The following is a 144179-nucleotide window of genomic DNA, read 5'->3' as shown; positions in this document are numbered from 1 at the left end:
AAGGCAGGCCCATGGCTTCCTTCCCCATTTTTTGAGTGGGGGCACCATTTTTTTTGGTTTTGCCCCCACTCAAAAAATATGTAGATCTGGCCCTGGCAAGAGTTATTATCTGACTGAGTCAAGAGGACCTGGGCTGATGCAGAGGACTGCAGTAAAAGCCAGTCATTGTCTAACTCATGGTCTCTGGTTTAAAAAAAAAAAAATACTTAGGCCAGCAATGGGATGAAAATTGGTTCAGAACAAGCAGAGTGACTAAAACTGATCTCATTAGCAAGATGAGATGGTACTACTTTTACTTACTGAGGCTCCTTCAGACTTCTCACCATCAGCATCCTAGGCTCCAAACAAGCTATTAGAAGTAACATATTTGGAGATCAGTCTTGCCCATTGTCACGTGTCTTGGGGGTGACTCAAGTTTTGGGCTTGCACCTGGCCTATCAAGGCAGCGAGAGGATGCTTCCACATGTTGAGGATTTTACACATTGCTTTCATTGCTACTGTAAATACAGAGTCAGATGTGCTTGTGATGAAGCTTCCACATGTGGAAGTTTTCTGTGTACATTCCTCTGTCTTTTTCCAACTTCTCCCTTCTTCCATGTATGATCTTGCAGTGACTCTGCAGTGGCTGTTGGGGGTATGGCCAGCACAGCTGCAATTGTGGCTTACTGGCCCTTTCTGTGTTTCATTCTTCATGCATATACTATAACTATTTAACCATTCTACTAAACTTCGGAACAAGTGGCAATAGATGGTTATAGAACTATGGTGCTATAGGAATCTTCCATTTATTTTTTTCAAAGTGCCATAGAGCTATAACATCATTATAGGAATAGATGGCTGATTACAGACCGGCATTGTGGGCCGACTCAGAGATGCTTCTGAAGTCACCCCAAAAAATCTGTTCAGACAGCAACATCTGCTGGCGGTCCTCCTCCTGTTCTCACCCTGTCCTCCAGGCGCCCGAGGCTGGCTCAAAAAGCTACTACTTCCAAAGTGGTAGCAAATTTTTGAGCTGGCCATCAGTCGCCTCCCTGCTGTCTGGAGGGGGAAGGGTGGAAGTGAGGAGACTTGGCGGTGTAAAACTGCCAAGCCCCCCCACCCCCCCAAGCTGGTCTGGGTTTTTTCTTTAAGAAACCATTCAGAGTGCTGGAGCACTCGTGTGCATTAGTGCTTGCCCCCCAGGTAAAAAGAAGAAGAAATCCGGCTTCTGGCTTGCCTTCCCGTGTGGAGGCCTCACAGCCGCCTCACAGACAGGATGCGGGTGGCATGCGGGTCAGCGAGTGGGGGCTCTGGGATGGCTCTTTTTGAGCCATCCCAATTCGGGACACCTCCAAGCTGCCCCAGAATGCCCGTCTGTTCTCAGCCGATGATTGCTATAGCACTATATCACACTATATCACAGCTGTACTTAGTTGTGGACGTGATAATACCTAAAATGATGTCTTTCTTTATCCATCAGCTGTTTTGTCTTCTAGAAGTGGACTGAAGGTTATTCTTAGTCAGCTGATACATTAGCATCCATCTGGTCCTCATTACAGAACTCCTAATGATAAAGCTAAAGAACAATTGCCAAGCAGAGCTACCCTCCAATGTTTTTACAGTGATGACTAAAAGAGGGTGCCCACCTTTTAGCTTAAGGATCTTGTAGCTATAGCTTTGGTATACGACCAAGACATGTTCTCGTATGGATTTCTGTTTTTAATTTTCAAAAGCCTTGAATGTTTATTCTAGAACTAACAAACACTACCACAGCAATGAGCTTGTAGGAAATCTCTATCTAACAGAGATATGCTCTTTGTTAAGCTGCTGAGTAATTTGTGTTATTGTGCTCATGAATGAAGGAAAATCAATTAAAACCAAATGCATACCGACTGGCTAAACTACATCTGGCTGTTGTGTGCCTAGTAACTGGCAATGAGAATGCTTCCATGCTGTCCTGAATTCAAATTTGCAAGTAATATTGAAAGAATCTGCAGAAATATGCATGAGGGCAGAGGTACTGTTTATATATGATTTTAATATGAATTTTTCTTCTAATAAATCCATGTGATTCATCCAACATCTAATACACAGCAAGGAAAAAGAGTGCACAAGGTTCAATGCACATATCAGGTTGTGATTATGTAAACCTTTCAAACATAGTCATTATGCTTGACTAGCAATGGGCTACCCTCCCTTTGACTTTAATTTCCTGGCTTCCCAAAATGGTCAGGAGAGTTTTTCTATACTTCATGTGTAGAGTGCAAGATGCCTTTGTGACATATTCTATTATTCCATGTTTCCTTTCACAGTAAATTGTAGCATTTCCCTTTCAGTTCCCCCTCTTGTTGCCTCACCTCTTTCAACACACCTTTGACTTTGGAACGTGGGTGTGAGCACGAAGGAAATAATAGAGGTCATGCTACTGGCTCTCAACTGTGCTGCCTCTCCCTGATCAACTGCAAGTCTTGGCATGTTCTCCTTCTCCCCCTCCCACTTGTGAATATTCCTCCCATTGCTACGTGCATCCCAGATGTTTTCTTATCATGCTACTGGATTGTTCTTTCTCAAGTGAATTCTCTGAGCAGATGTTCTTCGGCAAGGACCTCTTTGAAACTTTTTTTCCCATACAAACAGTAGAACTTTGTGGTCTTACTTGTGTGTAATAAAAACAAAGACTGAAAGTTCAGCCCAGTTTAAAACAAATGGGACAAACAACGTAGGGATTTCAGTTGAGGCAGCCTGAAGACTACATACCCTGGGGTACCTCAGAAACTTTGAAGTAACATGCAAGATGCTGGGGGGGGGGGGGGGAAGGGAGCTGGTAGGCTTTTTGTCAGGTTTTCTGCCTACCTGCCACCAGATATCAGAACCTCTCACACAGTGAACTTAACATGGTAACCTTGATTTCAATGGATTTAGAGGGAAATAACTTTACATATAAATGCATTGAAGACATTTACATGATTTTAATAGAGGTGAAATTGTAAATGTCTTCACTTTTCTCCTAAACCAATGACATTTAAATTTTAGTTATAATACAGTTGTACAAAAAAATGTGCGGTGTTTCATCAGTCTCCATGACCACATAAAAAGAATCCTGATATAGTCATTCATAATGTTAAACTTGCCCCACTTTCCTTAACAGTAAGAAGTTCCAGGAGTCAAGCTTACCTTGGTTGGTTCTCTTGAAGGAGACAGCAATGGAGACTTATAGCCAAAGTCCAGTAGGGGACCCAGAATCAATCCGCTGTCCACCATGCCGGGCCTTTTGCGACGCAAATGTAAACCGCTAAAAACCATTTTACGTTAGCGATGCAAAAGCCGCGGCTCTTCCTGGTTCTGCGGAGCAGTTGGTGTGAAATCTGCACAGACGCTGCGCAGTGAAGAGGGACGTCGCTCCACGGTAAGCTCTGTGGGAAAACGCCCAAGGTCTCTCATTGGACTGTGTGAGAACACACATCCATGAAATAGCTGATAGCACTGCACTGTTCTGTGTCAATATGCAGAAAGTAACCTACTGAACAGGTGACATCACTTCTGATGACACCAGAGTTGTGTGGCCAAATATGCAAATGAGTTCCTGCTGGGCTTTTTCAACAAAAAAGCCATTGCTGTAGGTATTTCTCCTAAATATGACCTAACTTTTCTGGCCAAGCATCTGTTAGAAGGGGTGTTCTTAGCTATGGCTACCCCAGCCATGGCCCTGTCCCCCTCAGTGAAGGGGAAAAGAAGACTGGGCAGGCAGGCTGCCGCTGCTATTCATGAATAGCTGGTTTTGTGGTGACCACACCTGCCTGCCTTGGCAGGGCTTGGGCAGCAGCTGGCTCAGCAGCCGTCTATTCTCCTTGCATGGTGGAGGGCGGATTGATTCTGGGTCCCCTACTGGACTTTGGCTCAGGATCCCTGCATTATTAAGACTGCCCCTGGTGAAGATGACACCAACTTGCCCAAGTGAAGGGATGAGACAGGTGTGTGGGTCTTTCTTTGTGAATAGCAGGAAAAGCATTTGGGACTGGGAAAAGGAGAGACACAGAAAGAAACAGCTGTTGCTGAGGAGAGAGCTGAAGCATCTGGCAAGCGCAGGATCTCTCTCTATCTCTCTGGGATCTGATGTGAAGTAGTAGTGTAATGTATCGACTGAAATACGCGCCCACGCGCAGAGGCGGCTGGGTATCCCAGGCATCTCGAGCGCGGGCGCGCAATCCCCGCCTACCACATCTGCGGCGGGAAGTTTAACAGGTCAGGATTGGCCTGACCTGTACAGGAGGCTGAACCGGGTAATGTATATAAGCGGGGCCCGGCCCGCGTGTTCTCTCTCTTGCAACGTGCTCCCATTAAAGGATGTTGCCCTACTCACGTCTCCGCTTCGAGTACGTTACAGTGGCGACGAAAGTGGGATTCTAGCCTCATCGGCTACAACGGAGATCTAGGGCAACCACCGGCCACGACCGCTGACGCCGCCATGGCAAGCCAGAGCGGAACCACCGGGTCCATCGAGACCTTCGACCCAGCGAATCCAGAGGGCTGGGAGTCCTACTCGGAAAGGGTTGAGTTCTACCTCAGGGCCAACAAGATCACCGACGCCGGCACAAAGAGGGACGTTCTCCTGAGCGTTTGCGGGGCAGCCACGTTCGAGATCGCCAAGGGTCTCTCGGCGCCCGCCCGCCTCACGGAGAAGTCCTACGAGGAGATCATCAGGCTCCTCACCGGCCACTTCTCGCCTCAGCCTTCACGGGTGGCCCACCGGTTCCTGTTCCACAGGAGGGACCAGGCTGCAGGAGAATCGGCCGCCGACTATCTGGCAGCCCTCCGCAAAATCGCCGGGACCTGCAACTTTCCCCAACTGGAAGAAACCCTGGCCGACCGATTCACGTGGGGCCTCCGCGACGAGAGGCTCCAACAGAAGCTCTTCGCCAAGGAAGAGCTTACCCTCCAGAGCGCCTTTAGCGAAGCGGTGGCGTTCGAGCGGACGGCCCGGACCTTCCCCAAGGGCCGGACAGACGCCGTCCACCACGAGGAGCTGGACTACGACCGCCAGGAGGAGGGGGAGGCCCACCAGCTGCGCCGCCCAGCGGGGCCACCTAGCAGAGCGGCACCATGGCACCGAGCGCCCGAGCGACCCCCAGCGGCAGAGAGAGCCCCGGCAACCAAGTGCGCCAGCTGTGGCGACCCCCACGACAGAAGAAACTGCCAGTATCGGACCTGGGACTGCCGGAGCTGCGGGAAGACCGGCCACATTGCACGGGCTTGCCGAGCCAAGGACAACCGCCGGAGGCCGACCACGCACCATGAGTCGGCGGACTTCCACACGGCGGACTCGACAACCCCCCAGGTACTGAACTTGCCCCTCAACAGCCCCGGCAAAATCAAACTGGCGGTCCTCATAGAGGGAAGCCCCTGCCAAATGGAAGTGGACTCAGGGTCCTCCCTTTCCATAATAGCAGAGGACACCCTGAGGGGGCTGTGCCCCGGCCGGCGGCTGCAACTCAGGCCGGCGGACTTAATACTCAGGGACTTCCAGAGAAACCCAGTACAAATCGCAGGGTGGGCCCGGGTGCAAGTCGAGCGGGGCCCCTTCCGCGGCCCGCTGGACATCCTGGTGGTGAAGCGCCAGCTGACTACCCTGTTGGGACTGGCATGGTTCAAGCCCCTGGGGATCCGTGTGGAGGGGGTGGAGCAAACCCTAGCGCCCAAGGGGTTCGGGGAGATTTGCCAAGAGTTCCCGGATGTGTTCGATGGGTCCCTGGGGAGCTACAAAGGCCCGGCAATTTCCCTACGACTAGACCCCATGGTCAGGCAGATTCGGCTCAAGGCGAGGAGGGTCCCTTTTGCCTTAAAACCGAAAATAGAGGCGGAACTAGACCGCCTCACGGCCCAGGGCATCCTGGAGCCGGTGGACTACGCCCCCTGGGAGACCCCCATAGTAACCCCAATCAAGCCAAACAGGGACGTGCGAATCTGTGCCGACTATAAGTGCACGATAAACAAGGCACTACAGGACAACCCCTACCCAGTGCCGGTGGTGAGCCACGTCCTGGCTGCTCTAGCGGGGTCTAAGGTCTTTGGGAAGCTGGACCTGGCCCAGGCCTACCAACAGCTCCCAGTAGACGCCAAGACGGCGGAAGCCCAAACCATAGTGACACACAGGGGGGCCTTCCGGGTGAAGAGGCTACAGTTCGGGGTAAGCGTCGCTCCGGGGATTTTTCAGAGTATAATGGACGCTCTCCTTAAAGGGATCCCCGGAGTGCAGCCGTTTTTCGACGACGTTTTAATCGCCGCCCCCGGCCCCAAAGAGTTCGGAAATCGCTTGAGAGAGGTGCTCCGCCGGTTCCAGACAGCGGGGCTCAAGGTCAAACGGGAGAAATGCTTGCTGGGGGTCCCACGGGTGGAGTTCCTGGGTTTCGCCGTAGACTCCGCGGGAATCCACCCAACAGAAGAAAAAACTCGAGCCATCCTGCAGGCCCCGGCTCCCACCTGCAAGGCGGAGCTCCAAAGCTTCTTGGGGGTGCTGAACTTTTATCATTTGTTCCTCCCCCACAAGGCAGCCCTTGCAGAGCCCCTCCACCGGTTACTGGACAAAAGGGCCCCGTGGGTGTGGGGAAAAAGGCAAGCCGCCGCATTCCAGGCGGTCAAGGACATCCTAGTATCTAATGCGGTGCTCCACCATTTTGACGAGGGTCTCCCCGTCATCTTGGCGTGCGATGCGTCGCCCTACGGAGTGGGGGCAGTCCTGGGGCACCAACTCCCGGATGGGAGAGAGGTCCCGGTGGCATACTACTCCCGCACGCTTACTCCAGCCGAGCGCAACTACGCGCAGATAGACAAAGAGGCGCTGGCAATCATGGCGGGGGTCCGCAAGTTCCACGAATATCTGTATGGGCGGAGGTTCACTATTGCCACCGACCACAAGCCTCTCCTAGGCCTATTGGCCCCAGACCGGCAAACCCCCCAAATTCTCTCACAGCGCGTGTTGAGGTGGAACCAATTCCTCAACTCCTACACGTACACACTGGTGCACAGGGCAGGCAAGGCCATGGGCCACGCGGACGCGCTCAGCCGCTTGCCGCTCCCAGAAGTAGGCCCAGACCCCGACCCCGCACACCAGGTCATGATGATGGAGAGCCTCCCGGAGCAGCCCCTCCACGCTGCGGAGGTCGCCAAGGCCACACAAAAACACAAGACACTGGCGAGGGTGCTCGACTGGGTGATGAGGGGCTGGCCGGAGGGGAACATGGGGGAAGAATTCAAACCATACACGACCAGGAGGGAGGAACTAGCCGCACACAAGGGGTGCCTACTATGGGGAAGCAGGGTGGTGGTCCCGCCGCCGCTGCAAAAGCGAGTCCTGGAATCCCTACACGAGACCCATCCTGGCATAGTCCGAATGAAGGCGTTAGCCAGGAGCTACGTCTGGTGGCCGGGGATGGACGGGGAGATTGAGACGTGGGTTCGCAGGTGTCAAACGTGTCAGGAGTCAAGGCCTGAGCCTCCCAGCGCCCCCGCCACACGGTGGGAGTCCACCCGGAAGCCCTGGTCGAGGCTCCACATCGATTTCGCGGGGCCATTCCAGGGTCAAATCTTCATGATCATCGTGGACGCCTACTCCAAATGGCTAGAGGTCATTCCAGTAGGGTCCACCTCAGCGGCCGCCGCCATCAGAGCGCTGCGCAGGGTCTTGTGCACACACGGTATTCCGGATACCATAGTCTCTGATAACGGGACAGCGTTCACATCGGCGGACATAGAGGAGGCGGAGCCAACCAGAGGCCGACCAGACTACGCGCCCCCAACCACGGCATTGCCGACGCCAGAAGTGCAGGGGCCCACCGAGCCCGACCGACCCGAGGCACCAGCCCCGCAGCCTCTGGCGGCACCACAACCTCCAGACGTGCCCGCCAAGGAAGCCGCGGCCCCCCCACAGGACCTTCCCAGACGGTCCACCAGGGAGAGCCGACCGCCCGCGTATCTCAAAGACTATATTCGTTGACTAGGGGGGGAGGAGTGTAATGTATCGACTGAAATACGCGCCCACGCGCAGAGGCGGCTGGGTATCCCAGGCATCTCGAGCACGGGCGCGCAATCCCCGCCTACCGCATCTGCGGCGGGAAGTTTAACAGGTCAGGATTGGCCTGACCTGTACAGAAGGCTGAACCGGGTAATGTATATAAGCGGGGCCCGGCCCGCGTGTTCTCTCTCTTGCAACGTGCTCCCATTAAAGGATGTTGCCCTACTCACGTCTCCGCTTCGAGTACGTTACAAGTAGATTTGTTTCCATGTAGAGGGTACCTCAATGCATCTACCTGTATAATGTTACATAAAGGAAATAGTAAAAAAAACAACAACCCAGGGCTATAAGTCTCCATTGCTGTCTCCTTCAAGAGAACCAACCAAGGTAAGCTTGACTCCGTGATAAGCTTTGTGGGAAAACGCCCCTTGTTTTGCCCCCTCCAAACATGACTGGAGAGAGAGAGCCACATGCAGCAGAGTGGGCAACAGCAAACCCAGCTTCTCCCAGGAAAGGGCACTTGTGGGTGGCTCTGCATCTTTTGCTCTCTTCATAAGCCCGTTGGAGGCTGGGAGCAGCAGAGAGGAAAGAGCATGCAGTCTGGGAGTGCATGGCTGTCTAGTGCCTTCCCTCTGCCGGAGCCCTGGCCAAGCCAGCTGGAACTGTGTTCCTGTGCATTCCTGCAACAACAACAACAACAACAACAACAACAACAACAACAACAACAACAACAACAACAACAACAACAACAACAATAATAATAATAATAATAATAATAATAATAATAATAATAATAATAATAATAATAATAATAATAATAATAATAATAGCCCTGCCTACAGCTATTAAGAAGCATTACAATTGTTTTGTCATTTGGGATAAGCTAATGGCCAAATCACATATAAAAATCTCAGAGCTGCCAAATTTGTTTCTAACAGAGATATGAAAACAGCATTCACAAAGGTTGATCAGAAAGTAATGCTTGTGGAGAAGCATACCATTTTCCTGACCGGAAAAGTTCCAGACTGGACAAACTTATGGGTATCCATCACTGGGTTTCTCAGTGAAAACTCTTACAGTATCATGTCAGGGTTTGGTCTTACAGTGTTTCATGACTGTGCATTGTCTTTTTCTAATGTGAAGTGGGTGCAAATAGACTGAAGGAACTCATAGTCACTCTTAGTCACATTCATTGATTTTATGAATTCTCTTAGTAAAACCAGTGGTACAGGGAGACATTGAGGGAGATGAAAGGAACAAAATGGAAAGCTGTGCTTTTTCTAGGAAAGCTTGTAAATAAAAATGAGCTTTTATTAGGGCTGAATCAAACATTCAACAGTAACTTTTCCTGCTCAAAAAGGGAACTTTAGAAGCAGAGGGGAGGTTGATGCAAGTCCTTTTCCTTGCTTATTTAGTTTTATGATGGTGCCAATGGGATCTGGCAGTCTGATAATATCAGAATGATAAGGATGCTTCCTGCATTCACAATGGCATAGATTGGTTTTAAAAAGCATAAATGGGAAACAATGCTTCACAGCAGCAAAGACTGCAATGGCTGTTGATAATGTGAGGCAAATACTTCCCCAAAACTGCCCCCAGTAGGGATGGAATCAGTGCAGCTAGATTCAGGATGGGAAGGGATTTTGCCTCAGTTTAATTTTTCTCTGTCAACAGGAAGACACTAGAAATATGTTTCCTTATTAGTCTCCTAAATAGGCATAAAAGTTGATGCCACTACAGAAAAACCCTGCTCCATGTTTGTGTAAGCATTACATCAGATGAAGAAGCAAAATGGATCATCTCCAGATCTAAATGGATCATCATGCTATGCCATTAATTCAGTCAGCTCAACTCCCACCTTAAAAACAAGAATCAAGTGTGAGTGCAGAAACGTTATGGGAAAGAGTAAATAAAATAAAGTAGCTGAATTTGAACTAAATGGAAAGTACTTTTTGACAGGGTTTCACATAACTGTGAAAAAGTACTACATGAGAATGGAAAATGTTTAAGAAATTTCTAGAGAGCAAGTGACTGAAATCTTTTTCAGATCATTCTAAATTGGGAACAGTACAACATAGGGCTAGGCCATTGTGGTTAGGTAAGATATGAAATGCAAAATGTTTTACAAGCTCTAAACTGAAAGCTTTTTACCCATTGTATATGTACATATATTTAAACAAGTCTGGGTAAGAGGGCTCAGAGATTCTGTGTAAAAATAAGCAATCATTAAGTGAAAGGATCAAATTAAAAGAACAGGCAGGATTATTGAATGCTGAGCTGCAAAAATACAACAATGACCACTCTATAATAGGCATATATGTTGCACAGAAGGCAAAATAGAATAAGTATTTCCTATAAACATGAGCAAATAAGAAACAGAGGAAGAGAAATATAGAATGTTTATCTGCTTCTTAATCTTTCCCACATGCTATCCATGCAGAAGGACAGCCTTCATGCTTTGCTTGAATTAATCTGGAATGAAAACTATCCCAGGTTCCCTACATATTAGCATAGGGTAACATTCACCATTCAATCCATAGAGCACACTGACTGTGAAAATAGTTAATTTTTTACCATTTTTTAACTCCATGGATTATGAACAGTCTGGTTAAATGATGCTAAGAGATAATTTACCCGCTGCATCACATGTTCTTGACTATGCACATCAAATGGTTCTCCAAACAAAAACAGCATCCTCCTTCAGGCACTTTAAACCAGGCAGTCACCTTTAACCTGAAATATGTAATTACAGCATTTACTCACCGTTTTGTTCCCCAAAGGGACCCAAAGTTGATCACAAAATATACAAAAGCACAACATTCCAATTTAAACAAAGACAAACAAAGCAAATACACCTTGAGCTGGTCCTGATCTGTGAGGTTCCCAACAAAGGCCCTAGGTTGTGCTCCTGCTCTTTGACTCTTGCTCAAGGGCTCATTCCTTTGACTTTAATAATCTATAAGGAGAGGAGAACAAACTTAGCTCAGAGAGAACTCAGCAGCTTGCTATCAGCAAGAACTTTCTCATCCCTCCCCTCCATAATTTTGCTGCCATTTGTTCATCTTCTGTATTTCTCCTCCTCCTTCCCCCTGGTGATGGCAAAGCCAGAACCAACTACCTTCAGCAAACAGATCACCAGTCAAAAACCAATGGTAGAGGAGTCCTTCAGATGTCAGTTTTCTTTGTATTATATCCCACTGTTCTGGTTTAACTAAGTTAATTTCTCATATTAGTTTTAGAATAGGCTCATGTACACTTTACTGTGCTTCCAATGCTTCTGTCATTTGCATCTTTTGGCTTCTTTTTTAATACTAATATCTTATTTATTTTAACTTATCTATCTATTTATTTAAACATTTGTACCCTACCTTTCCACTTTCACTTTGAGCCAAGGTATGCATTTGCACATAAGCAAAACACTACTATTTTTATTTTATTTATATCCTGCCCTCCCCACTGAAGGCAGGCTCAGGGCGGCTCACAGGTTGGGGTCAAACAACGACCAAACAAGATGAAACAGTGATAAAACATATAAACAATTATTAAAACATGAATATCAATAGGTGCTAGTACAGTAGTTCATACAAACAGTTAAGATTTTGATGGTAGCAATATAACTGGATGGTCAGTATTAGGTATTCCAAAGGGATCTCAGATTGCCATAGAGTAGTAAGAAATCCAGAGTGATGTTTAAGTTTCTGGTTTATGAGTCTAATCCGTTGCTGTAGAAGTTACCATTATGGGAAAGCATGGTGGAAGAGTGCCGTTTTACAGGCCCTGTGGAACTGTGGAAGCTCTCGCAGGGCCCTAACCTCCTCTGGCAACTCATTCCACCAGCTAGGGGCAGCAACGGAAAAGGCCCTAGCTCTAGTTAACTGGAGCCTAACTTCCCTGACGCTCTGACTGCTGGGAACTATAAAAAAATCTGGATGCAATCTATGTACAATAATATCAAGACTTTCCCCTAAAAGAGTATTAACAATAAACACATGTTGTACAAATCACTTGAGAGGTGGGGATCTGAAACATGGAAGATTCTGGATTACTGGGTACAGACAGGCAGTTTGGGATGGCAGCCTCCCAGCTCAGAAAAAAAAGCCAGCACAGTCTGAGGTGCCCCAGAGTGGTCAGACAGCATGCACCCCACTGCTGGAAGAGGAATCATAGAATCATAGAGTTGGAAGGAACCTCCAGGGTCATCTAGACGAAACCCCTCCACAATGAGGGAAACTCACAAACACCCCCCCCCCTAAATTCACAGGATCGTCATTGCTGTCAGATGGCCATCCAGCCTCTGTTTAAAAACCTCCAAGGAAGGAGAGCCCACCACCTCCCAAGGAAGCCTGTTCCACTAAGGAATCGCTCTGTCAGGAAGTTCTTCCTAGTCTTGAGCCAGAAAATCTTTTGATTTAATTTCAACTCATTGGTTCTGCTCCTACCTTCTGGGGCCACAGAAAACAATTCCACGCCATCCTCTACATCAGGGTGGGGAACCTCTGTCCCGAGGGCCGTATGTGGCCCTCAAGGTCACTTGGTGTGGCCCTCGGGGATTGCTGAGCCGAACCAAGCCATGTGGTAGCCTCTCTGGAGCCTGGCTGGCCAGCGAGGATCATGGGGTCCAGCCACACTGTGCAGCAGCCTCCCCAGGGCCAGGCAGGGATCACAGGGCCCAGATGTACTGTGCGGCAGCCTCCCTGGGGCCTGGCTGGCTGGCCAGAATTGCTGCAGGGCCTGGAAAAGTTATTGTCACAGTTCAGTTTGCACTTGATTATCTCAGATGGTGTGGCCTAATATGCTAATGAGTGTGTGACCTACTATGCTAATATTAGGGGATGTGGTCTAATATGCTACTGAGTTCCTGCTGGGCTTTTTCTACAAAAAAGCCCCGGACCTATGTATTTGCCTAGGGTGGTGGGTCGGTTGTGTGTGTGTACGTGCCAGATTAGGCTCTTCCCACATGACTTCAAATAGAAAAACAATTATTTGCATTAATTTTGCTGGTCTGAATCATTCTCCCTTGGTGGAGCACTGTTTTTTAAGTTGATAATTTTTTATGGCCCGTGAATGATGCTATAAATATCCATATGGCCCTTGGCAGAAAAAAGGTTCCCCACCTTATGCACCTTAAACATTTGTACCCTACTTTATGCTCTACATAATAGACCTTCAAGTACTTGAAGATGGTGATCATATCACCTCTCAGTCTCCTCCTCTCCAGGTTAAATATCCCCAGCTCCTTCAACCTTCCCACATAGGACTTGGTCTCCAGACTCCTCACCATCTTCGTCACCCTCCTCTGGACCCGGTCCAGCTTGTCTATATCCTTCTTAAAATGTGGTGACCAAAACTGAACACAATACTCCAGACGAGGTCTTACCAGAGCAGAGTAAAGCGTTACCATCACTTCACGTGATCTGGACACTCTACTTCTGTTGATACAGCCCAAAATTGCATTTGCCTTTTTAGCCACTGCATCACACTGTTGACTCATGTTCAGTATATGATCCACTAAGGTCCCTAGATCCTTTTCACACATACTACTACTAAGACAAGTCTCCCCATCTAGGCTTACCAATCCCCAGGTCCCAGCGGGGGTTCTCCCACTTTCCTAGGCTCCTTTCCACTCCCAGTCAGCTGGCTGGTGGGAGGAATCCCCGCCCCCACAGCCACCATGTGCCTTTCCACTTCAGGAGGCTTCAGACTTCACTGGAAAGGCTTCCTCTTGGGATGGTGCATCTGCATCTTTAAGGGTGAAGGGGGGCGGGGGAGTGGGCAGAATAACATGGCTGTGAAAGCAGCACAGACCCTCCATTGGTTGCACAATCTTTGCAGAGGTCATTTGCAGCCCAGACCCTTTGTTGGTCACACAATCTTTTCAAAGGTCGGTTGCTCTGTGTTACTTTGAAGACGTTGGAAGTTCAGCAACTCGTGAGTAGAGATGCCAATCTCCATTTGGGAGCAGGCCCTCCTCCACTTCAGAGTCATCAGAAAGGGGGGGAGAAATGTCTGCTGGGCACTTCATTATTCCCTATGGAGATGGATTCCCATAGGAAATAATGGAGAATTGATCTGGGGGTATCTGGGGCTCTGGAGGGGCTGTGTTTTAAGGTAGAGGCACCACATTTTCAGCATAGCATCTAATGACTCTCTGCAAAATACGCTCCAAGTTTCAAAAAAAATTGGACCAGGGGGTCCAATTCTATGTGCCCCAAAAGAAGGTGCCCCTATCCTTCATTATTTCTAAAGTAGGAAAGGCATTTAAAAGGTGTACGGTTCCTTTAAATATGATGGTCAGAACTCCCTTTGGAGTTCAGTTGTGCTTGTCACAACTTTGCTTATGGCTCCACCCCCAATGTCTCCTGCCTCCACCCCCAAAGTCTCCTGGCTCCACCCCCAAAGTCTCCAGATATTTCTTGAATTGGACTTGGCAACCCTACCCTCATCCTATAACCATGCATTGGATTTTTCCTACCTAAATGTATAACTTTACATTTATCCCTGTTAAAATTAATTTTATTGATTTTAGCCCAGTTTTCCAGCCTGTCAAAGTCATCCTGTATCCTGTTTTTGTCTTCTACTGTATTTACAACCCCTCCCAATTTAGTATAATCGGCAAATTTAATAAGCATTCCCTCTATTCCTTCATCCAAATCGTTTATAAAGATGTTGAACAAAACAGGTTGCAGGACAGATCCTTGAACTCCACTTGTCACTCCTCTCCAAGAGGATGAGGAACCATTCACAAGCACTCTTTAGGTGCGATCTGTCAACCAGTTACAGATTCACCTAACGGTTACAGGATCCAAACCACATTTTACCAACTTATCAACAAGGATAGTATGTGGAATCTTATCAAAAGCCTTACTGAAATCAAGATAAATGATTACAGCATTCCCCCGATCGAACAAAGTACTCACTTTCTCAAAAAAAGAGATCAGGCTAATACGACATGATTTGTTCTTGAGAAAACCATGCTGGCTCTTAGTAAACACATCCATTCTTTCTAAATGTTCCAGGACCAACTGTTTGATGATTTGTTCTAAAACTTTTCCAGATATAGATGTCAAGCTGACGGGTCACCGGCAGCCCCATTGGCCCTTCTGGTGCCGGTGGTGGCTCTGCTGGTTCGCCCGGTGGGTCCGCCGGCAGATCGAGTTGTGGCGCTGGTGGATCAGGTCGAGGTGCTGGTGGGTCAGGTTCAGGCCGTGGTTGCGCTCACATCTGATCCAGCTGTCATTGCACCTCTCGGGCGATGTGCACTGTGTTGACCTGGATCTTGTTCCGAAGGTCTTTCACCCAATTCCGCATCTCGTTCCTCAACTGTTCGATAAACCCATACTGGATCAGTTCCAAAATGTCAGACAATGGAACTTCAAATCAGCCAGACTCCATTAGATACAAAGTTAAAGCTTTATTTGAGAGTTCACAGTTTCTGAGCGTAGGAAGATTGGAACTGATGCCTTCCTGCCAGTGAGAAGATACTTTAAAGAATTGTACATCAACGGATTCTAAACAAATCTACATTCCCAAGCATGCCTAGTATAAAGTGATACATTTCACATGATTACTTTCTCTTATCTCTTTGTGGTTCTCGATCTCACAGGAATGGCCAAACCTTCATTCCCGGAGGCATCTTATCTTCAAAGGGATGTCACTTTTGTTAGTTCCAGGAACAGGAATTCACACCAGTGTTAGTAATAACTATGCATCTACTTTGATATGCAAGGTCTCTTCTCAGGGTTAGTGACATTGGTTAGAAAATGGAGTCAGTTAGGCTAACCATGTTACCACAGCTTAAGTCAAGCAATACATTATATCATAGTATTTTTCCAGTGTCTGACACCTGCAAGTTAACATTACCTAGCTTATGCGCCACTCTTTGCAAATCTTTAATGTTTTTATCCCCAGTTTCTGGCATCATATGAGGTTTTGAATTATTGTCTCACTCCCCCATACAATTTAGTTTAAAGTCCTCCTTATTAGGTTAGCAAGGCTGTTACCAAACAATCTTTTGGTCTGACACCTGCAAGTTAACATTACCTAGCTTATGCGCCACTCTTTGCAAATCTTTAATGTTTTTATCCCCAGTTTCTGGCATCATACGAGGTTTTGAATTATTGTCTCACTCCCCCATACAATTTAGTTTAAAGTCCTCCTTATTAGGTTAGCAAGGCTGTTACCAAACAATCTTTTGGGCTGCACACATTCTGGAGGAGCAGTCAGACTGCTGAAGTGCATGGGAGGCACTTCTCTGGCACTCCCCAGCCATTCAGACAGCTAGGAAAAGTGACAGGGAAGCACTTTGGAGATAACTTACTAAGTGGTCACTTTTTAAGGAGTCAGAGAGAGGCAATGAAGGATGATATAAGGGCAGGAGCAAGGTAGGACCCAATAACAACAACAACAACAACAATAACAACAACAACAACAACAACAACAACAACAATAATAATAATTCAGAAATCCAAATTACAGAGAGAAATTCAAGAGAAGAAAGTTTTGCCAATCCCAAATTGGAGGCTGTGGATCCCCTCCCCCTGCTTCAGGGTTATCAGAAAGTGGGAGTGGGGAGGGAAATGTCTGCTGGGCACTCCATTGTACTCCTCAAAACACCCCCAAGTTTCAAAAAGATTGGACAAGGGGGTCCAATTCTATAAGCCCCAAAAGAAGGTGCCCCCATCCTTCATTATTTCCAATGGAGGGATGGCATTTAAAAGGTGTGCTGTCCTTTTAAATGTGATGGCCAGAACTCCCTTTGGAGTTCAGTTATGCTTGTCACACCCTTGCTCCTAGCCCAACCTCAAAATTTTCCTGGCTCCACCTCCAAAGTCCCCAGATATTTCTTGAATCAGACTTAGCATGGCAACCCTGGAAGAATGACATTCCTACTTATGGATTAAATTTACCTAAACAAACTCAGCCATGTGTTTGTCCAACTGGCTGTTAAATCCTAGTGACAGAGAATCCATAGCACCCAGTGACCTTCTGTTCCAACACTCCATTATAGTCAGAAGAAAGCTTGTCTTAATTTTCAGTGTAAATCTTGTTGACTAGAGTTTGAATCCATTATTTCTTGGCTTGTCCACAGATCTGGAATTCATTTTATTTATAATATATTTATTTTATTTTATTTACCCTGCTTTCTGCCCTTACAGGACCACTAAGCCGGCTAACAAATTAAAAGCTCTTCCTTTGGAAACTTCTGTGTAGCCTCAGAAGCACATTCTGGTTGGCATAATTAGCACAATTGTTCAGTCTTGCCCTTGGGCAAAAAGGACAATAAGCCTAAGGAAAGGCTGGAGCAGAACACAGACCTGCACTTTCAATTCTCAGTTGAAGGTTATCCTGCCATCTGAAGCTAGATGTGTGACAAGTCAATCAAGGGCTTTCTTGGTCATGGCACCCAAACTTTGGAACTGCCTCCCCATAAATTCAAATGTTTTAATTTTTAAAAAATGTTCATTGCCTTGTGGGCCCTGATCAAGTGAAAAGGCAGCATAAAATGTTTTAAATCAACAAGTGAATGAAGCATACAAATTAAAATATTATTTTAAAGATATTAAATAATTTTAAAGATATTAAAACCAACATACAAATACATTGTGCACAAACTAACACATTAAAGCCAAAGATGAATTAAGTACCAAGATGAAATCAACAATTAAAACACTGGGGAGGAAGGAAGGAGCACTGAGGAAATGTTAAGCAAAACAAAAAAGGTTTTCACCTGCTGGTGGAAGATGGCAACAGAAGGGGACAGGCAAAGCACACTGGGAAGCGAGTTCCAGAGTTTTGGTGCCATTAATGAGAAGGCCCTTTCCAGAGTTGCCACCTTCCTAATCTCAAAAGGCGAGGAAACCCAAAGATGATGGAGTCAGGAGTCAGGTAGGCTCATAATCACGTAGAATAGTTTATCTGCATATCTAATTTTGAACATGGTCCCCCATACAGATTTTTCAAAACCCACAAGAGAGGCCACCCAGCAATAGGTGGGATAATTGAGTGATTTTGCCCCTTTCCCCCTTCTCACTGCAGCCCATTGAACTGCCTCGCTATTCTGCCAAGCAGCTTCCAAGTTAGCAGAAAATTTGGAGAATGAAAAAAATCTGTTAAAGTGATGTCTGAACACATTACAAATTACAGAAACAAATGAGATCTTGCATTACTAAGTCACAAGATTCTGGCTGCCATTTTTTGGACTGCCTAGCAACATGAATAAATATTGCTAAAACAGCAGCTGAGGTGAGAAGTCTGAGGAGGTGGCTGTGGGATGGCGAAGGAAGTAGAGGTAGCAGTGGAAAGTTGGAAGGGGGATGAGACAGTATACTGTTACAGGGTTGGGATGAGCACAAACTGAACCACAGTGCAAAATTTATCATGAATTTTTCCCTGTTCGTGGTTAGTGAACAGAAGTTCAGGATGGGTCTACCAAACTTCCATGAACTTTAAAAGCAGTTCATGGTGACTAATGGCTGGAGCAGAAAGCAAGGGTTTAAAGGGTCTCTGAGTCCTTTTAAACCCCTGTTGTCTGTTTCCCACAAAAATTGTTGAGTGACAGGGAGGCACTCTCCACTGCTCAGCTGCTTCAGGCTGTCTAAAGGGGCTGCACAAGACAGCCCAAAAGAGCAGAGCTGCTCAGCTGTTTTTCTGCAAATTGAGGTCCCTTTCAATGGAGTTTGTGGGGCCACAAACTAGTTTGGTTCTTGAACCAGCCTCCTGGTTTGGTTCATATTTAGTTCATGGTTTAGCCATGAACCACAAGCTGAAGTGCATTTTCCCAGTTCATGCCTATTCCTATTACAGGGCTTAGAAGACTTTTATACCATCAACTGCAGAACATTTATCCTAGATTCCAACCCTAAGCTTCTACTGGCTGATTAGGGAGTAGCTTTGTAGGATATGGCAGGGTTGGCCAACGGTAGCTCTCCAGAAGTTTTTGCCTACAACTCCCATCAGTCTCAGCCATCAGCCATGCTGGCTGGGGCTGATGGGAGTTGTAGGCAAAAAACATCTGGAGAGCTACCGTTGGCCACCCCTGGGATATGGTAAAGTATGTTTCACCTGTGTTCCAAAATAAATCATCTTTGAAAAGGATGTGTATGTGTGTTTGTATCTTTGAAAGCATGGGTATTAGGGCAACAGCCAAGAAATTAATTTAAGAGGAGATGTAAATAAAGTGAGACTCAAAGTCACTGGACTGGTCCAGTAATATGCTCACACAATAACTGAAGAACTTTCTTCAGCTACATTCCACCAGCAGTCCAGTCTGACCCCAGGAAAGTTAATTCCTGAGGTCATGGGATTCTCAAGAAGCAATAGTCATGCAGAGTAATGGGCTGCAGTACAAAGGGGGCAAAAATCTCTTCCTTCTCCCTTAGTGTAAATCTACAGAGGAAAGAGGCAGGAAGGATGTATCCTTACTACATACCACTGTCTCATGTGGCTGTTACTCCATGAGGGCTGGCCTCATGACCTCAGGAATCAGCTTTTACAAGGATGGGAAAGAGTGATGAAGAAGAGAAAAGTGTGGAGTGTGTTTGGCTGTCAGCACCTTCTGCTGATGCATTGCTGGATCTAACCCACTAGGGTACCATGTAAGCAAATGGTATTTAGGAGAGTCAATTGGGGTATGGTGAGGCCAGATGGGTAGGACAAAGAATGGTGGTAGGTGCTGTGATATAGAATCAGACCAATCCAGATCATTGTACTCACTAGAGAAAGCCTTACAGGAAATGGAACTAGTTCATCTCTTGTGGATTCTTGGGTAGTACCATTTGCACATAAACTTCACCGAGAAAGTTTTTTTCACTAGAATTGTTACAAGATATGGGGAAATGTTCTGACATTAAGAAGTTATTTTTTAAAAAGACGTATTAACAATACAGTCCTGAGCAAAGTCACACCCTTTTAAGCCCACTGGCTTCAGCAGATTTATAGGGGTGTAACTGTGTTTAGGATTATAGTGTTCAATCGCAAACTGCCTCTTTCACAGGATTCCCAATAAAAGTCAATAGATCTTATTCCCAAACAACTGAATTGAAATGCGGCCTTGGAGACTCCAGTTTGATTTATGAAAGCTAGAAAAAGCCTTTGCTAACCAGAGTTAATAAAAACATGCATTTTAAAAAAATGCTTCTTGAGGAATTTTCCTAAGTCCATTCTGTTAATAAAAGTGTGAGAACATTTTCAAAGCCAGATTTTCTGTGGTCACTTAAAGGAGAATGGATCCTATACCAATTCCTGGAACAAAAGGATGGAATGTGAGAAGTCTCCAGACAAGTCATTTAAAACTTTTCTACAATTTTCTAGGCAATGGATTTTTGTTTATATTTCCTTTCCCAAGTACTGTGATTCATACACACATAACCCCCATCCCAAATGATCCAGCTTTAGCTGTATATGGCTAGTCATAATTAGGGATAAATATGTATTTTGAAAGATATATGGTTCACTCTAAATATCCCCATTTGATTTAATTTCTTCCTTCTGAGAATCAACCTGTGCATCTCTTTGCACAGCCAGGCAACAGAATATAACTAGGCCCCCTGTCTGCTTTGGTACATCCCCTTTCTCTCTAACCACACTACTTTCAAATAGACCCCTTTGTTCTACCTTTTCTTCTTTAACCACTCCCTTTTCCATTTCATTTCTTACTCTGGTAAAGAGAAATCTTACAAAATGTTGCTTTTTAGATTATTTTAAATACTTTGTACAAAACCACGTAAAAAAATATGACTTCCGTGATTTTACTTGGATTGCTATTAGATAAAACTAGCACGATTTGTGCAAAACCAAAAGAAATATTGTTCTGAAGGAGCCTCAGTTTAAGGGCCTAGTCTTATCACTGGAAATAAGGCCTATCCACACCCATTCAGTATGCTTCAGCAGCTGAACAATCCCAGCATACTGAAGATTTTCATTTGGAACCATCTGGCATATAGAAGGGAATAACTTAAATCACTCAGCACTAGACCAAAAGAGCCATAACTTACCTAATGCAAAGAAAACAATATTGAGAAACAGATCAATATTTCTTTTATAAAACTAAGTCATGTCGTTGTTGCAAAAAATTTAATCTGCTAACAAATATCAGAATCCAATTCTTTAATTTTTTTAATGCTGTTTTAAAATTGATTAACATTATCTTTAACTGTTTTCTGCCTTGAGGGTCCTTAACACACTTAACCAAATGTGGCATGAACCTGTTGTGGCAACTGCAACAAAACAGAATTGACAGTATCTAGGTTAGCACTCTAACATTTATGACACAAAGCTTTCAGGATCAGTTATGGGAAATGATGTAATCATTCTAGTTGCCCTTTTCTGGATTTTCTCCAATGCTATAATATCCTTTTTGAGGTGCGGCAACCAGAACTGCATACAGTACTCCAAATGAAACCGCACCATCGATTTATACAGGGGCATTATGATACTGGCTGATTTGTTTTCAATTCCCTTCCTAATAATTCCCAGCATGGCGTTGGCCTTTTTTATTGCAAACACACACTGTCTTGACATTTTCAGTGAGTTATCTACCACGACCCCAAGATCTCTCTCTTGGTCAGTCTCTGCCAGTTCACACCCCATCAACTTGTATTTGTAGCTGGGATTCTTGGCCCCAATGTAGCTGGGATTCTTGGCCCCAACTTTGCACTTGGCCACATTGAAACACATCTGCCACGTTGACACCCACGCACCCAGCCTCAACAGATCCCTTTGGAGTTCCTCACAATCTTCTCTGGCTCTCACCACCCTGAACAATTTAGTGTCATCCACAAACTTGGCCACTTCACTGCTCACTCCCAACTCTAAATCATTTATGAACAAGTTAAAGAGCATGGGACCCAGTACCAAGCCCTGTGGCACCCCACTGCTTACCATCCTCCACTGCGAAGACTGCTCATTTATACTCACTCTCTGCTTCCTATTACTCAGCCAGTTTTTGCTCCACAAGAGGACCTGTCCTTTTACTCCATGACTCTCAAGCTTTCTGAGGAGCCTTTGATGAGAAACTTTATCAAAAGCTTTCTGGAAGGCAAGGTAAACAACATCTATCGGGTCTCCTTTGTCCACATGTTTGTTCATCCCCTCAAATATATGTAACAGGTTAGTGAGGCAAGATCTTCCCTTACAGAACCCATGATGAGTCTTCCTCAATAACCCGTGTTCATCAATGTGCCTACTCATTCTGTCCTTGATAATGGTTTCTACCAACTTTCCCGGTATTGAAGTCAGACTGACTGGCCTGGATCTCCTCTGGAACCCTTTTTAAAGATGGGGGTGACATTTGCTACCTTCCAGTCCTCAGGAACGGAGGCAGATTTCAATGAAAGATTACAGATTTTTGTTAGAAGAGCCACAAGTTCAACTTTGAGTTCTTTCAGAACTCTTGGATGTATGCCATCCGGACCCGGTGACTTATTAGTTTTTAATTCGTCTATCAGTTGTAGGACCTCCTCTTTTGTCATTGGATAATTTCTAACAATTCATTTTTTTCTGTTAAAGATTGCCAATTTACATTGCATGCTATTCCCAAGAGTCCCCTCTGCTACAGGAGAAGCATTTTTGGGGACATCAGTTGGCTGCAGTGGTGGTGGGGGCGGGGAGCAGGAATGTTCTATTGCAGTGACAGAAATGTGTTGTACCTGTGGGAAATACTCTCAGGATCCCACCTCATGCATCCTTTCCACTACCAGTGGCCCTTCTTTTCCATGAAAGAAGAAAAATTGGTTTTATATTCCACCCTTCACTACCCAAAGGAGTCTCAGAGCAGCTTACAATCACCTTCCCTTCCTCTCCCACAACAGATATCTGTAGGTGGGGCTGAGAGAATTCTGAGAGAACTGTGAGTGACCCAAGGTCACCCAGCTGGCTTTATGTGGAGGCATAGGGAATCAAACCCAGTTCTCCAGATTAAAGCCTGCAGCTCTTAAACATTACACCAAACTGGCTCTCAAGTATTCCCCTGACTCAGGGAGCTTTTTGCAACCGGGAAAAACTCCCTGCAGCAAAAAAGAAAATAAAAGCACCAGCACTGAATCTAACCCAATGACAACTTGCAAACAAAAACCCCGTGGCTCAGAGTGGTAAAGCTGCAGAATGGTAAAACAAAAAAGAAATACTGATTTCAAAAGATTGCCAGTTCAGTGGGGTCTGGAGGAGCATTGCACTCCATATGGACAAGCATTTATGATGCTGTTCTCTCTACTGTAACAGCTCTGTCTAGCTTCTCTACATGGAATGTCTTTGCATTCCCACTGGCTCTTCCATCTGTTTCTCCTCTGAAACTCATCTCTTACCATTTATACTAGTGCCACTTCCTGTGTGGAACATGCATTCCCCTGGATGTCACAGAAGGTATCAGAGCTAACTGTATTGCAATAGCTCCAGATAAAAGTTATCTGCTCTGGTCTAGCAAGTCTTTGTTCCAATACATTTTTCTGTAATACTAGAATAGTCTTCTGCCAAAACTATTTAGTTTTTTTTGGTGTGTGTGTGTGTGTGTGTGTGTTATTGTTGGTAAAAGATACTTTTTCATTGTGTGTTTATAACAGCCTGTTCTCTATTTTTCATCCAAGTCCTGGATCAAAGCCCCACTCAAGGAAGCTTTGCAGGATTTTAAGTCTTCAGAGAAATGAATCCCAGAAGTCTTCAGAAGTCCAGAACTAACCTAGAAGGATCAAGTTTTGAAAAGGAAAAAATAGTTTAAGTTGTGCTAAAAATTCATAAGAATTTTCTCAGTTCTTATTTTAACTTTCACTAAATATGTCCGCATAAAAGGAAATGGTGCAGAGTGTTAACTGGTAGATCACAGATATTGATCCTAATCTAATAGAGTTATGGATACAAAATTATATTGAAATCAACTGACTGAAACATACTTAGCCGCAACAGTAACTACCTCAATGGCTTCCATAAGATACAAAGTTTCTGTGAGATGCCTTGTGAGCTGTGTTGGTTTCTGCTGACCCAACATTCCTATAATGGTTCTAGGTCAGGCCTCTAAATTATCCTATGCATGAAGCAAGAGATGCCAAGCCCCACCTCTCCACTGTCAATCAGCTGACTGACAGTGTGTGGGGTGGGACTTACTGCAAAAACAAAAACCACCCAACATTTTAACCATGTGCCTACAATAACATCAACATGACCAGGAAATGACATCAGTCTGTTGGGGTGACACTCTGGTTTTGAGGCAAAACTTTATGATAAATGTTAATTCTAGCATAGTTTTTGCCCCAAAACCAGAAACCCCCACGTCACTTCTGGGTCACATTGGAAGTCATGTGGGCACATTGCTGAAACATCAGGTGAGGCTCCCTGCTCCTGGTAAGCCCATTCTCCAACCCTCACCAGCTGTCTGGAGGGACCTAGAAACCCTAGGCAACCTTTCCAACTTCTGTCCACTCAACCTGCCTTGTCTTTTTCCTTGGCTATCTTCTTGCTACCCCCATGCCTACTCTCTGCTTACCCTCATCCCTGTCGCACTCAACTTCCTCAGCTCCAGCAGACAATGTCCAGCCCCACTGGATGAAGCTCCTGGCTACTGACCCAGGAGTAATGGCATGGCTGTTTCAATTTTCTGACTTGGCAACCAGTCTAACTTGATTTCTTGATTACAGGCAGGGCTTGAATTCAGCAGGAGCTCACAGGAGCGCAGCTCCTGAACCTCCAACCAAGGTCTGTATGCAGTGGGGAGTTCTTTCCCTCTGCATACAGATCCTGGGGCACATGCAAATGAGATATGCTACTGAGCTCCTGCACCTTTTTCCCCTACAAAACGACCCCTGATTACAGGCAACTGTCTGCAAACACTTCCTCTGCTGAAGCCCTGCTGGGAATCTTATCTCAACACTTATTTACTCAGTAATGGCAGAGCCATGGCATGACAAAGAAAAACAGCCAACAGAGGGTTATAAATGGCTAGGTCTGTTCAAGCAGTACAGATGAAGTAAGCTGTCCTTACACAAGTGGACCCCATTTGCCCTTGAGCTGCAAGCTGTACATGATATATGCAAGAGCAACTAGTGCATCTAGGGAACAGGAACAAGCATATTGACACTGCCCCTGCTCATGACCTGCTCACCACCTGTCTTTACTTGAAAGCCAGGATGGTATAGTAGTCATGTTGGAATGTGCAAGTGTCATTCCCTATTGTCATGAAAGAGCTAGCCTGTATGTTAATTCTTAGCTAGATAGCTTAGAACCAATTAGATGGTAGGCATGTGGGGTTTTTTTTGCCAGAGAAAAGGATTTTATTCATAATTAGTTGACTTTGAGAACTCCTATTGGCTGATCAGGCAGCCCCGTGGTGCAGAGTGGTAAAGCTGCAGTACAACAGTCCTAAGCTCTGCTCACAACCTGAGTTTGAAGATGGGTTCAAGTAACTGGCTCAAGGCTGACTCAGCCTTTCATCCTTCTGAGGTCAGTAAAATGCTGGGGGGAAAGTGTAACTGACTGGGGAAGACAATGGCAAACCACCCCATTAAAAAGTCTGTCATGAAAACATCATGATGTGATGTCACCCCAGAGTCGGAAATGACTGGTACTTGCACAAGAGACTACCTTTACCTTTTATTGGCTAATCAATATGCTGAGGATGCTACATGTTGTTTGTCAGGTATACAAAGGGGGGGGGGGCTTTGAGAAAAATCTTTTATCTTTTTGTTCCCCCACACACCAAGTCTTAGGAAACCAACAAACAAGATGTACAATTAGGAAGCTAGTCAGGACTTTGTTATTTTTAACTCCATGTAACCCTTCCCTATTTTATAGCAAACTATTCTTAAAAGTCAATTTCACTTGAGTGCTGTGTTGCTTATTACTTTGCTAAGTATAGGCAAATTCAACTATATTTACCTTGAAAAATGCAATTTTTACAGTATTTTCTAGCACTGTGTGGATAGATGCTGTCACAGAAATAAGGTTATTGCAATGGAAACATAAAAAAGAAATTAGTTAACCCATCCAAATTTTGTAACTTGGGCCATAGTAAACTTGTCAGAATTATGCCTCAGTAGATACCCCAAGAATGGTGCGGCATAGCTGGGGAGCTGAGCTAATAAGTGATGAAAAACAAAGAGGGATTATTATGGTAGTGAACAAAGGGGGGGGGTGGAATACATTGCCACCCCACTTTAGACAAATAAATGGCAAAATGTGGAAGCCATGAGAACCCAGTAGTATAAAGTGGGAAGAGGAGCAATTGCTTGCTTCACATGTGTTTTCTGAAGTAATTCACATATGTAGGAGATTAAAATGCCTTCTCCAAACCACTGTGAATCTCAAAGTGAGCAACAGGCCTACCCAAGGAGGTGCGGTCAGTTGCCAAGAAAGGTGTGAAAGGAGCCAGAGGATAAAGGCAGTAAGCAGGAAAAAGAAAACATGGATAGGTTGAGCCTCATGCCAAAGTGTAAAAAATTAAACACTTGATAGTGAGATCATAAACATATTTATTTAGAAATGAATCCTGTTAAATTTAATGAGACATAATCCATATTACCAAACACTGGATAAACCTGTTTTTACTCTACACATACAAACACATCAGATTAGGTATTTCCTTGTTGGCGTATCTGTTGGCATGCCCTGGACATACGAGGCTTAATAATAGAAAGCAACTGTGGCACTCTGACTTGCATTAACTATTTACAAGTTTACAGTTATGCTGGTATACACTGACAAAGTGCTTTGCCAGACAACACGATTGACAGCACAGATGAACAGTACAGTCTATTCACAGTTATATACATTGCAGCAATACAGAAGCACCAATCAGCACTCAGTGTTGAGTCATCTTGCATAAGCACAATACTCTGGACAGAACCGGTATGAACCAGATAAGGGAAGCTGTCATGAACTGTCACAGATCACTGGCATCTGACTCCAGCTTGATGTCTTACCAAGCAGCAAGAATATGCTGACACTCCCCCTAAGACTCAGGCAGCGAGTCCCAGTCTTTGTTTCAAAGTAACAAATCTGTCCACACTTAAACACTTAGTGAACATGTCTGCTACTTTAACGTCAGAAGAACAGTACTGTAACATAATCAAGCCTCTATTTACAGTCTCTCTGACATTCTGATAGCGAATGTTAATGTGTCTACTTCTTGTTTTGACACCTTGTGCGTTTGCCAATTGTTGAGCAGCAGTATTGTCACAAAATATACACATAGGTAAGTTACATTGCATGTGCAGGTCTATTAGTAGCTGATATAGCCATTCCAGCTGAACAACACAATCACTTAATGCAGAAAACTCTGCTTCACAAGTGCTGGTTAAGATGTGTGTTTGTTTCAAAGATTTCCACAACACAAGAGCCCCATGCACATACACAGCATAGCCTGTTGTGGACCTTCAATCCTTTCTATCTCCTCAGCTCGAAGCACTGTAAGCTGTTACTTGTTGTGCTGAAGTAGTGTCTAGCACTAATTTGTTTGCAGCAGTACCTTTTAGATACTTCAGTACCCTTTTTGCTGCAGTCCAATCTTTCATAGAAGGGCATGCACACTTCTGACACAATATATGAACCGCAATGCAGATATCTGGTCTTGACCAACATGCTATATATAATAGGGACCCAATTAGTGATTGATACAATGCCTTGCTTTCAAACACTTTGTCATCAGGCTCTTTTCCATTGCCCGTAGTCATTGGTGTGGTAACACAGTTTGCATTTGTCATATTATATTTTTAAGCAGCTTTGTTATCTTATTGTCCTAACTGAGCTCAAAACATCCATTTGTGTTCTTTGTAATGTCTACACCTAAGTAGTGCTGAATGCTGCCCATATGTTTAATCTTAAACAGGCGAGTTGTATGTGTAAACCATTGCAGCTGCATGTCATCATGGAACAAAAAACATAAATCATCCACAAATATAAACAGATAGCATTTAGTTTTCCCAATGGCTTTGCTGAACATACATGGATCAGCAATTCCTTGTGTAAACCCAAGATCTGTTAAAGCTTTGCTCAAACATTGATTCCACGCTTTTGCACTCTGCTTCAAACCATACAGAGCTTTGTTAAGTCTTAACACAAGGTTCTGGTTAGTGCTTTCAAACCCTGGAATTTGCTCCATGTAGAGCTCTTCATCTATTCGGGCGTTTAAATAAGCAGTTGTGAAATCGAAATGGTGCACCTGCATCTTATCAAGCCCGGCCTTACACAATGCTGTTTTTAGCGTATCAGATTTGACCGTGGGAGCAAACACTTCATCATAGTCCTCTCCCTCAATGTGGGAAAAACCCCTTGCTACTAGCCTGGCTTTCCTCTGCATCCCACCATCCGGTAAGGATTTCAGTTTGAATAACCTGACTGTTATCAGTTGAATAGCGGCAACTGATAACATTTTTGTTAGTAGGTAAATTAGTCAGAGTAAACACCCCAGAGAATCACGTTCAGCTTGCATGGCAGTCTGCCAAGCTTGCCTCTCTGGCTCAGGCAAGGTTAACACCTCCTGATAACTCTTCGGCTCTCTTACATACACATGGTTCACAGTAGTGGTATCAAACCCAAATCTGATTGGTGATATACCCTTTGTACTTCTGGTAGAAACTGTTGGCACCTGTTGCTCCCCTGTTCACTCTCAGAGGATTGTCTCCTAGGAGAGACTATTTCCTATTTTACACTTTTGGTTTTTTCTGATATGGGGAGCGTGACTTGCGAAGGCAACTTGTTAGCATGCACTCTGTGCCAATTCTGGTCTTCACAAAAATTGGCAGACCTGCAAAACCTTAGCGTTTGATGTTCGTTCGTGAACCTGTATGCTTTCATTCCTGTTTGATAACCGAGGAAGAGAAGCTTTTTAGAGCGAGCTCCCTCTTTTCGCCTCTGGTTTAAAGGAACATTCACCCAGGCCTTGGTGCCAAAAATTCTTAAATGTCCCAAACTGGGGTTTTATTGTACAACACCTTGTAGGGAATGTTATCTATGGACCTAGACCAAATCCTGTTGCTTATGTAGCATGCAGCCCTTAATGCTTCAGCCCAGTAAGTAATAGATAAACCAGCATCAGTAAGCATAGACTGCATCATATCTTGCAAAACCCCACCCTTTCTCTCAGCCACACTGTTTTCCTGCGGCGTTGACACATTTGCCACTCTGTGGGTTATACCTTGTGCCTGCAACCATCTGCTAAATTCAGAAGACATAAATTCGCCCCTCATGTCAGTTTGCAAAGCACACAATTCATCCAGTTGTTTCTGTACATTGCGGGCCCAATATTTCATTGTTGTGAACACATCAGACTTCTTTTTGAGCACATACACCCATGAGAATCTGGAAAAATCATCAGTTGATTAGTGCAAACCTCTTATTAGAGTGGCTTTTGGGGTAAGGTCCTATTACATCTGCATGCACCAAAGCCAACGGTTTTGCAGACACACTTTCACTTTTCCTGGCAACTGCGAATGCTTTTGATTTTGTGCATTTGCACACCTCACAATCAAGAAATGCCTTGCACTCATTCACTCCCTCATGCTCCACTATGGCAAGTGTTTTGCTGATAGTGTTAAAACTGGCATGCCCCAGCCTCCGGTGGGGCAAATTAACACAATTATCATGAGGTTTTGTGTTAGTTACCACCTGTGCTCCCACAGATAATTTTTCAATAACATAGACATTGTTTTGCAACCTTCCCACAGCAAACACCGTACCATCCTTCGTTATTTTGCAAGAGGTGCTGGCAAAAGTAACAGAAAAGCCAGTTTTGTCCAAAGTAAGCACGCTTAGCAAATTGTTCTCAAGCGAAGGGACACACAGCACTTCCGTGAATTTGTGTTGAAGGACTGGGAATGTGACACTTCCCTGACACCGTACCTCAGAGTTCCTGCCGTCAGCTAGACTCACATGCTGCAGTGTTGAGGACTGTGTGTCATGTAGCAAGCATTCATCTCGGCAAAACTTCTGAGACGCTCCTGAATCTAAAATCCACACCCCACGTGCAGCAGCCATGTCGGTGACCACCAATGTGGCCTTCTGGCTGTGTGAAGTTGTGAGGTGGCCTTCCAGGTCTGCCTCTCTTCCTCCACTCTGGGCACGATCATTTCAGGTGAATTGTAGATCCACAGCAGAAACATCTGCATATTTTCAGGGCAACTTGAGACGCCGCTCCACATTGCTTTGTGCTCTCTGCTCGGCCGGTCTTGCAGCTGGCCTTAGTCACCTCCCCCAATCTGGAACGCTGCCACGTCTCTGAGAAACTCGACTCCCTCTGCCTGGATTCTTCTTCCAGCAGCTGTCCAGTGATGTAAATCAAGTATAATCTGTTCGCCTAAGTAGACTCGAGTGAAGTTATCAGCATGCTAAAATCCACCAACAGGGAACCGAGAATAATAAAAACCTTATCCTCATCCGGTACGGTTTTTCCATACTGTTCCAGTTCCTGAAAGCACTCACCCAAATTTAGAAGAGCCCTCACAGACGCCCCTGGTCTCGTTACAGTCCCGTACAGGCGACGGGTGATTGGTATTAAAGATCCGGCTGTGCTCTGCACATATACTGCCCTCAGACTGTCCCACGCTTCCTTAGCCTTAGTCATACCAGACATGTGCACAAGCTGGTCATCTTCCACGCTCAAAACGATGGTCGTGAGGGCTTTTTCATCCTTGATGTCGTCTCCAGCAGCTGGTGGGTTCGGGGGAGCTTTGACATACAGCCACAGACCTTCACACTTAAGATAATGTTCCGTCTGAAGAACCCACACAATATAATTAGTAGATGTGAGCTTCTCCACCAGCAGAGCAGTTGTTGCTTGGGCCATGCTGTTGTCTTCATCCGGCAGCTGGTCCCCAGAATCGCTTTCATCTTCCAAGCTGTTATCAGAAGCCTGGCTGAGCACGTCTTCCACCTCGGCTCCAGAAGCAGCAGCTGCGGACGTCCACTCAGCCACAGGTTACTACAACAGTCCTCGTTCAGAATCTCCAGAGCACGGCGCAGCAGAAGGAGGCTGGGCCCTTAACCCTGTTGGCGTATCTGTTGGTATGCCCTGGATATGCAAGGCTTAATAATAGAAAGCAACTGTGGCACTCTGACTTGTGTTAACTATTTACATTTATTTACAAGTTTATAGTTATGCTGGTATACACTGACAAAGTACTTCGCCAGAAAACACAATTGAGAGCAGAGATGAACAGTACAGTCTATTCACAGTTATATACATTGCAGCAATACAGAAGCACCAGTCAGCACTAAGTGCTGAGTCATCTTGCATAGGCACAATACTCTGAACAGAACCGGTACGAACCAGATAAGGGAAGCTGTCATGAACTGTCACAGATCACTGGCATCTGACTCCAGCCTGATGTCTTACCAAGTAGCAAGCATATGCTGACATTCCTAATATTTTACCTGTGTTGTTTTTGCTTGGATTATTTGTTTTACAAGCATATTGTTAGGAAACAGTAATTTTAAAAATTGGAATAGCTAAGCTTCATTGCAAATTTTATTTGGGAATGTGCATGTGCAGAATTTCTATGGATTCTCCTGCACTATCATATTTTGTTGTAACAAAATTAATTGGTTTGGGGTTTTTAAATGAAAACTTTATTGGGGGAGAGTTGAATAAAAGCTTTATAAATTAACTCCAATATAAACAAATCATACAGATGTTATTAAATTTATTTCACCATGCTAGTCAGAATAACATTCCATTTTCAGGGGTGTCAAACACATGGCCCGCGGATCGGATCAGGCCCTCAGAGGGCTCCAATCAGGCCCTCCAGCAACTGGCTGTCATCTGCTTCATTTTCCCTTGCCTGCTTTTTTTGGTCACCATTTTGTGTTTCTCCCAAGATAAGCCAGGCAGCAAAGCAGCCTTTCCCTTTCCCCCTCCCTTTTCCCAAAGGGAGGAGAAGAGAGGAGCAGTCTCAGCCAATGAGGGAGTTTGGCTCTATAACTCTGCTGGGTGATTAAGTTTGCCAGGCTCAATTAATCACCCTGCACAGCTACTGAGACAAGCCTCTCTTCCTTCTAATTAATGGTTGAGGCTCCTCCCCCTCCTTGTGCCCCAGGGAAGGAAAGAAAGAGCCAGAGTTTCCTTTGCATAGTCCCCACCATCAGGAGAGCTACAAAGAGTGCTTTTAAGACTAGCAACGTTTTAGTGAAGGTATGACCTTTTTGCCTTGCTGCAGAGAGAGAGAGAGAGTTTTGTTGGGCTTGTTATGGGTGTAACTGGGTCCCCCTCCTCTTTTTCACTGTACTCATGCCCTCCAGTCTTTCTCAATAGGAAAGCATGTGAACTATTTAGAAAAGAAATATCAGCATTACGCTGAAAGTGTTCCACCCCAGGTTTACCCAGATAATTTTCCTTTCACATTTTCCTTTGATTGGGGGTCTTGAATTTAGACTTCCCAGATAGTAGGCTGACACTGACCACTGTACATGGCTCTCTGTTCTTGTAGTTGTTTTTTGGGGGAAGTTGTATTTTTTTTTAAGTTGTAGTCATTTTTCTGGGGAAAATTAAAGTTTTGTTGACAAGCACATAGCCCTCAGTCTGTGCCATGGTGCCTTCACATGCTCTTGCCTAGTACGTGAAGGAACTTCTGTACAAAAGCTCACAATGCCCAGCTGCTTCATGTTCCTCTGAGTCTTAGGCTCAAAGCATTGACCATGAGATGTCTGTAATGAATGTCAATGAATCAAAAGTAGGTTTGCAACTTACAGATATGCATACCTGAACAGCACATATTCAAGACTGGTACAGCACAGACATTGTCTGCAGTTTTTGAAGCAATAATTCATAGCAAGAGGTGACATTTATCAGAGACTGTAAAACAAAATATTGCAAGCATGCTAATATTTTAAGCATGTTTTATTTTAAGTTTTAAAAAATCTTTAATTGTGTGTTTGTGCCCTTTACAAAGTTTATATGTCCGCTACCTGTCATTACATTTTATGATACACATGGCCCAGCCCAACAAGGTCTCATTTATGTAAAATCCAGCCCTCATAGCAAATGAGTGTGACACCCCTGATCTAACCTTTTACCATGCAACATACAAGTTAGTTGTATGTACGCATGTCTTTAGTATCTCCAATTGGCTTTGGGTTTTTTGTTTGTTTTGTAAAATGCTTTGATTATGTGTGGGGAGAAAAGCAGCATACAAATACTATAAATACATATGAACATATTAAGCTGCCTTATACTGAATCAGACCTTTGGTCCATCAAAGTCAATATTGTCTTCTCAGACTGGCAGCGGCTCTCCAGGGTCTCAAGCTGAGGTTTTTCACACCTATTTGCCTGGACCCTTTTTTGGAGATGCCAGGGATTGAACCTGGGACCTTCTGCTTCCCAAGCAGATGCTCTACCACTGAGCCACCATCCCTCCCCACATACATACATATATTAGATTATATAGGGTTTTTTACATTTTAGAACTGTGCCCCCCCCCCCCCCAAAAAGTACTCATTTGGAGTACTGTGTGCAGTTCTGGTCGCCGTACCTCAAAAAGGATATTATAGCATTGGAGAAAGTCCAGAGAAGGGCAACTAGAATGATTAAAGGGCTGGAGCACTTTCTCTATGAAGAAAGGTTGAAACGCTTGGGACTCTTTAGCTTGGAGAAACGTCGACTGCGGGGTGACATGATAGAGGTTTACAAGATAATGCATGGGATGGAGAAAGTAGAGAAAGAAGTACTTTTCTCCCTTTCTCACAATACAAGAACTCGTGGGCATTCGATGAAATTGCTGAGCAGACAGGTTAAAACGGATAAAAGGAAGTACTTCTTCACCCAAAGGGTGATTAACATGTGGAATTCACTGCCACAGGAGGTGGTGGCGGCCACAAGTATAGCCACCTTCAAGAGGGGTTTAGATAAAAATATGGAGCACGGGTCCATCAAAATTTTTTTGCTACTGTGTGACACAGAGTGTTGGACTGGATGGGCCATTGGCCTGATCCAACATGGCTTCTCTTATGTTCTTAAGCCACAAGAATAAAGCAAATATTTCCAACCCAAGTATTAAAGGGAATTAAATAAAGAAATATATCTGATATAGAGTAGCATATACAGAAGGCTAACAGTGCAATCCTAAAATGAGTTACACTGAAATCAGAAGACTTAGAAGGGTATAACTGTGTTTAGGACTGCATTATAATTCAAGTAGAAACAAGTCTTGTCGTTATAGTGAACATACACCATTTCAGATGTTTAACAAGTGTCTTTTAAAAAGTCTTAACACCTCTCCCTCAAGTGGTTTACAGTTTTGTTGCTTTATTTTAGAAACAGCACCTCTGGTCCTGTGATTTGTGAGAGAGTATATTATAACTACAAAATTATAGCTTACACTACTGCATATTATACCTCATCTACACAGTAAAATGATACTGAAAAGTGTTTGCTTTTTTTGTTTAGTCATTCTTATTTGGGTATATTGCAGACTCTAAAAATTGATCTACTTTTGTGGAAAATGGATGAAGCCCCAATGAAATTACCATTATCACATATACTGTACAATGAGAAAAAATACTCTGTACAAACATTTGGTTGCTTTATACAGAGTTAACTCTATTGGTCCATCAGATCAGTATCATCTATCCTGACTGGCACTTGGCTGTCCCGTTTCCATCAAGTCTCCTTTTTGGTTTGCATTTTTCTTCTCTTCATTGAGGGAGACAGGGCCACTGCCTCTGAATGGTCCCGTAATGCAGAAGATAAACAACATAAAATTATTTAAATAAATGAATAAGCAGTCTCAACATAAAACATTAATATTTCTTACTTTAATACTGTTCTCTCTCAGTATAACCTACTTCAGAAGACAGTTGTTGTGAGGATAAAATGGAGGTGGAGATAAGTTGGAAGTTGCTTTGGACCCTCTGGAGAGAAACAAAAGTTTATAAATAAATAAATATATTGCTGCAGCTTACTTCATGTTAATTTATAAATTAAAATTAGGATCATATGAAACACAGAATCAAAAAGGGCTGTATACGCCAAATAAATAAGCATAACATATTAATAGTCTGTTTTCTCTTTGGTAAACACAAGGAAGAAAAATTAGAACTGATAACTGCCAGTGCCCTGTCAAAAGTTGGCCTGTTTGGCAAAATTGTCAACCCTGTGAAAAATGTTGACTTCTGACGGCTGTGCTTAGTAAATACATGGCCCTTGGGCAATCCAGAGGCTCTGATAATTTTATCTCAGTTCTGCAGACAATCTAAGCCTTAGAAGGTGCTTTATTTTGGCCAGAATCCTTGCATCTTCCTTATTTTAAGTCTTGACAAAAATAACCTAGATAGGCTGACATTTCCTATCTTTAGAAGTACCATCAGATCAGCAATAAGGGTTAAGTGTTCTAGTGAACAGCTGCAAATCTAAAGCAAGCCCCCTTTCATCTGAGTAAGGCTCAATGAATAACATGGGACTCACTTTAGAACAGATTTGGAGTGCTCTCTTCATTTTTTTTTAAACCAAAGCATCTTCCACCGTTCCTAATAAAATGCATCCCAATGTGTGAACCAACACTAGCTGACAGCCCCATCTAACTCTTCCCCAAGTTGCCAACCCAGAGAAAGTGGCATATGTAGCAAGTGGGCACTGGCTGCTGGTGGGCAGGAGGTTGATGCACTGGGTTCCAGAAGTCGCAATAGCTCTCCATCAGAACTAATCAGTCGACCTCACAATAAGTAGTGGTAAAACAGAGGAGTGGGTAATGCCTTCCCATCAGCCATAGTCATAACCCGCCCTATCATACACAATTAATTAATGTTTTCTAGAGACAGACCCAAGTTTGGCAGTTCTTACTCAAACTCAAGTAGTTCCTCGTACTCTCTATATTTAACTTTGGATTTCATTTTTTTTCACACACCCTCCTCCTCCCCTCGCAAGACAATTTCTGGCTATAAGCTCATCCGTGCCTTCTCTTTTCAATGCTGCCGCTCACTCGAGCCTGTAACATTTTAAGTAAGAATACAAAAACAGCGTTCTTAAACAAGCGTTGAGTGCAGTTTCCTCCCTGCTAACTAACGAGAATCTCTGCGCTTCGTGGATCTGAACATAATCTTTCTACGGGTCAGGCGTCCCTGCTTGCAACGCCTCGCCTATTCCTAAAATCGACCAGCAGCGCGCCGTGCTCATAACGCAACCATTTCCAAGCCCACCCACACAAAGGCGGGTCACTTTTCTGTCTTGTTACATGAGTTCCCGCCCTTTTCCTAGTGCGCCTGTGCTGTGAAGTGCAGCCGGCCGCTTTCTCTTCGCCGGAAGAAGCCGTAGCCAGGATGGCGCTGAAGAGAAGTATAGTAGCCCCCGCGGGAAGGCATTCCGCCTCAGTCATCTTTCTCCACGGCTCAGGTGGATGCCTCAGATCGCAAAGTGGGGCACAGGGGTCGCCAGTGAGGAGACATGCTTGTCCTGTAGCGAGCGGGCTTCCGTTTCAGAGAAAACTAGCTGCAGGGAGCGAGGTTTCCCCTGGGATGGTTTTTGGGATTACGAGGGTGAGGTAGGGTTGCCAAGTCCAACTCCAGAAATATCTGGGGACTTTGGGGGTGGAATCAGGAGACATTGGGGTGGAACCGGGAGCAAGGGTGTGACAAGCACAGTTGAACTCCGAAGGGAGTTCTGGGCATTACATTTAAAGGGACCATGCACCTTTAAGATGCCTTTCCTCCATTTGGAATAATGAAGGATAGGGGCACCTTTTGGGGCTCATAGAATTGGACCCCCTGGTCCAATCTTTTTGAAACTTGATTGTTGTTGTTGTTGTTTTTTTGAGGAGAGGCACTAAATGCTATGTGGAAAATTTGGTGCCTCTACCTCCAGAAACAGAGCCCCAGATATCTGTGGATCAATTCTCCATTATACTCTATGGGAATCAGTCTCCGTAGGGAATAATGGAGTGCCCAGCAGACATTGCCCCCCCCCCCCGCTTTCTGATGACCCTGAAGCTGGGGGAGGGCCTCCAAACAAGGGGATCCTCTGCCCCACCTGGGGATTGGCATCCCTAAGGCAAGGCAGTTGGGTTAGTCATCTCGCTGTACAGGGACAGAGATGAGACTACAGCTGGCCTGGAGGTTTGCCCTATCATCTCTGCTGGTGATGTGTGCTGTTGTTTCTGTTGAGGTGATTGACTTGGGGAAACAGCTTTAACTCACTTTGAAGCTTCTTCACACAGTGATGTGCTAGAGTGCTTGTCTGCACACACAAACAATATTAGTTGCTTGGAAAACATGGTTTGTCCCACAACTAGAGTTTCTGTTAATACTGCTGGTGCTGTGTTGAATATTGCTGTATGAATATGATCTGTACTTGACATCCCAAAGCATAAGTCTCCCCTTACATGCATCTGACAATTTAAGGAACTATTTTTAAAGTTTGAAAAAAATTGCGTTTTGTACACTCTCCATTGCTCTACACAAGCATGGAAGTACTCATGTAACCTCTGTAATTGTCCCGCCCGCTCCCAGTCAAAACTTGCCCCCCCTCGACCCAGCACTGCCCGGCTTCAATGTGACCCTGGGAAGAGAGCACCTTACTAGGCCCCAGGAAGCCAGTTTGATGTAGGGGTTAAGTGCGCATACTCTTATCTGGGAGAACTGGGTTTGATTCCCCACTCCTCCACTTGCACCTGCTGAGATGGCCTTGGGTCAGCCATAGCTTTCATAGAAGCTGTCCTTGAAAGGACAGTTTGAAAGGACAGCTGCTTGAAAGGACACCTTGAAAGGACAGCTGCTAGAAAAGCTCTCTCAGCCCCACCTACTTCACAGGGTGTCTGTTGGGGGTGGGGGGAAGGTAGAGGAGATTGTGACCTCTTTGAGACTTTTGAGATATAGAGTATAGGGCAGGATATACAGTATCTTCAGGAAGAGACGCTGTGGCCCCAGGACCTTCGGGTGAGACCACAGATTCGGGTGGCTTGCATTGCAGCCCTGCCACCGCCAGAGGAAACATGAGCAGTGCCATGGCAGGCAACCCCTTCCGGCCCCTGGGGTTGGGGCTCTTTAGCTTGGAGAAACGTTGACGGTGGGGTGACATGATAGAGGTTTACAAGATTATGCATGGGATGGAGAAAGTAGAGAAAAAAGTACTTTTCTCCCTTTCTCACAATACAAGAACTCATGGGCATTCAATGAAATTGCTGAGCAGTCAGGTTAAAACGGATAAAAGGAAGTACTTCTTCACCCAAAGGGTGATTAACATGTGGAATTCACTGCCACAGGAGGTGGTGACGGCTACAAGCATAGCCAGCTTTAAGAGGGGATTGGATAAAAATATAGAGCAGAGGTCCATCAGTGGCTATTAGCCACAGTGTGTATATGTGTGTATATATATATATATATATATACACACACACATACACAACATACACATATATATTGGCCACTATGTGACACAGAGTATTGGATTGGATGGGCCATTGGCTGACAGCAAAGACAAAATGGCTTGTGGCATCTGAAAGACTAACAGAGTGCAGTCTTTGCATGTTTACTTGGAAGTAAGCCACTAAAGAGTCACTTTGTGCATATAATGAAGTGGGATCTGATTCAGCTTAGAGGGAACACCAGATGGGCAGCTGTGTTGGTCTGAAGCAGTAGAACAAAGCAGGAGTCAAGAAGCACCTTAAGACCAATGTGGGGTTTTTTTTGTGGACTAAAGCTCATTTCATCAGATATAGTGTAGCAGCACTTTACCAGGCAGACATAATTTGCAATTTCTGTAGTTTTGCTTTGTAAATTAACATATATAGTGGCTGAATCCCAAGTTTTTATTATAATTGTTAACACCTCTAAGGCCTTGTTTAGCCTGGACTTTGGAAATATGGTGGTTACCCCTCTTGACGAATTGTACTTCAGCTGGTTCATGCCAGAGAATAGTTACTTTTCTCAGCAACAGTAAGGTCCTGGTGGTTTTGAGATGAGCCTAGAAAGGAAGAAATTTGTTACATCTCCCTATTGTTTAAGAACATCTAGGAATATGTTCACTTTAGAAACTAATTCTGTAGTTTCTTTACAAAGTGAATTCAGCCCTTGATTCAGTAGGCTTGTAGCCATTGACAGGCCTAAGCCCCATGAGTTTGCCAATTACCTTTTATTGCTACCTGGACTAGCAAACATCAGTACATCTTGTGGCAGTAAATTCCATAAATTAAACATGCATTGACTATCTTGGATCTGCCTCAACTCCAGCTTCCAAGTTTTATTAGAAAGAGAGGAATAAAAAAAAATATTTTATTTGAATAAACTTTCTATATTGTCTCTCATTAATAGTCCCCCCCTAAACTGAAAGACTGAGACTTCATTGGAAATGGGTTCCACCCCCTTAATTGTTTTGTTTGTCCTTTTCTGCATTTTTTCCCATTCTGTGATACTGCTGTCTTTTTTTAAGTTAGGACATACAAATTACATATTATACAACAAAGTTGGCTGGTTTCATTTCAATCCTTTTCCTAATAGTTGCTAGTGTAGAGTTTGCCTTTTTCATTGCTACCACAGTGATGATAAGTGACTAGAACCAGGGCTTTTTTTTTAGCAGAAACATACAGGAACACAGTTCTGGCTGGCTTGACAATGGGGTGTGTGGTCTGATATGTAAATGAGTTCCTACAGGACTTTTCCTACAAAAACCACCCTGTGTGAAACAATGGTGATGTCAGGGGGAGTTGCTTAATATGCAAATTAGTTCCTGCTGGGCTTTTTCTACAAGAAAAAAACCCTGGCTAGAACTACCAAAGAAGAGCCCCGTGGCACAGAGTGGTAAAGCTACAGTACTGCAGTCGGAACTCTCTGCTCACGAAAGCTAGTTTACGTAGCCGGCTCCAGGTTGACTCAGCCTTCCATCCTTCTGATGTCGGTAAAATGAGTACCCAGCTTGCTGGAGGGAAAAGTGTAGATGACTGGGGAAGGCAGTGGCAAACCACCCTGTAAAAAGTCTGCCGTAAAAACGTTGTGAAAGCAACGTCACCCCAGAGTCAAAAATGACAGGTGCTTGCACAGGGGACTACATTTACCTTTTAGAACTAACAAAAGAGACTGCACAACAGAATTGTCTCCGTGCTTAGTTTCTGAGGGTGGAGTGTAGAAGCATATGATCACAGAGGATACCTTGAGAAGACTTCACTGTCTAGGCATCTTTTCAGTGCCTTTGGGCATCTTTGGTTTTCAGACCACAAGTGTGCTGAAACTGTTGTTCTTTGGCAAGTGCTGTGCTTACAGTTATTGAAGCTATGGCACCTAAGTAGGTGAGCTAGATCAAAACCTTTTTAATGTGGTTTCAAATAACATTTTTTAAAAGTGTGAACACTTATTGGGGTTATAGCACTGTAAAGCTGTTTAAAATGTTTTTACTACCCTGGTGCAAACTCAGCTTATGTTTTTTAAGGGATAATTTTTGATGGAAATTAGAACAGTCAGAGTTGCCAGTTCCTGATGTAGTGACGGCACCTGTTGCTTAAAAGCTCCAGGGTATCTAAGACTTGCTTCACAAATGATTTCTCTGTGTCAGTGTTCCCACCCTTCTTCCCTACCTCCTGCTGCTGTGTGGATTCCTACTTGCTACAGCAGGTGAGGGAAGAGAATGGGAAAAAGGGCTGCTGCAAAATTGGGGGAAGAAGCAGCAGGAACTGTCTCCAAGCCTGAAGCTGGGAGCCCCAATCAGATAGATCAAGATGAGTAACTGTGTTTGTCTGTAGCAGTAGAAAGTGAGCAGTAACTCAATGAAAGCTCATACTCTGCCACAAATGTTAGTCTTTAAAGGGCTGCTAGACTTTTTCTTTTTTTTCTACTGCCCCTATCAGAATTACTCATGACTTATGTCAGTTCACACTTACTTAAAAAAAATGTTAATTAACAGATAGGCAAGCAGGGTAGGAACACATGCTAGGGGAGGTACATCTTGCACTTATCAGTGTGCTTTGAGTAGTTCCATTTAGGGCTTCTTATCAATTATTAAATGGCAAGTTGAAAATTCTCAAGTGTGTTGGATATAACTTTCCTTCCTTTCCTTGTTTCATTATTTTCCAATGAACTTAGACTGTGAAGAATTTTTAAAGGAGTGTTAGTTTACCATTTCATGAAATTAGTTGCATTAAAGTTACAGTGAAATCCCTAAGTCCACTGAAGCCATTGAATGGGGTAACTCTGCTTATGGTTACATTTTTAGTACTGGATCCTTCCAAACTGTTCTGCTAATGGTGGTGTTTTCCCCGGCGGTTCTTCTGGGGTTGCACAGGGCAATAAAAGTTCTGCAGGATCCAGCTCTTAATCTCTACTTGAGATATTAAATAATATTTAAAGTGTAGGCCAAGTTTCTGGCATTGTGTAAATGGACATTTGATGCAGACTTTATATTTCTGTATTACTCAGGTGATACTGGCCAAGGAATAAAAGCCTGGATTAAGCAAGTTTTGAATCAAGATTTGTCTTTCCAGCATATAAAAGTCATTTATCCAACAGCTCCTGCCAGGTATTCTGCAGTATTTTTTCATGTGAATTTTGCATTGATCTTACCTGTAATAATTACTCAGATTGTAAAGAACTATGATAAGTAGCAGTCCCAGGAAGCTTTGAGCACAGTGGGATAATGTAGAACATACTAGCCACTGCAAAACACTAGACCTGTGATTCCCAACCTGTGGGCCCCTAGGAGGCCTGGGGAGTTACAGTATGGGATCCATGAATCCATCCAGCTTGAGCAGGTTTAAACCTTCCCTGAATTGTGTCCAGGGCCAGATCTAGGGGGGGGGGCAGAGGGGGGTGCTTGCCCCGGGCACCAATGGAGGGGACACACCAAATTGGGTATGGAGTCCATTGTATGGAGACCATAAGACAGAAAGGCCCATAAGAGGGCATCATTTTTAAATTTTGCCCTCCTTCAAAAAAAACATGTAGATCCAGTCCTGATTGTGCCCCCCCCCCCCCCCGTTCTCATCTTCACCACAACCATGCCTCCCCACATGTTGGGCCAGCTGGACTTCATCCACTAGCCAGCTTGTTACAGCATGGACATTTGGGTCTGCCTGCACCAAGACACCTGCAGACAGGCATCATCAGCTCAGCCTTCAGAGGCTACCAAGGGTGTACCAGGCCAGTCTGGGCTGCTTGCCTACATGTCAGGAGAATCTCTCCTTATAAGACCCTTGGCTGGGGCATATTGGCTCCCATTGCCCACTGCCTCACATCACCCACTACGTCCCATCTCCAGTGACAGCTGGAAATGTCTGTGCATCGAACAGAGTTGCTTTAAGGAGTAAAGTATGCCTCCAGTTTTCATCCAAAAACATTGTTTAATCTATCTCCTATCTAAATTTTGGCAAATAGAACACGATCTCATTGGGTCTCATCCAGCTCTGCTTCTTGACTTATTCCCCATGAACTGCTCTCTAATTTCATTTTGCTACTGACAACTTTCATGGTATTTTTTTCCACCTATACAAAACTGTGTTGTCGCTAACAGTGTTGTTGGCATGCTGAAGTTGTATCAGCATTGTAGAATGTTGTGACAGATTGAATGTTCTCTAGTGGAGTATCAGAGAGGCCTGAGAGAGACAGCAGAACAGGGCAGAACAGCTCTAATAAGCTGAGACAGCTGGAGACTGAGTTTTGGAAGACTTCATTCTGAGGTTTGTGTGACTGCTTAAAAGTCTGAGTTCTGATAGCTGGGGAACTGCTCTTTGTTTGGTTGAGTGGGCAAAAGGTGAAACAGATTGAGAGTGATTGTTGATGATTGCTGAGGAGTGGTCTGCTCCACCCTCTTTGCATTTTAAGCTGCACTTTTCCAAAGGCGCGAGCCGAAGGGCGAGAGCTAAAGGGCTCTTCGCCTAGGGGCTCCCTAAGGACCAGGAACCCAGATCCCTTATTTCCTTGTTCTCCCTATAAGGTAAGTTGACCCTCCAGAAGGGGAGCCACTTAAACAACAGCATTTAAAGAGGACTGTATATTTTAAAATATATATATATCATGAAGGTAGAATGCCAACAGGGGGGTGGGGGCTTTCCAGTGTTTTGCATTGAGTGTCACATATATGACTATCTGCCCACAGGACAGAAGTCTTGGGTGTGTGCTCGATGCAAGGAGCTCCTGGTCCTCAGGGAACGAGTTCGTACCCTTGAGGCCGAGGTGACTGCCTTGGAGAAGCAGAGACGGTCAGTTAGGCACTTGGGGAAGACTCTCAGGGGTGTATTAGATGAGCCTCGCACTGAACGTGGCAGCCCCGTTGCTGCCAGAGAGCATGAGGGTCGAGAGGGAACAGGGCACCTTGCTGAGGATAAGGGGAATGCGCCCTCAGAAGGGACCTCTTCTTTGGCTGGTGAGCGGGTATCCTTTCGTGCCAAGGAACCATCCCTGCGCAGGGGGAGAGGGGGGGTCTTGGTAGTTGGTGATTCGATCCTTAGGCAAGTAGACAGCTGGGTGGCGAAACCGCGTACTGACCGTATGGTGACTTGCCTGCCTGGTGCGAAGGTAGCGGACATTACGCGTGTAGTAGATAGACTGATAGACAGTGCTGGGGAGGAGCCTGTGGTCGTGGTGCATGTTGGCACCAACCATGTGGGGAAATGCAGTCGTGAGGTCCCGGAGGAAAAATTTAGGCTGCTAGCAGGAGACTTAAGGCCAGGACCTCCAAGGTAGCCTTCTCAGAAGTGCTACCTGTTCCACGTGCAGGGCAGGAGAGACAGGCACAAATTAGAAGTCTCAATGTGTGGACGAGAAGATGGTATAAGGAGGAAGGGTTTAAGTTTGTTAGGCACTGGGATGCTTTCTGGAACAAGCGGGAGCTGTACAAAAGAGACGGTCTCCACTTGTCTCCAGATGGAACCAGGCTGCTGGCGCTTAAAATCAAAAAGGTGGCAGAGCAGTTTTTAAACTAAATCTTGGGGGAAAGCCGACAGGAGATGAATTGTCTCTGCTTCAGGAGGACTCGTCTCAAAGAGATGAACGGTTGGCTGCTATTTTTCTACCGGGTAACGGACCAGAGTTGTCCACTGTGATGGTGACAAACAGTATGGACTGTCTGCCAGAGTCTCGAGGCGGCAAGAGGGAGGTGGCGGGGAAATTAGCTTGCCTGGGAAATTATAGATGTTTGTATGCAAATGCTAGAAGTGTTCGAAGTGAAATTGGTGAATTGGAATGTTTAGTGTTGGGAGAAAACATAGACATTGTGGGAATTTCAGAAACTTGGTGGAATGAGGAGAATCAGTGGGACACGGTGATTCCTGGATATAAGTTATATCGGAAGGATAGGGAGGGAAGGGTTGGAGGTGGGGTGGCTCTGTATGTCAGAGAGGATATACGGTCCAGTAAGACTGAGGTCAGAGAATTAGATTCCCTTTTAGAAATGCTTTGGGTTGAAATAGAGGGCCCAAAAGGAAATTTAACTATGGGAGTTTGTTATCGCCCACCAAATCAAAAGAGAGAGGACGATTATAATATGATGGAAGGCTTAAAGATAGCGGCTAAACGTAAAAACTGTGTCGTAATAGGTGATTTTAACTACCCGCAGATTGATTGGGTCAATATGTGTTCTGGTCGAGAGAAAGAGATTGAGTTTCTTGATGCTCTCAATGACTGTGCTATGGAGCAGATGGTCTCAGAACCTACTAGGGGTGGGGCGATCCTGGATTTGGTCCTAAGTAATGCCCAAGACTTGGTGAGAGATGTAAAAGTGATTGCGCCATTTGGGAGCAGTGACCATAATGTTATTGATTTCACCGTTTGTATAAATAGGGAGTTGCCCAAAAAGACCGCCACAACCACGTTTAACTTTAAAAGGGGTAAATTCTCTGAGATGAGGAGGCATGTGAGGAGGAAACTGAAAGGAAAGGTAAATACGGTCAAAACCCTTGGGGAAGCTTGGACACTATTTAAAACTATAATCCAAGAAGCTCAGATAAAATACATACCACAAGTTAGGAAAGGCACAAACAGGTATAAGAAAAGGCCTGCATGGTTAACAAACAAAGTAATGAAAGCTGTAAAAGGTAAGAAAGACTCCTTTAAACGGTGGAAAACCAGTCCAAGTGAGATTAATGAAAGGGAACACAGGCTGTGGCAAATCAAATGCAAGGCTGTGATCAGGCAGGCAAAGAGGGACTATGAGGAGCATATTGCAAAAAACATAAAGACCAACAATAAAAATTTCTTCAAATATATTAGAAGTAGGAAACCAGCCAGGGAGGCAGTGGGGCCCTTGGATGACCATGGGGTAAAAGGATTACTGAAGGAGGATAGGGAAATGGCTGAGAAGCTGAATGCATTTTTTGCCTCCGTCTTCACTGTGGAAGAAGAGAACTTTTTGCTCACCCTGAACCACTCATGTTGGAAGGGGTGTTGAAAGACCTGAGTCAGATTGAGGTGACAAAAGAGGAGGTCCTACAACTGATAGACAAATTAAAAACTAATAATAATAAGAAGAAGATGAAGAAGATATTGGATTTATATCCCGCCCTCCACTCCGAAGAGTCTCAGAGCGGCTCACAATCTCCTTTACCTTCCTCCCCCACAACAAACACCCTGTGAGGTGGGTGGGGCTGGAGAGGGCTCTCACAGCTGCTGCCCTTTCAAGGACAACCTCTGCCAGAGCTATGGCTGACCCAAGGCCATTCCAGCAGGTGTAAGTGGAGGAGTGGGGAATCAAACCCGGTTCTCCCAGATAAGAGTCTGCACACTTAACCACTACACCAAACTGGCACTACACCAAATAAGTAACCAGGTGCGGATGGCATACATCCGAGAGTTTTGAAAGAACTCAAAGTTGAACTTGTGGATCTTCTAACAAAAATCTGTAATCTTTCATTGAAATCTGCCTCCGTTCCTGAGGACTGGAAGGTAGCAAATGTCACCCCCATCTTTAAAAAGGGTTCCAGAGGAGATCCAGGAAATTATAGGGCAGTCAGTCTGACTTCAATACCGGGGAAGTTGGTAGAAACCATTATCAAGGACAGAATGAGTAGGCACATTGATGAACACGAGTTATTGAGGAAAACTCAGCATGGGTTCTGTAGGGGAAGATCATGCCTCACTAACCTGCTACATTTCTTTGAGGGGGTGAACAAACATGTGGACAAAGGAGACCCGATAGATGTTGTTTACCTTGACTTCCAGAAAGCTTTTGATAAAGTTCCTCATCAAAGGCTCCTTAGAAAGCTTGAGAGTCATGGAGTAAAAGGACAGGTCCTCTTGTGGATCAAAAACTGGCTGAGTAATAGGAAGCAGAGAGTGAGTATAAATGGGCAGTCTTCGCAGTGGAGGACGGTAAGCAGTGGGGTGCCGCAGGGCTCAGTACTGGGTCCCCCATGCTCTTTAACTTGTTCATAAATGATTTAGAGTTGAGAGTGAGCAGTGAAGTGGCCAAGTTTGCGGATGACACAAAATTGTTCAGGGTGGTGAGAACCAGAGAGGATTGTGAGGAACTCCAAAGGGATCTGTTGAGGCTGGGTGCGTGGGCGTCAACGTGGCAGATGCGGTTCAATGTGGCCAAGTGCAAAGTAATGCACATTGGGGCCAAGAATCCCAGCTACAAATACAAGTTGATGGGATGTGAACTGGCAGAGACTGACCACGAGAAAGATCTTGGGGTCGTGGTAGATAATTCACTGAAAATGTCAAGACAGTGTGCGTTTGCAATAAAAAAGGCCAACGCCATGCTGGGAATTATTAGGAAAGGAATTGAAAACAAATCAGCCAGTATCATAATGCCCCTGTATAAATCGATGGTGCGGTCTCATTTGGAGTACTGTGTGCAGTTCTGGTCGCCGCACCTCAAAAAGGATATTATAGCATTGGAGAAAGTCCAGAAAAGGGCAACTAGAATGATTAAAGGGCTGGAACACTTTCCCTATGAAGAAAGGTTGAAACGCTTAGGGCTCTTTAGCTTGGAGAAACGTCGACTGCGGGGTGACATGATAGAGGTTTGCAAGATAATGCATGGGATGGAGAAAGTAGAGAAAGAAATACTTTTCTCCCTTTCTCACAATACAAGAACTCGTGGGCATTCGATGAAATTGCTGAGCAGACAGGTTAAAACGGATAAAAGGAAGTACTTCTTCACCCAAAGGGTGATTAACATGTGGAATTCACTGCCACAGGAGGTGGTGGCGGCCACAAGCATATCCACCTTCAAGAGGAGGTTAGATAAAAATATGGAGCAGAGGTCCATCAGTGGCTATTAGCCACAGTGTGTGTGTGTGTGTGTGTGTGTCTCTCTATATATATATATATTTGGCTGCTGTGTGACACAGAATGTTGGACTGGATGGGCCATTGGCCTGATCTAACATGGCTTCTCTTATGTTCTTATGTTCTTATTAATTTCAGCCTCTTAGCTCTGGTTTGGGCTGGGAGCCTGACAGCATCTATATTGGTATATTAAAAACCTTTTTGCACCAATGCCAGTTTCCTGATCTCTTGGGTGGGGTTAAGTGATGAGGAGCACACTAAGCCAAAGCCACTTCTGCTTTACATGGAACTGTGAGTGAACTGACATGTATTCAGAATGTATAGCAGTAGTGCTTACTTATTAACACCTAGCATTGTTACCCAGATGGCCAACATGTTTATGACCCCTGACATTTGGAGCATCCCTCTGATGTGTTTAACAGCACAAACACACATGTATCTGAATAAAATTAAATTAGAGGACACTTCCTTTTGTATACCAAGGTCCAGAATATGCTAGTAGAAATTCACTATGGGAATGGGGAGGTTCCTAGAAATAAAGCAGGTGGAAAATAGACTGAAAGTTTAAACCTTTATTTAGAAAAATAGATGAAGAAAAGCAGGAGGCGCTTAGAGAGCTCACACATATTCACACACATACATACACACAGCAAACTTTAAACCCTAGACAACCTAACACCTAAGAATAAAAACACTCAATAAAGGGGACAAAAAAACCCCATACAAGTCTGCCTGATGCAGTGAGCAGGTCCTGAGGATCTGTGGTGGAAGGAGAAGAAAGAAGCAGGGCAGAGATTAAGGCCTTCTCTGAGGATCCTATGTTCAAGCTACACAGGGGTAGTAGTGAGGAAGCTCAGGAGAAGTGCTTCTGCAAAGTTCTTGGTTTGAGGGTTATACTGTAAAAAAGTTGGAAGGTGAGCGGTTAGTGAGCTGCAAAGTTGGGACTAGTTTGGAGCAAAAGGTTTGAATTCTTACTGGCCAATTTGATTCTAATTGCCAGGTGGGAAAGTTAGAGACACAAAAGTGACACGTCAAAGGGGGTGGCGAGTGAATGGAGTTCATTGGTCACTGGCTGGTCAAGAGGGTGGGCAAAGCTGGTTGTGAATTGACAATATCCTGAAGAAACAACAGGCTTAAGAGAGGAATGATTGCCAACAGGATCTTTTGTGCATTAATGGTGAAATGATTAGCAATGATATCATCTGCATTCCAACTACCTCCCAGGTAGACCTTTTCAGGCTACTTCCCTTTTGTCTTGCTGGGAAGTGGTTTCAGGATGAATGGAATTTTCCTAGATCCCTGTCTTAATTTTATTAAAATATGGGGGCTCCCGTATGGATATCTGTATGCTCCGATATCAGCATTCTGCTTTTAGTGGTAGTACTTCTATGTGATCCCCATTTCTTGAACAATGATGATTGCTAGAGCAAAGTGTGTGTTTTCCTGGATCCAGATTGCACACCCAAGATGCTAGATGTCTTGCCCTTCTCTTGGACAGTTTTTAGCAGTTTTGTCTGGGGCTGACTGCTGGCCCTGCCCAGTGCTGGGTGTAGCTTCAGTTGTGTAAGCTTCTTTTTACCAGAGACAGACCAAACTCATCTGGGCTTTGAGAAGAGCCAGGGCATAGAGCTGCTGGAGGGGTGAGTGTTTTTATTTGGCCTTTCCTTAACTGCTGAGGAGATTTAGCTGAGGTTACTGTGTGAGAGTACAGTGTTTGAAGGTGTGTGGGTGTGTATAGCCTGTTTGAGTAAGTGTGATTTCTGTTTGTTTCTGTTGGCTGGGTGTAATTGATGGTAGCTTTTAGCAGTTCTCCTGGGGCTGACTGCTGACCCCATCTTCTGCTGGGTGGGGCTTCAATTGTTAGGCACCTCCTTACCATAGATGTCAGCCTTTGCCACAGGCTCACTGGCTGTTGTCCTGGGGCTCTTAGCCTTGAGGCTTTTTAGGAAGGTGAGAAGGTCTTCACAAGTAGTTTTGAGAGGCAGTTTGGCAGTGGCATTGTCAGGGAAATACAAGATAAACTGAACTAACTTTGAAATGAATTGCAGCAGCATGACTGGTGAGGAAGCTGACGCAGTGGCATGCAGAGTCTGTGGCATGTTTGTATTCTTACCTGAGGTTAATGGCAATTACTGGAGAAGATACAGAGGCTTGAGACATGCTTGTCCACACTCCAGCTTATAAGCAATGTTCCCTCTAAGTTGCAGAGTCTTGTGAGCAAAAGTTCTACTTTGTGAGCTAGTGGCATTAAAGTTGTGAGCTGCTGCATAAATTAGTATGCTTTGGGGTCATCCTTCCTGAGCTAAGACAAAAATGTGTGAGCTGGAGGCTAAAAATCTGTGAGCTATCTCATGCTAACTCAGCTTAGAGGGAACACTGCTTAAAGGGAAGGTGAAGTTTTCATGAACAGAGTACATTAAGTGCTCTTGAGAATGCAACAGGAGGAGGAGGGAAAGGTATCTCAGCAAATGGAGGAGCACCCAACACAAGATGCGGATGCATGGAAGAATGTAACCACAGAAGTAGGACAATCAGGAGACAGAGGACTTGGATGAGACACTCCTAAGAGTTTACAAAGTTCTCAAAGATTACAAAGTTCTCAGAGAGGACACAGTGATCATCGGAGATTTCAATTACCCAGATATCTGTTGGCAGTCCAACTCTGCTAAAAATGAATAGTTGGGGGGAAAATCCTGACTTATCTTGCTGACAACTTCATTTGTTAGAACTGAAAAGGAGGATCTCCCCCCCCCTGCTCTTTCACTCCTCCCTCCCTCACTCCCAAGAAGTGTGCTTGCACTCAAAGACTTATACCTGGAATAAAATTGTGTTGGTCACTGGACACTCTCTCCCTCCCTCTCCTTCCTTCTCCCTCACTTCCTCCCCAAAGGAGGGGAGAATCACTAAACCAATTGAGGAAAAGGAAACTTAGCTTTCTGTTTCTCATCTGTGAAGCAGAAAGCAGGAGAGGGGAGAGGTGGGTAAAAGCGAGCTGCAAAGCAGGAAGCAGATGAGAGCTAGTTGCTTGCAGGGAGGAGTTCTGCAGGGGCCAGTTCAAGTTCTTTGGGCTGTATTTTTTACACTCTCTGTGCTAGAGCTTTCGTTTCCATTGACTGAGAGAACCCTGTTGATTTGTGACATTTTTGTAATATTAGTCTATGTTATCAATTACAAGTAGACCCTGGTAGAGATTATGGGGTCTTCTATTACTCTACCACTATTCCTAGCAAGTCCAGCACCCTACATCAGATCCCAAGAGAGACCCTGCAGCCCCCTAGGTTTGTACTTTCAGCTGTTTCTGCCTTAAAATAATCTAAATTCCTCAACTACATAGGTCTCCCCGAAAGTCAATTTGTTATTTAATGAATTCATTTATACACTATATTTTTCCCCAATAGGGATGACTTGCATCATTATCTTCTCCATTTTATCCTCACAATAATCCTGTGAGGTAGGTTAGGATGAGGGAGTATGACTGACCTAAGGTGACCCAGCAAGCTTCCGTGGCGTGAGTGGGGATTGGAACCTGCATCTTCCAGATACTAGTGTGACACTCTTGACCACTACACCACACTGGACTTCAGCTAGTGCAGAATGCTGCAGCTCTGCTGTTTTCAGGAGCCAGATGGAGCATGCCTATTACTCTCACTCTGCAGCCACTCCATTGGTGCGCATCAGTTTCCAAGCTCAGTTTAAGGTACAAGCTACCACAAACAGACCCCGTTCATGGAATTGGTCTCTTATATTTGCAGGACTGTCTTCTCCCCCTATGCTCCCCCTTTGCTTCACCATGACAGCTTTGCTCATCTGAACAGACCCTTCTGTAGGTGCCACAATTCAAATGGGCAAAGTCAACAACTGCCTGTACATATGCATTTTCTGTCATGGTCTCCACCCTAAGGAATAGCTGCACTGTAACAATATTGTTCAGAAAGAAGCTTAGCGCAAAGGATTAGGGACTGTAGCATATACTATTGTCTATAATTTGTTCTGTATGTGCAGTAAGTAGATTCTTACTATTGTTGCATTTGTTCAGTATTTCATATAAATAATGACACTTTGCTTTACCTTTAGTTGATCCCAGATTTCTACAAGTCAATCCTCTTTGGTGTAATGGTTAAGAGCATGGACTCTTATCTGGGAGAACTGGGTTTGATTCCCCATTCCTCCACTTGCAGCTGCTGGAATAGCCTTGGGTTAGCCATAGCTCTGGCAGAGGTTGTCCTTGAAAGGGCAGCTACTGTGAGTGCCCTCTCAGCCCCACCCACCTCACAGGGTGTCTGTTGTGGTTCTTCCAGATCCATGGCTCAAAGCAGTTCATATGCCTTGTCTAAATTGGCTGCATGCAATGGTTTTCCTTGGTATATTACTTGTAGGACTGTTGGTGGGATCCATTTATAACACTGATTCACTTCCATGAGACAACTTGAAATGAACTTTAATTTCCACATTTCAGTGATTGTCTGAGACTAGATCTTGATATACCTCTATGTATTTCCCATTATAATTTAAAGTGCCTTGGGTATGTGCTAGTTCTAAAATTGTTTTTTTTTTTAATCTAAAGTCCATTAGTTTAATAGCAGTGTCCCTGGCTTCCTGTTTTTTCAGTTTGTGGAGTGAGCCCACCCTTACCGCTTTTGGAACCACTCAACTCTACAGCTTTAATTCTTCCACTAACCAGTTAGATATAAAAATCTCTAGATCTGTGGTTTTTTCTGCATATTCCTCAAATCCATGCTATTTTAGGTTATTTTGTTTAATTTTATTTTCAAGTGTCATTATTTTAGAGTGAAGAGTTTCCTCATTTTGTTGTACTGTAAGGATTAGTGTTTGACTGAGATTCATTGCTTTATCTGCTGTATTTTTTACTTTGAGGGAATTTTGCATGGCTTCAAGCTGCATGGCAAGGGGCTTAAGTATAGCTGATAACATGTCCAACATATTTTTTCCTAAAGATTTTATAGTGGAGGAGAACTCCAATATTATTAGTGACGCTTCAGTGTTGTTCTCTGGTAGATTAACAGGGACCATTTTAACTGTCGCCTCTGGAAGCTTGTCAGTATTATTTCCCCAATTTTTAGGTTTGAAGTAATCAGTTACCTTCTTAGTTGCCAAGTTATGATGGGTTTTTTGGTAATGTTGGTTTCCCTCATATTTTTTTTTATTTGTTGGTTTACACAGTCAGCATGAGGGGAGAATATAAGGGAGATGTGAAACAGAGACTAGGCTCTAAGCAGGCATCTTCTCTGAGTGCCATCACGCCCCCCCCAATAGGTTGCATCTGTGATCACCTCTGAGGCAAGGTTCAAGGCATGAGGAGAAGCATATACTTCCTTCTCATTGGTGCTACTGCTTCCCGGGTCCTTTGGGGTACAGAGAATCTCTACAGCCCCTTGGGAGTCAGAGCAGCACATGAAAGGGGAAAGCATGTGCATGGAGCTGGTGGGGGTTGAATTGAATCATGACATAAGTATAACATCAAAGACATCTTCATTCACATTTTAAGTTTTAAACTTGCTAAAGGAATTGTTTGGATTTAGATTATACTTTGAAGGGTGTACATTAAAATTGGCACAAAGAATATGAACTTAGAAGCTGAGAATTCATTTGTAAAGCCTTAGCCTCAGATACAGAAAAGTAATTAAGTGTATCCATCTATCTTCAGTGGATGAAACTTCCAGAAGGTAAGACAAAGCCAAAGTGGTTACATTCCACTCATTGAAATAAAGGACTCTTGAAAAGGTGGCTCACCATTGGTTGGATCATACCCATGGCTCATAGAAATAAAAGAAACTTCAGCAGACAGCATTTATTACAATGAAGAAGCTAAGCTGACATTTTTTTTAGAAAATAGTCCCCCCCCCCCCCAAAAAAAAGACCACATATACAGTAAGCTGTTCTTTAGAGTGGTAGTTAAATATGCTTGCATTTGTGATGATGGCAAATGCTTCTGTTGCCAATGGGACAGGAGCCAAAAGACATCAGGAGCTAGTACCAATGGATTAATCTACGCAAAGCTGGATGTCAAGGAAAGAAAACAAATCTCTTTGTTTTCTTACAGAAGGAATGGCACCATACTGTAGCCACGTCTACTCAGATTTTGTGCTTGCAATCTTACAAGAAAGAATCTGTCAGCTGTTTTTTTTTAAAGTGCACTCTTCAAGTTCCTCTGTACTTTCTGACACCCTAATTGCCCATTAAAATTACATTTCAGATTCAGACTGTATTGTCCTTTACCTGACAAGCATTATATTTGGTCATTCAACTGATTGTCCTCAGACTATGTTTGGATTCAGACCTTCTTCTTTAAAGGATTGGATTACACCTTCCTCTTGGCCATGGGATTTTGTGTTTGGAGGGCACAGCACCTTGTTCCTAAACACATTTGTCTGGGCTAGAGCTCTTCTTAAATTTTTGATGCAGAAATAGTGATCTTGTAAAAGCACCATTTGTTTAAATGGAGATGGTAGGTAGAGACTTATAGAGGGATGCCCACATCTGTGGTGCTTCAGTTGAAATGAGCAAGGAAGAGTATATAAGCAGTGAAGCTTCATGTGTCTATCAGAGCAATTACTCAATCACACAAAGTAAGTCCAAGAGCTGCAGAAGAGTTCAGGAACCCCATCCTATCTGTACCCTGTCACTCACAGCTTATCTCCCCAGAGCCGCTTCTCAGCTGACCTCTAATACTGGAAGTACAATGTGATTGTGGAAATAGGGTCCGGGGAGAGATGTGATGAGTTTATTGAAGGTTTTGTGCCCCTCATCTGGACATCCTTTTTGTGGTGAAGGCTTGGATCTTTCACTGTGCTATTTCTTTTTATTATTAAGTGAGGGTCTTGCGGGACCTTGCCCAGTTCCGCAAGTCCTGCAAGACCACTCTCTTCCTGTTGGCTTTTAATTGACGCTGAGCCTGTACTGTAGGGAAATTGAAGAAATACTGTCGCCATTGAAATTATACATCAAAGAGGCTAGCACCAAATCATTTTTTGACTGTTTTAATTATTGAATGTGAAATTTTATAATATTGTATGGATTTTAATTGTGTGTTGTGGTTTTATGCTGTGAGCCGCCCTGAGCCTGCCTCGGCGGGGAGGACGGGATATAAATCAAATAAAGTATTATTGTGAGAGTTCTTAATTTAAACGCACAGAGCTGCTGTCATTTCCCTATTCTGGGATTTTTGGCCTACTTCAGGGATGGAGCTACTTACCCACATAAGAGTCTTTTGAGTAGGGCTCTCTGTGGAAAACAGTGTTGTAAGTGACTTCCATGCATTTGGGGATGAACCAGTTTGGTGTAATGGTTAAGTGTGCCGACTCTTTTCTGGGAGAACCGGGTTTGATTCCTTTGAATCTTCTTCGTGGTCTCTGTGCATCACACTGATGGGATATAGGCGCCTGCGCCGATCTCGATCGGTATTCTTGAAAGCTGCGGATTTCCGCGCCCCAGGCCCAGTGCGCATGCGCAGAAGCCCCACTGCGCATGCCCACAGGGACCGGAGCGGACATCCCGCCAGTTCTCTTCTGACCGCCGCTTGGATCGGTCGATCTCTCGCACGGTCGGTAGAAATCCTTTTCTTGGAAGTTGCTAGTTGTTGGATTTTGAACGTTATAGAACTTTATTTGGCATAGACCACACAACAGTCTTTTTAAAGACTAGGGAGGGAGAAGGCGAAAGACTTTTCCGAAATTTTTCCCTCAGTTTTCCCCTTTTTTCCCGCCTTTCCCTCACCCCCCCCCCCCCGTATGGAAAAACGGTGGGGATTTTTCAAAAGGTGTAAGAACTGCGGTAGTAAGATCTCCCCCACAGACGGACACCTTCTTTGCCTTTTTTGCTTGGGAGAAACGCATATTCCTGACGCGTGTGTCCACTGCGCGAAATTTTCCCGCCAGACGAAAAAGAACCGCGCGGGTCGTTTAGCAGCGGCACTGATGGAGAAAGCACTGTCGCCTAAACGAACGTCGGCAGCGACACACACCCCGTCGACATCGGAGTCGCTCGGCGCCGACAAGAGCACCTCCGACGCCGACCGCCCTACGAAATCGGGCTCGGCATCAAAGTCCGCCTCCTCCACTCCTGCAAAACGGCCAAGGGAGGAGAAGGGACTGCAGCCGGAAGCGAAGAAAAAGAAAAAATCGGACAAACATCGATCGTCCGCAACTTCGCTACCGACGTCACCATCGGGATCGACGGCGAAAGTACCACCACTGAAGCTGTTCGCTTCCCCACGCCGCCGGTTAAGCCCCCCGGTGTTGGCATCGATGTCGACGCAGATCGCCATCTCATCCGACTCCGATCGCGACTTAGAGCTATCCCAGAGGTCGGGAGCGGAGAGCAGCCCACTGGAGATACACACAGTGGAGGACACCGCTCAACCCCGAACGCCGATCAGGGAACCATCACTCAGCCCCGATCGTCGGCAAACCCAGCTTCCCAAGGAAGATCGATCTACCACGCCGAGAGGGGACCGCGGACGCGACCGTTCAAGAAGCCCTCGGCATGCTCCCCGGTATCGGCATCGATCCAGAGATTCAGAGGAGAAATCTCGCAACAGGGATCGTTCTCCTCCGAAACCACCGCCTACAATGTCGTGGGATCAAAGACAGTGGCAGTACCTCTACGGGTCCTGCCCCATGCCTTCTATGTTCCCCTGGTTCCCTCCCAGACATCTGGATTGGGACCAACAATCGGAAGCATCTGTCAGATCCCGAACGTCATACCGACCCCGACACACACCGTCGGCGTCGGTGTCGAAACCGCCGGACACATCGCCACCGAAAGAGCTGAAAACTACCCCACGATCTCGGAGCCCCGAGCGGAAGACTCCCGAGTCACCAAGGGCCCAAGTAACACCCAAACATTCCTCGGAACACTCAGAATCCAGAGAAGGCTCCCCAACATCCGGGGAAGACTCTCCCCAAGAGGAAATTTCTTCGCCGGAAGAGCCAGCTCCATCCAGCAAGGTGGGCGAAGAGTTGCCCATATCTCCATCAGAGGACTTAAAATCATATGGAGATTTAATTAAAAGGATGGCGCACACTCTATCGCTACCGACGGTCCAACCCAAGCCGGTGGTTACCGATAACGTGTTCGATGTCGTGCAACTGGATACCTCGACGGCCATAGCTCTACCACTTACTACGGTGATGCTACACACGACAAAAGCGTCGTGGGACAAGCCAGCCTCAACACCAATAAGCTCCCGAAGACTCGACCACATGTATCGAGTTCAGGAATCCACAGCCGAATTTTTGTTTACCCACCCGAAACCAAACTCGGTAGTGGTGGCGTCCTCGTCAAAGGCCAGAAAGACACATGCTTCTCCTCCAGACAAGGAAGGAAAGAAGTTGGACAATTTAGGCAGAAAAATTAATACGGCGGGCTCGCTGGGAATAAAGGTGGCAAATTATGCCGCGTGCATGGGCCGCTACCAATACGCCCTTTGGGATCAGTTATCAACACTTCCGGACCTGTCAGAACAAGCCAAACAGGCACTCAAGAAGATCCAAAGGGAAGGCATAGCACTAGCTAAGCAGCAAATTAATTCGGCTAAACACGCAGGTGACATATCAGCAAAAACACTCACCTCAGCTATCACCTTAAGACGCCACTCTTGGTTGAGGTCGACGGCACTCCAACCGGATACACAATCCTGCATCGAAGATCTTCCCTTTGACGGAAGTGGGTTGTTCAGCTCCACCACAGACACCATATTGCAAGAGATGGACAAGAGCATCAAAACATCTCGCAATTTGGGGGTTCCCATGTCATCTAGAACCCAGGGGAAACGCTCCTGGAACAAACCTTGGGGTAAGAAGCCATTCTCCAAGCAACCCACCGAGCAACAATGGAGGCCCAAGGGTTCCTCAACCTACTCTAAGCCGCCGTACAACCCGAAAACGAAGTACTCACCTACTTCGTCACAGCCATCCAGGCAAAAGGGGAATAGACCGTCCAAACAGGGTCTTTGACTGCCCTTCCCCCTGTTTTGCCCCCTACCTTTCGGACTCACACCATACCAGACTTTTCCCATACTCTCCGGCATGGTCCACAATCACTACGGACAAATGGGTTCTGTCAATAATCCGCGAGGGTTATCAAATAGACTTCAGAGAAAACCCCACAGTTCCCACTGTCATTCACACGAGAGCATCTCTCACTCTACAGGAAGAGGTCCAATCGCTTCTCCAAAAAGATGCGATAGAGAAGGTGCCAACCAACCAAGAGGGGCGAGGGTTTTACTCCCGTTATTTCACCATCCCCAAAAAGGATGGCGGCCTTCGGCCCATCATGGACTTACGAGGCCTGAACAATTTCATACAAAACCACAAATTCAGAATGGTCTCCCTACAGAATATCCTACCCCTACTGAACCAAGGGGATTGGATGGCCACACTAGACCTGCAAGATGCCTACTTCCATGTGACCATACATCAGGGCCACAGGAAGTTCCTCAGATTCACAATTGGAGACTCCCACTACCAATACAAAGCTTTGCCCTTTGGCCTCTCTACGGCACCGAGAGTTTTTACAAAGATCATGGTGGTAGTGGCTGCTCATCTGCGTCTACAGGGGATCACTGTCTTTCCCTATATAGACGACTGGCTGCTGGTAGCGAGTTCGAAAACACTTTTAACACGACACGTAGAAGTCACCTTAGCCCTTCTGCAAAAATTAGGCCTACAGGTCAACCTAAAGAAATCGGCGTTGCAGCCCTCCCAGAGGGTGCAATTCATAGGGGCCATACTGGACTCAAAAGCCTGCAGGGCTTTCCTGCCGACACAAAGAGCGGAAGACATCATATCTCTAATACACGTGTTCCTGACCAACCCTACAGTCACGGCGTTCCAGATTCAACGCCTCCTGGGCTTAATGGCAGCGACCACGGCAGTCCTGAGATTCACCAGATTCCACATGAGGACACTGCAGCTGTGGTTCCTACGTGTGTTCAACTGCCAAACAGACCCCCCTTCACGCCAACTGACGGTCCCACTGGCGGTGCGCTGGACCCTGCCCTGGTGGCAGGAGAGACAGAACCTCCTCCAGGGAGCACCGTTCCACCGGCAGACTCCCACGCTGACTATAACCACGGATGCATCCCTGTGGGGCTGGGGTGCACACGCGAACGACATGTGTGTGGGGGGCAAATGGCCTCAGGATCTTCTGCGTTACCATATCAACTTCCTGGAGCTGCTGGCCATACATCATGCCGTCCTCTCCTTCAAACACCTGATTACGGGGAGAACGGTAGCGATCTTGACAGACAACACCACTGCCCTCTCTTATGTGAACAGACAAGGCGGCACGGTTTCAAGGAAACTGTGCTTTCTAGCCCTAAGGATTTGGGAAATCTGCAGAGAATTGGACACAACTCTAGTAGCCACACATCTGCCAGGCAATCTGAACGCCTGTGCGGATTACCTCAGTCGAGGGGGCGCCTCCCTCCACGAATGGGAACTCAATTGGGAGTTCCTTCGGCCGGTGTTCCAGAAATGGGGCACACCGGAAGTGGACGTGTTTGCCACACGCAGCACCTCAAAATGCGAAAAATTTTGCTGCAGAGGGGGGGCGGACCCCCTATCGTTGGGAGACGGGTTACTGATCACATGGTCCCGCCGCCACGTGTACCTCTTCCCACCGATCCCTCTGATCACGAGGGTGGTTCACAAGATTCATTTAGACCGCCCCAAGGGGATTCTCATCACACCATGGTGGCCCAGACAACAATGGTTCTCCCCGATACTGCGACTGTCTCACGGGAGGTTCCACCAATTCCCAGTGAGCTCAGACCTTCTACTATCTCACGAGGGCAGGGTGATTCACCACGATGTACCCCACCTGAAACTCACAGCTTGGCGGCTGGAGTGACGAGATTGTCGGACAGAGCCCTTGACGTCATGCTGAATAGTAGAAAGTTATCCACGAGAAAATCGTATCAGTACAAATGGACAAGGTTTGCCCAATTTGTTAACAGGACTAATAACGAACCTAGGACAGCAGGCCTGCCACTAATATTAGACTTTTTGCTTTCACTAATGGACAAGGGACTAACGGTGTCATCGGTGAGGGTGTACCTGGCAGCTATATCGGCTAACCATGAACAATTGGGAGGCCATTCGGTATTTTCTCACCCTGATACTAAACGGTTCTTAAAGGGCTTAGCGAGATTGTACCCTACGGTACGTGACCCAGCCCCGGCCTGGGACCTTCCAGCAGTGTTGCAGGCGTTAACGGGAAAACCCTTCGAACCAATGGCGACATGTTCCTTGCAATTACTGTCTTGGAAAACAGCCTTCTTAGTGGCTGTTACCTCAGCCCGCAGGGTCGGTGAACTGGCAGCGTTACGCTGCGATGACCCATACTTGAAATTCAGCGCAGAAGGAGTGAGGCTGCGCCCGGATATAACCTTCCTTCCGAAAGTGACATCTGCCTTTCACCTCAATGCAGAAATATGCCTACCCGTATACTTTCCAAACCCAAGCACTGACTGGGAGAGGAAACTTCACACTCTAGATGTAAAAAGGGCACTCTCGTTCTACTTACATAGAGTGAGGCCTGGACGTAAGGACACTAGACTTTTTGTCTCATATTCCACAACATCACAAGGTGTAAGAGTATCGTCACAGCAAATCTCCAAATGGATAACTGAGACGATAAAACTATGCTACTTGTTAAGCAAGAGGCCCCTGCCAAGACAGATTAGAGCTCATTCCACTAGAGCCCTAGCGACATCGGCAGCCTTTATGAGAGGAATCCCACTGAAAGACATTTGTGATGCGGCCACTTGGTCCTCCCCGCATACGTTTGTGAACCATTATGCGTTGGACCTGGACTGGCGTAGACGCTCATCAGTGGGCCGTGCGGTGCTTCAAGAGGCTTCTCGATGATGGACCGTTGCACCCTCCTCCAGGTAGGACTCTGCTTGCTAATCTCCCATCAGTGTGATGCACAGAGACCACGAAGAAGATGAACAGGTTGCTTACCTGTAACTGATGATCTTCGAGTGGTCATCTGTGCAGTCACACTACCCGCCCTCCTTCCCCTCCGCTGCCGGTCCATCTCTAAGGGCTTACGCAGCGGTCAGAAGGAACTGGCGGGATGTCCGCTCCGGTCCCTGTGGGCATGCGCAGTGGGGCTTCTGCGCATGCGCACTGGGCCTGGGGCGCGGAAATCCGCAGCTTTCAAGAATACCGATCGAGATCGGCGCAGGCGCCTATATCCCATCAGTGTGACTGCACAGATGACCACTCGAAGATCATCAGTTACAGGTAAGCAACCTGTTCTTCCCCACTCCTCCCCTTGCAGCTGCTGGAATTGCCTCGGGTTAGCCATAGTTCTTGTAGGAGTTGTCCTTGAAAGGGCAACTGCTGTGAGAGCTCTCTCAGCCCCCACCTACCTCACAGGGTGTCTGTTGTGGGGGAAGGAGATAAAGGAGATTGTAAACCGCTCTGAGACTCTGATTCAGAGAGAAGGGCAGAGTATAAATCTATGGTCTTCTTCCTCCTCTTCTTCTTCTTCTTCCTCTTCTTCTTTTATTTCTTTGGTGGAAAGTCATACTGTCATGGTTAAAATCCACCCAAATACTCTGGGTGGCCATTTGCACAAGCAGCTTACCACTTTGGGAACTATACTCTCATGATGAAGCTGCCTTACATGGAATCAGACCATTGTTCCATCGTCAGTATTGTCTGCTCTCACAAGTTAAGGATATGAGTACTAAGTATGAGAAGCAAGTAGATGAGCAGCTGCAGAGCATGTAGCCCAGTTGCCCCTGACTCTTAGCCCGGGGTTGCAATCCTAGTATACTTGTCAAGAAAAAAAAAAGATTGAATTAAACAACCAGTTTGCACAATCTTACTGCCAGAGCAATAATGCTGAAAACAGTTTCCCTATATTTTCTTCACCTCATATGTAATATTCAAAATGCAATACTGCGCAGATGGCTGCTGTCACTTAGAGTTTCCTGTCACCCACTGAGGAGGGTGCGGAAGTACTCTAGATGATAGTGACCATCTGCATGATCTGTTCTAAATATTTCATTACTTGTGTAGTGTGGGGCCAAGAAATTCAGAAGTCCCCAGTACAAATCTTCTTTATGCAATACATTGCATCAATGGTATTATGTAGGCCACTGTCTCCCAGAACACAGCCACTGCCATCCCCATGCCACATTGGGATGATGGCCAGTATCTAACCATGCAGTTTCTCCAACAGAACAGCATGCACGTTCTTGGAAGAAGTGGCAGCAGTTTTTGCCATTTTTCCCTTTCCACTACAGACCTACACTTTGTCCCAGCTGTACCTAAGGGTCCGCCAAACCCCAGGAACAAAATTTGCATTGAATTGCAGTATTTTAGTAATTATATATCCTAAATTTATATATTTATATATATCTAGGAGGAGAAAGTACTGCTTTGCAAACTCTATGGATGTTTGGATGCATGGCAATAATATGAGCCCCTTACTGTGTTGTTGTAAGGATTGATCAGTTAATGTATATGAAATGCTTTGAACAGTCTAAAGTGCAGTATACCGTATTAATGTCTAGGATCATCATTACTATGGTGGGGGGCAGTGGAGAACTCATTATAGGGTGGGTATTTGATTGTAGAAAGGAATTGTGCCTCTTATTCACTGTCCATTGCATTCAGAATTCTGTTGGTGAGTTATCTTAAATGGGAAGTTTGTAAACTGAAGAGGCCAACCTTATTAGCATGTGAAAATGTACTTGTCATATATCTGCTGATTAATTTTCGCTTGGATGAAGATCTAAGGAAATAGTTTCATCATATGGTATCTTATTTGTTCATTACCCATTGACACATCAGGCAAAATGTCAGTAATCAAATGAAGTTATTGGTATGGGAATATTACATATTTAAAAGAAATGCATATAGTTTATATTCTAGGTGGGCTAGGAGCAAGCAGCTAGAATGAACTCTTGTGGGAATTTGCATTGAATTGCAGTATTTTAGTAATTATATATCACTCAAAGGAGCAGAGATCACTGGCTAAACAGAGCTGCTTTCCATTTTTATCCAGGAATATTAGAAAAACAGGAAAGTATCACCATACTTGAATCAGATTTTTTCACCTTGTTTTACTGCAGTTAAATGAGAATTAATGACAAAGCTGCCATTAATTCTAAATATGCCTTAGATTTTAGGCAGAATTCTGCAACTTTCCCAATTCACAGCCTAAATGTTGGAGTCTTTTTTAAAAAAAGCTCTCTCTACTACTTTTATGTGTAATATGTACTGCAGTTGGATACACTCTCAGAACAGCCTTGAGATAGGTCACTACTAGTCATATGTTATAAATGGCGGTAACCGGAAGAAAGACCAAAAGGAAACATCCCAAAGGAAAAAAGCCCAAAGAAGAAACAACACTGACATAAATGCTCACAGAAAAAAAGCTCCAATGGAAACATGCCCACATGAGAAGAAGCTCACACAGAAAAAAGCCCATGCTGAAAGAAGCCCCCATGGAAAAATATGTAAAGCATCATAGATGGCACCTTTGATAAAATGCCAAATATGTTTTACCAACTGTACACATAACATGCCAAGGCGGGTAATTCATATCCACCATGTATTTTCACCTGTGAAAATAACAACCTTTCGACCTCAGTGTGTGGAAAGGCAATCCTCACTGCATTTATACGAGCTTTCTCAAAATCTACTAAACCCTTTTGAGGTGATGGATCTGAAGTCAATAGCTTCATTATTTCAAACATTCTATTATAGCTGTCCATGTTCTTTTTTTGAAGTAAAATGTAAATACATGGTGGATATGAATTACCCACCTTGGCATGTTATGTGTACAGTTGGTAAAACATATTTGGCACTTTATCAAAGATGCCATCTCCATAGATGGTATCTTTGTTTAATTCAAGCATAAGAGCTCTATCACCTAAAACCAGAATTCTGTCTGGCTTTTCCATACCGAAATCGTGAAGTATCAGTTGCCTATACTTTTTAGGAATGTCAAAATGTATGGTTTTTGAGTTAGGCAAATTACTGCCTGCTCTGTGGTAGCTTCTCTTTCTTAAATAGCAGTAGTAGTTAAGGCCTTATAGAGCTAAGAAGCTAAGCAGGACTGACTCTGGCAAGTATCTGGAAGGAAGAAATCAACAAACATAGTTGGAATTAATTAAAAAATGGTACAATGGATAATTGATCCATTGGTACCTTGGGTTCTGGGGGGGGCTGTTTTTTGCGGTAGATGCACCAGATTTGGAGCATAGCATCCAGTGTCCCTCCCCCAAAATGCCCTCCAAGTTTCAAAAGGATTGGACCGGGGGTCCAATTCTATGAGCCCGAAAAAAGGTGCCCCTATTCTTCATTATTTCCTATGGAGAGAAAGCATTTAAAAGGAGCATGGTCCCTTTAGATGTGATGGCTAAAACTCCCTTTGGAGTTCAATTGTGCTTGTCACAACCTTGCTCCTGGCTCCACCCCCAAAGTTCCCAGATATTTCTTGAATTGGACCTTGGCAACCCTATTCCATGAGGGCATTCCATGTGGGTTTCTTTCAGTATGGACTTTTTTCCGTGTGGGCATGTTTCCATGGGAGTAGTAAATAGCCCCCCATGCATTCCAATGAAGGGGGCGTGGCCAGCGACGTCACTTCCGGTGACATCACCGAAAGCGGTGTCAACCATTGCATAATTAATGAAGGGGGCGTGGCCAGCGACGTCACTTCCGCTGACGTCACCGGAAACGGCGTCATCAAGGTCATGACCCCAATGATGTCACCCAGGTCATGACTCCACCCCCACGTGACCTAGCCCCCGCCAATCACCATCTATGCCCCACCATGACATAGCTACCATGCATATTTAATTAATTAAGCACCTCCTCCAGGAAATGACCTTACTGACTCACACCACGTGGCGTAGCCAGGCTAATCAGCATCTATGTCCACCCTGCTGTGACCTAGCAACCCTGCATATTTAATTAATTAAGCACCTCCTCCAGGAAATGACCTTACTGACTCACACCATGTGGCGTAGCCAGGCCAATCAGCATCTATGTCCACCCTGCTGTGACCTAGCAACCCTGCATATTTAATTAATTAAACACCTCCTCCAGGAAATGACCTTACTGACTCACACCACATGACGTAGCCAGGCCAATCAGCGTCTGCGTCCACCCCGCTGTGACCTAGAAACTCTGCATATTAATTGAGCAGGCCGGAAATCACATGTGTAGCCCCCTCCCCTGCCCCCTTCTCCAGCGCCATCCACTGCAGCGTCATTGAACTTCCGCCTGTGGCACCCCACCCCGGAAATTGGGGGCCGCCACTGAGAAGGCCTGAGTAGGTCCATGTGACCCCTCTAACAACACGCCCAGTCACCCCTAGACAATAGCAAATGGGGCTGGGGTTCACCCCCACCCAGCCCGCCCTCACCACGTTATTTAGGAAAGAAGCCATTTGTCTTGAACACACGTGAGCAGGCTCTTGCTGAGAACATGGAAACTCCGGCCAGGTCCAAGGTAGTCACCACACCACTGCCATTGGGGAGGCCTAGCTTCAACAACATTGGTGCTCCTGGCAGGCAGCTGGTATTTGACATCCCTTCTGCATCTACTATGTACTTTGGCGGCGTTGTCCCTACGCGCTGTACTTACTGGGTCTCCAATGAGGCTGTGGAGATGCCTGAGCACTCCGCAACTCCAGAGGTAAATGGCAGAACAGAAAACACGATGCCTGCATGGGGAAGCTGGCATGATGTGTGGACGGCGCTTTTCAGCCGCCCTGAAGATGAGATGGACTTGGGAATTCCCAACCTGCTGTGGTGTATTTACCGGGACCCTGCTGAGCAGTTTGAAGATGATGATGAAAATGAAGAGGTTTTAAACGAATCCACGGAACAAGAGAATGCGGTGTCAAACTCACAGGTAATCAGTTAAAGCAGTGTTTGTGAATGGGTGTATAATGAAGGCGATGATGGGCTTTTTCACTGAGCTGTTCTTTTTATTTTATTTTGATAGCTTAATGAGAATTTTATCCAGGCTTTCAGTAATCTTCACATCAGTAACCCTGTTGACGTGAATCTATTGTGTGTCGTGTTTCTGTACCAAAGTTACCCAGTGCAACAAGAAAAAGAAGAAGAATAAAATGAATAATAAGCGGAAGAGGTAGTTCTGATACAATAAAGGCATTTGTTTTATAACCTTGTGTGATCATTTCTGAGTTAAGCGGAGCGATGATGGGTGCAGTTGATGCAGAGGAGGCCTTAAGACACGTGTATTATACACCCGGAGAAGCAGGGAGCTTTGGTGTGGTGAGGCCTCTCTTCCAGGCAGCCAAAAAGCAGTGTAAAGCGCTCACTCAAAACCATGTTACTAACTGGCTTTCCAAGCAAGATGCTTACACATTGCGTAAGCAAGCCCGTGTCCACTTTAAGAGAAACAAGATCATGGTTTCTGGTCTCGATGCCCAGTGGCAGGCGGATTTAGTTGATATGCAGAAATTTTCCAAAAATAATGATGGCTACAAGTACATTTTAACAGTTGTTGACATATTGTCTAAATATGCCTGGGCTTTGGCCTTAAAAGACAAGACAGTGGAGGGTGTCAAAAGCTCTTAGGGAAATTTTCAAACAAGGCAGAATTTCCCCAAGGTGCCAAGCTTCAGACTGATGCAGGTAAAGAGTTTCTAAACCAGTCTGTCTCTCTCTCGGCTTGGCTTCGCGAACGAAGATTTAAGAAGGGTGCAATAGTCCACGTTTGCTGCAGGCTCGCTGGTGGCTGACAAGACCAATGCGGGACAGGCAGGTCCGGCCACAGTGGCTGCAGGGAAAAGTCTGATTTGGGGTTGGTGCTGTAGCAGTGCGATTCTTCCTCAATCTCCTTTTGTCCTCAAGACCAGCTATGCGTGCGTTCTCAAAGGAAGAGACAGCCTGGTGGATGGTGTGCCTCCATGCTTTGCGATCTGAGGCTAGGTCAGACCACTGGTGATGGTTGATGTGACAGGTGCTAAGGGATTTCTTCAAGGAGTCCTTGTACCTCTTCTTTGGTGCCCCTCTATTTCGATGGCCGGTGGAGAGTTCGCCATACAGGGCAATCTTGGGAAGGCGGTGGTTTTCCATCCTAGAAATATGCCCTGCCCAGCGCAGCTGCGTCTTCAACAGCAGTGCCTCGATGCTGGTAACCTCTGCCCGCTTGAGGACTTCAGTGTTGGTCACAAAGTCACTCCAGTGGATGTTGAGGATGGTGCGAAGGCAGCGCTGATGAAAGCGCTCAAGGAGTCGCAGGTGATGACGGTATAAAACCCACGATTCGGAGCCATAGATGAGGGTTGTCATCACAACCGCTTTGTAAACATTGATCTTTGTGCCTTTTTTCAGATGCTTGTTGCTCCACACTCTTTTGTACAGTCGGCCAAATGCACGGTTTGCCTTTGCCAGCCTGTTGTCAATCTCCTTGTCGATCTTGGCATAAACCAGTCTGTAAGCAGCGTGTTAAAGCAGCACGGAGTCCACTACTTTTACACCCATAATGAAGTCAAAGCAGCTATTGTGGAGCGCTTCAATTGAACATTAAAAACAAAAATGTGGAGGTATTTTACTGCCAACAACACCTTCAGATATATTGACGTGCTGCCGCTGCTTATTAAAAGTTACAACCACAGCTTTCACAGGACAATCAGAGTCCGTCCTGCAGATGTAAACCACACCAGCGCTCAGACCGTGTGGAAAACTCTTTACAGAGACTGTGTTGGGGCAAATGTAAAGGAGAGGCCTTTCATTAGAAAAGGAGATCATGTTCGTGTGTCTAAAAGCAAAGGAGTTTTTGTTAAAGGATATGAACGGAGCTTCACAGATGAACTATTTATAGTAGAACAGGTCATCTGTAGAGGCAAGAGGCCTGTGTACTTGCTCAAAGATTATGCTGAAGACTCCGTCTTAGGCTCATTCTGTCCTGAAGAGCTACAAAAAGTTAAGAGTAAAGCAGACAGAGTATATCGAATTGAGAAAATCTTAGTCTCCAAAGGCAGGGGGAAGAGAAAACAGCATCTAGTGAAGTGGCTAAGGTGGCCTGATAAATTTGACAGCTGGGTTCCTGCTTCTCAACTCTGTGATCCTATATAGAAAAAAAAATGGCTGACAGCAGCTTTTTTATCATGCTCCCTAGCAACCCTTGTGCAAGTGTTTTTCCACAGAACACTACAGCAGCCTTTACCACATATCTAGCACAGTCACTGGACCTTCCAGGAGCCTGGGAGGTTGGGCTTATGGAAATACAGTATCCTCACAGCTGGAAGACACTGAAGATTCCACCGTTGTAATCGCTACCAAGGAGAAACAGTGGAAATACAGATTCAGTAGTGGTTATTATAAAAGCATTCCTGACCTGGTGGTGAAACTGAACAACACCATACAGTCACATTTTCCTCCCCTGAACTGAGCATGGGCTATGACCTGCTGTGTAGGAAGATCGGTCTAAGAGCACCATCTACTTATTCCTTTTCAGCTTCTAAAGAATTGGCTCACCTTTTAGGGGCACCCCCAGATAAGGCAATCCAAAATATAAACTTTACAGCAGACATCACAGGGGGGTTCAACACTATGTACATTTACACAGACATTGTGGATCAGCAAATTGTGGGTGATGCATATGTTCCATTACTGCATTGTATCACTGTGCAAGGGGAGACTGGCAACTGTATCAGTAATATCTATGACAAGCCACACTATATTCCTGTGAATAAGCACCGCATAGACACCATCACTTTGAAATAAAGACGGACCAGAACAAGAACGTGCCATTCCAGTTTGGTAAGGTGATCGTGAAGCTTCACTTTCGTCCGCGGAAAAGCCTGGTCTGTTAAGCACACAAAGATGGTCATCTTAAAAAGCTATGGAGATCCTGACCTCTATAAGAATTACTACAAGAACCAGACTGGCTATGCTCTTCCTGGGTACCATGGTGCCCCAGTGATGTATGGGGCGGGGGTAGGTGGAATTTTTCGGAGCCTTTCAGAAAAGCTGTCCCTCTTTTGAGAAGGGGGTTTGAACTCATGAAGCCCCATGTGAGAACCGCCACCAAAAATATAGCCAAAGATGTAGTAGGTCATGTTTCTGGCACTGTTCTAAATAAAGTGAGTCCTTTTATGCCACAAGAGGGCTCAGGCCTCATGTACCTTAAAAGACAGCGCGGAGTTAAAAGAAAGGCATCGCAGGCACAACTAATTGGCCCCCACACCCCTTTAAAAGAAAAGCTGTGAAGCGCAAGGTCCCTCAGAAGCAGAAGGCCAAGAGAAGGGCAGGAAGACGTCTCCTGAGCCCCCGAGATATATTTTAAGCAGCAAAGGCTTTTATTCACAGCGGGTCAGAAGAATGCACCAAATCTGAACTGGACCTATTCCAAATAGCCCCTATGCAAACCAGCATTGAGAGATGTCTATATATTGACGTTTCTCCCCTGGCTGCTTTGTCAGAATCAGCGCCACTTGACTTTTTCATCGCTGGAAATGGAGATGATTATATGGATTTAAATAATACCCTGCTTTACCTGTGCAGGAAAATCGTGAAAGAAGATGGGACAGACCTTGACAGAAATGCAAGGGTCAGTCTGGTGAATTACCCTATCACTCCATCTTTAGCCAGCTGGATGTTACTCTGGGAGACAGGCTCATCTTGCAGTCGCATAACGCATATCCATACAGAGAGTTTATAGAAGCTGTACTGAATTACAACAATGATACTCTGAACAGTCAGTTCTCTGCAGGCCTGTTTTACAAAGACACAGCTGCTCAACATGAATCACCTGCCCTGGATGGGAACAACAAAGGGTTTGTTAAAAGAGCAGCTCTAGCGGCTGGAAGCAGAAAAATAGATCTGCTGGGTCAGCTTCACAGTGACCTGTTTTTCCAAGAAAAACTGCTCTTAAATGGCATGGATGTCAAAATTAAACTGACACGCAATAAAGATGCTTTTTGCCTCATGGCGGATGATTTAAACGGGTTGCAAATTAAACATCTTGTCTGCCTCCCTTTTCGTCAAGAAAGTCAGAGTAGCTCCGGGTGTCCGTTTAGGCCACGCCGAGGCGCTCTTCACAGCTAGTGCCAAATATCCTGTGGACCGTGTGGGCGTCAGAGTGTTTAGCATCCCTGCAGGAAGTCGTGTCAGCAACCAAGAGAATTTGTTTTTGGGGTAATTACCCAAGCTGCTGGTTATTGGACTGGTGGATAACGAATCCTTCAGCGGGGCCCATAATAAAAATCCATTTAACTTTAAGCATTATGACTTCAATTTCTTTGCTCTCTACTTGGATGGAGAACAGGTACCCACAAAACCACTGCAGCCAGACTTTGAAGGTGGAAACTGCGTGAGGGAATACATGCAGCTGGAAAGCATATGAAAGACAGATCTTTGTTAGTAAACCACAAGGAGTTTGCACAGGGCTACACGTTAATTGCATTTGATCTTTCCCCAGATCAGGAATGTGCAGACCACTATTCCTTGATTAAAACTGGGAACCTGCGGGCTGAAGTGCGGTTTGCTAGAGCATTGCCTCACACTGTCAACATGATAGTCTATGGTGTTTTTGACAACGTTATAGAGATAAACCACAGGCAAAATGTTTTGTTTGACCATATATAACATGGACACCCTGCAGCTAACAACTGTGTTATCTACTAACCCTTACACCAAAAAGACTTTCTTGGGAGTGTATCCAAGTGACTGGCTCCCCAAACAGAGTGGATCAAAGACCAGCAGGGCTAGTTGTAAATACCCACCCACATGACCTTCCTGGAGAACACTGGCTTGCCATATACTTGCCATAGGATGGGTGCGGCGAGTTCTTTGATTCATATGGACATGCACCTAGCAGTGTTTTATTTCCTAAATCCATAGTGAGATTTTTGAGAAAAAAATGCCAATGAGACTGCATTCCAACCAAGGCAACTACAGGCATCTGACTCTGGTCTGTGGATAATACTGCATATTTTTTCTACAATTGCGCAGTAAAGGCCTTTCTTTTGAGCAGATTCAAGAGCTGTACTCTGATGATTTAGCACAGAATGACCGAATGGTGGAGCAATTTGTAAAAAAGAAGAAGGGCATGCCCAGACATGCTCTAAACTTCTTTGTGCAACCCCAGGCTTGTATATCTTGCAGTGAGTTCCACAACAACAACATTGTATTTCAGTAAAGCATCCCCTTGTGGACTTAAAAACTGCCCTTTTGTCTGTTCATTTTTTTAAAAAACTAACCAAACAAAATTTCTTTTAATTAAAAACATTTATTTACATGATTACAAGGTTATCCAGCCAGGGGGTGTGACAGCTTTGTGTTTTTTAGATACTCTGCGAGACAGCTGTGGCGTCTCTGGAATGGAGGAGGGGTTCTTTAGGTATTCCAAAGCATGGCGCTTAGCTGTGTTGCCCACAACAGAAGATAGAACATTTAGTTCAGCCATAGCCTTCATGAAAACATCCCAACTTTTAGGCTGGCGATGGCTAGGCAGATCATAAGATCCATAAGATGAGACCCCTTTATATTTTCACCTCGATATACAAAGGTTCCATTGCCATCCCAAGAAGAAATAATTTTGTTCTGTTTCATTTTGCTTAACAGCATATTTGCACGGTTCTTAAACCTGTCGGGCAAACTGTCTATTATCTCCTGGAAGACCATGTCAGAACTCGTATTGGTTTCTCCAGAGGCTATCTCTGGCTGAGGCAGAAACAGGTTCAGTTTAGATTTTTCAGTTTCCCCCTGCTTCACGTGAGCTAAAATATTTTGCAGCAGAGTATCAAATAGGCTTACTTTTTGAAACTCTGTTAAATCTTGCCTTCGAAGAACACCCTTCATTTCAGTATCTAGGGAATTCATTGCATTAGCTCTGATGTTCTCCTCCTTAAAGGGAGGGGGGTTCCTTAATTGTTCCAGCTGATGGCTAGGAACCAAGTACATTTTTTCTGCATATTCCATCACCTGCTTGTTAAAAGGCCAGTTAAGAGAGGAATAGCAAAGCTTAACAGAGGCCCTATAAATCCGCCAGATTGTTTCACCAGCTGTTTCTTCTTTTTCAGTGGTACTCTCTTGTTACTCAGTTTTTAAATGAAATGTCGCCTTTTCCTCAAGACACACACCTGACATGGTGAAAGAGGAATGTTCCTTTTAAAGTATTGAGCGCAATTTCTGATATAGCCGCGACCAGATCATCTGAAGCTGAGCATAGAATGGCTTTTGTTGCGGGGTAGTCTTGATAAGTAGTTTTAGGAGGGGCAGATTCCTCTTTATACAGCTGGACATGTTGACCGTTTGGAGGATTCGGAGGTGACAGACTGTTTAGTGTGTTGTCTGTTTCCCTTTGTGCCCACTGGGGGCTTGTTTTGTTTTTAAGACATACACAGCAGGCCACTGGGGCAGGAAAAGCCCCGTTCTTAACCTCAATGAATCTGGCATGCACACATTTAAATCCACCAGCAGATACCCATAAGGTTTTTGTGTTGCAACCTCAAAGGCCTCCAGAAAGAATTGGGACTTCCCTGGGTACATTTGGCGGGCCAGAGTGCCAATCTGTAATTTGTCCCTGGGGTTTTTAAACAGAACCATGTATTTTGTATTTAAACTTATGGTTCTGGTGCTTTTTCCATGAAAGAAAATATTCTGAGTAATAAATATAATGCTCAGATTCCAATGATGCACGTATTTGGTAAAAGTTCTCTCAATTTCAGGGTTTTGACAAGCAGAGTCCATCAAATCATCCACTATAATCAGACTTACTTTATTACTGGGGAACAGTTGATCATCATTTAGGGTTTCAGGCAGCCCTTCAACAAACTTTACAGATGTGAATTTACAGAGGATTTCACCACATAGATTCTGCCAACAGCTGTAAAACCACATGACATTATCAGGTGATACAGAAAGCACATGTTGAGCATTGTCCAAAATATTTTTTACAAAGACACTCTTGCCACATTTACTAGGCCCTGCCAGTACTGCAGAAAATGGATGTTTCCACCGCACATCCATTTTAAAAGCCGTATGGCAATGTTCTGTAGTTGTCCACAAGGACCCTCGTATCAGAAACTACTTTGAGGGTTTTCTTAAGTGGCCCTGTCTCAATAAGCCACTGATTCTTTTTTCTTATGATGGAGGGTTGCTGGACTCTGATCTCTTTAGATGTCTGCTTGGCAGTGTAATCTAAGACCAGGTCCTTCAAGGTATTAAAGTTAATTTTTTCACAGTTAGAAACAGTGAGGGTGATGCCTCTGGCTTTCATGCACACGTTTCTGCCCGACAATTTGTAACCGTAGGTTTTAGGACCTGCTGATGTGAACTCTGTGATCTGTTCAGATGGTGAGTGTTCCGATGTCAGGTCTCCTAAAAAATCCCCGGTAGCCGGAATAAAATCCCCTTCCCTACTGACAAAAATGACTGAATCGGTATCATGGTAAACGACGCGGTCCTGCAGCCTGTCTAAAATTTCATACAATTCTAACCACGCATAGGATGTTGTAAAACATGCAGTCAGAACATTCGTGTTGCCAGCTAAGGTAACTGTATCTTTTGCGTGTTTCCAGGACAAACTTGCTGTTTCATCGTCAATTATGTCAAACCCTGACACATCATATGCTCGGGAAAAGGCAAATTATAGAAGCTTGGTAGCATCTCTCACTATGATAGTGTTTACCAAGTTTGAACGCTGTCCAAACTTGCCCCACAATGAATTTAAAAATAATTTGACAATCTGCCTCTTTGCAGAATTGATCTCTATGTGTTCAGGACACTAATAATAATAATAATAATAATAATAATAATAATAAATTTTATTTATACCCCGCCCTCCCCGCCGAGGCAGGCTCAGAGAGGCTTACAGGACATGGCAAAAGCCATGTTAAAACAATAAAACAAGATAATACAGCAATACAATTAACAATTAAATATTTAAATAATCTAAAAACAATCTAAAAATGAATGAATTATTCATTCAATTATAAATGAATGAATACCCTTTTTCTCTCGGTAATCGTGTATGTATTTGGCCCTTTTCCCCTCATCTGTACACCAGTTAGGATAGCCAGAAGACTCCTGTTTTTGGCAGAGGTGCACTTTAATGTATTCCGAAAACAGGTCTTTAGAGCTTTCCTCAAAATGCCAAACCTTGCTAATAGACATGATCTGGTACCCCTTCTCGAGGGCCTTCATCAGTTCCACTGTGCACCACACGCCTTCTAACACTCTTTCCAGTGAAGAATGCATGCAACGCTCTTGTTGCTTGGTTTCTACACATGTGCGACAGAGGGGGAACAGAAGTTTGCCCCCCAACTTGTAGGGTAATACAGGGAAAAAGAGACCACGAGGTGGCAACACCTTTAGTTTGACCAGACCAAAATATTCAGATATGGGGGCAAAGTCCTTATAAATAATTTGGGGGTGCCCAATTGGATATTTCTTTGTCTTATTGACAAAAGGGTACAGGCTGGTGAAATCATAGTAATGTATTTTTTCACCAGCTTCAGCCTTGTAATAGAGGGAAATGGCATTTGCCCAAAGAGAGCATCTCTGGGAAACGGTGGTGATGGAAATTTCTTCTCAGAAAGCCTCCAAGCTCCCTGTCATCTGTAACCATCTCCCTCCCCTCATGTTCCCATATGGACCTAACAGCATACCCCTGGCTTTTCAAGTAACTTTCTTTCCTCAGGGTTCTATAGTGTAAGTCGGCAAAGGATGAATCTGTCAGTGGGTTTCTATCACTGGGGCTGTAGCATGTGGGACAACCATGGAAAAAGCACCCGTTAAATTCAAAGGCTGTTGGCCACCCCCCAACCATCGCAAAACCATCAAGAAACTAATTTTCTACTTTTAGCTTGCCACCTTTCAGGGCGTGCTGTATCTGGAGACCCTCCTTGTGCTCAATATACATTAGCCACTGTGTGGATGGGGTTGAAAAACGCTTTTCTTGCCTGTGGTAATGGTCATGTGGCAGGAGGGCAATTGTATCAGGTTTCAAAAACATGTGCCTATACATTGCCATGCAAACCCCAGTGAGAGTTATGTGATTAAAGGGGTCAGTCCCTGACATGGATATAATTTCCTCCCTGTACAAGAGACAAGCCTTTCTCAGGATTTTAACATCCTGTTGACAATAATAGGTCAGATTTTTTTTTAATAAATATTTTTATGTGTTATTGACTCTTGTAAAATTGACCATTACAATGCATGAATTTTGGAATTACAAATAACCCTTCCCCCCCCGCCCCAACCCTCCCCATCTTCTCTTAGTCTTTCCCCCTCAGCCAAGGGCACAAAGTCTTGATCTTCCACTGAATGTCCTTCCTTGTTTCTCCTGAGATCCATTCTAAATAAGGGTTCCATCTGGTCTCGATTTCATTGGCTTTATCTTCCCACGTGGAATCCTTGTTGATTGTTGCCACGATGTCAGACTGTATGTAATCAAACAAATAGTTGTGCCAGATTTCTATTGACCATTTACTTTTATCTTTCCACCCCAAAGCGATGACTGCCTTCCCCGCTAGTATCATTGCCTTGACAAGGTTTTGAGTGGGTCTACTTAGTGCCGGACTTCCTGTTGTGCCTAACAACATCATATTAAAGCCAGTGGTTAATGGTACATTGGAGACTTTTCTAATAAATTCAATAATTTCCCCCCAGAAGGGTTTAACCTCTTCACACTCCCACCACATATGTGCAAACCAACTCTTAAATTGTTTGCAATGCCAGCACTTGGAACTCATTCCTGGGAATATATTGGCTATTTGTGCGGGTGTTTTGTACCATTTTGTGAAAAAATTATATTCCAGTTCTTTAAATTTGATTACTTTAATCCCTTCTAGTCTTTCCAAGATTTTCCCAGCCAACCTCTCTGTTAACTGACCTTCATGACTCCAAATCTTTTGTAAATGTAGTATTATTTTGTCTTTATTTGAAATCATTTTTCTGTATAGTAACCCTACTAGATCCTTCCTTTGTTTGGCCATTACTTTATATATCTCTTCCATTGGAGCGTCTAACCAAAGCTCTCCCTTTTCACTGATCTTCTTAACTATCTTATGTAAGCCTGCTATGTTTAACCAGTATTGATTACCTAAATCTTCTGTAATTTCCTGTAAAGGTTTTAGTTTACCACCCCTAAACATATCGCCCACTCTATAATAGCCTTTGTTTTTAAGCCTTCCCCACCATTTTATAGCATGTGCCTCCTTAACAATAGCTTCTAGGGGGGTCCATCTTGAAACCTTTCCTAGCCACTGTGGGTACCATTTCATCCAGGTTTCTAATGATGCTCTTCTGGGCCCTATGGCTAATTTTAGATCTTTTGTCGACACTGTGGAAAAAATACCAAATCTTCCAATACCACTGTTAACTGCATTCTCAAAATTAATCCACTTCTGTACCTTATCCTCAGGGTCAGATCTTTTTGTAGGTTAAATTCAATCCTTTTGTTCTCTGTGTACCAGGAAAGAAACTCTGCTTCCTCATCCTTCATCATGTTATCAATCCCATAATCCACCATTTTAGGCATCGGCCCAACATAATCCCAATTAGCAGCTGTGTTAAAGTAATGGGGGAAGAACCCCTTGCATCCCGAGAAGCCCATGGCCTGTGGCAATTTGGCTAGCTTCATTGGCAAGAAGTTTAAGCTATCCAGAAATCTGATGCCTAGCTTCTTAACCGTGACGCACGAGTTTCCCCCCTTGCGTAAGCAGGTTGACTTCCATCTTTTCTGCTAATAATTGCCTAATGATAAAGTAATTATCATACCCCTTCGCATTATGAGCTAGGAAGCTATAATTCTTGAGTTTCTTGTTAATGAATTTTTTAACAAAGCTTGTCACACAGCCCTCTCCTTTGAATTCCCAGGTATCACTTTCCTTTAGCCCTATTGCATAGATATAATTTGGAATATGTATGCCGGTCTCTTGCATACATTCGAAATAATAAAAAATATAATTGTTGCCAATTTCAACCTTTTTAAGAGGAGGCATGAAACAGCGGTGGCTATTTATATCCCCAACAGGCTCTTTGCATTGCTTACACCAGTGAACACGGCATGTGTGCTTCTTTGGAGCATAGGATTGGCATGATTTACAATATATTTTTGTTTTGCAGATATCTGGCAGATCCCTGTGTTTTTCAAGACAGATCTGGGATTTACAATAAACTTTGCAGTTATTGCATTGTATCTCCTGCTGAGGCCTACATTTGGGGTCTAAGCACATGCGACAGCTGTATTTACACAGATGTGAATGGCTATAAACATTACCACACACCTGACAATAATTTTTCTGGCCATAAAACCCTCTCAAATTAATTATTCTGTAATAATGATTCTCATGATTCAAAACAAAATGGGTTCTCTGGTATACAGGGGGCCCTGTTTTAAAAATTTCCCAACCTTTACCACCATTCAATACCACTTCTATATTTACCTTTAAATGTTTTTCCAAGGTGGCAACATCCGATAATAATATCTCCTGCTCATCTGAAAACCCAAGCTCTCTGTACAACAGCCGCGCCCTCTCTGTTAATTTGGAGATGGCTACCAGCTTCTCTGACGTGACACCAATGAGACTTATCCCAAAGCAAAGAATACAGTTCCCATGATCTGGATTTAATAAATGCTGCCGCTTCTTTTTGATAACTTTGCTATAGAGGGCGGTACTGATGACCCTCTTACCCCTCCCTCCCCTGTTCCTTATCACCGTCATAATTAAGCACAGGGTTCCATGAAGATGAATTTCGGCATTACTCTGCATGAGGTTTGACATCTGATATATAAATTCATCAGCAGGAAAGCCACCTGCTGGCCTCCTTACAGAATGCAGGGAATCGCTTAGTCCTGCCCCATCGATATGGAGCTGCACTAAATCACCATCCTGGACTCTGGCTCTCATATCGTTAAGAAGCCCCTGAATAGCATCCCGTATTGCCTCTTGTATGAGGACAGGGTGGCTTAAATGCTCTAAGTTTACAAACCTGAAGGCCTCTGAATACTGATCCATTGGCAAGTTTGCAAGATGTCGTTCCCACTCTCCAACTTTTTCTAGGTAAACCTATGGTGTGTCGGGGTTAGAGGACTGCTTTTGTGGGGGTGACAAGGGACCTTGTTCAGCAGCAGCATTGTTATTTGGCAAAATGGAGGTGGCAGCAGACTGTGCTGAGGGGCACCATGAACCGGATTATCATTTGCACACCCAGAGGCCCTGACTCTGCTAAGAAACCTTAAAAGAGAGTCACTTCTTTTTTGTCTAGATTTAAACTTTTTTGCATTCTTGAGGCGCTTTTGAAGGATTCTTTGCCAGACCTTTCTCAGTTTCAAATGTTTGCTTTTCCTTTTGTGTGTGTGATGATGCCCCCTGACCTGCCCCACGCCTATCTGCAGAGCTTCCCCATTTGGACATGCAGTAGAACTTTGTAAAGTTCTTTCAAAGTCTTTCCAGAAACCAACAAGGCTGTCTTTTAAAGCAGTATTTAAGGGTTTGCAACAGCCAATTATCCCCAAAGAATGAAAGCTTGTGGCTTGGCTGTTAAGTGTTTGCACAGCAACTGCTGAAATGCCAAGCAATTTCAACACACGCTCACATATCTCGCTATAAGGGGCATCTGTAGTGATATTAATGTGGGGTTGATATCTTCTAACCCTGCTTGCACCCCTTTTCCTGCTTTTACACACCAAATCAGTTTGTAAAATATTTTCAGAAGTTTTCCAGAAACCCATAAGGTGGTCTTTAAAAGTAGCAATTATGCTGTCTATACCCAATGATTGCAAACTTTGTGCATGGTCAGCAATTGTTTGCAGTACAGCTGTTGTAACAACCATCAGTTTTTGCATGCGCTCACACGTGTCCCTAAAAGATGCATCCACATCAGAATTGTCAATTTTCTGTTTCTTAGAGGTTGGTTTTAGTTTCAGTTTATTTCAATTTATATCCCGCCCTTCCCACCGAAGTGGCTCAGGGTGGTTCAAAAGCACAGTCTGGGGTGTGTGTTTCCTTTTTACTTTACCACATCCTTTTGGCGGGGGCAGGGTGGATGATCCTTTCATGGAAGTCTGCTGTGATAAGGCTTTGTGGTCGCGTCCAGACCTCAACGGGGTGGAGCTCCTTGTGCTCTGAGGAAATCTCTGGTTTGTGACATCTTTAGGAGAAAAAGATTGAATGAAAATAAAATGCCAAGCCTCAGCAAAAATATTATTAACACAGCAGGCCAAAACAGTCTTGCAGTAGATAGACAGACAGACACCTTGCAGGGTTCCTTTGTGTTTCATAGCACCCCCTAGCGTTTGCCAGTCTGGTCTGGTTTGCTTAGAGCCCACATGTGCTTCATCAGATTTTTTTGGTATTTTTGAACGTATCATTTCCCACCACTCTTCACAGCCATGTAGTCTCTTCTGGCCTGCATATTAAAATGCCAAAAATATGAAATATAATGCAGCCCGCCCATTTTTAAATTATCACCCATCACACACCCCTCTTAAAAACAACAAACTGATTTTAAAACTGAGAGGAATGCAAAATATACCTTTGTTTTTTGAAGATTTATCTTCAGCCATTTTTTGTTCTTTTTAACCCGTAAGATTTACAAAGAATATTGAATATTTACAAAGAATATTGAAAAGGACTGATCACAAATAAGCCTTTTACAGCATTAAATTATTATCCCCATTTATGAAGCTTAAGACAAACACCTCAAGGTAAAAAGTCTCCTGGCCCCTTAATCTAATCAAGAAAAACTGAAACAGGCCATACTATCCCTCCCCCCCCCCTTCTTATTATTAAGCATGCTTGGGGCAAACAAGCCATAAACTATCTGCTTTAATGGCAGCAAAAGGGGTTGAAATAGACAAAATTTAAAAGCAGTATTAATTTCTAATCACATAGAGAAATTGGAGCACATGGCTTACCTGCAGCCTTGAGGTAAAAGATGTCTTCTGCCCTTCTCCTCCTCTGGCCAAAAAAGAAGTGACTCACCCCTAATCTAATCAAGACTACTATTTTGTGTGAAGGAGTGCTGTGATTGGTTCTCCTAGCCGTGTGACTTGCTGATCCAATAGAGCTTGTCCATGACTTGCTTAGACCAGATTCCATCCATGCAGCTGCACCAGGCCTTCATTTCATGGGGGCATGACCTGGACAACTGATAACAATATGGGACATGTCTGGACATTTAATGACAGCACTGATTTCTTTAAAAAGGTTCCTTTTTATTTACAGACAGTGACAAATGAAGTTGCAGTCTATTTACAAGGTTTATTTCAAAAACAGACATTAAAAAGCAGCTGCAATATCTTTTATTTACATCACAGAAACGCCATTTTATTTTTTCTGGTGCAGAAAAAATGAATGAAAATGCAAATCTTTGATCTAACCTTCAACATATTTAGCCATTGCACTGTCAGAGTTTTTCAAAATTGTTTCAAGCGTTTTACGTGAATTTGGAGAGTCTCCAACTCTGTTCAATAAATCAAATATTTGGTCTATATTCTCTTGCGTAAAGAGCAGACATTTCAATGAATAGGCAACTGAGATCACAACTTGCATTATCGAATGTATTGACATTTCATCTATAACAAATTTCACCTTGCGGTCTACCATTTGTTCAGACCATGAAAAACATGCGTGAGATGCCTGCCCGGGTGATTGAAGCTGGCATCCTTCACACGAATCATATAAAGATTCATTGATACAATGCATTGTTATCGAATAGACAGCAGCACTAACTAATGCTGACATTGCTGATTTCCGTTTTCGGAGTGGTATACAGTCAAAATCTTCAAAAACTTCCATGTTTAAAAGCTTTCTCATGGCAATGACTCATTCCCCGGGTGTCATGCCAAATGGAATTTCTGACTGTTTCTGTTAAAAAGACAGCATTTATTTTAGTTTTACAAGCCTTGACAAGCCCCCACGCCCACCATACAACACTAAACAACTGGGGTCCATACCTGCGTGGAGATATTTGCCTCTGAAGGAATATTCTCCTCTGGGGCTTCAGCCAATTTTAAATCTGGAATTTCAATGCAGGCAGAATACTAGAAAATTAAAAGCAGGTTTTTTTCAGTTAAAAGCACTATGCAAAGCCTGTTTCCAATAACCTTTTCTACTCCCCACCCCCACCCCTTTCCCAAATTACCTGTGCCATAGAGTTCTTGCTTGGAATCAGCTCTTGGGAATCAGGAATCTCTTGAAAAACCTGGGTACTGTAGGGAATAAGTTCCTGAGTATCTGGGAAATCTTCCAGGAGGCCTTGCAAAATTTGGGAAACACCATTTTTAGCTAGCATGTCAGCTGTTGTCTCCCCGCTGTCCATACTAACGCGTGTCTCTTTGTCAAAAACAGGCCCCAGGAAATGGGCTGGGTGGGTCCCAGCCCTATTTGCTATTAGCCAGGGGTGACTGGGATTGTTGTTAGAGGGGTCACATGGACCTACTCAGGCCTTCTCAGTGGCGGCCCCCAATTTCCGGGGTGGGGTGCCACAGGCAGAAGTTCAATGATGCTGCAGTGGGTGGCGCTGGAGAAGGGGGCAGGGGAGGGGGCTACACATGTGATTTTCAGCCTGCTCAATTAATATGCAGGGTTGCTAGGTCACAGTGGGGTGGACGTAGACGCTGATTGGCCTGGCTACGCCACATGGTGTGAGTCAGTAAGGTCATTTCCTGGAGGAGGTGCTTAATTAAATATGCGGGGTAGCTATGTCATGGTGGAGCATAGATGGTGATTGGCGGGGGCTAGGTCACGTGGGGGTGGGGTCATGACCTGGGTGAAGTCATTGGGGTCATGACCCTGATGACGCAGTTTCTGGTTACGCCAGTTGAAGTGATGTCACTGGCCACGCCCCCTTCATTAATTATGCAAGGGTTGGCACAGCTTGCGGTGATATCACCGGAAGTGACGTCACTGGCCATGCCGCCTTCATTAAAAATGCATGGGGGGCTATTTACTACTCATGGGGGCTTTTTTCCTGTGAGCATTTATGTCTGCGGGTTTTTTTTTCTTTGGGTTTTTTTTCTTTGGGCTTTTTTTCTTTGTGCTTTTTTCCTAGAACCATAAATGGCAACTTGAGTCCAGTCAGCCCACTCAGTGAGTTCACAACTGAAATAGTACCTGAAGCTAGGATCCAAGTCCACTCTACTATCCAGTCTATAACACTACAAACTCTTTTAACAGTTGTTTGGGTTAGTAAGTTGTGAAGGTGGAGGAAATCAGTTGCCTCTCAGTTGTGCCCTTTTTTGCTCTTGAAAATCTCCCCCTACCCAAAGAAGACGTGTGCTTCAAAATAAAGGTATGCAGCCATGATAAGTAGTATGAGACTTAATAACCTTGGTCTTTAACTGTTCCAGCCTCCCCTGGTAAAACCTTAAATGTGTGGAAAGGTCTTGACACACTTGGTTACGTCTTTTTTTCTCATGCAGTTTTCATCAACCTTTCTTCCAGGCCATACACACCTATGAGAGGGTCCTTATCCACTGTGTGGTTTGACAGATATAAGATCTCTAATGATTGCCCAGAACATATTGAAACCATTGACTCACTGTGTCAAGACCTTAGAAGTTTGATTGAGGATGAAGTTAAAAATGGCATCAAGAAGAACAGGATACTCTTGGGTAAGATTTAAAGGAAGAACATATTTAAAATGTGTGAAAGAGTTCATCCTATGAGTTGAGCCAAGCCTGAAATATGGTAAGTGTTTGAAAAGGCTTTGAGCAGCCAAAGAACTCTTTAATGGTTTGGGTGGAGCTGCTGCTGATGTATTTAAAGAGCAATGTACAGCCATTATAACTGAAAGCAATCTAAGTCGGCTTGTCATGTTGGGCTTCTACTGCCACAAGCCAATTAATTTTGAACTGGGTCTCCCTTAGGCATCATTATTAAGGAACAAATTCTCCAGACATCATATAAAAGTTTTTGTTTATATTTGGGTTGAGAAGCAAATTACAATCTATTGGCTGAATGTCAATGTCATAACAAACCACATCATATAAAACTATGGTTCATTTAAACTCGAGTTCGAAATGATGTCTGTATACAAACTGTGGGCTGTTGTTGGATGCAAAATTGGGTTTCAAAACCATAGGATTCTAGACTATGGTTTGCCATTATGCCTGAACACAGACCTCCCAGTGTATTCAGCAGCCCCATCCTCACTGAAAATGTCAAGACAGTGTGCGATTGCATAAAGAAGGCCAACGCCATGCTGGGAATTATTAGGAAGGGAATTGATAACAAATCAGCCAGTATCATAATGCCCCTGTATAAATCGATGGTGGGGTCTCATTTGGAGTACTGTGTGCAGTTCTGGTCACCACACCTCAAAAAAGATATTATAGCACTGGAAAAAGTGCAGAAAAAAGCTACTAGAATGATTTAAGGGTTGGAACATTTTCCCTATGAAGAAAGGTTGAAACGCTTGGGGCTCTTTAGCTTGGAGAAACGTCGCCTGCAGGGTGACATGAGAGATGTTTACAAGATAATGCATGGGATGGAGAAAGTAGAGAAAGAAGTCCTTTTCTCCCTTTCTCACAATACAAGAACTTGTGGGCATTCAATGAAATTGCTGAGCAGTCAGGTTAAAACAGATAAAAGGAAGTACTTCTTCACCCAAAGGGTGATTAACATGTGGAATTCACTGCCACAGGAGGTGGTGGCGGCGGCTACAAGAATAGCCAGCTTCAAGAGGGGATTGGATAAAAATATGGAGCCGAGGTCCATCAGTGGCTATTAGCCACAGTGTGTGTGTGTGTGTGTGTATATATAAATATTTTTTTTGCCACTGTGACACAGAGTGTTGGACTGGATGGGCCATTGGCCTGATCCAACATGGCTTCTCTTGTGTTCTTAGCCTCCCACAAACAGAGAGGGCAACACAGACCATAAAAGTTACTCCATCTCCATTCAGCTGTGAATGGTGTGTCCTTCCATCTGCCTGCTCACCATTCTGTCAACTTGCTAAAGATTCCTTACCCAGCAGAAATGCACTTTTGAGGCTTCAGCCTATTCAGAGGGGAAGTGAAAAAATAAGCATACAAAAAATCTGATTTAAAAAACACTTAGACGTGTTATTAGACATTTATTGTTATAAACTATACAGTATTTAGCTTAGGATATTAGATAAGATTCTTATGACTATTCCTTTTAAATTGCAATTCCCAGATAGACACATTGAGTTCTCATGTATGCACATGCCTCCCCACCCCCCACAGAAGGAAAAAACTGTGTGAAGTGGCCTTAGTCTTTTGCTTCATTTGTAAGAAGTGTGTGCTACAGACACCACAGCAAATAATCCAAGGTGCAGAAAACTTGCTTTTAATGTGGGGATTTTGTAAAATCATATCCAGATGCCACTGAGATGCTGAATGGTGGACCAATCCCCTCTGCCTGTTTTCTTTCTTGACCTAGCCCCTCTTAAGTCTTTGAAATACCCTGTTTTCTTTTCCTTGGTAGTTCATTACCATGACTCCAGGATGCGTTGTTTTGGACAGTGATCAGCAGAGTCTGTTTGATCTGGTTTTCTTGTTTTACCTGCTTGCTCAGAAGCATATGAAGAAAAGTAAGTGTCCCCCATAGAAGGGGCTGGGAGGATATCCCATATAAGACATTGTATTGTGTCCTAGAAAAACACAATCTAGGAAAGGCCATTATGAAGAGAATTTTTCTGTCTGGAAAGTTGCTTTTTGGGAATACAATTCTACTTGGAACAATTTGCCTTTTTTTAAAAAAAGATGCCCAGGCTGACTGGTAACTGTCCAAAGAAAATGTTTTTCTGAACTGCTTAAATAGCACAGGTGAATTACTGCTCTTTTTCTTAAAAAGTAATGAAATTAATACATCTTGTTAAAATATCTATTTATTTTACATAACTGAAAAAACACATAATTGATATATAAATATAATCCTAATTATTAATTCAGGAGGGAATGTGGCATGGTGTAGTCTGATCTTGTCAGATCTCAGATACTAAGTAGGGTTGGTACTTGTAAGGAAGACCACCAAAGAAAACTTTGTAGAGGAAGGCAATAGTGACCCACCTGTGTTTCTCACTTGCCTTGAGCGCCTTTTGTTGGGGTCACCATAATTTGGCTGTGATTTGACAGCACTTAACACACACTAATTAATTCAACCAAGTTTTCTTTATTATAATTAATTATTTTTCCTTATCAGATTTTATCTATCCTTTTTGCTCTTTTTGAAAAAATATGATGCTTCTTATGCTAATACAAGTTAAGATTACTCTATGCACATATCAAACCTTAGATTTACAGACCCCAATCCAGGTGCACTAAATGGCCGCTCATAATACAGCTTACTGAATATGCATTTCTGCATCTAAAATTTCATCCAGGTAATACAGAACCAGTTTAGTAAAGCTCTGCTGGTATCAGTGCAATCCTAAGGAAGAACCTTGCCTGGGAGTAAGTTCTATCTAGTAGAGTAGGATTCTGCTTAGGATAATTCTGTAAATGGTACAGCATCAGACGTTGTAGAAAGATCCTATGTTCAGCCCCTAGGATTTCCAGTTAAAAGGTCTTAATGTAGCAAGTGTTGAGAAAGGTGTTCGCAAATCTAAGAGCCTCTAGCGGTCAGAATAGCAGTCAACATTGTGCATAGCTAATGATTGACTCAGCCTTCCATCCTTCCTTGTGCATAGCTAATGATTGACTCAGCCTTCCATCCTAGGTCAGTAAAATGACTACACAGTTTGCTCGGGGTAAAGTGTAGATGACTGGGGAAGGCAATGACAAACCACCCCGTAAAAATTCTGCCATGCAGATGTCATGATGTGACATCACCCCATGGATCGGTAACAACTTGGTGCTTGCACAGGGGACTAACTTTACCTTTTTAATGACAACTTGCTAGTGATCCAACTATCCACAACTACATCCAGGGCATTCTGAGCTCTGGGTTCTACCTGGTGGAACTCTCTGTCTAGTGAGATCCAGGCCCTGTGAGAACTGAGACAATTTTGCAGGGTATGCAAGACAGAGATGTTCCACCAGGCCTATGGGTGAGGATTAGCAATAATTTATCTGTTCTGCCACTTCCTTCCTCTTTCCCCCACTGGTATTCAGTTTTACTGATGATAATTATGCTGCATTACTTTTATGGGCACCGATTTGACATTTTGAATTTCTCTAAGAAACTGCTGGAAGGTGTTTTAAATTCTAATTGTTGTTACTTGCCCTGAGCTTTCAATGCAGCTAAGGGCTAGCTATAAGTGTAATGTAATTAATAATAATAATAACCAGGACTTTTTTTTGAGCAGGAACACAGTTCCAGCTGGTTTGCCAGGGCTGTGGCTCAAAAAAAAGGTCCCTGGCAATGGGAAGGCACTAGGCAGCCACATGCTCCCTCCTCTCAGCTGCCTCTAGCCTACAACAGGCTTGCAAAGAGAGCAAAAGACCCAGTACCGCCCACGAGTGTCACCTCCTGGAAGAAGCTGAGCCTGCTGATACCCAATCCGCTGTATGTGGCTTGCTCTCTCCAGCCATGTTTGCGGGGGTGGGGGCAAGGTCTCTCATTGGGCTGTGTGAGAGCACACATCCATGAAATGGCACTGTACTGTTCTGTGTCAGTATGTGGAAAGTAACCTACTGAATGGGTAATGTCATTTCTAGTTATAGCAAGGGGTATGGCCTAATATGCAAATGAGTTTCTGCTGGGTTTTTCTTCAAAAAGCCTTGACAACAACAACATCAGTAATAATTAGATAGTACTGGACATTGTAGGCCAGCCCCTGTATCTATTTTCTTTTTATGTGTTTGTCTATGGCTGTCCTGCCTGGTCACTTTATTTTTGATGGATGAAGAAAGAGACAAAATCGCCTTCTTATACTCAGCTTTTGCAAATGGCACACAAGAGGCCTTTGAAAGTTCAAAATAGATGAAATATTTTATTTAATTTGGAAGAGAAAAGGCCAAGTGGAATCAGATGTAGGATATATGAAGTAAACAGGCACTAAAACTGAGGTGGCTGTATTCACACAAACACCAGATAATTTGTTGCCAGCAAGTAAATATTTCTGTAAAACTTTGAGGAGAGAGGCTTTCTTTTCAATTTCTGCTTACACACTCAAGCATAGGTTTCTGAGTTTCATGAACACACGAAGATTAGAAGGAAAGATTAGAAGGCAGGAACATATAAATCCTTCTTTATGCACATACCAGAGATCACTCCTCTTTTCTAGAAGCTATTTCACTTTTTTGGCTCAAATGGGGATCCTCCTTGATCCACTCACTCTCTCATCCTCCTTTTCAGGCCACAGTCAGTGCTTAATTGACTCTTCTTCAACTGTCAGTTCCAAGTTGTCATTCCTTAACTGATTTTCTCGACAGAATTCTTTTTAAACAGATTGTCACTCAAAAGTTTCTCAGAGGCATTAACCCTGATGGTCCATCACACCTGGTATAAGGCATCTTCAGGTACTCACATGGTGCTGGCACAATGTGAAAAACAAGGCTTATAGGCGGCTGAATGTGTATCCAGCAATGCTTATTAAAGGATGCTTATGCCAAACCTCTCTCTTGCTTGGATGAAAGTGTTTTAAAATGCAAGCTCTAGTTGTTTTTTCTGTACTCACAGTAAAATATTAAAATAATCAGTCTTTTTCACTTGGCTACTTTTAGCTAGGACTATATATTTTTTTCCTAGTTTTGCAGATTACTTTTTCTTCTCCCTTTTGCGGGAGGGAGGAGGGTAAGCCATAGAAATGCTGATCCAAGCCAATTGGTCCCTGCCACCTGTAGTCACTTTTATAAGCAGCCAGTGAAAATAAACTTTCAGTGGCAGAGCGATAGACTCAGCCATATGCCAAAGAACACATGCATGATATTTCACCCCTTGTTTCATTACAATAACATGTGGCACAGCCACTTTTTTGTTTATCGTTAGACTTCTTCCAGAGCTATTGAACCATGGGGGAAGGAGCATAAAAGTGTTGTGTTTCTTATAAAACATTTGGCATTCTCAGTCTCCCCATTTATAAAAAGGGCATGGTGCAGGAATAACATTGCATGTATCACAGAAGGAAAGTAATGTCAATATTAGGGAAAAGCGGAGAAGCTTCTTTAAAACTTTGTGACATCAGCATCATGACCTTGTTTTTACTGCCTGTTTTATATTCTTCACTTGAATATTTTATTCAGAAGTATATCTGTGTGCTTGTTAAAAGCACAAGTTTCAAAATTTTGTAAGTGGCATCATTGGGTTATTCAGTTAATATTTAGTTATTCATCACTTCTGTACCTTGCCCTTTCTCCAGTGAACTCAATGATGTATTTGAGGTAAGAATTCAAGTATACTAATCCAAGTTCTGTCTGATTCCTGGCTCGTAGCTATAGTCATTGCAATTAGTCTCCAGTAGGTACCAGAAATTTATAGTGCAATCCTAAACACATTTATCGTATATCTGATTCTGAATCTGGACACCATGGTGATTTAAAGCCCTGATAATATAGGTACAGATAGGGGGTATTTTCTATGGACCTGTTTTTATGCCTCCTCAAGTTTGCAGCAACAAACAAAATACAAAAAAGAAAATAAGTTTTCAACAGAAAAAATAAATATCACAATGTAATGTTGTGAGATCTTCATGGGTTACTGTGGAAGGAAGAGCAGAAACTACCCCCAGAGAAGTAGAAGAAGAAGGCAGGGCTGCAAATGGGTAGAATGAAGGGGAAACATTGTTGCCCCTCCCCCCATTGCTGCCACCACATGAGCCAGGTAGGCAAAATTGATAGTGTGCTGGACTAGCTGGACCACTGGTCTGATTCGACAGGGTTCTTCTTATGTTCTTAACAGCTGTTTTCAACTGTCATTTTCAGCAACATTCTGTCAGTTCCCATTGGTTCCTCTTAGGAAGAGGCAGAACCTAATCTGTCCATTACATGGGTATATTTGCTATTTTATTTGTGGCATGGTTTTACCTAATAGCCACATGACATCCTTTGTTAAGACTTGTTTTAAATTGCAACCACCAGTTTAGCAAATATAGTAGTGGCTGCTGGATGCAATTTTGTACACAAATAGGTTCCTTAGTATGGACAGAATTGCAGCCAAAGCATCATATTTTGGTTCACAACCAAATTTGCAGGTTTATTTCCTAATCTCAATCTGTTTGCTGTTATGTTGGTGTCACTGATGTTTAGCAAACGATTGTGTTTGTTTTGTTGATCTGTTGAAGTGCTTCATAGATCTTAGTTTTATAATCTGGATACTACTTTTAGATTTCACATTTGATACTGCAAACTGGCTAAAATCAGCAGAACCAGTTTTTGAAATCTAGAATATAAAATCAGTAGAACCAGGACAAACAAACAGAGGTTCTTCAAGGCAAATCTAGGCTTATCTGGTAATAATTCTGCTTTCAAAAAATCACATTTTGGCCCCAGGTGAACCTGTTGTTGGTAGGGGCAAGCCACAGTAGTCACATATGACTGTAGTTCAGGTTTTCTTCTGGAAAACCAGATTTCAACACTGCTGCATTACATTTTCCCTGAGCTTTAGGAACCACATGAAAGCCCATTGCTTAATGTTCTCCCCAAAGAACGGGACAGTATTATCAGGCACAGCTGGTGAGTAATTACAGCTTACTTTGCCAACTGGTGACTAAGTGGATGCAAAAGAGAGAAAGATTAAATCATTTACAGATTAGTGATGAGACTACAGCGTTTTACTTTTTGCCTTTGTATTCCCAATTTATCAGAATGTCCTTAATATTATGTATGCACATTATGTAGGTAGTGAATATATCCACATTGATACCCAGCAAAATTTTTCCACACTGTATTTTATGAGCTTTGGAGTGATGGCATCATACACTGAGTGCATGGAGAAAAAAAAAAGATGACTCAGGAACAGTTGAGACTTTTTAAAAGCAAGTACAAAGTAAGATTTGAACTCATGGCATATTTATTCATAAATAACACTTATAATGCCATTATATCTAGTATATTATTTTTGTGGTTGAACTATTCCTTTAACATATGCTTGTGGATTTTCTACATTTATGTTGTGAGACTAAATATGCTTTCTTCTTGTGTTGGTTATCCTGGAAACAAATGAGGGTTTGCTTTGAATTAATTGAGGTTCCTTAAAAGCAGCAAAGAAGATGATGCCACCAAAACGAGGAGAAATGAAATGAAATAAATGTACAGAATCCCATAATCTGTAGTCCCATTATCAGAACACACAGTCCTGTTCATATTTTTACTAAGGGTAAACTGGCTGGGCCTTGCGTGGGTGCTAGCCACTCAACAGAACCACGCACAGACAGAAGTTGGGGTTTCTGCTTATTATGAGACTTCTGAGGTATACAGAAATATAGGACGCTGTAAATTAATGAAAAGAGAATTGAATATGTTCCAGGAGCATGGAATATCAAGAATCAGTGGAGGATGGGAAATCACGTTGCAGTCCCAAGCAGAGTTACACCCAGCCCCGTAGCCAGTTACACCCAGCCCCGTAGCCAGTTACACCCAGCCCCGTAGCAGAATTGGGGGGCCTTGGTTTTTTTCAGGGGGCACATAGTGACTCCAACCTCCATGACCTTCTCTCCTACCACCGTTGAGGAGGAAAGCTGCCAGCTTGCTGCCATATGGCCTCCCCTCTCCCCACAGCTGTCCCAAGGTCCCTTTCCAGCCCTCTTGGAAGCTGTAAAAGGTAAGAAGGTCCCTTTCCAGCCAATGGAAGCTGTAAAAGGTAAGAAGGACTCCTTTAAGCGGTGGAAAACCAGTCCAAGTGAGATTAATAAAAGGGAACACAGGCAGTGGCAAATCAAATGCAAGACTGTGATCAGGCAGGCAAAAAGGGACTATGAGGAGCATATTGCAAAAAACATAAAGACCAACAATAAAAATTTCTTCAAATATATTAGAAGTAGGAAACCAGCCAGGGAAGCAGTGGGGCCCTTGGATGACCATGGGGTAAAAGGATTACTGAAGGAGGATGGGGAAATGGCTGAGAAGCTGAATGCATTTTTTGCCTCCGTCTTCACCGTGAAAGATGAGAAGTGTTTGCCCGCCCCAGAACCACTAATATTGGAAGGGGTGTTGAAAGACCTGAGTCAGATTGAGGTGACAAAAGAGGAGGTCCTACAACTAATAGACAAATTAAAAACTAATAAGTCACCGGGTCCGGATGGCATACATCCGAGAGTTCTGAAAGAACTCAAAGTTGAACTTGTGGATCTTCTAACAAAAATCTGTAATCTTTCATTGAAATCTGCCTCCGTTCCTGAGGACTGGAAGGTAGCAAATGTCACCCCCATCTTTAAAAAGGGTTCCAGAGGAGATCCGGGAAATTACAGGCCAGTCAGTCTGACTTCAATACCGGGAAAGTTGGTAGAAACCATTATCAAGGACAGAATGAGTAGGCACATTGATGAACACGGGTTATTGAGGAAGACTCAGCATGGGTTCTGCAAGGGAAGATCTTGCCTCACTAACCTGTTGCATTTCTTTGAGGGGGTGAACAAACATGTGGACAAAGGAGACCCGATAGATGTTGTTTACCTTGACTTCCAGAAAGCTTTTGATAAAGTTCCTCATCAAAGGCTTCTTAGAAAGCTTGAGAGTCATGGAGTAAAAAGACAGGTCCTCTTGTGGATCAAAAACTGGCTGAGTAATAAAGCAGAGAGTGAGTATAAATGGGCAGTCTTCGCAGTGGAGGACGGTAAGCAGTGGGGTGCCGCAGGGCTCGGTACTGGGTCCCATGCTCTTTAACTTGTTCATAAATGATTTAGAGTTGGGAGTGAGCAGTGAAGTGGCCAAATTTGCGGATGACACTAAATTGTTCAGGGTGGTGAGAACCAGAGAGGATTGTGAGGAACTCCAAAGGGATCTGTTGAGGCTGGGTGAGTGGGCGTCAACGTGGCAGATGCGGTTCAATGTGGCCAAGTGCAAAGTAATGCACATTGGGGCCAAGAATCCCAGCTACAAATACAAGTTGATGGGGTGTGAACTGGCAGAGACTGACCAAGAGAGAGATCTTGGGGTCATGGTAGATAATTCACTGAAAATGTCAAGACAGTGTGCGTTTGCAATAAAAAAGGCCAACGCCATGCTGGGAATTATTAGGAAGGGAATTGAAAACAAATCAGCCAGTATCATAATGCCTCTGTATAAATCGATGGTGCGGTCTCATTTGGAGTACTGTGTGCAGTTCTGGTCGCCGCACCTCAAAAAGGATATTATAGCATTGGAGAAAGTTCAGAAAAGGGCAACTAAAATGATTAAAGGGCTGGAACACCTTCCCTATGAAGAAAGGTTGAAACGCTTAGGGCTCTTTAGCTTGGAGAAACGTCGACTGAGGGGTGACATGATGGAAGTTTACAAGATAATGCATGGGATGGAGAAAGTAGAGAAAGAAGTACTTTTCTCCCTTTCTCACAATACAAGAACTCGTGGGCATTCGATGAAATTGCTGAGCAGACAGGTTAAAACGGATAAAAGGAAGTACTTCTTCACCCAAAGGGTGATTAACATGTGGAATTCACTGCCACAGGAGGTGGTGGCGTCCACAAGCATAGCCACCTTCAAGAAGGGGTTAGATAAAAATATGGAGCAGAGGTCCATCAGTGGCTATTAGCCACAGTGTGTGTGTGTGTATATATATATATATATATATATTTGGCCGCTGTGTGACACAGAATGTTGGACTGGATGGGCCATTGGCCTGATCTAACATGGCTTCTCTTATGTTCTTATGTTCTTATGTTCTCTTCCAGCAGCTCTGGTGGGGAGCCACTCAGAGGTTTAGATACGTGCCGCACGGTCTCCTGCCCTTACCTGTAGTATGATCCAGCTAAGCAAGCCCGGCAGGACAAGGGGGGAGGGGTGGAAGGCGCCACCAAGTCACAACTGACTTCTGGGGCTACAGGACCTCCAATTCGGATTTCTTCCTGTTGGAGGGTGAGCCGAGGCTGCCCAAGTGCAGTTCCCACACTCGGGTGGCCATCAAGACCAGGCTAGAAAACCCCTGCAGGCGAACATCACCTCTCCACTGATCCCCAGCCCCGGACTGCAGCCGGGACCTCCAATTGTGTGCGCCCGTCTACCCTACCCTGCCCTGTCTGCAATGAAGCCATCCGCCCCCTACCTCCACCGCCCCACTTGAGGGCCAGAACGGCCTCTTCTTATAGGCGCCCTCTAGCCCAACGTCAGCCCAACGTGGAGCTTAACTTTCAGTCCTGAGTGCTGAAAGTGCCCCATTGTTTCTGCTTGCTGGAGGGTCAGAGATTTCTTCTAGCCCCTAAGCAAGCAGATGCAACTTTGAGCTTAACTTTCAGTCCTGGGCACTGAAAATGCCCCCTTGTTTCTGCTTGCTGAGGGGTCAGAGATTTCTTCGAGCCCCTAAGCAAGCAGAAGCAACACAGAGCTTAACTTTCAGTCCTGGGCTCGGAAAGTGCCCTGTTGTTTCTGCTTGCTGAGGGGTCAGAGAATTCTTCCAGCCCCTAAGCAAGCAGAAACAACATGGAGCTTAACTTTCAGTCCTGGGCTCCGAAAGTGCCCTGTTGTTTCTGCTTGCTGAGGGGTCAGAGAATTCTTCCAGCCCCTAAGCAAGCAGAAGCAAGGTGGAGCTTAACTTTCAGTCCTGGGCGCTGAAAGTGCCCCGTTGTTTCTGCTTGCTGAGGGGTCAGAGATTTCTTCTAGCCCCTAAGCAAGCAGAAGCAACAAGGAGCTTAACTTTCAGTCCTGGGCTCCGAAAGTGCTTTGTTGTTTCTGCTTCCTGACCACGGCAGAATGGAGGTGTATGACCACAGTGTATGACCACGGCAGAATAGAGGAGGATGCAGCTGAGGCACTGGAGGCTGGTTGGGGGCCTCAAGTCAGGGGGCCCTGCCTAGCAGTCAGGGGGCTATTCCCCCACAGGCCCCCTCATAGCTACGGACCTGGTTACACCTGAGGCCATTGGCTCCTAACAATATAGGATTGCGCTCCTACACTGCTCAAATTTGAGAAACTTGTAGGGAGATATTTCCTAATCATTTATTATCCTTTTTGATTCCTTGCAGATCCCAAACTTGTAGGACTTGCAGTGCAATCCTGTGCAGAGTTTCTCCAGAATGCAGTGATTTTCCATAGGATTGCATTGTTTACATCTTAACGTTAATAATGCCACTATTAATTCAGTTCTATAAAGAATGACTGTATATGCCAAAAATATTAAAAATACATTTTCTGCACAACTGTGCATGTTTTTATGATTCAGTGTAGAGGAATTCAGATGATCCCATGTCCCATTGAAATAAATGAACTTCATGCCTGGTTCAGACTTGCAACTAAAGCCAGGACCTGAGTGATCAGGAGTAGACCATGGGATTGTGTACAATATGTCTTACCCCTTCATCTCACATCTAAATCCCCATCTACCTGTTTCAACTGTGACCATGTTTACATGATGATGTTGGCAGAGTTACAGGAAGCATATAATAATTTAAAATTCACAACCAAGTTGATACAACAGGGATATGGACCAATTGGGCAATTCTTCTAAATACTAATATCTAAATTTTCAATCCACTTAGTCACAGCTGGGGAGAGTTCAGAAAGCTCCATCACATCACCTTGGAAAGCATGACACTCACATTCCTGTGACAGATGGAAAATAGTTTGGTGGGCTGCACCACAATCGCATTCAAGTCCTGGTATTTTGCTTCATTTAAATAGCAGGTCTGCACAACTACCAAGTCCTTTTCAGGACTACTTGACACAGAGTATAAAGGAGGCTGCATCTGAATCTACAAAATTAATATTGAGGGTGTAAGCAAGTGTAAATGCCAATACTTGTTGTGAATCTCACTAAGAATGTAAGTTTAGGAGTGAGCTTGGTGTCATTTTAACCTCAGTTGTAGTGGTGCATGGTGCTGAGCTGGGATAGATTGAAGTGGATAGAATTTACATCCAGAGATGGTAGAAAAAACATGTAATCATGATTCCCAATTCCTAAATCCTGCTTTTTCTTGTAATTCTGAATCAGACCTTAGATCACTGGCTGGACAGCTCACTTTATGTACTCATATGCCTGTGTGTGGTTTGGAAAGTATAAAGTAGTTCCTTTTAAAAATTTCTAAAGTTGCCCAAATGTTGAAATCCTTACACTTGTCATTCTTTCATTATTTTTATCCCCTACCCTCCAAATCTGTAGGTGGTTTTTCAATGGGAGGAGGCATGGCAATGCATTTAGCATATAGGTATCACCAAGATGTGGCTGGAGTGTTTGCTCTTTCGAGTTTTCTCAATAAGAACTCTTCTGTCTACCAGGTAGGTGTAAAATTGTTAACTAGCCCGTATTTTTATCTTAAATATCACAGAGCATTGTACATCAGTGATTAATGCAATGCCTATATTCATTTGATCATTAATTCCCAGATCAGCCATGTTGTATGTTTTTCATAAACAGATCCACACACATTTGTTTTAAAGGCACCAAGGTGTCAGCGAACTTCAAGGTGTTCAGTTGTCCAATAGAATTAGTTGGCCTTTTGTGGAGACTAAATGTCCATGTTTCAAATTAATTGGACCATGTAGCAATTGCAAAAATAATGACTTTAAGAATCCTCTCCTGGTTACATGATTTTTTCATGTTGATGCCTCAAGCTTCTAATCCACTTTCTGAAATCTCTTCTTCCAACTACATTTCAGATCCATCTACTCTGTGTTCTCTGTGGAAGCTCATCTTTTTTTTTTGTCTCTGTTTTTCTTGTCTCATTTTCTTTGATTCCCTAAACATCCTTTCCCTATAATCTGCTTCTGTTTTTTTCAGGCTCCTTCAGTACCCACTTTCTCAGCAAAGTCTTGGGGGCGGGGTATAACTCAGTGGGAGAGAACATACTTTGACTGTACAGAATTTCAGGTTACGTTCCTGGCATGTCAAGAAAAATAATCTTGTGCAGCAGAATTTTTTTGGGGGGGTGGTGGGGTGGGGAGAGATCTTAGCCTAGATCTCAGAGAGTAGGGATGCGCAAAAAAAACAACAACCAGAATTATTCGGATTCGGAAATATATGGGGCTAAAAAATTTGGATTACTGTAGATTTCCAGATACCTGTATATTTCTGGAAGCTGCCTAGAGGGGAGGCAGTTTGAGGGAGAGCCCCCAAATTTGCAGGGAACCTGCAAGGGACTCTCCCCTACAGAACACCAAGCGCCCAAAAAGATTGGCCGAGTGGCCCCATTCCAGGGGCACCCAAAGAGGGTGCCCCCATCCCACCATTATACCCTATGGGCTGTTGAACTCAATGAACAGAGTCTGACAAACTGGGTTGAGTGTCCAGCATTCAATAACTTCCCTGATATGAAATTTTGCATGACCCCTATATGAATGTCTGACAAAACCTCTGTGTGAAATGGCCAGCTCCAGCTTGCGGCCCCATGATCAACTCAGATTTGGGGTCCAGCATTGAAGCCACTGACAATCTCTGAGTTACTGGACTTTGACAATCTCTGAGTTACTGGACTTTGCCTTGGAATGATTGCAGTGGATTGAATTAGCTTTTGAAGTGCTGATTTGTTATCTCCCGATCTTACTGGGAGTCTTTCGGGTCAAAGTAAAAAGTATAGGAACAAACAGATGGTGAAATAGTCTTTTAATGTTTGATATGCATTTAGGATCTTTGAATAATTATATTCTTTATATTGTTTAATGATTTCTTGCCAATAATTTCCAGCTGTGAGCTTTTGGACTTCGTGTGTGCTTTCCACGGCTTCCTCTTGCTGCGTGCTTTTTGAAGAAACCTGCAATCTTTTTTAAATTGCCCCTATCTGGCCTAGTTGAGTTTAAAAAATGCTAAAGCCCTAAACTGGATTAACTTTTTTTAAATTTGAAAACACACAATCCCTAAGAACATCCTTATTAGTGGGGCAGCCTATTTACTGGCCCTAGTCAAACCAAAAACACACCCTCAGATGCCGAAGAACTCCATAAAAACAGGAAAGAGAGCCAGGCTAATCCACACAGCCCGCCCACCAACTCCCTCACACCAAACAAGCAACCAAAAACTTATTATTAACCAGAAGGATTTGAAAAAACCAAAACTTCACTCAACAGCAGAAAGAACCCAAAGAACCCACAGTCCAAAGACACAAACCAAAAAGAATCTCAAACAGCAACAGTGATCAAAAACCCCTGCTCCCTGCAACCAGGAAAAAGGGATAACAGGAAGCACCCAACAGCAGCAACAAATCCAACAGTAAAAAATTAACTTTTAACAAAAAAACTTAGCCCAAACCAAACCACCCCCTCAAGAACCAGAACAAGGAAAAAGGGACAACAGGACAGGAAGCAGCAGCAGCAGCAACAAATCAAACTGAGAAATCCAACAAATCCAATTCTTCAAAACTTAACTTTTAACAATAAAATTTAGGCCAAACCAACACCCCCCCAAAAAAGAAACAGAACCAGAAGGAAAAAGAAACAGTAGCAACAAATTTAACAGAAAATCCTCTTAAAACATCAAAAAAAAACCCGTGACTTTAACAATAAAACTTAACCAGTCCCCCAACAGCCCTCACCCTAACACCAAGAAATCCAAGCCACCCACAGAAATCAGGAAAAATAAAAGGACACTGTACTTTTAAAAGTCCTTTTACTAAAGTAAGATATTAGGCAACCCCCCTGCCCCCACTCTAGGCCCCAACCCCCAACAGAACCTCCTAACTCTAACCCCAAATAAGCCACACACCCAAGTCTGGATAAGTAAAAGGTGAGTTTTAAAAAGTCCTTTTACTTACATCTTAAGTAAAATAAAAACAAGAACTCCAAGACTTACCTTTGGATGTCTTCCAGGCCAGGCAAGAAGGCTGCGACAGAGAGCAGCAGCAGCTGAAGCCAAGGGCCAGTGCAGCACAGTCTCTCTCTCTCAGTCCAGTCACACTCCAGCAGCAGCAATGGAGTCCAGTCAGGCAGACTCCTTGAAAAGGTTCTCTGGCCATACACAGAACAGTTTCAAAAAATACCACTGCTCTATGATTGGCCAGAGAACAGTGTTTATTTGAATACCCAAGTAAACAAAATAACAACAATATTGCTTCTGGCTGGAATTAGCCCAGCCATCAGCAACACAATAGCCCTTCAAAGATGCATGCATATGCAATGCATTTTGCAAATGCATGCTTTTGATTGGCTGCTGGGACTCCTCTCTCCCTCCCTCCCTGATCCCAGGGAGGCTATGAGAGAGGTGGGAAAAGGCTTCTAAGGGTGGGAAAGGAGGCAAGCAGCTTCTCTGAGGCGTAAAACCTCCTTTCCCACCTTTTCCATTGAATTCCGAATACTGATTCAGCGGTATTTGGGGCAGCCATATTTGGTTGCCATATAATAGGGGGGAAATGGATTCGGAAGTATTCGGCTCCAAATACTTCCGAGTCAGGGGGTATTCAGGGTTTTATTTGGTTCGGCTGAACCAAATGCACATCCCTATCAGAGAGTCACCCATCAAATAGAGTGAGGTAGATCATTGCTAAATAGATTAGATGGGCCAGCAGTATAAAGCAGCTTCAAATGATCTTTCCTTACCTATTGTAGCTTCCACTTAACTTGTACTTTCATTAACCAGTAGCTTTTGTAATTCATTTGTTAGTCACTGTGAACTTCTCTCCTGCCAGCCTCTCAGTGTTGTTTTGTCTAGGTAAACTAGATAATAATCATTACTCAATGACTTCAGCATTCTTCACTGTACCTGAATAAGTTTACCTGAATAAGTGTACCTGAATTTTATTTGTGATAGGAGTTGAACTCTTTGCTAATTTTTGGTGCTCTGTCCTGTGCACTTGCTTCTGTAAATTAATGGAATTATACTTTCTGTTGACGTATCTTCCAAGTACACTTTTCTTCATTTTCAGAGTGGTAAAAGGGCACATCTCTCTTTTTTCAATAGGCATTAACAAAGAATGAAGGAGATCTTCCAGAATTATTTCAGTGCCATGGAACTGCTGATGAACTAGTTTTGCATTCTTGGGGTGAAGAGACCAACAGAACATTGAAATTGCTGGGAGTACCAACAACATTTCTTAGTATTCCAAATCTTTATCATGAATTGAACAAAAGTGAGCTAGGAGAACTGCAAGCTTGGATTTTGAAGAAACTGCCAGAGAAGCCAAATGACAAATAACTAATAAGGGAAATTTCTATGTGTCTGATATACATACCATTTCACACAGAGATTTGCAAGCTACTTATCTAAAAGAAATTGTCCACCTGCCCTGGGTGACTTCTGATGTATCAATATGGACATCTGATAAGCAACCAGGTTTAGGTTTGCATAGTAAATTTGAGAACTCATGTCTCTTTGTAGTGATTTCATCTCCCCAAATTAGCATAGTAGTTACCAGAGATATTCACCACACTATTTTAACATGATGTACTACGATGAATTCCACAAAAAAAATCCTTTGACATGAAATATAGAATGTGCTTCTAAACTTTTTTTTTTTAACTGAGACTGAAGTTCCAGGGAGTTCAGTGAATTTTATTCCCTAATAAATCTGTTTAGGATTGTAACTTAAATCTAAAATCATTATTTTACTGCATTTAGAAGTTGCAGAGCTCTGAAATATTGAGAATAACATAATCTGTAACTAAATGCATATTATAAGATGCGAACAAAAGGCAAAGTGACACGGAAAGCTAAATTTGGTCATGATTTACAAAATGTGCTACTTTCTTGCTTGAATTTTTCAGTTGATGGGAAGTTCCTTTTGAAAGCACCTTTTACAATTTTCCTTTTAACACTCTGAGAAAGTACAGAAAAGAACAAATATAAGGAACAGGGTTCTCCCATTTCAAACGGACAACATGATAATCATCAGGGCTTTTTTTGAGCAGGAACGCAGAGGAACACAGTTCCAGCTGGCTTGGCATCCGGGGTGTGTGGCCTAATATGCAAATGAGCTCCTGCTGGGGTTTTTCTAAATAAAAGCCCTCTGTGAAAAAATGGTGATGTCAGAGGATGTGGCCTAATATGCAAATGAGTTCCTGCTGGGCTTTTTCTACAAAGAAAGCCTTGATAATCATTGATATTTTATTTCAAAATACAATTAGTTCTTATGGAAACATAACTGCAAGCTTTTATCAGATAATTCTTTGCTTCTACTAACCAGCTTTTCTCTCATGGGGGAGGGGGAGGCAGAAGAGTTTCCTTTGACCATGAAGAGAGGCTATGCTGGGGTTCTTTGCACTTGCATGGGCAAAAGTCATGGGGGACAGGGTCTATAGTAGAGAGGGGGATTGGAACAAGACTGAGTGTAAAAACTGGCTGGCTGGAAGTGCATGTGTGTCTCCTTATATACAGTAATCCAAATGGTGACTCTGCCAGAACAGCTAACCTGAAAATCCTGGAGGTCTACCAGGGCAACACAAAGCTTCAATTTTGTATGTAATAGAAATCCAAGTTCCTGATACTAGTGAGTCACTAGCAAGTGTTAGTGCTAAAACACTGATTTTATCTTTTTAATTGTCCTTACAGCACACAGAATACACCCATGCCACAGTCAGGGCTGGTGCGTGAGAGTCGGCGAAGTAGGCAGTCGCCTAGGGAGCCACCTGGCCTGGGGGGCACCTCTGGGTGCCCCCTCCCTGACGCATGACTTGTTCCTGACCACTGTCACCTTGTCCTCTCCCATCACCAAGCTGCCCTCAGCAAAGCCAAGCCACCTCCATCTCCCCAATGTGTGACTTGGCCTCCCACCTCATCCTATCCTGCCACCCTCCTTCCTAACATGGCCGGCAAGCACTTATTCTCACAATTGTTTTATAACATCACATTTTTTTGAAAAATTAAAAATCAGTACATTAAAAATGTGAAAAGCTTCAAGTTTGGAACTCTTCAATTTCACTATATTTTTTAATAATGGGGGGGGCGCTAGTGGGTGATTCGCCTAGGGCACTAGAAAGCCTAGCACCGGCCCTGGCCACAGTCTTTACCCGAGTTACGCATTTAGGCTACATCTGTATATGCTCTCCTTTTAAGTTTTACTGTATGCATCTAGCTGATATGATCTACACCATGATACAGCTTGGTTGAACATCAGATGCATGCCAGTGCTCAGCAAAGCTGCTTTATCTTTGATATGGTATCGCTTTACTCTGCTCTGGTAAGACCTCACCTGGAGTATTGTGTTCAGTTTTGGGCACCACATTTTAAGTAGGACATAGACAAGCTGGGACCGGGTCCAAAGGAGGGCGACGAAGATGGTGAGGGGACTGGAGACCAAGTCCTATGGGGAAAGGTTGAAGGAGCTGGGCATGTTTAGCCTGGAGAGGAGATGGCTGAGAGGTGATATGATCACCATCTTAAAGTACTTAAAGGGCTGTCATATAGAGGATGGTGCAGAATTGTTTTCTGTGGCCCCAGATGGTAGGACCAGAACCAGTGGGTTGAAATTAAGCCAAAAGGGTTTCCAGCTCAACATTAGGAAGAACTTCCTGACTGTTAGAGCAGTTCCTCAGTGGAACAGGCTTCCTCGGGATGTGGTGGGCTCTCCTTCCTTGGAGGTTTTTAAACAGAGGCTGGATGGCCATCTGACAGCAATGAAGCTCCTGTGAATTTAGGGGGAGGTATTTGTGAGTTTCCTGCATTTTGCAGGGGTTTGGACTAGATGACCCTGTCCCTTCCAACTCTATGATTCTATGACATATACTGAAATAGTTGTGCATGGAATCTGCATGGAATCAGGTGTACTGTTGGTGCTTGGACATCCCTTACTAAATGGGGTTGGATCCAGAGGTCATTTGCTGCTGGTGGAAGGCATTTTTTATCAGTAGAACAGAACTTTCCTGTCATCTCTTGCCCCACTGCCACTGTCCTTGAAATGCTACTTCTGGAGTGACTTGAGAGCTGAAATATGGTCTGCAATGAGAATAGGGAATCAGTAGAAATTGTCCTTAATTTCCCATGCAAAATTATTTGCTTCTGATTTCAGAGGTGCACTATGTCTCGACAGTCTTTCCTTCATCTTACAACATCTGAGTTGTGACTCTTACAGTATGTATTGAAGCTGATGAGCTTGGAAGAACACAGCGTTGTTCAGAATAACAGCGCTCATATTTTAATCTAAAATCAGGTCCCTGGTAGACAAAGCTTTCCCAGAGCTATGTTTTTTTTTTTTTTTACCAGAGCTATATCCACTCAACGTGGTGACCATGTAGTTTTGAAATTCTCTTCAGTTAAAGAAGCAGTTTGCTTAGCAGAAAGCAAGGCTTTTTTTTCTTTTTGTTTTTAGAAACAGAGGCCCAAAGTCCTGGTAGACTCAGTAGTTTTGAAGCTCTTTGATGTTGTTTTACTTTTGTACCAAAATTTTATGTATTTATTATTTATTTAGAACATTTATATGCTGCTTTTAAAGAGTCGTACATGCAGCAAACTTGAGAAGGTTGCTATAAATGTTTTATTCAATGTATCAGTTTTTATCTCAAAGGTAAACATTGAGAATCTTATTTCTACAGTTTGGGCTTAAGGTCAAGATAATGCTACTTGGGTGGCCAGTCCGACTGTACCCCAAAAAATCTAGACCTGGCTCTCCAAGCCATAGCATCTTGGCTCAGGCTGAGTCGGCTGAAGCTGAATCCGACGAAGACAGAAGTTCTCTATCGGAGTCGGGGTGGTCCGGGAGGGGAGATCCCTTTGCCGGCTCTTGACAGGGTGTTATTAATAGTGGGCCCTAAGGTCAAGAGCTTGGGAGTGCTCCTGGAGTCCTCCCTCAGAATGGAGGCCCAGGTAGCAGCCACTACCAGATCCGCCTTTTTCCATCTTCGGCAGGTATGGCAGTTGGCCCCCTTCCTGGAACATGATGACTTAGCAATGGTGATCCACACTACGGTCACCTTGAGAATAGATCACTGTAATGCTCTCTACATTGACCCTGACGCTACCCTTGACCCTGACTTGGAAACAGCTAGTGCAGAGTGCTACAGAGCGGCTATTAATAGGGCTCCCTCAATGGGAGCACATTCAGCCAGGGCTGAAAGAGCTTCACTGGCTACCAATTGTGTACCGAGTCCATTTGAAAGTGTTGTTATTGACCTTTAAAACCCTTTATGGTTGGGGGCCTGCTTACCTATGGGATCGCCTTTCTCCGTATGTTCCCCAGAGAGCACTGCGCTCAGGGATACAAAATCTACTGTCCATCTCTGGACGAAAGGAGGCCAGGCTATGCTCCACAAGGGCTAGGGCCTTCTTGGTGGCAGCACCAGAAATGTGGAATGCCCTCCCGGAGTCCATAAGGGCCCTGCGGGATCTCTCTACCTTCCGCAGGGCCTGCAAAACAACTGTTTCAACAGGCCATCTGAGTTGGGAGAGGACTGCCACCCCACATCTCTAAAGAGCTATGATTTTTATATGATCACCATCAGGAAAAAGAACCCACCTATATTGAAGACAGCACCATAGAATGTTTTAAAGGTAAAGGTAGTCCCCTGTGCAAGCACCAGTCATTTTCAACTCTGGGGTGATGTTGCTTTCACAACATTTTCATGGCAGACTTTTTACAGGATGGTTTGCCATTGCCATCCCCAGTCATCTACATTTCCCCCCCAGCAAGCCGGGTACTCATTTTACCGATCTCGGAAGGATGGAAGGCTGAGTCAACCTTGAGCTAGCTACCTGAACCAGCTTTCACTGGGATCAAACTCAGGTCATGAGCAGAGGGCTCCGACTGCAGTACTGCAGCTTTACCACTCTGCACCACAGGGCCTTACTATAGAATGTTTTAGAATGTTTTAATTGTAATTGTATTTTATGTGTTTTTAAACTGAAAGTGTAAACTTCTGAACTGACTGTTAGCCGCCCTGAGTCCACTTGTGGAGAGGGCGGGATAGAAATTTAAGGTAAATAAATAAGTAAAAAATACTTGCCCATGACCACCAGCCTTACCACTGCACAGAATGAGTCCATACTTCCTAGAGCAAAATACAGTACAGAAATGTAGCTGCTGTCAGTAATAACAGCAATTGGTCAATGTCTTTTTAAGATTTAAAAGTTACCCTTTCAGAGTCATTTTGACCAATATATCACACAGTCTCTTAGTTCAGCCTTGGAGTTGAAGGCCATTTGGCAAATCTAAATGAAACAAATGAGTAGGCTTAAGCAGTCCGTTTCATGATACCTTCTGGAACTGCCACTTATACTGGCAAGGTGCATAATTCAACAAGCAAATGAAAATGACTTCCAATTAGGCTTGAATTCTCCTGGGCTCTGTAACCATTTTCTGTTCTGCATGGAAACAAAGTGTGAGTTTGTTTTTTGTTTTAATCTTTCATCATTATAAATGTGTGTTTTTAAGAGGGTTGAAATTTATGAATAGATTAGTGCTTTGAACGGCAGAGCTTGCTGGCTAATTGACGGACAGCCACAGACAACTGGAGCCAGAGGACAATTACAGGCAAGACTGAAATCAGCTGATGCAGCTGGTAAGGCTGCAATTATTGGTAACAAAGCCCGGAACAAATAAGAGGGCCTGGTGTTCAATTAGTCCCCCTATTTTGAAAAAAAAAAATCAGGCAGTCTTTAAAAGAAAATAGGTCTCAAAGCTTTTAATAAATTCCTTCAGAAAAAGAGAAAGTCAAGCTGAATCATCTGTGGGTAGATGAAAATAAAGAGGTTTTTGAATTATGTATCATAAGACTGAATTCTGCACCTCACTTTTTGGGCAGAGATTTACTTATTAGCAAGAACTTTTTTCTGAAAACATGTCATGTAGAGTGGGCAGAATGAATATGTAGATTTGCTAACTGGCCAGGAAAAAATGACCTGTCTCTTTAAATAGTTGTTTGATGTGTGAAAATTAGCAGATTAATCTTTTCAGGGCACAAAGCTAAACAACAGCTGCAAATCAAATTGATATTTAAGGGACAACCAGAGGGACCAGTTTAAAAGTTGGAAACCCTACCTGTGTGCTCTGGAGGTTAAAGTAGTAGAGCAGGGGTGTCCAACTCATTTGTTACAAGGGCTGGATCTGATATAAATGAGACCTTGTTGGACATTGCATGTCGGGCCAGGCAATGTGTATACCTATTTCAGATTAGGTAGCAGAGATATAAACTTTATAAAGAACACAAACACAATTTAAAAAAAAACTTAAAACATTCTTAAAATGTTAGCACTCATTGGTCTTAAAGGTCTTAGTTAGGGTGGCCAGACCGTCCCGGGCGCCCGGGAATGTCCCGGTTCTGGCCTCCTATTCCCGCCTCCCGGGCTGGCTATACCGGGACCATTTAGAGGTCCCGGTTTAGCCAGCCCCGGAGGCGGTGGGCCGCGGGCGCCGGCGAGGAAGGCGGCGAGTGAGGGAGGGAGCGTCCCTGCGCGTGCGCAGGGCCCCTGCACACGCACAGGGACGCTCCCTCCCTCACTCGCCGCCTTCCCCGCCCGCGCACGGGGCCCGGCGGCGGTGGCGGAGGCCTCTCCGCGGCCTCCGCTGGTCGCTGGAAGCCCTCCAGAGACTCTGGAGGGTCTCCAGCGACCAGCGGAGGCCGCGGAGAGGCCGCGGAGCAGCCGGCGCTGGTCCCGGAAGGCCTTCCAGAGACTCTGGAGGGCCTTCCGGGACCAGCGCCGACCAGCGAAGGCCTCTCCGCAGCCTCCGCTGGTCACTGGAGGCCCTCCAGAAACTCTGGAGGGTCTCCAGCGACCAGCGGAGGCCACGGAGAGGCCGCGGAGCAGCCGGCGCTGGTCCCGGAAGGCCTTCCAGAGACTCTGGAGGGCCTCCAGCGACCAGCGCCGACCCGCAGAGGCCGCGGAGAGGCCGGCGCTGGTCGCTGGAGGTCCTCCAGAGACCAGCGGAGGCCCTCCCCGGCCTCCGCAGCCGCCGCCAGCCTCGCCAGCAGCACCAGCCGCCAGGAGGAGAGGCCGTCACCCGCCCTGGAAGAAGGTAAGCAGGGAGGGTGGGGGCCGAAAGCGGGGGGGGGGGCTGGCGGGAGGGGGCGGTCTTCCTTCCCTCCCCCCTCCCTTCCTTTCTTCCTTCCTTCCTTCCTTCCCTTCCTTCCTTCCTTCCTTCCCTCCCTCCCTCCCTCCTCCCTTCCTTCCTTCCTTCCCTCCCTCCCTCCTCCCTTCCTTCCCTCCCTCCTCCTTTCCTTCCTTCCTTCCTTCCTTCCTTCCTTCCTTCCTTCCTTCCTTCCCTTCCTTCCCTCCCTCCTCCCTTCCTTCCCTCCCTCCTCCCTCCCTTCCCTCCCTTCCTTCTCTCCCTCCCTCCCTCCCTTCCTTCCTTCCTTCCTTCCTTCCTTCCTTCCTTCCTTCCTTCCTTCCTTCTTTCCTTCTTCCCTTCCCTCCCTCCTCCCTCCCTTCCTTCCTTCCTTCCTTCCTTCCTTCCTTCCTTCCTTCCTTCCTTCCTTCCTTCCTTCCTTCCTTCCTTCCTTCCTTCCCTCCCTTCCCTCCCTCCTTCCTTCCTTCCTTCCTTCCTTCCTTCCTTCCTTCCTTCCTTCCTTCCTTCCTTCCTTCCTTCCTTCCTTCCCTCCCTTCCCTCCCTCCCTCCCTCCCTCCTTCCTTCCTTCCTTCCTTCCTTCCTTCCTTCCTTCCTTCCTTCCTTCCTTCCTTCCTTCCTTCCTTCCCTCGCTCCCTCCCTCCCTCCCTCCCTCCTTATGTTCTTATGTGACACAGAGTGTTGGACTGAATGGGCCACTGGCCTGATCCAACAGGGCCTCTCTTATGTTCTTATGTGACACAGAGTGTTGGACTGGATGGGCCACTGGCCTGATCCAACAGGGCTTCTCTTATGTTCTTATGTGATGCAGAGTGTTGGACTTGATGGGCCACTGGCCTGATCCAACAGGGCTTCTCTTATGTTCTTATGTGACGCAGAGTGTTGGACTGGATGGGCCACTGGCCTGATCCAACAGGGCTTCTGTTATGTTCTTATGTGACGCAGAGTGTTGGACTGGATGGGCCACTGGCCTGATCCAACAGGGCTTCTGTTATGTTCTTATGTGACGCAGAGTGTTGGACTGGATGGGCCACTGGCCTGATCCAACAGGGCTTCTCTTATGTTCTTATGTGACGCAGAGTGTTGGACTGGATGGGCCACTGGCCTGATCCAACAGGGCTTCTCTTATGTTCTTATGTGACGCAGAGTGTTGGACTGGATGGGCCACTGGCCTGATCCAACAGGGCTTCTCTTATGTTCTTATGTGACGCAGAGTGTTGGACTGGATGGGCCACTGGCCTGATCCAACAGGGCTTCTCTTATGTTCTTATGTGACGCAGAGTGTTGGACTGGATGGGCCACTGGCCTGATCCAACAGGGCTTCTCTTATGTTCTTATGTGATGCAGAGTGTTGGACTGGATGGGCCACTGGCCTGATCCAACAGGGCTTCTCTTATGTTCTTATGTGACGCAGAGTGTTGGACTGGATGGGCCACTGGCCTGATCCAACAGGGCTTCTCTTATGTTCTTATGTGACGCAGAGTGTTGGACTGGATGGGCCATTGGCCTGATCCAACATGGCTTCTCTTATGTTCTTATGTGACAATACTGACTTTGGTGGACCCAAGCACTGATTCAGTGTAAGGGAGCTTTGTGTTTGTGACTGGAGTGGACAATACTGACTTTGGTGGACCCAAGCACTGATTCAGTGTAAGGGAGCTTTGTGTTTGTGTCTTCTGGTGCAATTTTGTTCTCAGATCCTGTATTTACTTCATCAGTATATGGGATAAGGCACTTTCTCAACTGTGCTGCATAATGCAGCCTATTTATTTTGTCCTGTTTGCTCTGTTGGCTCTATCTGCGCCACCTTCATCACGTTCGGGGTGTGGATCCCCCAGTGGGGTGGTCTCCCGACTCCCTCCGCCGGCTGTTTCTGATAGCCCTGCGCCCCCTCTTTCATTTGATATGTGTCCCGTGCGGGTGCCACCCTCCCGCCGGGAGATGCCGCAAAATGAGCCCCCTTGAGGCTTATGGCGGCAGGGCTCAGGGGAAGCGAGCTAGACTGCTGTTCTTTTGAGGGGTTATAGAGTGTTTTGAGCCCGTCCCTGTGGCATCGGTCCCATCGTTGTAGGGCCCAGGGGGCCGGCGCAGCGGCCCGCTGAAGCAGCCTGTCGGTCACTTCCGGGTTCCTGTCCTGCATCTCGACCTGTGTTATTAGTGACAGGCTGCTTCGGGGGGCGCCGCTGCGCCGGCCCCCTGGGTCCCACAATGATGGGACCGATGCCACAGGGATGGGCTCGAAAAGCTCTATAACCCCTCAAAAGAACAGCAGTCTAGCTCGCTTCCCCCGAGCCCTGCCGCCATAAGCCTCAAGGGGGCTCATTTTGCGGCATCTCCCGGCGGGAGGGTGGCACCCGCACGGGACACATATCAAATGAAAGAGGGGGCGCAGGGCTATCAGAAACAGCCGGCGGAGGGAGTCGGGACACCACCCCACTGGGGGATCCACACCCGAAAGTGATGAAGGTGGCGCAGATAGAGCCAACAGAGCAAACAGGACAAAATAAATAGGCTGCATTATGCAGCACAGTTGAGAAAGTGCCTTATCCCATATACTGATGAAGTATATACAGGATTTGAGAACAAAATTGTTTCCGGCGGTGATATTTGGGGGATTTTTGGGGACATCACAGGAAGTGCTGTGAAGTCACTTCCTGTTTCCGGCAGTGGCATTTGGGGGAAATGATGTCATTTGGGGGAAGTGATGTCACAGGAAGTGGTGTCACTTCCTGTTTCCGGCGGTGGCATTACATCACCGGAAGTGACGTCGCCGGAAGTGACGTCACTTCCTGTTTCCGGCGGCGCACTGCCTCCCTCCTTCCCCCCCAAGGTGTCCCTGGCTGGCCTTCAGACATTATGGTCACCCTAGTCTTAGTAACGAATTCCACTGAATTACCCAGTATTGACATTAGACTGACTGGCCTGTAATTTCCCAGATTACATTACCTACCTTCCAGTCCTCAGGGATGGAGGCAAATTTTAATGATAGATTGGATATTTTTGTCAGGAGATCCACAACTTCAGAGCGGTTCCTCAGTGGAACAGGCTTCCTCGGGAAGTGGTGGGCTCTCCTTTCTTGGAGGTTTTAAACAGGCTAAATGGCCATCTGACAGCAATGCGGACTCTGTGAATTTAGGGGGAAGTATTTGTGAATTTCCTGCATTCTATGATTCGCTCTTTGAATGAGCTTGGTGATTTGTCAGTTTTTAATTTGTCCATCAGTTGTTAGCACCTGTCTTGTCACCTCAGTCTGACTTGGGTCTTTCAACACCCCTCCCAAAATCAGTTGTTCTGGAGTGAGCAAGCACCTCCCATCTTCCATGGTGAAGACAGAAGCAAAAAATGCATTCAGCTTCTCTGCCATTCCCCATCATCCTTGAGTAATCCTTTTACCCCTTGGTCATTCAAGGACCCCACTGCCTCCCTGGCTGTTTTTCTGCTACTAATGTATTTGAAGAATTTTTTTTACTGTTAATCTTTATATATATATATATATATATATATATATATATATATATATATATATATGTATGTTCCTCATAGTCCCTTCTTGCCTGTCTGATCACTGACTTGCATTCATTTTGCCACAGCCTGTGCTTCTTTTTATTTACCTTACTTGAACTAGTCTTCCACTACTTAAACGAATCCTTCTTCCTTTTTACTGCCTCCATTACTTTGTTTATTAACCATGCAGGCGTTTTTAGGACCTATTTGTACCTTTCCATACCCGTGGTATACATTTTATCTGAGCTTCTAGGGTTGTAATTTTAATAGTCTTGAAGCTTCCTGAAGGGATTTGACCCTTCTTACCTTTGTTTTCCGTTTCTTCTTCACAAACCTCCCCCCAAGGCTGTAGCCAGAATTTTTTTACGTGGGGGGGGCGCTTTTTAAAAATTCTGGGGGCACCTGAATTTTTAAAAAGTGCCCCCTAAAAAAAAAATCCCTACTATGCACCCCACCTCAGCTTCCTTCCTCACCCACCCCCACCACAGCTTGAGGGCCTTCCCTGCCTCCCCCACTATTCAGATTGTACAGGATGGGTGGCAGGTGCAGCCCCTAGCCTCCACATGCGATTTAAAGACTACCTCCAACTCTTTCCTCCTTAATTTTCCAATATAATTTATATCCTGGAATCACTGTATCCAACTGATTTTCCTCATCCTTCCAAGTTTCTGAAATGCCCACATTGTCTATGTTCTCCTCTGACACTGAATGTTCCAGTTCTCCCATTGTACCTTGGACACTTCAAGAATTTGTATATAAACATCTATAATTTCCCAGACTTGTTAGGCCTGCAACCTTCCTCTTGTGACTTGTAGTCCTTGCTAGGCAGTCAGTATTATTTGTCACCCTCTCAGTGGCCAGTCCTAATCCATTTCCCTGTGGAACAATAACAGCTATCCCTTGATCTCTTTGAGATGAGCCATCCTGAACCAGAGACATTCAGCTTTCTGAATCTCTGTCAGCTTTCCCCCAATATTTAGTTTAAACGTGCTCTGCCGCCATTTTGATTTTATGCACCAGCAGCCTGGTTCCTTTTCTGGACAAGTGGAAGTCCTGCTTGTACAGGTCCTGCTTGTTCCAAAAAGTGTCCCGGTGCCTAACAAACTTAAACCCTCCCTACACCATTGTCTTATCCACACATTGAGACTCCTGATTTGTGCCTGTCTAGCTGGGCCTGCACATGGAACAGTAAGCACTTCTGAGAAGGCTACCTTGGAAGTCCTAGCCTTGAGTCTCCTGCCTGGCAACCTAATTTTTTTTTTCTCCATAACTGCATGGCTACATTTCCTGACATTGTTGGTGCCAACATATACCATGACCACTGACTCCTCCCCAGCACTATCTACCAGCCTATCTAGACCACGCATAATGTCTGCTACCTTCCCACCAGGCAGGCAAGTCACCATGTGATCAATGTGTGGGTTCACCACCCATCTATCTACATGCCTAAGGATCAAATCACCAACTACCAAGAGCCCCCACTCTCCCTTTTCCTTGGTGTGAAAGGATACCTGTTCACCAACTATAGAAGGGTTCCCTTCTGAGGGAACATACCTCCTTTCATCACCACAGTTCCCTGATTCCCCTTGACCCTGACAGCAATAGGGCTGCAATTCTCAGAGTGGGACACATCTAACAAGTCCCCAAGAGTCTTACCCGAGTGCCTGCTTCCCAAATCAGCCACTTTGGCCTCGAGGGTGCAGACTTGTTCCCTGAGAATCAGGAACTCCTTGCATCAAGCACACACCTATGACTTCTTTCCTGTTTACAGATGGATACATGTTACTTAGAATCATAGAGTTGGAAGGGGCCTCCAGGGTCATCTAGTCTAATCCCCTGCACAATGCAGTAAACTCACAAATGCCTCCCCCTAAATTCACAGGATTTTCATTGCTGTCAAATGGCCATCTAGCCTCTGTTTAAAAACTTCCAAGGAAGGAGAGCCCACCACCTCCTGAGGAAGCCTGTTCCACTGACGAACTGCTCTAACGGTCAGGAAGTTCTTTCTAATGTTGAGCCGGAAACTCTTTTGATTTAATTTCAACCCATTGGTTCTGGTCCTACCTTCTGAGGCCACAGAAGACAATTTCACACCATCATCTATATGACAGCCCTTCAAGTATTTGAAGATGTTGATCATATCACCACTAAGCCACCTGCTTCCCAGGCTAAACATGCCCAGCTTCTTCAACCTTTCTTCATAGGACTTGGTCTCCAGACCCTTCACCATTTTTGTCACCCTCCTCTGGACCCGTTCCAGCTTGTTTATATCCTTCTTAAAATGTGGTGCCCAAAACTGAACACAATACTCCAGTTGAGGTCTTATCAGAGTAAAGCGATACTATCATTTCACGTGATCTGGACACTATACTTCTGATGATACAGCCCAAAATTGCATTTGCCTTTTTAGCCACCACATCACACTGTTTACTCATGTTCAACATATGGTCCAATAAGACCCCTAGATCCTTTCCGCACAAACTACTGCTAAGACAAGTCTCCCCCATCCTATAACCATGCATGGGGGTTTTTTTTGCTTAAATGCAGAACTTTACATTTATCCCTGTTAAAATTCATTTTATTGATTTTAGCCCAGTTTTCCAGCCTGTCAAGGTCATCCTGTATCCTTTTTCTGTTTTCTACTATATTTGCAACCCCTCCCAATTTAATATCATCGGCAAATTTAATAAGCATTCCCTCTATTCCTTCATCCAAATTGTTTATAAAGATGTTGAACAAAACAGGCCCCAGGACATATCCTTGAGGCACTCAAGAAGTACTTCTTCACCCAAAGGGTGATTAACATGTGGAATTCACTGCCACAGGAGGTGGTGACGGCCACAAGTATAGCCACCTTCAAGAGGGGTTTAGATAAAAATATGGAGCACAGGTCCATCAGTGGCTATTAGCCACAGTGTATGTGTGTATATAAAATTTTTTTTGCCACTGTGTGACACAGAGTGTTGGACTTGATGGGCCGTTGGCCTGATCCAACATGGCTTCTCTTATGTTCTTATGTTCACTCCACATCACTCCTCTCCAAGAGGATGAGGAACCATTCACAAGCACTCTTTGGGTGTGATCTGTCAATTGTTCTACTATGGACCAGCATGGCTACCCTTGGAAACTTCAGAGATAGTCTGAATTGTATTAACTAGAAAGTCTGATGTGAAAAAGGAGGGCCAGTTTGCTGTAGAGGTTAAGTGCGTGGACTCTTATCTGGGAGAACCAGGTTTGATTCCCCACTCCTCCACTTTCAGCTGCTGGAATGGCCTTGGGTCAGCCATAGCTATCACAAAACTGTCCTTGAAAGAACAGCTTCTGGGAGAGCTTCTCTCAGCCCCACCTACCTTACAGGGTGTCTGTTGTGAAGGAGGAAGATAAAGGAGATTGTGAGCTGCTCTGAGACCCCGAGATTCAGAGTGAAGGGCAGGATATAAGTCCAATATCTTCTTTCTTTAAACAAAAACTGCAATCCTGTGCATGTGTAGAAAGTAGGTGCCAGAGTGCTCACTGTAGATTATTTCCGAGTAACCATGGAGAGCAAGCCCAATGAGGAAAGGCTAAGGGACTTGGGGATATTCAGTTTGGAGAAGAGGAGGTTGGGGTGGGGGGAGACATGATTGCTAATTTGAAGTATTAGAAGGGCTGCCACTTTTTAAAAGTGATAGTTGTTCAACAGTGCAATCAACCCCCTCACTTGCAGTCTTTAAGCAGCGGCTGGGCAAACACTTGTCAAGGATGCTCTGGAAAACCAGAACAGCAGTGCAACAGTTCAAAAAGTACTTATCAACAATTTGCCTTATGGTCCCTGTAGCTTGAAAGAGCTCTGCTCAGATACTGCTATCAGAAGCATAATATTTGAAAGCAAGGAAGCCTGCAGTTCCTCCCTTTCCACTCCTAAACCAGAAGCGATCCCGGCCGCTGTTTCTGCCAGATTAGTGGGATCCAACATTTCCTGTAATAAACCCACATCCCTTCAAAAAACCAGCTTGATTCAAGGCTCTGATCTCTCCTCCCCCACCCCCTCCCCACACACCCATGCTCTCTTCTTCCCTTTAACTTGGACTGTGCCACAACAGTTTTGAAATATGAAATGCAACCAGGTCTTGGCCACATGAAAATGTGAAGCTGCCTTATATCCATCTCTCTAGTGCAGGGGTGGCCAAACTGTGGCTCGGGAGCCACATGTGGCTCTTTCACACATATCGTGTGGCTCTTGAAGCCCCCACCAGAGAAGGCATTTGTCTCTTTAAACCACTTCTTCAAGCCAAGGCAGCCAGTGGCTTGGAGAATGCATTTAAAGTTCAAGTTGCTTTCTTTCCACCTCTCTCTCTCCCTCCCCACCTATTTTCCTTCCTGCTCTCAGACATCTGACGTTCGTGTCTAGTGGCTCTCACACATCTGACATGTGTTCTATGTGGCTCTTATGTTAAGCAAGTTTGGCCACCCCTGGCCTAGTGGGTCCCATCTAACCCCCTTCCTAAAACTGCAGGAACACCTGCAAGGAATTTTCCTCTGTGTGTTGTGCTTGGGGGCTGCATTGTGGTTGCACCCCCTCCCATGTCAGAATTGCAAAGCTGCCCACAAGCTCAAAAAGGTTGGAGTGCCCTGTTGTCTCTCTGAAGGAGGCCCAGTTAGGGTTGCCAGGTTTGGGTTGGGAAATACCTGAAGATTTGGGGGAAGGAACCTGAGTTTGGGGAGAGGAGGAGCTGCAATGAGATATGACTCCAGAGTACACCTTCCAAAGCAGCCATCTTCTCGAGGAAAACTGATCTGTTATCGCCTGGAGATTCATTGTACTCACAGGAGGTTTCCAGCCACCACCTGGGGGTTGGCAATCCTGTTCTGCACCCATGCTCAGAAGGGTATAATGCCAATGTCCACCCTCCAAAGCAGATATTTTCTCCAGGCGAACTGATCTCCGTCACCTGGAGATCAGTTGTAAAAGCCAGCAACCTCCAGCTACCACCTGGAGCAAAGGGGGCCAAACCATGACTCGAGAACTACAGATGGTTCTTTCGCAACTATTGTGAGGATCTTGAAGCCCCCACCGCCCCATCAGCCAGCTTGGGGAAGGCATTTGTTTCTTTAAATCCCTTTCCAAACCAAGCCACTCAGAGCCCTCTCTGTGGGCATGTGTGCTCCCTGCCCCCCGTGCATGAAGCTTGGCTCCCCCCATGGCCCCCCGCCTTCCTTCCCTCTCCAGAGCTGCAATGCAGTGCTCCATGGCCCCCCTCCTTCTCAGAGATGCGCCGAGCCGCATTGTGCCGAAGCTGGACCCTACCGGCTTCGATGCGGCCAGCGCACCTTCTAACTCTTTGAAGCTGGAGGTGAGGGGGAGTGAAGCCTTCTCCATCCTGGGCTTCAAAGAGTTAGAAGGCACGCTGGCCGCATTGAAGCTGGTAGGGTCCAGCTTTGGTGCAGCGTGGCTCAGCGCACCTCTGAGGAAGAAGGGGCCCACGGAGCACGGCTGCATTGCAGCTCCGGGAAGGGAGGGAAGGCGGGGTGCTGCGGAGGAGAGCTGAGCCTCATGCACGGGAGGGGCAAGGGAGCACGTGTGCTCACAGAAAGGGCTTTGAGTGCTGCCTCTGGCACCCATGACATAGGTTTGCCACCACTGGTCTAGAGTCTCCTCAAATGCAGCTATTTTAATAGTTTTCTTCTTGAGAGGGTAATTTCATTCAGTCAGCAGGTTTGCACAAGACTGAGGGTGGATTCAGATAGCTATTTAAGAAATGCTAGTATAGTGTGGGGATTATTCAACCACATAGGGCAACCCACACATGGTTGCAACCTGCTACTGCCAGATGCCTTTTGGCAAGTTATAAGATGGTTCCCCATAGTGTCTGGCCATCCAGTTCTGAAAGAACTCAAAGTTGAACTTGTGGATCTTCTAACAAAAATCTGTAATCTTTCATTGAAATCTGCCTCCATTCCTGAGGACTGGAAGGTAGCAAATGTCACCCCCATCTTTAAAAAGGGTTCCAGAGGAGATCCGGGAAATTATAGGCCAGTCAGTCTGACTTCAATACCGGGAAAGTTGGTAGAAACCATTATCAAGGACAAAATGAGTAGGCACATTGATGGACACGGGTTATTGAGGAAGATTCAGCATGGGTTCTGTAAGGGAAGATCTTAACTCACTAACCTGTTACATTTCTTTGAGGGGGTGAACAAACATGTGGACAAAGGAGACCCGATAGATGTTGTTCACCTTGACTTCCAGAAAGCTTTTGATAAAGTTCCTCATCAAAGGCTCCTTAGAAAGCTTGAGAGTCATGGAGTAAAAGGACAGGTCCTCTTGTGGATCAAAAACTGGCTGAGTAATAGGAAGCAGAGAGTGAGTATAAATGGGCAATCTTCGCAGTGGAGGACAATAAGCAGTGGGGTGCCGCAGGGCTCGGTACTGGGTCACATGCTCTTTAATTTGTTCATAAATTATTTAGAGTTGGGAGTGAGCAGTGAAGTGGCCAAGTTTGCGGATGACACTAAATTGTTCAGGGTGGTGAGAACCAGAGAGGATTGTGAGGAACTCCAAAGGGATCTGTTGAGGCTGGGTGAGTGGGCGTCAATGTGGCAGATGCGGTTCAATGTGGCCAAGTGCAAAGTAATGCACATTGGGGCCAAGAATCCCAGCTACAAATACAAGTTGATGGGATGTGAACTGGCAGAGACTGACCAAGAGAGAGATTTGGGGTCGTGGTAGATAACTCACTAAAAATGTCAAGACAGTGTGCGTTTGCAATAAAAAAGGCCAACGCCATGCTGGGAATTATTAGGAAGGGAATTGAAAACAAATCAGCCAGTATCATAATGCCCCTGTATAAATCGATGGTGCGGTCTCATTTGGAGTACTGTGTGCAGTTCTGGTCACCGCACCTCAAAAAGGATATTATAGCATTGGAGAAAGTTCAGAAAAGGGCAACTAGAATGATTAAAGGGCTGGAACACTTTCCCTATGAAGAAAGGTTGAAACGCTTGAGACTCTTTAGCTTGGAGAAACGTCGACTGCAGGGTGACATGATAGAGTTTTACAAGATAATGCATGGTATGGAGAAAGTAGAGAAAGAAGTACTTTTCTCCCTTTCTCACAATACAAGAATTCGTGGGCATTCGATGAAATTGCTGAGCAGACAGGTTAAAACGGATAAAAGGAAGTACTTCTTCACCCAAAGGGTGATTAACATGTGGAATTCACTGCCAACAGGAGCTGGTGGCGGCCACAAGCATAAAAAATTTTTTGCCACTGTGTAGAGTGTTGGACTGGATGGGCCATTGGCCTGATCTAGCATGGCTTCTCTTATGTTCTTATGTTATGTTCTTATCCAGTGAGGAGAATTTCTAGGAATGAGGTGAAGTGGTAATGTGTGGTAAATTCCTCTAGACAGGCTTCTATGTACTTTTATAAGGCAAATTATCCTTCAGTAAATGGACATCTGTAATCACCATCTGACTGAGGCAGTACATATTTACAACATCAATGTAAAACTTAATTTTATGTATTTAAAATGTGTATGTACTGCCATTCCTCATTAGCACAAGACAGCTTACAAATACACCCACAACAACAACAACAAAAACTGATTAAAAAAATTAAAAACCACAGGCACTTAAAGGTCTGGGAAGAAATCTTGGAAAGATTTAGGAAAGAGTTTAAAAGTGCACTTGTATTTTGTGTCATCCAACCTACAATTTTAATAGGAGTCCAGATCAACCCTTAATACCATACCTTCCCAAATAAGGCAAATAAAATTAGGACTGTTGAACATCTGAGAGCCATTGGTATAGGTTTTCAACCTTACCGTAGGCATGTTTATTCTGAAGTTCAACATATGTAACAGATCTTTCCTTTGTTCCCATTCTCCCCTTAGTCTTATCCAACCCCAGGAAAGTTGACTTCTGTGGTTGAAGTTAGGAGTTACAGGACCCATGTGAACTAACAGCCAGGATCATGGAGGTGCATTGGGGAGGAGGAAGGGTTGAAATCTATCACAAAACACCCATGATGGAGAGGTAGGAGGAGTTATTGTTCCATTTCTCCCCTCGTGAGTAGTCCCTGATCCACTCCGTTTTTTAGTCCATGCAGGTCTCATAACCTCAGGAATCAACTTCCCTAGGGTCAGAAAGGACTGCTGGGGTGGGGAGAACCAGGGAAAGATTTATGCTATCGTCTTTCTCTGACAGATGGCTGGAACCTACCTGATGATGTTCTCAGGTAAGAGGAGTATGTTTGGTAGTAGGCACCACTAAACACAATGGGAATATTTTTTCTGAGTAAACATGTATAAACTGGAACAGTTAGGGAGTGCATAAAAGCAAGAAGGGTAAACTAGAAATACTGTGAAATCTCATTTTGAGCTTCTTATGTCTAAGAACGTAAATGGATAGTGTTCTGTGTTCATAAAAGAAAGGGGAGGAAGCTACCCTCTTGAGTATTTCTTAATGTGCAACTCAAGTTTCAATGTTAGAGTAAAATTTTCCATATTCAGAGAGGCATTATTTCATGTTCCTCAAGTTTCCAATCATGCAGAGCATGAAACATTTTTACAGTCTATGATCAGACACTCTGAATTATATAGCTAATTCATCTGTACCTGGTTTAGATCTTCACTGTGTTAATGCTCTTTTGTTCATAGGAAATAAAATGGGCCTCAGTGTTCTGGTAGCTCCAGTTAAAACAAAGTTGCAGAAGAAAATACTGTCATCATTATCCAGCGAATAAAGCCTGTATGTCTAATAGGGGGGAGGAAGCAGCATGGTTAAGCCGGATCTTTTCAGATCTCAGAAACTATACCATGGAAGACTGCAGGGGAAGGCTGCCCAACCACCTCTGCTGCTCACTGGCCTTGAAAGCCCTTTGCTGGGGTTGTCATATTTTGACTCATCATAGAATCCTAGAGTTGGAAGGGACCTCCAGAGTCATCTAGTCCAACCCCCTGCACAATGCAGGAAACTCACAAATACCTCTCCCTAAACTCACAGAATCAGCATTGCTGTCAGATGGCTAGCTAGCCTCTGTTTAAAAACCACCAAGGAAGGAGAGCCCACCTCCTCCTGAGGAAGCCTGTTCCACTGAGGAACTGCTCTAATGGTCAGGAAGTTCTTCCTAATGTTGAGCCAGAAACTCTTGATTTAATTTCAACCCATTGCTTCTGGTCCTACCTTCTGGGGCCACAGAAAGCAATTCCACATCATCCTCTATATGACAGCCCTTCAAGTACTTGAAGATGGTGATCATATCACCTCTCAGCAGCCGCCTTTCCAGGCTAAACATGCCCAGCTCCTTCAACCTTGTGGTTAAGAACATAAGAGAAGCCATGTTGGATCAGGCCAATAGCTCATCCAGTCCAACACTCTGTGTCACACAGTGGCCAAAAAAACCCAAATGCCATCAAGAGATCCACCAGTGGGACTAGAAGTCCTTCCACTGTGCCCCCCCAAGCACAAGAATATAGAGCATCACTGCCCCAGACAGAGAGTTCCAACAATAAGCTGTGGCTAATAGCCATTGATGGACCTCTGCTCCATATTTTTATTTAACCCCCTCTTGAAGCTGGCTATGCTTGTAGCTGCCGCCACCTCCTATGGCAGTGAGTTCCACATGTTAATCACCCTTTGGATGAAGAAGTACTTCCTTTTATCAGTTCTAACCCGACTGCTCAGCAATTTCATTGAATGCCCACGAGTTCTTGTATTGTGAGAAAGGGAGAAAAGTACTTATTTCTCTACCTTCTCTATTCCATGAATAATCTTGTAGACCTCTATCATGTCACCCATCATTCGACGTTTCTCCAAGCTAAAGAGCCCCAAGCTTTTTAACCTTTCTTCATAGGGAAAGTGTTCCAACCCTTTAATCATTCTAGTAGCACTTTTCTGCACTTTTTCCAGTGCTATAATATCTTTTTGAGGTGTGGTGACCAGAATTGTACACAGTACTCCAAATGAGGCCACACCATTGATTTATACACGGGCATTATGATACTTGCTGATTTGTTTTCAGTTCCCTTCCTAATAATTCCCAATATGACATTAGCCTTTTTTATTGCAATCACACACTGTCTTGACATTTTCAGTGAGTTATCTACCACGACCCCAAGATCTCTCTCTTGGTAAGTCTCTGCCAGTTCACACCCCATCAACTTGTATTTATAGCTTGGATTTTTGGCCCCAATGTGCATTACTTTGCACTTGGCCACATTGAACCTCATTTGCCACGTTGACGCCCACTCACCCAGCCTCGACAGATCTCTTTGGAGTGCTTCACAATCCTCTCTGGTTTTCCCCACCCTGATAATTTAGTGTCATCCGCAAACTTAGCCACTTTACTGCTTACTCCGAATTCCAAATCATTATTGAACAAGTTAAAGAGCATAGGACCCTGCAGCACCCCACTGCTTGCCATCTTTAAGCTGCGCCTTGCCAAAGGCTGAGCACATCTCACAGAGGTCTGGGAGGAGCAGAGCAGAGCAGCTCTGATAGCTGAGACAGCTGGAGAAATTGCTGAGAATTTCTGAGTTTTGAAGGACTACATTCTAAGGTTTGTGGGGCTGCCTAAAATTCTAAGGTGTGATAGCTGGGGAACTGCTCTTTGTTTGGTTGACTGCTCTTTGTTTGGTTGACTGCCTTAAGGGTGAAAGAGATTGAGAGTGATTGCTGCTGATTGAGAGTGATTGCTGAGGAGTGCCCTGCTCCACCTCTTTGCATTTTAAGCTGCGCCTTGCCAAAGGCGCGAGCCTTTGGCGCGAGCCGAAGGGCGAGAGCTAAAGGGCTCTTGGCCTGTGGCTCTTCGCCTAGGGGCTCTCTAAGGAGCAGGAACCCAGATCCCTGGCTTCCTTGTTCTCCAAATAAGGTAAGTTCCCAATAAGGTAAGTTTAGGTAAGTTGACCCGCCAGAAGGGGAGCCACTTAAACAGCATTTAAAGAGGACTGTATATTTTAATATATATATATATACAATGAAGATAGAATGCCAGCAGGGGGTTGGGGGCTTTCCAGTGTTTTGCACCGAGTGTCACATGTATGACTATCTGCCCAAAGGACAGAAGTCTTGGGTGTGTGCTCGATGCAAGGAGCTCCTGGTCCTCAGGGAACAAGTTCGTACCCTTGAGGCCGAGGTGACTGCCCTGGAGAAGCAGAGACGGTCAGTTAGGCACTTGGGGAAGACTCTCGGGGGCGTATTAGATGAGCCCCGCTCTGAACGTAGCAGCCCCTTTGCTGCCAGAGAGCGTGAGGGTCGAGAGGGAACAGGGCACCGTGCTGAGGATAAGGGGAATGCGCCCTCAGAAGGGACCTCTTCTTCGGTCGGTGAGCGGGAATCCTTTCGCGCCAAGGAACCATCCCTGAGCAGGGGGAGAGGGGGGGTATTGGTAGTTGGTGATTCGATCATTAGGCAAGTAGACAGCCGGGTGGCGAAACCGCGTACTGACCGTATGGTGACTTGCCTGCCTGGTGCGAAGGTAGCGGACATTACGCGTGTAGTAGATAGACTGATAGACAGTGCTGGGGAGGAGCCTGTGGTCGTGGTGCATGTTGGCACCAACGATGTGGGGAAATGCAGTCGTGAGGTCCTGGAGGAAAAATTTAGGCTGCTAGGCGGGAGACTTAAGGCCAGGACCTCCAAGGTAGCCTTCTCGGAAGTGCTACCTGTTCCACGTGCAGGGCAGGAGAGACAGGCACAAATTAGAAGTCTCAATGTGTGGATGAGACGATGGTGTAAGGAGGAAGGGTTTAAGTTTGTTAGGCACTGGGATGCTTTCTGGAACAAGCGGGAGCTGTACAAAAGAGACGGTCTCCACTTGTCCCCGGATGGAACCAGGCTGCTGGCGCTTAAAATCAAAAAGGTGGCAGAGCAGTTTTTAAACTAAATCTTGGGGGAAAGCCGACAGGAGATGAAATGTCTCTGGTTCGGGAGGACTCGTCTCAAAGAGATGAAGGGTTAGCTGCTATTTTTCTACCGGGTAACGGACCGGAGTTGTCCACTGTGAAGGTGACAAACAATATGGACTGTCTGCCAGTGTCTCGAGGCGGCAGGAGGAAGGTGGCGGGCCTAGCTCGCCTGGGAAATTATAGATGTTTGTATGCAAATGCTAGAAGTGTTCAAAGTAAAATTGGTGAATTGGAATGTTTAGTGCTGGGAGAAAACATAGACATTGTGGGAATTTCAGAAACTTGGTGGAATGAGGAGAATCAGTGGGACACGGTGATTCCTGGATATAAGCTATATCGGAAGGATAGGGAGGGAAGGGTTGGAGGTGGGGTGGCTCTGTATGTCAGAGAGGATATACGGTCCAGTAAGGCTGAGATCAGAGAATTAGATTCACTTTTAGAAATGCTTTGGGTTGAAATAGAGGGCCCAAAAGGAAATTTAACTATGGGAGTTTGTTATCGCCCACCAAATCAAAAGAGAGAGGACGATTATAATATGATGGAAGGCTTAAAGATAGCGGCTAAACGTAAAAACTGTGTTGTAATAGGTGATTTTAACTACCCGCAGATTGATTGGGTCAATATGTGTTCTGGTCGAGAGAAAGAGATTGAGTTTCTTGATGCTCTCAATGACTGTGCTATGGAGCAGATGGTCTCAGAACCTACCAGGGGTGGGGCGATCCTGGATTTGGTCCTAAGTAATGCCCAAGACTTGGTGAGAGATGTAAAAGTGATTGCGCCGCTTGGGAGCAGTGACCATAATGTTATTGATTTCACCGTTTGTATAAATAGGGAGTTGTCCAAAAAGACCACCACAACCACGTTTAACTTTAAAAGGGGTAAATACACTGAGATGAGGAGGCATGTGAGGAAGAAACTGAAAGGAAAGGTACATACGGTCAAAACCCTTGAGAAAGCTTGGACGCTATTTAAAACTATAATCCTAGAAGCTCAGATAAAATACATACCACAAGTTAGGAAAGGCACAAACAGGCATAAGAAAAGGCCTGCGTGGTTAACAAACAAAGTAATGGAAGCTGTAAAAGGTAAGAAGGACTCCTTTAAGCGGTGGAAAACCAGTCCAAGTGAGATTAGTAAAAGGGAACACAGGCTGTGGCAAACCAAATGCAAGACTGTGATCAGGCAGGCAAAAAGGGACTATGAGGAGCATATTGCAAAAAACATAAAGACCAACAATAAAACTTTCTTCAAATATATTAGAAGTAGGAAACCAGCCAGGGAGGCAGTGGGGCCCTTGGATGACCATGGGGTAAAAGGATTACTGAAGGAGGATAGGGAAATGGCTGAAAAGCTAAATGAATTTTTTGCCTCCGTCTTCACTGTAGAAGACGAGAACTTTTTGCCCGCCCCAGAACCACTAATTTTGGAAGGGGTGTTGAAAGACCTGAGTCAGATTGAGGTGACAAATGAGGAGGTCCTACAACTGATAGACAAATTAAAAACTAATAAGTCACCGGGTCCGGATGGCATACATCCGAGAGTTCTGAAGGAACTCAAAGTTGAACTTGTGGATCTTCTAACAAAAATCTGTAATCTTTCATTGAAATCTGCCTCCATTCCTGAGGACTGGAAGGTAGCAAATGTCACCCCCATCTTTAAAAAAGGTTCCAGAGGAGATCCGGGAAACTACAGGCCAGTCAGTCTGACTTCAATACCGGGAAAGTTGGTAGAAACCATTATCAAGGACAGAATGAGTAGGCACATTGATGAACACGGGTTATTGAGGAAGACTCAGCATGGGTTCTGCAAGGGAAGATCTTGCCTCACTAACCTGTTGCATTTCTTTGAGGGGGTGAACAAACATGTGGACAAAGGAGACCCGATAGATGTTGTTTACCTTGACTTCCAGAAAGCTTTTGATAAAGTTCCTCATCAAAGGCTCCTTAGAAAGCTTGAGAATCATGGAGTAAAAGGACAGGTCCTCTTGTGGATCAAAAACTGGCTGAGTAATAGGAAGCAGAGAGTGAGTATAAATGGGCAGTCTTCGCAGTGGAGGACGGTAAGCAGTGGGGTGCCGCAGGGCTCGGTACTGGGTCCCATGCTTTTTAACTTGTTCATAAATGATTTAGAGTTCGGAGTGAGCAGTGAAGTGGCCAAGTTTGCGGATGACACTAAATTGTTCAGGGTGGTGAGAACCAGAGAGGATTGTGAGGAACTCCAAAGGGATCTGTTGAGGCTGGGTGAGTGGGCGTCAACGTGGCAGATGCGGTTCAATGTGGCCAAGTGCAAAGTAATGCACATTGGGGCTAAGAATCCCAGCTACAAATACAAGTTGATGGGGTGTGAACTGGCAGAGACTGATCAAGAGAGAGATCTTGGGGTCATGATAGATAACTCACTGAAAGTGTCAAGACAGTGTGCGTTTGCAACAAAAAGGGCCAACGCCATGCTGGGAATTATTAGGAAGGGAATTGAAAACAAATCAGCCAGTATCATAATGCCCCTGTATAAATCGATGGTGCGGTCTCATTTGGAGTACTGTGTGCAGTTCTGGTCGCCGCACCTCAAAAAGGATATTATAGCTTTAGAGAAGGTGCAGAGAAGGGCAACTAGAATGATTAAAGGGCTGGAGCACTTTCCCTATGAAGAAAGGTTGAAACGCTTGGGACTCTTTAGCTTGGAGAAACGTCGACTGCGGGGTGACATGATAGAGGTTTACAAGATAATGCATGGAATGGAGAAAGTAGAGAAAGAAGTACTTTTCTCCCTTTCTCACAATACAAGAACTCGTGGGCATTCGATGAAATTGCTGAGCAGACAGGTTAAGACGGATAAAAGGAAGTACTTCTTCACCCAAAGGGTGATTAACATGTGGAATTCACTGCCACAGGAGGTGGTGGCGGCCACAAGTATAGCCACCTTCAAGAGGGGTTTAGATAAAAATATGGAGCACAGGTCCATCAGTGGCTATTAGCCACAGTGTATGGAGCACAGGTCCATCAGTGGCTATTAGCCACAGTGTATGTGTGTATATAACATTTTTTGCCACTGTGTGACACAGAGTGTTGGACTTGATGGGCCGTTGGCCTGATCCAACATGGCTTCTCTTATGTTCTTATCTTCCACGGCAAAGACTGCTCATCTATACTCACTCTGCTTCCTATTAATTAGCCGGTTTTTGATCCACAAGAGGATTTGTCCTTTTACTCCATGACTCTCGAGCTTACTAAGGAGCCTTTGATGAGGAACTTTATCAAAAGTTTTCTGGAAGCTTTTGATAAAAGCTTTCTGTGCCTACTCATCAATGTGCCTACTCATTCTGTCCTTGATAATGGTTTCTACCAACTTTCCCGGTATTGAAGTCAGACTGACTGGCCTGTAATTTCCTGGATCTCCTCTGGAACTCTTTTTAATGATGGGGGTGGCGTTTGCTACCTTCCAGTCCTCTGGAACGGAGGCAGATTTCAATGAAAGATTACAGATCTCAATGAAAGATTACAGATTTCAATGAAAGATTACAGATCAGGAGATCCACAAGTTCACCTCTGAGTTCTTTCAGAACTCTTGGATGTATGCCATCCAGGCCTGGTGACTTATTAGTTTTTAATTTGTCTATCAGTTGTAGGACCTCCTCTCTCGTCACCTCAATCTGACTCAGGTCCTTCAACACCCCTTCCAAAATTAGCACTTCTGGAGTGGGCAAACACTTCTCATCTTCCACAGTGAAGACGGAGGCAAAAAATGCATTCAGCTTCTCAGCCATTTCCCTATCCTCCTTCAGTAATCCTTTTACCCCTTGGTCATCTAAGGGCCCCACTGCCTGCCTGGCTGGTCTCCTGCTTCTAATATATTTGAAGAAATGTTTATTGTTAGTCTTTATGTTTTTTGCAATATGCTCCTCAAAGTCCCTTTTTGCCCGCCTGATCACAGTCTTGCATTTGATTTGCCACAGTCTTGCATTTGGTTGTTACTGTTCTGAAGCAGCAAGATCACCCTCTCTATGCTATAGCTTAAACTACAATCATTTTGAAACAGGTAAAATGCCAAGTGAATGCTCAGTTGGAAAGTCACCTGGCACGGATGTCATGCATGTTGGGCTCAGGAGTGAAGGTCACACATGGAACATCATCTCCCTTTTTTGTTACTGTTGCCCTTGATCTAGCCATTCCACCTGCAAGCCAGTCACAGCACAATTCTGCCTGCAAGCCAGTCAGCTCTGCACCACACACAACCCAAAACAGAAGAAGCCATCCCATGCAAGCAGTATGCATCACTGCCATTTCTAGGTATCTTGATGCTCCTGGTTAAATTTCAGGGTGTTAAGATTCACATGCAGGATTTATGAGCCAAATGCCAATGCACATAAAACACATCCAGCTGTATTCTGATTTTGGCTGAACCAGCCAGATATTTTAAGCAGATGTAGAATCATAGAGTTGGACGGGACATCCAGGGTCATCTAGTCCAGCCCCCTGCACAATGCAGGAAACTCACAAATACCTCCCCCTAAATTCACAGGATCTTCATTGCTGTCAGATGCTCATCTATCCTCTGTTTAAAATCCTCCAAGGAAGGAGAAGTAAATCATGTGCAAAGTTTGTCTGGAGCATCTGGGTATTTAAATGTAATGATAAGAGGGGATGTTGTGCTATGGGCTAACATGCCTGTATATCACTAGTCTGGTCATGATGTCACACCACACGGTATGTATATGCCCTGTCTCTGTAGATTGCCTGCATCGCCCCATCCTCAGGGTTCGGAGTCCATTGGTTTTTCGCTCCTGATTTCTGTATGAAGGGCCAAGGATGGGGTCATGCTCAGTTTGGTAGCAATAGAAGTAAGTGTACTAAAGTAATCTAACTTGAATAGATGCATTTGCATGCCTAGAATGTATAGGAGATGTTTTTTTCCTATGAGAAGAAATCATGAATGAAAAATATTAAGAAAATCATGAATGAAATATTAATTCAGCCTCTGCCAAAGTGCCTTTTGCTATCATTGCACAAAAAAATGGTTGCATCTCAAGGGCTAGTACCTGTGACTTAACCACAGATAGGCAACACTTTTGGATGACTATTGCAGTATTTGATTTCTGCACCAGGTGACATACTTGGGAAATGCTGTGGCTCAGTTGGGTGAGATGGTAGATAATGTGAAAGATCTCTGCCTGAGATCTTGGAGAGCCGCTAGTCTGAATAGCCAGTACTGACCTTGATAGATCATAGTCTTGATAGTCTGATACAGTATAAGGCATCTTTATGTGTACGTTCACAAAATGATGCAGAAGGTGGGTGGGGGGCGGGATTGTGTTGCTTGTTTACCATATGTCTGAAAAAGAATATGCAGTAGATGTCTATGCTACTCTTACACCCAGATCTGAATTCTCAGTTCACCAAAAATGATACCCTTAACAGAATAACCACTTCAAATTATGAAATAGTGTGCAGCAAATAAGGAAAAAGAAAGTCATGAGCCTGAGTATTGTTTCATAGTCCCAAGACTACATGCCAAGTTCTTGAGACAAGTTATAGAAAATTATATTATGAATATTTTGTTTAATTCCCACAAGGTCACCCCCTGCTCTTTTTTGAATCTGTTTTTGTAACAGACATGCCAATCATCTTAATACATGTACACTCTTTCTATGAAATCATTTTTCTTCTGTGAAGTAATGAAGTAATTGCCTGGAAAAAGGTAAACATTTTTTTAACATCCATGAGGCAAGGTTTAAATTGCCTGATACCTCTTACAACAGAAACTAAACAGGGGTTTGTATCAACAAGAAACGTGTCGTGTATCTTTGCACTGATGTCATGTGGAACTGCTGGCCCAAGGGGTTTCACATGGGTATATTTCAATGCACTTCATTCATGATCTGGAGCCTCATTGTGATATCACTTTTTCCCCTTTATAGCAAAAGGAAGTGTATAATAGGGTGGTACCTGTTTGATTTAAAGGTGTTTTCTAGTTGGTCTAGGTTAACAAAATGCTATCAGATGCATCTTGGAGGACTCAATGGGATGAATGGCCCCACTAAATCCTTCTTCATAGGATTTTATTTATGTGTTTATTGCTGGCTTTACAGCAATTTATCTGATACTTTTAGAAACATGATAAAGATACAAACTGAAACTTTTAATTTGATCTTAAGAGTCTGTTGAACTCTTTGGTATCAGGTCAGTATCAGATCTCTTGAGGAGATCAGCTCTGAGAGAGTTATGACTGACCCAAGGTACCTCCAGCAGCTGCATGTGGAGGAATGGGTAATTAATATGGTTCTTCCAGATAGGAGTCTGTGCACTTAACCACTACACCAAACTGGAAACTTGCAAGGCCACTACTCTCCCTATTTTATGGCTCATCATCTTTAATTCATCCAAAACAGTTTAGTTAGCTTTTAACAGATCTTATCCCAAGTGCATGTAGCTCCGGGTACCCTGTGGCTGCTCACGAATTGAGCTTTCTCAGCTACTTCAATGATTCTTCGTCAACAGAAACAGAATCCAGACATGTCAGAAGCTAGGCTTCTGGGGTTTCCAGCTGTAGCTTGGGAAATTCCTGGAGATTTGGGAGCTGGAGCTTGAAGATGGCATGGTTTGGGGAGGAGAGGGACCTCAGAAGGTACAATGCCATACAGTCCACTTTCCAAAGCAACCAATTTTTTTCAGGAGAACTGATCTCTGTAGCCTAGAGATGATTTGTGATTCCCAGAGACATCAAGTCACCCTAATTCCAGAGTAATTTAAATGTTCGGTAACCTTTCTAATACAGTGGACACTTTTAACATTCATCAGATATTGAGACAGGTCAGCCTATATGCTGACATGGCTGTGATAATCTCCCAGTGTTTAGAAAGGGAGGTGCACCCCTGTGGGCTTCAGATATTCTGGGCTAGTTTTCTAACCTTGAACTGTGCACCAACCCATTCTGAGGGCCTTGCATATCCATTCTCAATAAGAGCCTTTCCTTGCGCTACCTGACCTTAAAATGTAGACCTCATGTGGTTTATTACTCAAGATCTGCCTCTTCCACTCTCCTGCAACAAACTTCAGTTATTTGCTTCTTCCACTTCTAGAAGACCCGAAACTGGATTTATGTCTCTTCCCCATCTTCTGTCTCTTCACCATCTGTTTCTAGATTTCCCTTAATTCCCCTGAAGCTCCTAATGCCAGCTCCACAGTCTCTGGCATAGGCTGCACCTATTTGTCTGCTCAAACAGCCAGTTCTGAACCTATCACGTGTGTGTGCGTGAGAGAGGGGAGGGGTGAGTATTCTGTCTGTCCTGATGTGGCCTTGCAAAAGACAGCTTTTTTCCACTTTCTCACTATTAATAAAGAACAGAGCAAATGAATAAAGGTGTAACAGAAAGCATCATATTACAGTGACTATCAGCATTAACGCCTAAATCAGCAAATAAATCTGGCTGCCGTCAGCATCACTAAATTCATCTTGGAAATAAAATATAGTCATTTTCCTCAGTGCCAGAAAATCAGGAAGTCTGTCACCCTGTCAGCTTCTCTGACAGAACACCATTACCCTGCAGTCTGGCCAGGCTCTCTTTGCAGCTTGGCAGCAGCAAACCTATTCCTATGTGATGAAGCAGTTGTGACAAAGTTTAAGGGGGGGAAGGACTCTTTTCATGCAGCTGTGACAGTCTTGGCAGTGGTTTAATTCTAAAATCCTCCTGTTGATGGACTGTACTTAAATGTTCTACTTTAAAAAATCCCATTTAAATATTGCATATTGTAAAAAGCATCCAAGCCTTCTTTCTAGATGTGAAAACAGAAGGGGTTGAAATGATAGTAATAAAACAAAATTCTCTCCTTCTCACTGAAGTTGCCCTTCTATTTGTCTTGGCATAGACTTATCCAGATGTTATGAAATGATCAAGACCAAATACACATATTGCCCATTTTCTCAGTGCTATGGCTCAAAGACAGAGTAGAAGACATTGGCCATTAAATAAGTATGGGGCAAATTCTTATTTGCCCAAGTTTGGGGACCATAAGTGGAGAGAGAGGGGCCATGTTTCTGAGCTCCTTGTGAAGGATATTTTTAAAGGAACTGGTGAATGGCCTGGACTGGTGTATAGCCAGTCACACCTCTAAAACAAAAACAAAAAACACCCAAACCCTACCACTGTTTGCCAATGGAGGTCACCTTTTCGGTTGTCAGTTTCTGTTAACATGGACATGGCAGTTTACTCATATCCTGGTGGTCTGTCTGGTTTGTGAGAAAAACTGTGTCTTGATTCATTGGGCCATTTTCCTCTGATTGAAGAACTTTTCCATTTGCCAAGCAATGTAGTAACAATAAAATTAACTGTAGTTCAAACTTGGCTGTTTTTGTTGTTATTGAACAGCCATGCAAATAAAACCCCTTAAGTTACTGGCACACACACACAAAAAAATAATAACTGCACTGCTGTTAACTAGCTAGACTACTAGGGTTGCCAGGTTCCCCTGGCCATGGGTGGAGGATGGGGGATATTTATTTATTTATTTATTTATTTAATTCAATTTATATCCCACCCTCCCCATGAAAGCAGGCTCAGGGCAGCTTCTCTCTCGGCTTGGCTTCGCGAACGAACGAAGATTTAAGAAGGGTGCAATAGTCCACGTCTGCTGCAGGCTCGCTGGTGGCTGACAAGACCAATGCGGGACAGGCAGGTCCGGCCACAGTGGCTGCAGGGAAAAGTCTGATTTAGGGTTGGTGCTGTAGCAGTGCGATTCTTCCTCAATCTCCTTTTGTCCTCAAGACCAGTTATGCGTGCGTTCTCAAAAGAAGAGACAGCCTGGTGGACGGTGTGCCTCCATGCTTTGCGATCTGAGGCTAGGTCAGACCACTGGTGATGGTTGATGCGACAGGTGCCAAGGGATTTCTTCAAGGAGTCCTTGTACCTCTTCTTTGGTGCCCCTCTATTTCGATGGCCGGTGGAGAGTTCGCCATACAGGCGAACCTCTTCTTTGGTGCCCCTCTATTTCGATGGCCGGTGGAGAGTTCACCATACAGGGCAATCTTGGGAAGGCGGTGGTTTTCCATCCTAGAAATATGCCCTGCCCAGCGCAGCTGCGTCTTCAACAGCAGTGCCTCGATGCTGGTAACCTCCGCCCGCTTGAGAACTTCAGTGTTGGTCACAAAGTCACTCCAGTGGATGTTGAGGATGGTGCGAAGGCAGCGCTGATGAAAGCGCTCAAGGAGTCGCAGGTGATGACAGTATAAAACCCACGATTCGGAGCCGTAGATGAGGGTTGTCATCACAACCGCTTTGTAAACATTGATCTTTGTGCCTTTTTTCAGATGCTTGTTGCTCCACACTCTTTTGTGCAGTCGGCCAAATGCACGGTTTGCCTTTGCCAGCCTGTTGTCAATCTCCTTGTCGATCTTAGCATCTGAGGAGATGATGCACCCCAGGTAGCTGAACTGCTGGACTGTCTTCAGAACTGATTCACCCACAGTGATGCAGGGAGGGTGATAATCTTCCTGGGGTGCAGGCTGGTGGAGAACTTCTGTCTTCTTCAGACTAACTTCTAGGCCGAATAGCTTGGCAGCCTCTGCAAAGCAGGACGTCATATGCTGCAGAGCTGATACCGAGTGGGAGACGAGTGCAGCATCATCAGCAAACAGTAGCTCTCGGATGAGTTTTTCCATTGTCTTGGAGTGGGCCTTTAGTCGCCTCAGGTTGAACAGGCTGCCATCGGTGCGATAGTGGATGCAGACACCATCGTCATCATCTAGATCTACTGCGGCTCTTTGAAGCATCATGCTAAAGAAGATCGTAAAGAGAGTTGGCGCGAGAACGCAGCCTTGCTTTACACCTGTGCCTATTGGGAAGGTCTCCGAGAGGTCGTTGCAGTGTCTGACTTGGCCTCGCTGGTCTTCGTGTAGCTGGATGATCATGCTGAGGAACCTTGGGGGACATCCTAAACGTTCCAAGATTTGCCACAGGCCTTTCCTGCTAACGGTATCGAAAGCTTTGGTAAGGTCGACAAAAGTCACATACAGAGCCTTGTTCTGTTCCCTGCATTTCTCTTGGAGCTGCCTGAGAACAAATACCATATCGGTGGTGCTCCTGTTAGCTCTGAAGCCGCACTGGCTCTCTGAAGCCGCACTTCTGCAATGGCGGGCACCAGTCTGTTCAGGAGTATTCTGGCAAGGATTTTGCCTGCGATGGAGAGCAGGGTTATCCCCCGGTAGTTGGAGCAGTCTGACTTTTCCCCTTTGTTCTTGTATAGGGTGATGATGATTGCATCGCGAAAGTCCTGTGGTAATTTGCCTTGTTCCCAGCAGGTGACAAGTACTTTGTGAAGTGAGCTATGTAGTACTGTGCCCCCATGCTTCCAGATCTCTGGTGGAATTCCATCAACTCCTGCTGCCTTGCCACTTTTCAGTTGCTTGATGGCTTTAACAGTCTCTTCTAGAGTGGGGATCTCATCCAACTCTGTTTTCACTGGTTGAAGTGGGGTGAGGTGAATTGCTGAATCTTGAACTACGCGGTTGGCACTGAAGAGAACCTGAAAATACTCCGACCACCGGTTCAATATGGATGCCTTGTCTGTGAGGAGCACTTGGCCGTCTGCACTACGCAAGGGACTCTGAGTCTGATATGATGGACCATATACTGCCTTCAGGGCTTCGCAGAACCCTCTTAAATCACCAGTATCTGCACACAGCTGGGTTCTCTCAGCAAGCTTGGTCCACCACACGTTCTGAATGTCTCGAAGCTTGCACTGGAGGTTGCTACATACAGCGCGAAAGGTTGCTTTTTTCCCAGGAGAGGAGGGCTGAGCAAGATGTGCTTGGTAGGCAGATCTCTTTTTCACCAGTAAATCTTGGATCTCTTGATTGTTCTCATCAAACCAGTCCTTGTTCTTCCTTGTGGAGAACCCGAGGACTTCTTCAGAGATCTGCAGGACGGTCGTTTTTAGGTGTTCCCAGAGTGCTTCTGGAGAAGGGTCTGTGGGGCAACTGGGGTCCTCAATTCTTGACTGGAGTTTTGCCTGGAAGGCAGCTTTAACTTCGGCTGACTGGAGACTGCCAACCTGAAACTTCCTCCGAGGGATACCTCCTCTCCTGGGTGTGGGTTTAAAGTGAAGACGGAGATTGCAGCGTACAAGACGATGATCCGTATGACATTCTGCACTGGGCATTACTCGGGTGTGTAAGACATCTCGAAGGTCTCTATGGCGCACCAGAATGTAGTCGATGAGGTGCCAGTGCTTGGACCGTGGGTGCATCCAGGTTGACTTCAGACTGTTCTTCTGCTGGAAGATAGTGTTGGTGATGGTGAGCTGGTGCTCCATGCAGAATTCTAGCAGGAGGCGCCCGTTGTCATTGCAGTTGCCAGTGCCGTGTTTGCCAAGTACTCCTTTCCAGGCTTCCGAGTCTTTACCTACTCTGGCATTGAAGTCGCCAAGGATGATCACCTTGTCCTCTGTAGGGGTCTTCCGTACGAGGTTGTGTAGATCAGCATAGAACTTGTTCTTTTCTGCAGGATCTGCTTGAAGGGTTGGGGCATACACACTGAAGAGTGTTGCATGCTGCTTGTCTTGAAGTGGGAGGCGCATGGACATGATGTGATCTGAGTGACCTGTTGGCAGGTTTTCGAGTTTGGAGGCAATGGAGTTCCTGACCATGAAGTCAACGCCAGAAAGGCGGCTCTCAGCCTTTGACTTACCTGACCAGTAGAGGGTATAGCCAGCATCATGTTCTTGAAGACTACCTTCCTCAGGGAAACGGACCTCACTGAGAGCTGCTATGTCGATATTCAACCTGAGAAGTTCGTGGGCAACTAGAGCAGAGCGTCGTTCAGGGCGACCACTGTCTACTGTGTCAAGCATGGTTCTGATGTTCCAACACGCAAGCTTTAGTCTTTGCACACTTTGTGAGGCAGGTGCATGCCTTTTCTTTGTTGTTATTTTTTGACCGCAAGCCAGGATGCCCGTTGACCGCAGCTAGCCAACTGGAGTGGAGGAGACGAGCTTTGTTTAGGCCACCTTTTCTAGGCCCCTCTCCGTGTGGAGCAAGCAGTGCTGTCCCTAGATAAGGCTGCTTGGTCGTTCAGGGTGCTGCCGAAAAATGCTTTCGTCTCCGGGTTAGCATCAGGTTACCAATACCCTGAACTGCCTACATGCAGGATCGGGACTGCGGCTTCCAGTGGCACCTTCCACCTGCCGTTTCGCCCCTTGCCCATCGCTGCAGGACTTGATGCGTTGTGGGTTGTGTATGTGGATATGCCCTTCAGGCCTGTGCAGAGGAATTTTTTAGGTGAAGCCCAGTGTGCGTGGTACTGGCTCCACCCTTTCACCTGGGGGTCATCTGCCATGGCCCAGTAAGCCGGGACGCCGGCAGCGAGTCCTCCAGGTGGTAGGTGTTACATTAACGAGCTCTATCTGCCCGGGTTTGATGTTAGAGTTTTCCTTCTCTTAGGCTGGCAAGGTTGGTGGGCCCAGCCTGCCCATCCGGTTATACCGCCGGACAATTCGGTCGCACCATGACGTAGCAAACTCTGTGAAAAACGGGGGGGGGGGGGCAGCGAGAAGGTGTTGCTACGGATGCAGTAATGCAGGAGAGGCCATTGCAGTGACCATCTGCCAGGCATAGCCAGACAGTGACCACGTGGCATTCACTACACCGGGAGAGGAGAGGCTATGTATTGCGCATACACTTTCCCGGGGGGGGGGGGGGGTAGGATACCCAGAGGGAGCCCACCCCCCCACCCCATGTATTTCCATGTAAATACATGGAACATAAAACCACATTAAGATATAAAAACATAAAAATCAAACCATTTCAAGTGCTGTAATGATCTTTCAATTTTTCTATTCTGTTCCAGCTGGGTGTTCTATAGAAAGACCGATCTTAGGTTGCCAGCTCCAGTTTTTCCTTAATTTTTTTCTCATGGTAATGGGGATTGCAGACTGGGCTGCCATCAGACCCCTTTGGCCCTCCAGGCCCCATAAAATATACCCTTTTCCTCCTGGGGGTCCTGGCTCAGAGGCAGAGTGTGTGTTTTGCATGCGAACCATCCTAGGTTCAATCACTACCTCCTCTAGTTAAACTGCAAGTATCAAGGAAGACCTTTGGTGCCGGGCCAAACCAGATGTGATGTGGGTTCTGTGAATGGAAATCTGAACTTTTCTTTTAGCTAACAAACACAGGAGGACATGTTAAGCCTTACCACTCAATGCCATTTTTCAAAACTGGAAACAGCCTCATGGATCCAGAATTTGTCACACTGGGATGATGTAAATACCTATGTGTTTGCTCAAGCTCCTCATCTGATGCCCCATGACCATTTCAGTTTAGGAAGCAATACTATATGGAAAGGTTTAACATATACACCCACTCCAGTAATGTAGTCCTGATCCAAAGTGGGCCCCTTTGTACTGACTGTTTGAAGGAATGAGAATGTTTGTAGCTCCTTTCACAAAACATCAGCACCACTTTTGTTTTTCCTTGAGTGAGATGGGCCAATAACAGGCAACTTCATATGTGAAGCATCTCCAAACTCCAGTGCCAGTGTGAATGTCCAGCCAATCTGGAAGTTTACTCCCTACATCTTCCCCTTGTTTTCTTCAGAGGATTTGCACACATCATCTCTAGCCCAGAAATATGTGACTCCTAAGTTTTAAAAGACAGGTTTTAAAACCTTCAGCAAAATAAGTCTTAACCTCGTTCCATTATGTAAGGATAAGAAATAGCACTGGGGGTGGATATCAGAGCTAGTACAGTCTTAAGAGAGTCCCAGATTAGATAAAATGATGATAGAAAGCAGAAAAGTACTTTTTCCTTGAAACATCACTAGATTTCCCCCCCTTTAATTGTTTCAAAAGAAGTTCAGGGCACAGAATGTGTACATAGTTCATTCATTAGTTAATATATCCCTGTCAGAGAATACTAAATTTACAACCCAATCAAATGCCTTGGCAATGCATAAACAGAGGTTTATCTGGCTAACTGGAGCTGAATTTTTGTTTCAGATTAGCTACAGGATGTGAGCCTATGCAGGATAGTGACTTCCATCTGGATTAAGGTACTACACATCCCACAAATAGCAGCATGAAACCAGTGTGCTGTTTTAATGCACCCTGTATCAAGACACAATAAAGATGTGGGGAAAACCACCCAACCCAGACTTATACTTGCTGACATGGACATGCAGATATTGCTTGTGGGGAGCCCTGTAACAAAAGGGGAGTTCTTTGAAGAGGGAGCTGTTTATTTTGGAACCTGTGCCTCTTTCTGCTCTCAGTGGTGACCTAGAAATGAGCTCACCATTGGAAGCAAATCTGCCTTCTGTTTTCACTCCCAAAGAATTACCTACTCTCTGAAAGCCCCTTGTATTAGAAGTGGACTTGTATAAAAATGCAATTTGGAATTCTGGGTGAGCAGGGGAATGATGAATGTATATTGCACACCAGGCAAATCTGATTGTGGGAGGGACGGTAGCAAACAAATTTTCTGAGGCCAAAAATGACACATAGCTACATGCATTTTTCAAGTTTTGGATTTTTTTAACCATTAGCAGTAGATGAGCCAGTAATCTTGAATGGAGAACCAGGGGCAGTGTAGGGGAAGGTTTGGACTAAGAAATTGTTTGTTGAAATTTGGTATTGAGAAGATGACAGAAACTTGGAATGCAGAAGGCTAGAAAGGATCTTCATGGTGATCCCAGGAAGAAGTGACTTGATGCACAGAAGGAGTGGGCAAACGAGATAAAATGCCTTGATATAGATAGAGAGGGGTCCATTTTGGCTTATTCCAGCTGAGGATAACTCGCAGGAGGAAGATCTCACATTAAGTTCCATCTTGGGTGGTAGCCATAACCACCTGGAGCAGACAAAGAGCTGACTGTCTCACAAAGACTTCAAGGTAATGAGATGCTTTTAAAATAGTGTAACTTCTAAGTTTAAAGAACTTGCCTTAGAATAAGTTGTGCTAGGGCACATATAGAGTTGAGGGACAGGATTACATGTTTGCACCTTCTGTTCCTTACTCAATCCATTACTGAGCAGGGTATGTGTGTGGATTTTTCCCTTTTAATAAATTTAATAAACTATTTTTAATGCTGATAGTTTAATCAGCAATGATAAAGGAAAGCTAGGCCTGCTGGCCCTGTAGGCAGGTAATTCTGAAATTGACCTACTGGTAGCAGTGTACAAAGGGAGGTGTGTGAAATAACTTCTCCAGAGCTGAGAGGGCTGTGCATCAATGGCAAAGATTTAGGATGACTGCTAGTGGCTAGACACCTTGGAGGATAGGAACAGAGGGGAGACCACAGGACAGTGGAGCTGTTCTGCCATACAGCCACTGACTGCCCATGAGCTACTGGGTTCAATTCAAGGTATGGACCATCACACAGAAAGCCCGTCATGTCCTTAGACCCTCATATCTGCTAAACTGCCTCTCCTATATCCCACCATAATAAAACGTTCATCTGAATTGGGCCTTCTATAGGTGTCTTCTTGCAAATGGACAACACCAACAACCAGGGCTTTTTTTGTAGCATGAACTCCTTTGCATATTAGTTCACACACCCCTGATGTAGCCAATCCTCCTGGAGTTTACAGCAGGCCGTGAACTAAGAACCCTGTAAGCTCTTGGAGGATTGGCTGCATTGGGGCCTAATATGTAAAAGTGTTCCTGCTACAAAAGGAACCCTGCCAACAACTGCATGTACACATGCATTCCCTCTAGTAGCCTCCACCCTATGGAATGGCCTCCCTGAGGAGGGCAAGAAGGCTTCCATACTTCTGGCTTTCCACAAACTGTTCAGGAGGACATTTTTATAAAGAAATATGGCTGCACTGAACAGAATGATTCAGGAGGATATTTCAGTCAAGAGAACAGTATTGTGACTTAATATGTATTATCTGTTCTTGCATGTTTGTTTGTTTTGTCTGATTTATATCCCACCCTTCCTGCAAGCAGCCTCAAGGCAGGTAACAATAGAAAATATCAAAACAATTTAAAATAATAATATAAACAATAATAATTAAAACTATTAATATAATATAATTAATCTAATATAATTGGCAATAATTTTGAATCCTGTGGCATTAAACAGCAAAGAGAGGGCCCACTGGCCAAAAGTGCAGTAACAAGCCAGTAACATGGGCAGATTTCAAGAGGAGGTTTTCAGCTTCTGTTGTTGTTCAGTCGCACAGTCGAGTCCGACTCTTTGCAACCCCATGGACAAAGTCATACCAGGCCCTCCTGTCTTCCACCATCCTCCAAAGTGCTCAAATTCATGTTTGTTACATCAGTAATGCTGTCCAGTCAACTCATCTTTTGCTGTCCCCTTCTTCTTTTGCCTTCTGTCTTTCCCATCAGGATCTTCTCCAGTGAGTGCTCCCTTTTCATTTGGTGGCCAAAGTATTTGCACTTCAGCTTCAGCATCTGACCTTCCAGGGAACAGTCTGGGTTGATTTCCCTTAGGACTGACTGATTTGATCTCCTTGCAGTCCAAGCTACTCATTGTTTCAGTTTATTTCAATTTATATCCCGCCCTTCCCACTGAAGCGGCTCAGGGCGGCTCACAACATATAAAATCTAACATAGAGTTTGGTTTTAAAAATACATCAATTTGCAACAATTTAAAACAGTAAAATAGGAAACATATAGAACAAACGATCTGCCAAAATGCTACACTACAACCTTCCATAAAGTTTCCACTGTCAGTTAGTTGTAAGCCAGCCAGAAGAGGGCTGTCTTACAGGCCCTGTGGAACTGCCCAAGGTCATCTCATTGCAAAATTCAGGCTTAAACTAAAGTAAACTGGGGAAGCCATCAGGCCATTCAGGTTTGACCTTGATCACGTCCCTTATAAATATACAGTGGAGGTGAAGAATAGGTTTAAGGAACTAGAGTTGATAGACAGAGTGCCGGAAGAACTATGGATGGAGGCTCATGACATTGTACAGAAGGCAGCAATCAGTACCATCCCAAAGAAAAAGAAATGCAAGAAAGCAAAGTGGCTGTCTGATGAGCTTTACAAATAGCTGAGGAAAGAAAGAAAGCAAAAGGCAAAGGTGAAAAGGAAAGATTCACCCAACTGAATGCAGATTTTCAGAGAACAGCAAGGAGAGATAAGGAGGCCTTCCTGAAGGAACAATGCAAAGCAATAGAGGAAAATAATAGAATGGGAAGGACAAGAGATCTTTTCAAGAAAATTGGAGAAATCAAGGAAACGTTTTGTGCAAAGATGGCCATGATAAAGAGCAAAAACGGTAGGGACCTAACAGAAGCAGAAGAAATCAGGAAGAGGTGGCAAGAATACACAGAAGAATTATACAAGAAGGATCTCAATGTCCTCGACAACCATGGCAGTGACATCGCTGCCCTTGAGGCAGACATCCTGGAGTGTGAAGTCAAATGGGCCTTGGAAAGTATTACTAACAACAAATCGAGCGGAGATGATGGTATCCCAGTTGAGCTATTCAAAGTCCTAAAAAATGATGCTGTTAAAGTGATGCACACATTATGTCAACAAATTTGGAAAAAGCAACAGTGGCCGCAGGATTGGAAAAGGTCAGTTTATATTCCAATCCCAAAGAAGGGTAATGCCAAGGAATGTTCAAACTATCACACCATTGCACTCATTTCACATGCCAGCAAGGTCACGTTAAACATCCTACAAGCTATGCTTCAGCAGTATGTGGATCAGGAACTACCAGAAGTTCAAGCTGAGTTTTGGAGAGGTAGAGGAACTAGAGATCAAATTGCCAACATTCGCTAGATTATGGAGAAAGCACCGGAGTATCAGAAAAACATCTATTTCTGTTTCATTGACTATACTAAAGCCTTTGATTGTGTGCATCACAACAAACTGTGGCAAGTCCTTAAAGAGATGGGAGTATCAGACCACCTCACATGTCTCCTGAGAAAGCTGTATAAGGGTCAAGAAGCAACTGTCAGAATGGGATATGGAACAACTCATTGGTTTAGAATGGGAAAAGGAGTTTGACAAGGATGTATATTGTCACCCTGCTTATTTAATTTATATGCAGAGTACATCATGCGGAAAGCTGGCCTGGATAAAGCACAAGCCGGAATTAAGATTGCCGAGAAAAACATCAACAACCTCAGATATGCAGATGATACCACTCTAATGGCAGAAAATGAGGAGGACCTAAAGAATCTCTTGTTGAAGGTGAAAGAAGAGAGCACAAAGTAGGCTTGAAACTCAACATCAAAAAAACTAAGATCATGGCATCTGGCCCCATTACACCATGACAAATAGAAGGGAAAGACATGGAAGTAATGACAGACTTCACATTTCTGGGATCCAAGATCACTGCAGACGGTGACTGTAGTCATAAAATTAAAAGACGTTTGCTCCTTGGAAGGACAGCTATGCTGAACCTGGGCAGTATAATAAAAAGTAGAGACATCACCCTGCCAACAAAAGTCCATATAGTCAAAGCGATGGTATTCCCAGTAGTAATGTATGGTCAGGACAGGGCAACCAGGATAGAGCAACAAAAGCCCTGACCCTGGTCAAGGATAAGAGGAAGTCCCTTAGGCAAGGGATAGCCAGCAAATGTTGGTCCACAGAGCGCAAGGCTCTCCAGGGCGCATATGGGGAGAGACAGTCCGTTAGATATGTCAGTCACAGACTGCATACAGCTTTAAAGGTTAATACCAACACCTTAAGAACATAAGAACATAAGAGAAGCCATGTTGGATCAGGCCAGTGGCTCATCCAGTCCAACACTCTGCGTCACACAGTGGCCAATATATATACACATACACACACACATATATATATATACACACTGTGGCTAATAGCCACTGATGGACCTCTGCTCCATATTTTTATCTAACCCCCTCTTCAAGCTGTCTATGCTTGTAGCCACCACCACCTCCTGTTGGCAGTGAATTCCACATGTTAATCAGCCTTTGGGTGAAGAAGTACTTCCTTTTATCTGTTTTAACCTGACTGCTCAGCAATTTCATCGAATGCACACAAGTTCTTGTATTGTGAGAAAGGGAGAAAAGGACTTCTTTCTCTACTTTCTCCATCCCATGCATTATCTTGTAAATCTCTATCATGTCACCCCTTCAGTCGACATTTCTCCAAGCTAAAGAGCCCCAAGCATTTTAACCTTTCTTCATAGGGGAAGTGTTCCAACCCTTTAATCATTCTAGTTGCCCTTTTCTGGACTTTTTCCAATGCTATAATAGCCTTGAAATGGATCTGGTACTCAGTTGGTAGCCAGGGCAACTGACGTAGCACCGGCTGAATACGCGCCTGTACAGGATCCACACCAAGTATTGTGTGCCATTTTTTCCCCTTGATCTCACTGCATTATATTTCTACTTATATATTTCTGTTTCTTGCATCATTTAATAAGTCATGTTTAACACTTAAGCCTTGTCCCATATTTCTGCCATCCTAGGTTTATTACATTGCTTATTAGGTGTGTCCTCTTCGTATTGATTATACTGACACATGTGATGTAATCCAACTTGAGGCTCAGTAGAAAAGGTGGATTATAAATAACATGAACAAATGACTGGATCTGAACTCTGATTGCAGTCCCTTGCTGACCACCCCCCCGCCCAGATTTGGTTACATGGGTGCTGCCAATCACATGAACCTAGCCTTTGATTCTCAGGTGGCTGCGCTATCTACCCAATATCAGATTTATTATTGTTGCTGCTTTAGGCATTAACATGCACTCATGAATAATAATAATATAATAATAATAATAATAGATTTTATTTATATCCCGCCTAGGTGGCTCAGGGCGGCTAACAACATTTCACAGTTAACATAAATAGATAAACTTTAAATTTAACAGTTAAAAATTGAACATAAAAACCAGTTAATTAGTTAAAATACATAATTCAAATTACATTAAATATATTAGTACACATGTCTATATATAACCTATTTTATCTAACACAATTAATTTTCAGTCTCTGGCAAAGTCACTTGTACCTGTTCCACCTATAAAATAGATGTTATCCCATTGGGCAAGGACTATATCTCTCCTATTTCAAAACCTTGCACACTAATGCCATTGTCTAAGTGTTAAGGAGAGGTAGAAGTAGAGTAATAAAAATGATTGAATTACGAGTTTGCAAATATATTTTTTTCTTATCACACATTCTTTGCTTGTAAATAAGCATATCAGACTGAATATGGCAAGGAGAAAAAGAACCATGCAGTAGCTCATTAGAAGCTTATCATGTGGCAGCTGTAACCTGTAGTCTCTGGCTGCACAGTAAACCCTACTATCATCCCATTTCCACTGCACATTTTTGAAGAGTTGCAGTTATCAAGGTGACTGTATGACCAATCCATTGAACACTCCTGCAGTCGCATGGGCATGCAGTGGAATAAATCATGTGCTGTACCCTTGCACAAGCCCCACAGGCTGCAGATATGGTGCATTTTCTATTTCTAGAGACTAAATTCTTCTGAATTCAGTTTTTGCCTGGAACTTTGAAATAAGACATGAGGAAATTGCGGGGAAAGTGGGCTGTGATATTTTTAAGAAATACAGTAATTAATGTGTGAGGCCTCTAGTTTGGATGCTGCAATGTGTCATGATTTTTTGTGGTGTTGTGTCTGACTTAAAGTAATCATCTTAGAGCAACTCCATTCAGACATATTCCAGCATTAAAAAAAACCAACAGATTCCTTTTCTTATTTGACTGAAGAACCAGACATAAGTATTCAGTTAAGAGAGGATAAAGAATAAAGAAGGGATGTTCAGACACTATCCAGTTAAGCTCATATGCTGCTGGTTATGATAACCAAGCTGTTTTTTGTTGTTGTTGATCATTTTGGCTATTAGTAAACAGTTCTTGTTCAATGGTAAATTTCCATGCATTTGTATTTCCTAGGGTTGCCAACCTCCAGACAAGGGGTGAAGTTCTCCTGGAATTACAATTGATCTCTAGACTGCAGAGATCAGTTCCCCTGCAGGCAGGTAGCTGTGGGGGTGGGGGGAAGGGCTCTATGGCATTATAGCTTCACTGAGTTCCCTGCCCTGTTCACACTCCATCCTCTCCAAGCACCACCCCCAAATCATCAGGAATTTCCCAGATTGGAATTAACAACTCTCCGGGAAATTACAGGACAGTCAGTCTGACTTCAATACCGGGAAAGTTGGTAGAAAGCATTATCAAGGACAGAATGAGTAGGCACATTGATGGACACAGGTTATTGAGGAAGACTCAGCATGGGTTCTGTAAGGGAAGATCTTGCCTCACTAACCTGTTACATTTCTTTGAGGGGGTGAACAAACATGTGGACAAAGGAGACCCGATAGATGTTGTTTACCTTGACTTCCAGAAACCTTTTGATAAAGTTCCTCATCAAAGGCTCCTTAGAAAGCATGAGAATCATGGAGTAAAAGGACAGGTCCTCTTGTGGATCAAAAACTGGCTGAGTAATAGGAAGCAGAGAGTGAGTATAAATGGGCAATCTTCACAGTGGAGGACAGTAAGCAGTGGGGTGCCGCAGGGCTCAGTACTGGGTCCCATGCTCTTTAATTTGTTCATAAATGATTTAGAGTTGGGAGTGAGCAGTGAAGTGGCCAAGTTTGCGGATGACACTAAATTGTTCAGGGTGGTGAGAACCAGAGAGGATTGTGAGGAACTCCAAAGGGATCTGTTGAGGCTGGGTGAGTGGGCGTCAACGTGGCAGATGCGGTTCAATGTGGCCAAGTGCAAAGTAATAAGAAAGAAAATAAGAGAAGCCATGTTAGATCAGGCCAATGGCCCATCCAGTCCAACATTCTGTGTCACACAGCGGCCAAATATATATATATATATATATATATATATATATATATATATATATATATATATATATATATATACACACACATACACACTGTGGCTAATAGCCACTGATGGACCTCTGCTCCATATTTTTATCTAACACCCTCTTGAAGGTGGCCATGCTTATGGCCGCCACCACCTCCTGTGGCAGTGAATTCCACATGTTAATCACCCTTTGGGTGAAGAAGTACTTCCTTTTATCCGTTTTAACCTGTCTGCTCAGCAATTTCATCGAATGCCCACGAGTTCTCGTATTGTGAGAAAGGGAGAAAAGTACTTCTTTCTCTACTTTCTCCATCCCATGCATTATCTTGTAAACCTCTATCATGTCACCCCTCAGTCGACGTTTCTCCAAGCTAAAGAGCCCTAAGCGTTTCAACCTTTCTTCATAGGGAAGGTGTTCCAGACCTTTAATCATTCTAGTTGCCCTTTTCTGAACTTTCTCCAATGCTATAATATCCTTTTTGAGGTGCGGCGACCAGAACTGCACACAGTACTCCAAATGAGACCGCACCATCGATTTATACAGGGGCATTATGATACTGGCTGATTTGTTTTCAATTCCCTTCCTAATAATTCCCAGCATGGCATTGGCCTTTTTTATTGCAAACGCACACTGTCTTGACATTTTCAGTGAATTATCTACCACGACCCCAAGATCTCTCTCTTGGTCAGTCTCTGCCAGTTCACACCCCATCAACTTGTATTTGTAGCTGGGATTCTTGGCCCCAATGTGCATTACTTTGCACTTGGCCACATTGAACCGTATCTGCCACGTTGACGCCCACTCACCCAGCCTCAACAGATCCCTTTGGAGTTCCTCACAATCCTCTCTGGTTCTCACCACCCTGAACAATTTAGTGTCATCCACAAATTTGGCCACTTCACTGCTCACTCCCAACTCTAAATCATTTATGAACAAGTTAAAGAGCATGGGACCCAGTACCGAGCCCTGCGGCACCCCACTGCTTACCGTCCTCCACTGCGAAGATTGCCCATTTATACGCACTCTCTGCTTCCTATTACTCAGCCAGTTTTTGATCCACAAGAGGACCTGTCCTTTTACTCCATGACTCTCAAGCTTTCTAAGGAGTCTTTGATGAGGAACTTTATCAAAAGCTTTCTGGAAGTCAAGGTAAACAACATCTATCGGGTCTCCTTTGTCCACAAGTTTGTTTACCCCCTCAAAGAAATGTAACAGGTTAGTGAGGCAAGATCTTCCCTTACAGAACCCATGCTGAGTCTTCCTCAATAACCCGTGTTCATCAATGTGCCTACTCATTCTGTCCTTGATAATGGTTTCTACCAACTTTCCCGGTATTGAAGTCAGACTGACTGGCCTGTAATTTCCTGGATCCCCTCTGGAACCCTTTTTAAAGATGGGGGTGACATTTGCTACCTTCCAGTCCTCAGGAACAGAGGCAGATTTCAATGAAAGATTACAGATTTTTGTTAGAAGATCCACAAGTTCAACTTTGAGTTCTTTCAGAACTCTCGGATGTATGCCATCTGGACCCGGTGACTTATTAATTTTTAATTTGTCTATTAGTTGTAGGACCTCCTCTTTTGTCACCTCAATCTGACTCAGGTCTTTCAACACCCCTTCCAATATTAGTGGTTCTGGGGCGGGCAAACACTTCTCATCTTCCACGGTGAAGACGGAGGCAAAAAATGCATTCAGCTTCTCAGCCATTTCCCCATCCTCCTTCAGTAATCCTTTTACCCCATGGTCATCCAAGGGCCCCACTGCTTCCCTGGCTGGTTTCCTACTTCTAATGCAGATTGGGGCCAAGAATCCCAGCTACAAATACAAGTTGATGGGATGTGAACTGGCAGAGACTGACCAAGAGAGAGATCTTGGGGTCGTTGTAGATAACTCACTGAAAATGTCAAGACAGCGTGCGATTGCAATAAAAAAGGGGTGACATGATAGAGGTTTACAAGATAATGCATGGGATGGAGAAAGTAGAGAAAGAAGTACTTTTCTCCCTTTCTCAC

The 144179-nt window shown here is 44.5% G+C and overlaps 1 protein-coding gene across 1 annotated transcript; it reads left to right on the top strand.

Moving 5' to 3' along the window:
• The first annotated feature begins 36064 nt into the window (after positions 1–36064).
• On the top strand, positions 36065–98581 carry LYPLAL1 (lysophospholipase like 1). The gene is made up of 5 exons (XM_060246603.1): positions 36065–36286; positions 41293–41392; positions 81525–81694; positions 94233–94348; positions 97959–98581. Exons 1-5 carry the CDS (start codon positions 36214–36216, stop codon positions 98190–98192), a joined length of 693 nt encoding a protein of 230 aa, XP_060102586.1. The 5' UTR covers positions 36065–36213; the 3' UTR covers positions 98193–98581.
• Positions 98582–144179: the final 45598 nt, after the last annotated feature.

The sequence above is a fragment of the Heteronotia binoei genome, chromosome 1 (assembly GCF_032191835.1).
Source record: "Heteronotia binoei isolate CCM8104 ecotype False Entrance Well chromosome 1, APGP_CSIRO_Hbin_v1, whole genome shotgun sequence".
NCBI classification, from domain to species: Eukaryota; Metazoa; Chordata; class Lepidosauria; order Squamata; family Gekkonidae; genus Heteronotia; species Heteronotia binoei.
This window is presented reverse-complemented; position numbering and strand designations above follow the sequence as displayed.

What these genes read in the sequence shown, in the direction of transcription:
- LYPLAL1 (XM_060246603.1), top strand. Translation starts at nt 36,214, where the DNA reads ATGGCGCTGAAGAGAAGTATAGTAGCCCCCGCGGGAAGGCATTCCGCC. An exon ending in CATCTTTCTCCACGGCTCAG is followed by an intron (nt 36,287 to 41,292) that starts GTGGATGCCTCA and finishes TGTATTACTCAG; the next exon opens with GTGATACTGGCCAAGGAATA. An exon ending in GAAGAACAGGATACTCTTGG is followed by an intron (nt 81,695 to 94,232) that starts GTAAGATTTAAA and finishes CCAAATCTGTAG; the next exon opens with GTGGTTTTTCAATGGGAGGA.